This window comes from Eumetopias jubatus, unplaced genomic scaffold (assembly GCF_037043125.1).
Source record: "Eumetopias jubatus isolate StellerSeaLion01/CBP00866 unplaced genomic scaffold, mEumJub1_p1.0 scaffold_6, whole genome shotgun sequence".
NCBI lineage: Eukaryota > Metazoa > Chordata > Mammalia > Carnivora > Otariidae > Eumetopias > Eumetopias jubatus.
Genome location: NW_028274812.1, coordinates 148,567,224 through 148,681,440, shown reverse-complemented (window position 1 = coordinate 148,681,440; position 114,217 = coordinate 148,567,224). Strand labels below are relative to the sequence as shown.

General features: G+C 53.7%; 7 protein-coding genes and 1 pseudogene across 12 annotated transcripts; 3 read left to right on the top strand and 5 right to left on the bottom strand.

Annotated features, from left to right (window-relative positions):
* Nucleotides 1-6,021: 6,021 nt before the first annotated feature.
* GABBR1 (gamma-aminobutyric acid type B receptor subunit 1) lies at nucleotides 6,022-27,571 on the bottom strand. The gene is made up of 18 exons (XM_028091762.2): nucleotides 27,266-27,571; nucleotides 24,039-24,173; nucleotides 23,579-23,749; nucleotides 22,332-22,433; nucleotides 21,683-21,748; nucleotides 21,067-21,258; nucleotides 17,051-17,293; nucleotides 16,427-16,490; nucleotides 15,115-15,192; nucleotides 11,319-11,469; nucleotides 10,759-10,891; nucleotides 9,594-9,710; nucleotides 9,397-9,504; nucleotides 8,949-9,042; nucleotides 8,243-8,370; nucleotides 7,647-7,775; nucleotides 7,317-7,460; nucleotides 6,022-7,075 (listed from the first exon to the last, which is right to left on the bottom strand). Exons 1-18 carry the CDS (start codon nucleotides 27,569-27,571, stop codon nucleotides 6,902-6,904), a joined length of 2,535 nt encoding a protein of 844 aa, XP_027947563.1. The 3' UTR covers nucleotides 6,022-6,901.
* A 2,369-nt stretch (nucleotides 27,572-29,940) lies between these two features.
* LOC114199770 (gamma-aminobutyric acid type B receptor subunit 1-like) lies at nucleotides 29,941-32,669 on the bottom strand (annotated as a pseudogene). Its single transcript, XR_003607347.2, has 4 exons — nucleotides 32,391-32,669; nucleotides 31,931-32,021; nucleotides 31,080-31,283; nucleotides 29,941-30,320 (listed from the first exon to the last, which is right to left on the bottom strand). The product of XR_003607347.2 is annotated as a gamma-aminobutyric acid type B receptor subunit 1-like (transcript).
* Nucleotides 32,670-51,255: 18,586 nt separating this feature from the next.
* MOG (myelin oligodendrocyte glycoprotein) lies at nucleotides 51,256-60,202 on the top strand. The gene is made up of 7 exons (XM_028091758.2): nucleotides 51,256-51,355; nucleotides 51,898-52,245; nucleotides 56,932-57,045; nucleotides 58,231-58,251; nucleotides 58,565-58,585; nucleotides 59,840-59,956; nucleotides 60,162-60,202. The coding sequence occupies exons 1-7, from the start codon at nucleotides 51,274-51,276 to the stop codon at nucleotides 60,200-60,202; spliced, it is 744 nt and encodes a 247-aa protein (XP_027947559.1). The 5' UTR covers nucleotides 51,256-51,273.
* ZFP57 (ZFP57 zinc finger protein) lies at nucleotides 59,448-66,559 on the bottom strand. Of its 2 annotated transcripts, none has more exons than XM_028091752.2 (5): nucleotides 66,435-66,559; nucleotides 64,269-65,399; nucleotides 63,777-63,903; nucleotides 63,229-63,345; nucleotides 59,448-62,575 (listed from the first exon to the last, which is right to left on the bottom strand). In XM_028091752.2, exons 2-5 carry the CDS (start codon nucleotides 64,485-64,487, stop codon nucleotides 61,350-61,352), a joined length of 1,689 nt encoding a protein of 562 aa, XP_027947553.1. In that variant the 5' UTR covers nucleotides 64,488-65,399; nucleotides 66,435-66,559; the 3' UTR covers nucleotides 59,448-61,349. The 2 variants fall into 2 exon arrangements, with proteins under 2 accessions (XP_027947553.1, XP_027947556.1); XM_028091755.2 differs by having other exon boundaries at nucleotides 63,229-63,315.
* An 11,088-nt stretch (nucleotides 66,560-77,647) lies between these two features.
* Nucleotides 77,648-81,602, bottom strand: LOC114199766 (putative uncharacterized protein ZNRD1-AS1). The gene is made up of 3 exons (XM_028091759.2): nucleotides 80,950-81,602; nucleotides 78,834-78,909; nucleotides 77,648-78,445 (listed from the first exon to the last, which is right to left on the bottom strand). The coding sequence occupies exons 1-3, from the start codon at nucleotides 81,054-81,056 to the stop codon at nucleotides 77,690-77,692; spliced, it is 939 nt and encodes a 312-aa protein (XP_027947560.1). The 5' UTR covers nucleotides 81,057-81,602; the 3' UTR covers nucleotides 77,648-77,689.
* Nucleotides 81,555-86,660, top strand: POLR1H (RNA polymerase I subunit H). Its single transcript, XM_028091761.2, has 4 exons — nucleotides 81,555-81,950; nucleotides 82,049-82,149; nucleotides 82,312-82,421; nucleotides 85,821-86,660. Exons 1-4 carry the CDS (start codon nucleotides 81,815-81,817, stop codon nucleotides 85,843-85,845), a joined length of 372 nt encoding a protein of 123 aa, XP_027947562.1. The 5' UTR covers nucleotides 81,555-81,814; the 3' UTR covers nucleotides 85,846-86,660.
* An 893-nt stretch (nucleotides 86,661-87,553) lies between these two features.
* On the top strand, nucleotides 87,554-90,940 carry PPP1R11 (protein phosphatase 1 regulatory inhibitor subunit 11). Of its 4 annotated transcripts, none has more exons than XM_088024212.1 (3): nucleotides 87,554-87,642; nucleotides 89,234-89,342; nucleotides 89,674-90,940. In XM_088024212.1, the coding sequence occupies exons 2-3, from the start codon at nucleotides 89,321-89,323 to the stop codon at nucleotides 89,874-89,876; spliced, it is 225 nt and encodes a 74-aa protein (XP_087880338.1). In that variant the 5' UTR covers nucleotides 87,554-87,642; nucleotides 89,234-89,320; the 3' UTR covers nucleotides 89,877-90,940. The 4 variants fall into 4 exon arrangements, with proteins under 4 accessions (XP_087880338.1, XP_087880340.1, XP_027947538.1 ...); XM_088024214.1 differs by having other exon boundaries at nucleotides 87,605-87,695; XM_028091737.2 differs by lacking the exon at nucleotides 87,554-87,642 and adding an exon at nucleotides 87,649-87,884.
* On the bottom strand, nucleotides 90,875-95,856 carry RNF39 (ring finger protein 39). Its single transcript, XM_028091736.2, has 4 exons — nucleotides 95,294-95,856; nucleotides 93,787-93,809; nucleotides 93,502-93,593; nucleotides 90,875-92,059 (listed from the first exon to the last, which is right to left on the bottom strand). The coding sequence occupies exons 1-4, from the start codon at nucleotides 95,654-95,656 to the stop codon at nucleotides 91,479-91,481; spliced, it is 1,059 nt and encodes a 352-aa protein (XP_027947537.2). The 5' UTR covers nucleotides 95,657-95,856; the 3' UTR covers nucleotides 90,875-91,478.
* Nucleotides 95,857-114,217: the final 18,361 nt, after the last annotated feature.

Sequence of the window (114,217 nt, the reverse complement as noted above, 5' to 3'; positions counted from 1 at the left end):
CCATTTAAAGTGCTTTATGCATATTGACTCATTTAATCCCTGTCACAACACCATGAAGCAGATCCTACCTTTTTCAGATGCACAAATAAGACACAGATTTAAGCAGCAGCTTAAGGTCAGTGATTTGTCCCCAGGAGGCCGACTCAAGTCTCTGTGTACTTAACCCTGTCTTTTGGTAGAAACAGTATTTCCATCACCCAGGTGAGAAGTCTCAGCTTCTCAGTAAACTTTGAGGAAATCATCCCCATCTAGAAATATATCTAAACCGATTTTGCATCCGAAGGAGGTTTCCTTCCTGGGAATAAGAGTTTATTGAATGCCTCAAAGCATCCCACATGATCAAGAAACAGTATCTGCTTGGAAGAAGTTTTGTTACGGCTCATGGTGTGTGTTCCTGGCTTAGATCCCCGACTAGATTTCAGACTCCTGGAAGGCAAGGGCCAAAATGTTGCAGAAAATTGGCACCCAATTAATTCTATGAATGAATGAATGAATCTCTCCAAAGAATGCGTGTAGCTTTCTGGGGGTCCTCATTGCACACATGCTGTCTCAGCTTTTTCATGGCAATGACAACACCAAATCCTCTTTGGTGCATGCTGATGAAATAAGAAAATGGAAAAACCCTACTTTTATTCTAATCCCAACACAAAATGGCTTTGGTGGAACTTTCTCCCGGCACCAGCACACAACAGCACCCTTAACTCTGTGTTCACCCTACTCTTCCCAGCCATCCAGTTGCGGTAATCTTATTGTCTCCTCAGCCTCCTATTAGACTATACCCTGATCTTAATGTAGATCCCCATCTGACATTAATATCCCAATCTCATTCCTACAAGTATTGCTAACCCTAATCCCACTTTTCAAATCACTTATGTAATTTCTTTTTCTCATGACCCCTTCTACCTTTTCGCTCACCTGCACCTGCTCTTCAGCTCTGTACACAGAGAATTATATGAAGCAGTCTGAAAGAAACTGTTTAAATGAAACCTGACCTGTTGAATAAATGGTTTAACACTCGCATCTCATTCTGAATTAATTCTACCTGTGAAGTTATCTACTCAAAACTTAAGGGGAAAGTCTATGCTAACTCAGTCATAATCCTCAAAGTGTGCAGGGAAGATAGAGATGGTCAGAGACATATTTCCAGCTTAAATAACTGAGTTTGAGGCTGTTAGCCTTACAAGTAAAAACTGCCAGTTATCACACCAGCACAAGATGGGTTTACTCAGGAATTAAAAAAAAAAAAAAAAAGAATTGTAATCTGGGACAAATAAGGTGCAGCAAAACAGTAGACAAGTCCAGGAAACACAGGAGAGGCACACTTTTTTTTTTTTTTTAAGGCTAAAGGGGTGAGTGGAGAAGGCTGTTAGGAACTAGCAGTCCACTGCAGTAGGCCGGGGATGGGGGTTCGAATTGTGCTGGCTCCTCACTGCCTTAGTGGCTGGAGGGGAGGGGGATGAGAAAGCTCCCTCATCCCGCTGGAAGAGTAGAGTGGTATCCACCTGCGAGGTCCCCTCCCTGTCTTCCTGTCGGGCCTGCTGGTCACCAGGAGTGGTAGGGCTGACAGCTCCCTCTGCTGGCCTCCCAGCACCGTTGGTGTGAGATCTCCCATCACTCCTCACAAGGAACCCAGACAAAGGAACAAAGTGCGTGAGTGCCTGGGGGTGTGGGAAACAGAAGGTTCTTCCTAGAGGTTTGAACCACCGCAGAGGAAGCAAAATTAACATGGAATATTTGCCGATGTACCGCGTGTAAAGAGCTAAACGGTCTTGAGTGATGAGGGAACAGAAAGCTACCTGAGGACAAAGCGGAAGCTGACACCCCACAATCCCCACTCCGTGGGATGTATGTGACATTCCTCAGGCATTCCTGGCTGACCTCAAGGAAAAACAAATGGCTAACTAATGAAGATTACAATCCTGCAAGACCTTAGTCTCCCTCAGTTTACAAATGTCTTAGCAATCTACAAGAACAAAGCATTTCTATCAACGGCCTAGCTTCCAGAAGAGACTGTAAATAGAATTAAACGTCCTTATAACCTGCAGCCCATTGACAGAGACTTTAAGCGGGCAGAGTGTAATGTTCCTCCAGGAATCTCCCAACTATTATTAATGCCTTGCTAGAGGGAAAAACAACCTTAACTTGACAATGGCAAGGCCTCCGGTTTCCTGTGAATCCTCTTTAACATATGAAAGCTTTCTCGAAACCTCCCTTTTTCTTACCTCCCCCAGCCTCACAGTATATAATCAGCCTCTCCTCACAACCCCGGAGCAGCTCCTCTTTCTGCCCACGGGTCTTGTCCCCGAGCTTTACTAAAACCACAATTTTGCACCAAAGACGTCTCAAGAATTCTTTCTTGGTCATCGGCCCCGGACCTCACCTATATTCCAAAACCCCATCATGAGGATGGGATGCTGTGGGAGAAGAAGTTACACCAGGGAGCGGAGTCATTAAGGAGGAAGGTAGGGATTATTTTAGGAGTGCATGCGGGCTATACTGAACTGGATGAAACGAGAGAAAGGGATCCCTCAGAAATGCTTGAAGCCTGTAAGAATTAGGTCCCATGAGGACAGGCACTTACCTGCCCACCTAGCACAGCACTTGCGTTGGAAATATTTAAAGGCCAGCATTCAAGAACTCTGGGTTTTAGCTGCCTACTCAATATGGACACCAGCTCCCTTCTGACAGGCCCCCTGAATCCTGAGCAGACGCAAATGCACAGGGCCCAGCTCCCGCTGCTTGCCTTTAGCCCCTGGTGGAGCCAGGTTCCTGTTTCTCCTATGCAGAATTAATCACGCACCCTGGGAGGAGGGTACCAGCGGACACCTCCAAAACAGGCCTCTTTGGCATATGGATTATTTTCAGCTAAGGCCATTGAGGACCAGCCAGCCAGGAAAAGCTCTAAAAGCAAAGTAATTCACATTTGTAAAGCTGCCTTCCTCCCTGAGACAGGGATCTTCACACCGTCTATCAATGGTGAAGTCATTGACTTAAATCTGCCTATAACCCAACTATGCAACCCCCCTTACCTCTCCTTCTCTGACTTCCTTCCTTAACTCCCCTCAACCGGCCTTTCCCTGTTTGGCCTAAAGTGGTTAAGCCCCACCTGTAACCGGCCCCTTGGGTCACTCATTATGGGGTGTCCCACGTGTATGTGCGATGCAGTGTTCAAAGACGTGTTTGTCGGGGCGCCTGGGGGGCTCGGTCTTTGAGCCTCTGCCTTCGGCTCAGGGCATGGTCCCAGGGTCCTGGGATCGAGCCCCGCGTCGGGCTCCCTGCTCCGCGGGAAGCCTGCTTCTCCCTCTCCCGCTGCTCTGATGCTTGTGCGCTCTGTCACTCTGACAAATAAATAAAATCTTATAAAAAGCAAAACAAAAAAATGTGTTTGTCTTTCTGTTGTGAACGCCTCTAGCCTTCCCTTCCCTGCTCTAGGGGCCATATAAGGGACAGCGTATTGGAGAAGTATTTTTGAAAGTCACTGCCGTTTGGAGGAGTGGGGAGCCTGCCCTCTGATTTCCCTTGTTAACAGACTGAAGCGCAAAGGAACAAAATCCCTGCTCCCATAGCCTGAGTCCCCAGTGGCCTGAAATGACGAAGGATGGTGGGAGGGTCCACCATTGGCAGAAAAGGCTAGTGTAGGACGGCTGCTGGCCCTGAATCGCCCAGAAGTAAAGGCCCCTGCAAGAGTCTGACCGCCAGCAGGCAAGACTGGGCGATCAGAGTGGGGTGCAGGCGCGCGGTGTGAGGGGGTGGGTGACCCGGCTTCTGAGTAGGCAGACCAGCACAGCAGGGGATGGATCGTTCTTTCCAAAGGCAGCTGCAACAGCATATTTATCCCATCCCACACGGTTTCTTACAACGTGATGCTCGTCCCAAGAGATGGGGTCTGTGTTTCTTCCCCTTGAACCAGGGACGGCCTGGACCAATGGGATTCAGCAGAAGTGATGCCACGGGACTTCCAAGGCTGTGCTGGGAAAAGGACGCTCATCGGCCTAGCTGGCTCCCCTCCCCTCTCTCCCAGGACACGCCCCGTTGGAGCCCAGTCCCACCGTCGTGAGGAATCCCAGGAGGCCGCACAGCAAGGCCACGTGTAGGGCTCCACCGGCAGCCACTGAAGTCTCCGCTGACAGCCATCACCCATCTTCAGTCCTTTCCCATGACTCCGACCCCCAGCCTTCAAGCCTCCGGGCATCTCCCCACCAACCCGTGCGAGTTCCTGACCCACAGAAACCAGGAGAAAAAATCCTTAGTGTCTTAGGCTACTGTTTAGGGTGACAGGTTCTGCGGCAGTAAATCCCAACAGGCGCGGCTTGCCAGCAGGCTCCACTCCTCGTTAGCGGTGCGACCCTGGGCAAGGGGCTCCCTGTCCCCGAGCTGCAGTCTCTGTGCCAGAGCACACAGCACCTTCCTAAAGGGCTGCCCTGAGCCTCGGAGCTGAGGACTGCCATGCCCAGCACTCCAGGCTGCTCTCCCACCTACCTGTTTCTGTCCTTGACCCGATCCGCAGTTACTCTGCCTTCCCACGGCGAGAATGTGCGTCCGGTGAAGCCCAGTGCCCAGAGGGACGCCTGCCCCAGCAGCGCTCCCCGTCAGAACTCTCTCACAAAACCAACACAGCACAGAGTGCTCCGAAATGCGCTGCTAGTGACCGAGTGGGCAGAGAGGCCAACCCCACACGCAGCCCAGACCCCGGCGTGCTCCAAAGTCAGGAGACGGCGCTGACGCCCGCCTGTGGGTGAGTCCTGTCTGGACAGAGGCGGGGCTGGAGGACGGCTGGGTGCTGCTCTCACCACCTCCCTCCCCCAGGGGCCTCTGCCAGCCCTCCTTCAGCCCTCCGACCTAGCACACCCGTCTCTGTCCATCCCAGCTCTTCAGCTGTCTCCTGAGTCCTGCTTGCAGAGAAAATCTGGCTCACCCTGGGTCCCAGCAGGACTTCTGATCCTTTGTCTGTAATTTACACCCCACCTCAGTGCAAAGAAAGTTGGAGGTGGGAATTCTGGTCTTTTCGGTTCTACCCAGGGCGGTTCTGAAGCCAACTGTCCATTTTCCACGCTGCAGGCTTATCCACAGGCATCTCCCCCTTTCTTGGGAATGTGCCACTGTGGGAAGAGGGGAACTCGTATTTCTTCCAACTGGCCTGAGCCAAATAATCACAGTGGACTGGTGTTCAAGCACTGGTCTGGCAGTTAACCTGCATGCGTTCCCATGGAACTTCAGAAACTGGCTCCTGAACAGGATGATGGACCCACTCAACCCTTCAGGTCTTTTGCAAAAATGTGAGAATGGCTTAAGAAAAAAAAAACCAGTGCCAAAGGGAAAGAGAAAAGTCCAGCTGCAAAGAAACAGTTCTCTAAGAGGACACAAAGATTTGTAAGGGTCTCAGCAAGTTTCCTTTCCCTCGTTGAGCACTCAATACTTTCTTTTCTTGGACAGTAATTTCCTTCCCAGCTGCTCAGAGCTCTCAGAGACTTTGCAGGCTGGAAGCCCTCACAGGCTGTGTCATGGGCTGTCTCACCCGCTGTTCTTGGTTCCTGGGAGGGAGGGTGCTCACATCTGAGCAGCCATGTCCTCTGGGCTCCCAGGAAGTGCCCACCACTGTCAAGAGGGCTCGTTCAGCAGGAGTGACCGTGGCTAGCAAGGACGAGCATACTCCATGGGCCAAGGACAGTCTGAGCACCAGTCCTTCCACCCAGCGTGACGGCAATGAGCAGGATGTCTGCTGTGATCTTCACAAACGAGGAGAGGACAGAGATCACGGAATTTGTTTCCACGTGGTGGTGACTGACGCTCGGGTCGGCGGACCCCAGAGCAGACCCCTCCACACTTGGAGCCCATCACTTGTCTCAGCCTAACCCCGTCCCGATTTGTCCTGCTAGGCCCTCAGGGGACCAACCCAATACCTCTTTCCACCCCTGCACCCCAGTGCCTTTTCTCTAACATGGAGACCCCTGAGCCTCCCTCCTTGGACTGAAGCCCAATCTGTTCACAGTAAGGGACGAGCCGCTGAGTCACACTGTTCACTGGTTTATTGAGACTGGGGGAGATCCCTCCCCAAGAGACACCACGGCGTGAAGGGGATGCCTCCGTCTGTCTGTGCCAGTTGTCACAGGGCCTTCTTGTGGTTGGGATTCTCACCAACTGTCTACTGGAAGCAGCTCCCCAAGCCTGCCCCCATTTCTTCTCCCTTAACTCCCCCCAGAAAAACACAAAACCAAAGGGAGCGGTCCCGGGAAGGAGGACTAGGAGTGTGGACCTAGTGCAGTACATGAGCACAAAGGGGGGTTCAAGCAGAAAGCGCGTGAGGGTGGGAACTGGGGAAGGTGCATCATGATGTGTAGGGTGGGTGCCTCTGGCTCTGTTGGGAGAATACAATGATTTTAAGGTGCAAAGGTGAGGGTACCCAGGTACCATGAGCGCACACAGGGAGAACGCACGGGTAAACACAGATGTGCGCCGGTGGGGAAGGCCTCCGCGCGGCAGACAAAGGGCGCAGTGGCCACGAGAGCGCCAGAGGGAGGCGAGGACAAGGCGCACACGGGAGCACAGGAGGGAGAAGAAAGCACGTGTGAGCACGCATGCACACGAGTACGTGTGTTGGGAAGCATGAGCACACACAGGGCAGAGGCAGGAAACTCCAGAGGGTCGAAGCTGGTGGAGGGGTGAGGCGTGGGCCAGTGGAAGGAGACCAGGTAGGGAGAGAGGGCGCTAGCAGGAGGGGAAGGGGCGCGGCGCACTGCCGAGGGGCCAGGGAAGCTGCAGCCAGGCACCAACTGGACCGCGCAGTGGCTATAAAACAGCAAGCACACGAGAGAAAACACACCGGTTCCACAGTCCTGGGGACCCAGACAACCCGGCTCACAGAGGAGGCCTTCCCCCAGCCCCTCCTTCTCCCCTCGGGCCCTCACTTGTACAGCAAATGAACCCGGCTCCCGTCACAGCTGAGCCGGTCAGGGGGCTCATGGGGGCCCCTGGGCAGGCCCCCCGAGGGGTCTGGGGGCGTAGGGGGGTGGCGCCGGGGGCGGAGCTGCTGCCGAGACCGAAGCTGATGGCGCAGCTCGGAGACACGCTCCTCTTTCTGCAGGAAGAGAGATTGGGAGAGGTTGGAAGCATGTGGGGAAGGTGGGGTGTGGGCCTGAGACGGGACGGAGGCCAGGGTGGGCAGCAGACGTGAAAATGAGGAGAGAGCGAGGAGAGCTAAAGAGCAGTGGGGGCAGCGGGCGGAAAAGAGGGGCCAGGGAAGTGAGGCGTGGGGGGCCGGGCGGGGGAGGGAGGTCCCTGCGCACGGATCTGCGCCAGTGCCCCTGCCGCCCTCACACCTCAGCGATGATCTTCTCCAGCTCCCGGTTCTCCTTCTCCAACAGCCGGGACTTCTCTTCCTCGTTGTTGTTGGTGGACGAGCCCGTCTTCATGGTGTCCTGCGCCTCCGACTGCCACTCCCCCCGGGTGATCAGCCTGCGCATCTGGGGGCGAAGGTTTGCGGCATGAGGTGGTGGAGCCCCAACTGTCGGCGACTAGCAGGTGGTGGGTTGGAGTCGAAAAGAATGAAAATAGAGGGACAAGCTGGGCCCCAACCAAGGGCAGGAGCGGGAGAGGGTCCCAGGAAGTAGGGGTGGACCGTGAGGGCAGAGGAGCGGGGAGCGCCTCACCTTCGGCACGAAGAGCACGACCAGAGTAATATAGGAGGAGAACACTATGGCAAGAGATGCGAAGGCGAAGGCTGCGTCCTGCTGGCTGGACAGGATCATGGTGACCGGGGCGGTGATGAGGCACAGGACCTGTGGGTGGACCCTGTTTGGGACCTCCAGGCTTTCCTCCCCCAGGAGAGAGCCCCTGAGGACAGGTCCTGGGGGAAATCCCCATCGGAAAAGGGTCCGGACTCCAGGCCACCCTCAGCTCCAGATTGTCCCACTCCAGGTCAACCCCTCCCTCAAGGCAGAGGTCCTAGGATCCGCACACACGCACATTCAGAGTCCCCAAGCGTCAAGAGTCAGGGAAATCTGGCAGGAAGCTGACTCGGATTCCAGCCCGGGAACCACAGACAAGCCATCTAACCTCCCTGCTTCTGCTTCCTCACCTGTGTAGGGGGACACTAACGTCTGCTTCACGGGTGGTCAGGGGAAGATAGTGTGCTTTACCCACTGGAAAGTGTTTTACACACCGGAGGCACTAACTTCCGCCCACTGACCCAGCCCTGATTCCGCCCCGGCAGCCCTGGGGTCAGCGCCAGCTGTCCGGGGCTCACCGCCACATTGTAGATGGCCATGCCCACAGCCCGGTGGTCGTTGATCTTCTCCGTTGACACGCTCTTGGTCTCGTAAGCAAGAAAGATGCCCAGCAGCAGCAACAACCCCTTGTAACCATAGAAAATGCCTGGAACGGAGCAAATGGTCACCTGGGCAACAAGACCCCACGCACCCACTCCCTCCCCACGCCCTCCACATCCTTCACCTACTGCTGTTCTGCTCAGAGCTCCAGTCGGCCCCTCCGACCTAGCACACCCGTCTCTGTCCATCTCCCCAACGTGTCCAAACCTCACCACCTCCTTCTGGGACATGGGAAGAAGACTGCTGAGAGCCGGTGTCAGCCACACAATGTCTCACCTCCTCACCCTCCAGGCTGAGGGGAGGCTTTGCCTTCCCTTCTGGTCACAGACCAATGTTCAGGATGCCAAAAGGGGCCTAACCCAGGCCCTCACAGCCCTGGCCTCACCCTAGGAAGCTGACCAGACGGATGGTGTCAGGCTGTCCCCACGGGCCACTCTGCCACCAGCTCTGCCTCATCCCTGCTTTAGACCCCCAGCTCCTCACGGAAAAAGACCAACTCCCCCATTCCCAGAAAGGACCAGTGCAGCGACACAGAGGAGGACATTTACACTGCCCCGTCGCCCAAGACCCTTCCGTCCCCCAGCCTGCTGTCCTCGCCCCACCACTCCCCCACACCCCACGCACCAAGCCACGTATTCATCTTCTTGGAGCTGCAGTGCTCCAGCTGGGGCAGGATGGACACGTCAATATCTTCCTTCGGCTCCTCCTTGGCAAAAGTCTAAGGGAGATTTAAATAGGGCCCCAGGGAAGACGGCGGTCACCCTCCCTGCCCCACCTCTGCTCAGTCCCCGACCCCCAACTCTGCCCCCTCTTTCCCATGCCAGGCCCCACTCTAGGCTCAGGAGTGCTTTCATGAACACCACGGAAGTGCACGTCCCCCAGCTTTCCACGATGCCTGGGACGTCTACACGTCCTTCCTGGATCCCCACCACCTGGATCCCCACCTGCACTGGGGCTCCTTACAGCTGCTGTTGTGCAGAAGGACGGAGAGCCCTCTCCACGAGTGGCTTTCCTCCTCAGACCCCAGGCAGCGCAGAGACCCTGACCTCCAGTGCCTCCCCTCAACGGGTACCTCAATGGTCCGGTGCAAAGGGTCCACGATCTGCCAGATGGCAAGAGTGAGGACATCCATGCCCACCAACAAGCCCACCGTGGCATACAGCTTCCAGGGCTCCAGAGTCTGGATGGACACAGAGCATAGGCAGGTCAGGGAACCCTCTAAACCCCAAGAGCCAAGGACCTAAGGGCTGAGGTTAAGCAGCAGCTCACCTTCCTCCACTCCTTCTTCTCCTCCTTCTTTGTGAAGACCGTGTGGACCCACCAGATCTTAGTGAACATGGAGCCGTAGCCCAGGCTAAAGCCCAGACCCAAGAGCCAGAGACGCGCCTAGGACAGGAGAGGGGGCAGGGCAGAACCGTGTGCAACAGAGGTGCAGCCAGGAGCGAAGGGGGTGTGCAGAGGGCCAGCAAGCTTCGTCCTACCCACCTTCTCCTCTGCCAGCAGGGCGACCTTGCTGTGATCTCCTGGGGCGAATCCCTTTGGACCCCCAGCGTGTGGTGCAGCACCAGATCCTTCACAACACGGCCCCAGCCATCGCCCCAGACTCCTCTGCCCTTTTCTCCCCCCAGGCTCCAGCCAAACCGACAGGCTCACCTGATCTAGTGGCATCTCCATCCCTGCAGGCCACATGAGTGACCACCCTAATTCCTCCAGCTGAGGAAAGCCCACGCATCTTTTGATATTCCAGTGCCGGTCCAGCTACCTCCTGAGCAGCTCCCTCTTTGCTCCCACAGCACTTTGTGCAGAGATCTCTCATGCTGCCCTGCAGCTTAGCGCCCACCCCCCCCCCCACTGCCCTCTGGTTTCACTGGGGACCTACAGCCTCTGGGGAAGTGTGCTTGTGTGTGCAAATGCCATGTGCAAGCTGCATGGTCAGGACAGGGCACAGGAAGGAGGAGTACGGACGGGCAGGGACAGGGGCCTGTTTCCTACCAGCAGAACAGAACTGCACAAATAAGACTACTGAAGCCTTTCCCACACCCCAAACACCAAGCACGCACCTCCTTCCTGCCCCCAGCCCCCTGCTGTCAGGTCAGGTCTCTACCTCGGTCCTTCCCCCCTCCCCCTGGGAGCGCAGTTCCTGGGCTCAGCCCCCACAGCACAGACAAGCTGCCAGGGTTGGAGGGTTCTTTGTGCAGACCCCTTCCTGCACTCTCAGAGCCTCCCCCTTCTCTGTGAGGCATGCCATGGCAACCTTGGAACTGGCTAGAGCCACACAGTGAAAAGGTCTGGAGGTCAGGAAGAAGGGATGCAGCCAGGCAGAGACCAGGGGGGGCAGGGACAGCGGAGGAAAGGCCAGGCACTGTGCCTCCAGGAGCAGCTGCAGGGCAGGGCGAGCCACGTTCCAGGGGGAGTCTGCCCACCTCCTGCTCACCTGGCAGACGAAGGGGAACTGGCTTCTCCCGATGTGGTAACCATCCAGCCCGAGGGGGAAGACGGCAGCCAGCGCCAGGGAGCAGCCCACAGCCGTCAGATTGTTCAAGTTGGGCTGGGAGTTCTGGATATAACTAGGGCAGAGGCGGGAGAGGAGAAGAGTTAACCTCTTCTTCAGGGAGGCTCGGATCTTCAGAGCCACCAGGGCCTGGCCCAGCCTGCAGCCATGGGCCACGGCAGAGTGCCTGGTGCAGCCTGGGCCAGGGGCGGGCGGTGCGTGCAGAGGGCTCCCAGCACCCCCACTGCACACACGGCGTACAGCCCTCACTGCTACCCCAAGAACTTTTAGTTTTCGGTGAGCTGCTCTGGAGCTGGAATGGGACGTGGGTCTGGTTGCCCCTTTGGTCGTCACGGTCGCTGGGAAGGCATGGGTCAGAGTGGACACCTCGACCCCCCACGACCTCAGCAGTTACACAGGTCTCATCTCAGTCCCTGCCAGGGGCATGCTCACTGTCTTCAAGGGGCAGACAGAAGGAGGGCAGTGACAGAGAGGAAACTTACCGGACATGAGAGTTGTAGATATTAAACGACAGACAGACCACAGCCAGGACAATGCCCAGGCTGGAGAGCACAGAGACCGAGATGAAGAGTTTCTGGGACATGAAGCGGAATGTCTTGATGACCAGGGTCTGGTCAGCCGGGGGGGCCCCTCCTGCAGGGCATTAGGGGTAAGGGGAGTCCTGGTCAGCCAGGGAGCTCCTCCTGCGTGGCACTGGGGGAGTCTGGTCAGCTGGGGGCCCCTCCTGCATGGCACTGGAGGGGGAGTCTGGTCAGCCAGGGGTTCCTCCTGCATGGCATTAGGGGTAAGGGGAGCTCTGGTCAGCTGGAAGATCCTCCTGCAGGGCACTGGGGGGGGTCTGGTCAGCTGGGGGGGCCCTCCTGCATGGCACTGGAGGGGGAGTCTGGTCAGCCGGGGGTTCCTCCTGCATGGCATTAGGGGTAAGGAGAGCTCTGGTCAGCTGGAAGATCCTCCTGCAGGGCACTGGGGGGGGGGTCTGGTCAGCTGCGGGGCCCTCCTGCAGGGCACTGGGGGGGATCTGGTCAGCTGGGGAGCCCTCCTGCATGGCCCGGAGGGGGGCTCTGGCCAGCTGGAAGATCCTCCTGCAGGGCACTGGGGGGGGTCTGGTCAGCTGGGGGCCCTTCTGTAGGGCACTGGGGGAGTCTGGTCAACTGGGGGGCCCCTCCTACAGGGCATTCGGGGAGTTGGTCTGGTCAGCTGGGGGACCACTCCTGCAGGGCACTGAGGGGTTTGGTCTGGTCAGCTGGGGGCCCCTCCTGCATGGCCCTGGGGGGGGTGGGTCTGGTCAGCTGGGGGGCCCCTCCTGCATGGCACTGGGGGGCGGGTCTGGTCAGCCAGGGGGTTCCTCCTGCATGGCACTGGGGGGGTGGGTCTGGTCAGCCAGGGAGCTCCCCCTACATCGCACTGGGGGGGTCTGGTCAGCTGGGGGCCCCTCCTGCATTGGCCCTGGGGGGGTGGGTCTGGTCAGCCAGGGAGCTCCCCCTGCATGGCACTGGGGGGGTCTGGTCAACTGGGGGGCCCCTCCTACATGCACTGGAGGGGGATCTGGTCAGATGGGGGCTCCTCCTACATGGCACTGGAGGGGGAGTCTGGTCAGCCGGGGGTTCCTCCTGCATGGCACTGGGGGGATTCTGGTCAGCTGGGGGCCCTTCTGGCATGGCACTGGGGAGTTGGTCTGGTCAGCCAGGGGGCTCCTCCTGCAGGGCACTGGGGGGGTCTGGTCAACTGGGGGGCCCCTCCTACATGCACTGGAGGGGGATCTGGTCAGATGGGGGCTCCTCCTACATGGCACTGGAGGGGGAGTCTGGTCAGCCGGGGGTTCCTCCTGCATGGCACTGGGGGGGTTCTGGTCAGCTGGGGGCCCTTCTGGCATGGCACTGGGGAGTTGGTCTGGTCAGCCAGGGGGCTCCTCCTGCAGGGCACTGGGGGGGGTCTGGTTAGCTGGGGGCCCCTCCTGCACGGCACTAGGGGGGTGGGTCTGGTCAGCCAGGGGGTTCCTCCTGCATGGCACTGGGGGGGTCTGGTCAACTGGGGGGCCCTTCCTGCATGGCACTGGGGGAGTTGGCCTGGTCAACTGGGGGGCCCCTCTTGCAAGGCCTTGGAGGGGGCATCTGATCAGCTGGGGACCCCTCCTGCATGGCACTGGGGGGGCGGGTCTGGTCAGCCAGAGGGTTCCTCCTGCATGGCACTGGGGGAGTTGGTCTGGTCAGCCAGGGAGCTCCTCCTGCATGGCACTGGGGGGGGGGGGTCTGGTCAACTGGGAGGGCCCCCCCTGCATGGCACTGGAGGGGGTTCTGGTCAGCTGGGGGTTCCTCCTGCATGGCACTGGGGGTCTGGTCAGCTGGGGGGGCCCTTCTGCAGAGCACTGGAAGGGGGTCTGGTCAGCCCAGGGGCCCCTCCTACAGGGCACTGGAGGGGGGGTCTGGTCAGCTGGGGGGCTCCTCCTGCATGGCACTGGGGGGCGGGTCTGGTCAGCCAGGGGGTTCCTCCTACATGGCACTGGGGGGGTGGGTCTGGTCAGCCCAGGGGCCCCTCCTACAGGGCACTGAAGGGGGGGGTCTGGTCAGCTGGGGGGCCCCTTTTAAATGGCAGTGGGGGGGCGGGTGTGGTCAGCCACGGGGTTCCTCCTGCATGGCACTGGGGGGGTCGGGTCAGCTGGGGGCCTCTCTTGCATGGCACTGGGGGACGGGTCTGGTTCAGCCAGGGGGTTCCTCCTGCAGGGCACTGGAGGGGGGTCTGGTCAACTGGGGGCCCCTCCTGCAGGGCACTGGAGGGGGGGTCTAGTCAACTGGGGGCCCCTCCTGCAGAGCACTGGAGGGGAGGTCTGGTCAGCTGAGGGGCCCTCCTGCATGGCACTGGAGGAGGGGGTCTGGTCAGCTGGGGGGGCTCCTCCTGCATGGCACTGGAGGGGGGGTCTGGTCAGCTGGGGGGCTCCTCCTGCATGGCACTGGAGGAGGGGGTCTGGTCAGCTGGGGGGCTCCTCCTGCATGGCACTGGAGGGGGGGTCTGGTCAGCTGGGGGGCTCCTCCTTCAGGGCACTGGGAGATGGGGGGGAAGGGACAAGGAAATGAAGATGAGGCAGAGAAAGGGGCTAGGGACAGCTGTCTCTAGCCCTGAGGAATGGGGCCCTCGCTGCCCTGAACCCTGAGTCGGGGTTGCTACAGTGGAGTGCTCCCTACGGCTCGGGGTCTCGGGAAGCGATCAGAAGTGAGAGGAGGGAATGCAGCTAGAGGCTAAGATGTATCTCCAAAGCTGCAGTCTGTTCTGTTAATGTTTGTTCTATGTTTTCTGTCTTTTTGGCAGCAAAGGAAATGGGAGGGAAAGAAGGGAAAGACTGAGAGGTAAAGTTCACGAGGTCTCTCAGAATTCAAATCAAAAGCTGCAAAAGGCAGTTGTAGAATCATAAAGCTAAAGAGTTCAAAGTATCCAGTCTGGTCTCCTAACCTCAGGAAAAACACCTGATCTGTGATTTTTAACCCCGGCAGGATGATATTCCCAGAGGTGTTTTCTAGTTATTATTAAGAGGAAGCTCAAATTTGTCAACGAGTTCACAGCGGGGGAAAAAAAAAACTAATTTCAATTTGCTTAGCTTTAAAAAGAAAAGTGTAATTTAGGCCAGGCAGCATTTATAGCAGTAGAGAATACTGTCCTAAATTCAAATTATAAAAAAAACATGTCAGAACTCCAGCAGTGCTGGGAGCTAGGAGCTTCCAGTTGGGTAGGGTAGCAGGCAGCTGCCTCCATCCCTAACATGCCAAGCCTTTATTTATCCGCAGGTCCTTCCTTTTGTCCACCTTGAGTATCTTTCCCATTTTCGGTTGTTTAGCCCACCAAGCGCACAAGGAATAATTGCTCACTTTGTCTCTTTAAAAAGCACGTTTGAGTGGAAGACAATCATATGAGGTTTTGCAACCTCTCCTATAATTTAAGCAACCAGTTTCCTGAGAGAGATGACGAGGCAACTCCATCTCAAAGTAGCTGGTTCAGATACATCAAGGTACCAGAACATCTGGGAAACCCAAACGGGGTTTCCATGGCTACCCCCTGTGCACCCGCCCTTCTGATCCTATTACTTGAGCAATGCATTATTTTTGCTAGTGCACTGCTCCCTCTCCAAATACACAGCTCCCCTACCCAGGTCTTAACCCGGACCCTGGCCCATCTCCCTGGCACACTTCAAGCTAATGGCACCTGCCGCCCCACCCTCGTTCACATGCACAATGCTTCCCCTTGGTTGCTCAGAGGCACTGAAAGAAAACACAGACAGGACCTGCTTACCGATCCACTTGTCCGTCTTGGACCAGGAAAGATCATCCTTGGTGCTGTCATAGTAGCCGATCTTCTTGTAGCTGCCCCCTGGGCGGGAGACAAGAGGGGGGTGAAGAGCCCGGCCTAAGCACTAGCTTCCCATTCCCCTGAAGTCACTCTCCCTGCTTGTGCCTGAGCCCCTGCGGGGTCCCTGGGAGCACCTGACGGCTCTCTCGAGTCCGCAACCTGACTGTCTCCCTGCTTGTGCCTGAGCCCCTGCGGGGTCCCTGGGAGCACCTGACGGCTCTCTCGAGTCCGCAACCTGACTGTCTCCCTGCTTGTGCCTGAGCCCCTGCGGGGTCCCTGGGAGCACCTGACGGCTCTCTCGAGTCTGCAACCTGACTGAAAGGCAATGGACGGTGGATGCCAAGGCAGCGCGAAGACAAGTACGGGGAGCATCTTGTATGTTTGAGGCCTCCTTGGAGAGGGCTCCACAGACACATCCCTCAGCCTCACGCCTCTCCCGGCCGTCGTCTGGCACTTTGATTCTGGCTTCTAAAGCTTCAGCGTTTCTGCTGATTCTCCCTCTCATGACAGACAGAATCACAGGATCTAGTTTCCCAGTGGCTTTCATTTTAATTTTAGAAATTTCTCCTCTGTTGGCTTGGGTTCTAATTCCTTGGAAAGTTGCATCTGCCTCTTAGAGCCATGAGGGGGGAATTCAGCCATTCCTAAGAATTCCCGCTCCAGAACTTTTCCCTCAGAAGCCAACCCACAGCCCTCTGCTCTGGGCTACAAGGAAGATCTGCGGACGGGGTGGGGCGGGGGCGGGCAGAAGGAGCCTTTGCACGTTCAAGGAGGCTGAGAGCGGCGTGTGGACAGTCCAACTCACAGAAGCTCGGCAAGTACGTGTGTGTGCTGACGTATAAGGAAATACAATCTAGAAAAGCCAGACTACATGTGAGACACGAAAATCGGGAATGCTAGCTTATATAGCAAGGAAATGCAACAGGTTCCTCGAAAAATAGCAGGTTTGCTAGGTTCGGCTTGCCCGGAGTCCACAGGGGTGCACCCGACAAGGCGTTAGCCCCTCAAAGCCAGGCCACCAAAAGCAAATTTCTGAAATCACAAGGGAAGCCACTGGAGAAAGACTGTGTCTGCCCCTTCCCAGCTCCGGGCATCCCACCCCTCTGAGCTTTTTACTCTTCTTACTATGTAAACACACGTGATGAACCAGTTCAGAGAAGGGCAGGAGGCAGGGAGGCACCTTCCCCAAGTCCCTCCCCGGGCGGTGACCCAGCCCAGTCCCCACCTGGCTGCCCGGCCCCGCGCCCACGCTCACCCTGCAGCTGCTCGATGAGCGTCCAGGCCATCCGGGCGCCACTGGCATCAAACACCACGTGACCCTGAGTGCGGGAACAGGCGGGGGCCGGACAAGGTGATAAAAGCAGGAGCCAGAAGAGAGCATCAGGCACTCTCTGGATCCTTATGTGTTTGATGTAATTGAGCCTCTGAATGAATTCTATTTATGGCATTTGCCTGCATATAGGACATACCCCAGATGCCCATACCCTAGATTTTAGAAAAATTCTTCTTTGGAAAAGAAGCTTCACCCATGGGGGATTTGAATGGGAAACATCCCCAGCTAGAGCCCCAGGAGACCTGGCCCCTGGCTGTGACCTGGGCACATCACCAAATCCCTCTGGACTCTAATTTCCCCACTTTGAGAGCAATAGGAGATGATCTTTCAGACTACCTCCTCTTTTAAAATCCTATGATTCGCATCTGACTCATCAATATCTGGAGATACACGAGGGAGAGGTTGAAAGGAAAGGAATACAGCATTTTCCCTTCTGGTCTCTTACGGGTTTTCTGGTTTGGGGGTCTGAGACCGATTACTGCAGGAAGGAGGGCGCGCTCTCTCTCAGGGGAGGACAGGGGAGCGTGAGGGGGTGCTGTCACTCACAGAGACACCCTCGAAGGACGAGGAGTTCATTGCCCGGTAGATTTGGTCAGTGATGGTCTGGTTGTTATAGTTGAAGTCTTCCAGGCGCACCCCCGAACGGCCACCCCCTCCGGACGTCTTGTTCAGGGCCAGCGCCAAGGCCCAGATGGCATCGTAGGCCAGCGGTGCCTCCTGGAAACCACCTGTCTCCTCGGGGTGTCTCTTGAGTCTCTTGGTCAGTTTCTCCACAAACTCCTGGGATGTCTGTGGAGGGAAGGATGGGAAAAGGGCTGGCGTGGGTGGGTGTGTGGGGCACGGCTTCTGATTCCAGCTGCAACACTTGTAATCAAACGATGGCTTGTGTTCCTGTTGTCAGAGGGAGCAGACAGACATGCGGAATCTGGAACAACACCCATGTGCCTGTCTTGGAAGCTGCCGGACTGGAGCTGGGGTGAGCGGGGTCCAGTGGCCTCGGGTGCACAGATACTAGCTCAGAACTGGAGCCAAAGATCTAAGGGAATGGACACTCTGCATGATGAATGGCCGAAGAGAGTAGACATGGAGCGGCAAGGCGATGTTCTCCCAGGCTCAGACTCTCTCAGGGGGCTGGACCCGGGACCTCACAGCTCCTCCGATTCTCAAACAGCCTAGAGGGGCCCCCGCGGAGCCTTCCTCACTGGGCTCCTCAACCAGTGTGCTACCTCCCTGAGCATCCTCATGTGCTTTCAGCTACAGCCCCCCAGACGGTTTTCGGGAGACTGAGGCCCCAGAGACACCCTCCCTGTGTTTGAAAGCCAGTATTCAGTCCCTACCCATACCCCTCCCCACCCTCAAACTTTGTCCTCCAACATATATAAAATGCTGGGTATAAAGTTAGTTTCTCTTTGTAAATTTCCCTGTCTCTCAACCTCATCTTTGTCACTGATACTCAGATCTACAGTCCAGCTCAGCATTTCATGTCCTGTATCTCCAACTGCTCTGAGGCATTTGTAGCTATATGATCGATAATCCAAAATTAAAAATATCTAAGATGAAGCTCCACTTTTCCTCACTCCCTGGCACTTCCCAGTACGTGAGACTGAAGCCTTGGAATCACCACGTCCTCTTAATTGTTGAAATGTTTCATTAAGACCATCAGTGCCTATACAGAACAGTGTTAATAATAATAGCTAACATTTATATTTCCTGACAATGTTCCAGGCATTTTTCCATTTTTCTGAGGTATGTGTATGTGTACATATGTTATATATATATATATATGTATGTATGTATATAGAAAGAGGCACAGAAAAGTTTAACTTGCCGGAAGTGATACTGCATGGCAGGGCTGGGATTCAAGCCCAGGCAGCCTGGCATCAAAGCCCATACTCTTCCTAACCACCTCGCATTGCTTCTGCACGCTGACATGCCTCTCTCCAAGAGCACCTGCTCAGCAGCCAGCCGCGAGGCTGAGACTTCCTGAGTAATCCTTCACAAGTCTATCCAATCTTCAGTTCACAGTACACACTAGATCAGAAAAACATCCAGATGGAAAGGGATTCATCTGCCCTGCATGGTGCTCTCCCCACCCAGATCTTCAACTCTCCGTGGGCTCCAGGTCACTCGACCAACATGCTTACCCAAAAAATCATTCCGCCTTGGGCCAACAAAGATACCTTTGCAAATTTTCAGGTGGAAACATTACTAAGCAGCTCAAGGAAAACTGAACAACAGCAAAAATTCCACAACCCATAGAAATTAGTAAAGCAATCAAGGGCAACTTTATGACCCTAATTTTCTATCAGCCCTGCTGGCTGTCTCTATGTGAGGGACATGACACCGATGCCCGACTGTGACCTAAACCATGTATCCTGAGGCAGCTTCCGATTTTGTATTGTACTGAGATCTGATGGGACCTCTATCCCAATTTGTGAGAACTGGAATAGAATCTTACCCCCAGGTAAGGCCACCTCCCAGCTGCCCCTCTAGCCCAGAGCTGTCAAGTGTCCCCAAAACCACTCCAACCCACTGGCCCATTGCTGGCTCCTTTCTAAACCAGGGTTTCTCGATCTCTGCTCTACTGACATTTGGATCAGGAGAATGCTTTGCTGTGGGGGACTGACCTGTGCATTACAGGATGTTTAGAAGCATGCCTGGCTTACCCCATAGATGAGAGCTGTGACAACCAAAATTGTCTCCAGATATTGCTCCAGCCAATAGTCCTCAAAACCAGTAGCATCAACATCCCTAGGGAAACTCATTGGAAAGGCCCACCCCAGACCTACCAAATCAGGACTTCCGAGGGAAGAGCCCCGTAATCTGTGTCCTAACTAACCCTCCAGGATGGTGTAGACAGCTCTGCTTCTCTTCTAGATCTCCATGGCTCTGGGTCCCCAGGTCCAACCCTTGCTTCTGATCTACCTCTCCTGGTCTTGCTTGATTCATCTACGATCCATTCCCTGGTCAGCTGTTAAGGCTGCTTCTACCCTCTGGAATATCCTGGCTTTTCCACCTGGCAATTTCAGCTACCAAGCAGGCCTGCAGTCTCTAGAAGCCCTACGGCCTCAAAGGCAGGCACCACCTTTCTCTAGAGACCAAGAGCCAGAAAGACGACCCTCCAGCGCATTCTGCTCCAAAGCCCAGATGTCACTTCATACCCCTAACCAAGCCCCTGCTCCCCACCAGGGGCTCCTCTAGTCCCCTGCTATGGGGTAGAAGCCATGATGGGCAGGTCCCAGGCTCAGGGTGCCAATAAACCTCTTGGCTTTGGGTCCAGCTCCTCTACTTCCCCAGGTCTAAGGATGACTCACTTCTCAGGTGCTCTACAGGGAAGTGATCCTCCAGAATCTTCCCACTGTATGTTTCAACCAAGATATCTTAAACATGAAGTTTAAGGAATTTCCTAGGACAGTGTCCAGAGTCCGTGTGACACAATCCACGGCTAGGACAGACTGCCTGAATTTTCTTCCTCTCTTGCTTAAAAACTGCCATCAGCAAGACAGTATCAGCCAATAAAGGCACAGACCCTTTAGTCAGATTTCATGGTTTTCCACGCAGGGTGACAGGGCAGAGTGGTTTGGAGTTAGACTCAAACAAGGGTCAATTCTGGCTTCACCACTCAGCAGTTACCGGGCCTGGGCCAAGTCCCTCAACCTCTCTGAGTCAGTCTCCTGGTCTGTAGAATGGAAATGAAAAACCTTCATCAGAGCTTGGCTGGGAGGATCACAGAAACCACGTCCCTAAATTCCTGGTTTACTGCACAAAAGCAATGATGACTACACTTTTGTTTTAATGAGATATTTGGGGTTTTACAACCATTAACTTGCCCCTAGCATGCTTCCCAAAACAGGTCTTCCAGACCTGGGGCTACCCCTGGTGATCATAAGCAGACATGGAGGTTGCCTCATAAGCTCACTCAAGATTCCTGTATTCCTCCAGATAGAGCCCTGAGCAAGACAGAGTCTCAGCCTCACACCCCACTTCCTCATGCCCCTCGCCTGCAGGGCTGCCCCAGCCTTCCCAGATCAGAGGACATGTCTTCCAGCCCCAGGCCTGTCACCAATCAGCTCTCTGGAACCGACGGATTTCAGAAGTCCCTTTTACATCTAAAATTCTGAAAGAGGATCATTAAAAAAACATCAGGAGTCAAGCTAATGGAGTGAATATTAAGCAACTCCGAAGGGCTCTGAAGTCACTGAGAAAACAGACCGTAGTTCTGCTCAGTAACAGTGCTGGTGTCAAGGTGTGCTTCCGTATACACAGCATCTATATTATCATTAACGCCTCTCCCTCATTTGACTTCTGGCCAACCAGCCCTCGTTGCCATGGTAACAGCCCTCCGTCTCGTCAGGGGCCTCGTGAACATACCACTCCCATCTCTCTCTCTGGTTCCTGCTCAAAGAAGTCAGCGCAGAGATGGATGCCACAGGAAACACGGTGCAAACAAGCCCTGCGTGCCCTCCTGTGCCTGCAGATGCCACTCCTGTTCCCCTCCCCCGCAAGGCACCCTCAGCTCTCTCCACCTGCCCAGGGGCTGGCTTCTCGGTCCCCACGCTCACCATGTTGGAGATGCTGCGGGTGTTGGCAGGGTTCAGCATGACAATCTCGGTGGTGATGTGGCCTTCCACGGCCTCGGTCATCTCATCCACTGTGCAGTTGATGGATGGGTCATAGGTCTTGAACCAGTTGTCAGCGTACCACCCAATGAGGAACCAGACATACTTCTTCCCGAAGAGCCGCTCCTTGTACACCTGAAGGCAGAGAAGGAGCAGGGCGGGGGCTTTGTTTCTTTTTCTGTCTCATTTCCCTTGACACTATCCAGCCTCTTGGGAATCAGAGAAGAGCAGAAAATTGAAAAGAGGAATCTACAAGTCTTGGAGGGAGTAGGAGAGACTCAACTCCTCCTCCTCCTCCTAAGTTCCTCCCCAGCAAGTCAGGAAAGATGGGGTTCAAGGGTTCCTGTACATACACACGGGGGTAGGAAAATGAGACCTGGAGAGAGAGCTGAGTGCGAGAAGCCAAGAGATGGAGTCAGAGCCAAGAGACAGGGACGTCCTACTAATCATCGCCTCAGATCATCTGCTATCAACCTGAGCAGACGTGCAGAGAGACCCCATCAGACACCCAAGGTACAGAGCCCACCCAGGCCCCTCCCGCTTCGGATTCCAACTCTACCTCACAAAACACTTTCCGGGCTTCAGTCTCATAGAAAAGTCCCACGATGATTCGGGCATCCTGGCGCTACAGACGGAGAGAAACAGAGCTCCTGAGGGAGGCCTGGAAACACCCAAGCACTTCCACACCTTGGATTCCCTGCCCTGGAGAGCTCAGTGTAGGTTTTGCTCACAGGGTGGTGGATAAATGCCAACTGGACGATGAGAATAAACGTCCCCAGGAGATGCTACTCTCTCCCAGCATCAAATTCTGTGATGTAATAGAGCTGTTAGCGAATGTTAATCACATTGCAGTGTATCAATGTATCAAATCAACACTAAGCTTACACAATATCATTCATCAATTGTATGCAATATATAACTACATATAATATATAAGGTGTATGATACATTATATAATATAAAATTACATATTGTAGATATGTATATATAAAAATTTATCAAATCAACTCTTTGCACACCTTAAGCTTATACAATGTTATATGCTAATTATATCTGGATACAAAAAAACAAGACAAAAAAACAAAAGAAAACAAACAAACCAAAAAAAACCCCACCTGCCCCTGCCTGGTTCTCCTCTCCAACCTCCCACTTTGTTCCCCCAACCTGGTCCCTCCGCAGGCTGAGTCCCCCACTCCCGAGCAGCACACCTTAAGGTTTTTGACTGGCACGGCTGGATCTGAGAAGAAACTCTGGCGGAAAGTAATCTCAATTCCAGCCTCCTTCACTCGCTCCTCGAGGTCGTCCAGAGTCTTGGGTGGGCATGAGAAACAAATGGAGAAAACTTGGGGTGTACAATGGGGTCAAAACCAGAGATGTTACCTGGGGACTGCACACTCAGAGCAGGAGGAACAGCAGTTCTGAACCCTCCTTCAACCAAGTCTGTGCCCGGGGTGGGGGAGCTCGAAGGAAAGCATCTGCCGTCTCAGAATGTAGACTCTACATACGAAGGTGCTCGAGAGCCCCTCCTGAGGATCTGTGTCCCGGGAAGCCACCCCACTCACCCCACTGCCACCAGACAGCAAGAGTGGGGGAAAGGAGCGCAGAGGACGTGGGGAAAATGAGTCAGGGTCTGGTGTGCACAGGGTGGTCTCAAGCTCAAGAGGCAAGTGCAGACAGACAGAGGGATCAGAGAAGAGTGCCCTGAACCCCTGAGAGAGTGGGGGAGGGTTAAAGGGCCACAGAACCTAAGGGTGGGGTGGTCCAAAGACTAGAATAGAAGAGAGGGGGCTGACTATCTTTTCCAGGTCGGAGCCCTGCCCTTCCTCTTCCCACTTCACCTGTCCCGTCTCTCTCTCCCTCTCATTCCCTCCTTCTCTGCTCCTTCTCCGTTCCCCCTGTTCCTACTCACACACACACACCACCCCTGCGTGTCTCCAGAACTTGCTGCCTTTCTGCGTTCCTATCTCATATTCCCTCTCTTATCTCAACTTTGGAGTGAACCTACTTTAATAGAAGTGGGTCATTTGGGGTCTGTCCGGGAAAGAGAGCATCAAAGGGAAAAACCGTCCTAAAACCAAAACCCAACTCTGTTTATTCCTCTGGCTACAGAAAGAACATGCACTTAACCCACTCAGAACATATTTGCTTTTGATAAAGAAACAGGCTCTTTGGGGCGCCTGGGTGGCTCAGTCACTAAGCGTCTGCCTTTGGCTCAGGTCATGATCCCAGGGTCCTGGGATCGAGCCCCACGTCGGGCTCCCTGCTCAGCTGGGAGCCTGCCTCTCCCTCTCCCTCTCCCTCTGCCACTCCTCCTGGTTGTGTGCTCTCTCTCTCTCTCTCTCTGTCAAATAAATAAATAAAAATCTTAAAAAAGAGAAAAGAAACAGGCCCTTCTCCCCAAAAGGAATCCCGGCCACATCTCTCCGCACTGAAGTTCGAGTGCATGCACGCTCACCGAGGTGAAGACCTCAGTGGTCTGCTGGATGGTGGCGATCTTCCTCCAGCCCCACTTTTCAAAGAGCTTCACACGGGTAGGATTGTGGAGCGTGGCCGACGGATGAGTTCGAAAGAATGTGGGAAAGCGCTGCCTGTTGGACAGGGCCGGTGAGCTGGAGCCGTAGGAGAGCTAAGGGACAGAGACACAGAGCAGGACATGCTCGCCCGGAGCTCCGCTGCAGCCCTCCTCGCTGCCCCCAAGCCTCCTGCCCAGCTCTGCCCCGCGTGCACCGGTTCTCAAAGGCCCACAGCCCCTGGCACAGGCGCTCACTTCCTGCTGAGGAGGAGCAGCAGCTGGGCTCTCAGGCCACTGCTGGAGGGCCGTAAAGGACCGTGAGTCCTGAAAACGGGTCCCCTCCGCAGTCCCCTTAAATACAGAGCTGCAGGACTCCCCTGCTCAGCCCCACGGCCCGGCTTACCACGATGAGGTTCCACATCCTGGCAGCCTCAGCCACAAGCGTGGAGACGGAACTGCAACCAGGCATGAGGATGATCTTGATGGGGTCGTTGTAGAGCAGCTCATACAGGTACTTGGTGGCTTGGCCTGGGTCACACTGAATGGGGAGGGGGTAAGTGTCGGTCACCCGTGCTCCTCCTCATTGCATCTCCAGCAACCTAGTTACTTCCCAAGTACCCATCCCTCCGCTGGATCCCTTCTGTCATGAGCACCATTTTCTCCTCCTTCCTGACATCTCTTCCCGTCCAGTCTCTCGGTTCCCCTCATGCATCAAACACCGTCCCCCGTGCTCCCCCTGCCTCCTTACCCACGTCCTCTCCTGCACGCACCTCCATCAGAATTACTGCACAGACCACCTTTCCTCCCTCAGCCCCTCCTCAGACCTCCCCCAGCCGACCTTCCTCTATCACCCCATCCCCTTCCCCATGTTTCTAAGCTCCAAACATCGGTGAGTCTGCAGGAATGTGAATGAGTCCCCAGACAGCCTCCTCAGAACCATGCTATGAAACTTCCTCCTTCATCTCTGCAAACTCCGGCTCCCCACCTTCCACTTGCCCCTGGCTCCTCTCTCTTCAGGGCTAGCGATAAATAAACACAAGGAGAACAGGGAACAAGACCACTAGGGAGTCCTGCTGGGCCCTGACATTTGACGGGTCCATTAGAAAAAGAGGCACTTGGGGAGGGCTGGAAGTGGGGGTGGAATAGGTGAGGAAGAACTGGGGAGAGTAAATAGGGCGAGACTCTCAACAAACCAGAGGGTTTAGGGGTGCCTGAAGGAGGGGCAGGGAGATGGGGAAAGTAAACAATGCAGAGCTGGGGAGGGGAGGGACGGTGGGAGGAAGAGCCGCATGGTGAGCCCCTGCCTGTTCCCCTCCTGCTGAAGTATGACATTTCAGAAGCTGCTGGAACCCCAAAGGAAGTCGAGAAGAAATGGAAGGCAGTGGGCAGCCAGGGTAGAGAAGGAGGAAGAGACAGGAGGCACAGGGGCTGGGGAGGGTGACAGGGGGCAGGCAGAGAGGGAATGAGGAAGGCCCCCTAGAGCCTGCTCACTTCCCACTGGGGCCTGACATTTGAGACGCCGTGGGAAGTTGGAGAAGGGGAGCCAGAACCCTCTGCTGCCCCCCCACCCCCACCCCCTGCTAAGAGGTGTTTTTGAAGGCTCCTCACCCTGGCAGCTCTGCCATTCTCAGGCCCCACCTTCCTGCACTCTCCTAGCAGGTTACCCCAGATGCGGCTCCAGCTCCCCCTTGCAGCCTGGGGAAGGTTGGCAGGAACAAGGAGGGGCACCGACAACACACACACAGGCTGACCCAGGGCTCTTCTCTGGCTTGCTCATCCCTCCCCTACCTTCTCTCCTTCCACACTTAGTTCCTCCCGGCAAATTCGCTGCTTCTCACCCCCTCCCCAGCAGACTTCCTCTCAGCCTCTCTTCCGCTCTCTCTTCTGCATAGGATCTGGGCTTGCCCGCAGGAAAAACACACATTCCAGTTTGCGGCTTTCCACCCCCCACCCCCTTCGCTGCCTCTTCTGGTTTCTCTTCCGTCTCCCTTCTCTCAGGCCCCCCATCTGCTCCCCAGCACCCCTAGGGAGTCACCTGTCATGGTGGATGAGTCTGGGCTAAGACACGGGGCTACGGGGCTCCCTGGCTCCCTGTGACCCCCTCTCCTGACCCCTGCACCCATCCCTCCCAGTCTCTGGCCCCAAACTCCCACCTCCAGCAGACCTGACCCTCTGCTCCTCCCCCTGCCTCTCCCCTAACACCTAGTTTTTTTCGTGTGCGTGGCTGGTCTTCCATGGGGATCCTGAGGGTGGCTACTGAGACATCCACCAGGGCAGAACGTGTAATGGCAAAAATGCAGATGCCTGGGACTCGTTCCTGACCAGGAAGTTAGAATCCGTTTTAAACCCACTCCTCTGGTGATTCTCATGTACCCCGAAGTTTGGGAATCCCCGCCAAAGTGTCAGGAAGGGTTTGAAGTCCTCTCTCCAAGCCCCTTACCATCCTTGCTCTCTTCTCTCCAAGCACCCCTTCAGCCCCACTCTGCCCACTCCTCCCTCACAAACCTGCTTCTCAGAATGACTACATCCGGGGTCCACCCAGGTGAAGACGACCAAGTCCTCACCTCCGTACTCCACTCTACTCTCTCCCAGCCCCTTACGATGCTGGGGCCACATGTCAGAGAAGATAAATTTGAGGTCCCAAGTCTCTTTCCTTCCCTGTGGCACATACTTCCCCATACTCCCAATTACTCATAGGGAATAGGGTGGGAAAGGAATCTTACGGAGCCACCCTCTACACCCGACCCAAATGTTCTTTCCTTCCCCCTTTCTCTGTTCCGCGCCTCCCTCACCCTACATCCTATTTCCCTTCTCACATCTCAGAGGCCACACGCTGTAAGGAAGATAAACTCAAGACCCAAGTTCCACAGGATGCCCAAGAATTGATCTCTAACCCACTCCTCCTCATCGCCCCCCTCCCCTACCACCATTCTTTCCTGCTCTCTCTCCTGCCTATACCCAGACTCCCCTCTATCGCCATGCAATTGTAAGGGCTCCTGTGTGGACCTCAAATCCAATTCATTTTCCCAGGGCCTCTGCCCATCTCCTGACCATTAGCTTTCCCAAACTATAATATGCCACATACCCCACAGTCCAGGAATCTTCAACAGAATAGGGCTCACAGCTACCCTGCTGTTTGTTGTGATAAATAAACCAGAGCCCTCAAGTCCCTCATATTTTTCCTTATTCAGAGTTCCAACCTGCTGCCAAGATTTACCTTGTTACCATGGTAAATCTAAAGCCCTGCTCCAGCTCCTCACCTCTGACACCTCCTCCATCCCCTGAACCCATCCCAGGGTGAGTTTACTCCCAGAGGACCAGGATCAGCTTGTACCCTAAATCCACCACCAGTTTCCCCAACCCTCCCCCCCCACTTCCACGCATCCTGGGGAGCAGAAAGGTCTGCCTCACGGCCTGATTAACCCTCTTAAACCCCCAGACCCTCATCATGAACCTCCAGCCCCTGTGACTCTCCCCAAGCTCCTGCACCCCCAGCCCATCTCCCCCGCTCGTCACACGTGGGAGGGGTCTGCTTCGCAGTACCAGAAGTCACTCAGACGGAGGCCCGTGCAGCTGGCCCCCTGCCCCCCCAAGCCCCCACCGCCCGCCCACTCCCAGGTCGGGGGCTACCTTGCTGTCGTGGTGGATGAGCTTGAGCTCATAGTCCGGCAGGATGTCCCTGCGGCTATTCACGTCCTCCAGCGCCATCTCCACCGCGGGCTGGCAGGCCTGGCCCCCGGGCCAGCCCCCGCTCATGGGAAACAGCGCCCCGATGTACACTGCGCGCCGCTCTGAGGAGGGGTGCGGGGGGACCCGCGGGTGAGGCCGCGGGAGATGAGGGGAGTGGGAGGCCCACAGCGGAGCCACCCCCGCCGCCATCACCACTAGGAGCGGCAGCGGCCACCCCGCCCGGGGAGCCGGGGCCCCCGGACCCATGACCGGGAGGAGAGGGGCTGTTTGGGGAGGGGGAGGAGCTCAGGGGGGACACTTTTCCCGGGGAGGGCTGCTGAGGGGGTGTCGAGGAGGCGCCTCCATCCTGGTCTGTGTAGGGAGGAGAGGGCGAGGGCCCCAGGGGAGCGGGGAAGGTTGGCTTCCTAGGGCCCCCACGGCTCCAGCTCCCGCCCCTGCCACCGCCACCTCCACCGCGGACTCTCCTCGCGGACTGACTGACCGACCGAGGGGAGGAGGAGGAGGAGGAGATGTCGGGCTGGGAGGGGGCCCTGACGTCACGGGCGGCGCGCGGCAGCTGCGGGGGGAGGGGCGGGGAGGGAGGCGCGCGCGGCCGTGGGAACGACAGGCCGAGGGGAGGGGCGGGGAGGGGCGGGGCGGAGGACGCGACCCCCCCACCCCCCGCGGGAAAGGCCTGGACCGGGAAGCGGGGGGAGGTCCCAGCTAGGGGGCGGTCAGGGAGGAGCCGAGAGGGGAAGGGGCGTGCCGGGAGGGCGGGGGGAGCCGCAGCTCGGGGGAGCCGGGGGTGGAGACGCGAAGGACGGCGGTGGGACGCGCGTGTCTGAATCGGGGGTGTGGATGGATGGGGCGAAGGGCTGAGGGTGTGGGGGACAGGGCGATGGCCGCGGCTTAGGAGAGAGGTGGTTGGGTGGGAAGGGGGTGGCGTGAAGGGGAGTGATGGGGCGGAGGCTGGCTCCCCGGGGCTGGGGGGACACAGCTCGGGAAGGACTGGGAGCTGCGAGAAGGCAAAGGGTGGAGGTGGAGGTGGAGGGACCGCGGTGCGGAGGGGCCGAAGGGGGGAGAGCCAGGCCCGGCCAGGGGGAGACGGCTGCGCGGGGCTGCCGGGGTGGTCCCGCGGAACCCCCGGGGAGCCGGCGGCGGGCGCGCGGGGTCTGCCCGCGCCCCCCGCCCCCGGCCGGGCTCTGCCCTTTGGCAGGAGCGGAGCCCAGGGCAGGGCAGCCAAGCGGGGAGTTGGGAGGGACCGCGGCCTCGCAGGAAACCGGGACTGGAGGCAGAAAACAGGTAGGGAAAGAAGGGGCCGGCCGCGAACTGGGAGGGGGTGGTTGGGGGAAGATGGACAAGACCCCACAGCCTGCGGGCAGAACCCCTGGGGGTGGAGGGTGAAGAGTGAGGGGTAAGGGGATTGCAGTGCGCGAGATGAGGGTTTCTGATCTCACCTGAGTGCGGCGCTCGATTCACTGGCAGCAGGAAAGACGGGGATCAGAGAAGAGTTACCACTGGCGCCCAGCTTCCCCGGCCTGATCCCCAGCCCCCTCCCACACCTGTCCAGGCCGGAGAGGACCGGGTAGAGCAGAAGCCTGCGTTTCTGAGGGGAGGGTGCCTGGGGATAAGAGCAAGGTGGGGCTGTGGGTCAGGACCTGTCGGTTTTCTTCTTTTATTTTTCATAGGACAACAGAATTTGAGACAAGAGTGCCAACAGCTAAGACATGGGCAGATCCTGGTTTTGTGGAGCCTAAATATTATAAAATGCAGGGGGTCTCTCTTTAAGAGAAAAAAATACAAATTACAAATACAATTGATTTTAAACTATTGCTTTTAAAATCTTACTTTGGCATTTTTTACAAAAAGCTATGACCATGTGAACACATTATTAGAGCACAAGAAGAGACCTGGGTGAATGAGGAGCCCTGACGCTTAAATTGCATTAGCTTCATGGTAAATCCACCCCCGGATGGGACTCTCAATTTCCACAATGGGATGGTAAACTACAAGCAGAATAATTACGTTGAGGGAGGAAAGCCAGGTCCAGGACCTTGAAAGATTCTCCAAGAATAGGGGAAGCATGGGGTATGCCTGCATCTCGCAGAGAAGACCGCAAAGGGGGAATCTGGGTGCCCAGGAAAGGGGGAATTCGCAGACCTGACTGACAGAAAAGGTGCTGCACACAAGACTGAGTCCCTTGGGAAGGACGGAGCTTGTCTGAGAGTTCCGGAAAAGGACTGTCCCCTTTCCCTCCCCAGCCCTGGGTGGTCCTTAGCACCCTGAGAGTTCTGCCCCCAATTTTAAGTCTTTTAAATTTTTACCCTGATAATTTTCCACCCCAGATATTCTTTCCAATCTTAACATTTTTTTTTCTAAGTATGACATATGATTTATTTCTGAGTCTTTACAATAATTCAGTTATATAACAAATGGAGAGGAACCAGTTGTAGAAGAGGGTTATGCATAGAAAGTTCTAAGTTTAGAGAAAGGGACTGAAGCTATGGGAAACTGGGGTATTTAAACCTTAAGAAAGGTGATGGAGGGCGAGACTCATAGAGGAAGAGAGAACATGTGGAGAATTGGGAGCAGGGAGGAGATATAAAAAGAGGGAGGGAGAGGAAGGAAGCCCCCAGTGGTAAAAGGCGCACTGGGGCCAGCAGGAGGGGGCTGGAGACAGGTGGGAGGGGGGAAAGAGTTGGGTTTTCACCTTCACTCCCCCAAAGCCCCCCATGTTGCACAGCACCCCGTCTTTCCCGCCAGCCCTTCCCACCCCACTCCCATCCTCTGCAAGCGCCCTCAGCTGCAAGCACGCAGCCATTCCCCTCACCCTGGCAGTGGGGCTTGGGGGTGCTCCACTGGCCCTGACTACAGATGCTCCGGGAGCTGCCCACAAGATGGAAGTCAGGGTCACATCGGAAATCCACCCGGGCTCCGTCCAGAGTGGGGAGGTCCCCACCCGTCAGGAAAACCTTCCCATTTTCCAGGGCCAAATAGGACTTGGAGCAGATGCGGACTGTGGAGAGAGATGAAAAATGAGAAAGAGAGGCACGTTGGGAAAGGCTCCTTCCCCTTAAAGAGCAGGGGTCTCAGATTGGGGTTTGGGGCCTCAAGCATCCTACTCTGCAGGAAATCAGGGGTGCAAAGGATTTGCGTTTCTAGTTTCCATTCCTCCCTTAACCCTATAAGCATCCACACATTACCAACAGAAAAAAGGAAAAAGCGTTTCCATGGTAGGAACCCGAGATGGAGCTAGAAGCACACAGAAATGGATCTTTTCAAAGTCAGTGGCAGTGGGCTGTTCCCTGGCTTTGAGACATAGAGATGGATGTAACTTTAGATGCCCAATCAGATTTACCTTTCTTATTATAGTTGACTTACACTAATGTTAAACTGGGTTTTGCTTTGTGGGTATATGATCTCTGCGTTGGAGACAGGTATTCAAAAATGCCATGAAATCATTTTGAGTGTTTTTGCACAATCTGTCACTAATAATCCTCAAAGAGAAGAACTCACAAGATGAATAATCAAGTTATTTTATCAGTCAGTGGCCTAATGCAGGGAGGATGAAATGAAATGAAAGGTGTGGTCGGCTAGCTTGACTGCCTCCAAGTGCACATAGTAAAATCCTTCTTACATAGTGTTCGCTCAATAAACGTATTTGTGAATTTTGTTACAGTGGATTTAAAGTGCTGACTTGTAAGCAATGATGGTAAGTTTGAGGCAGGAAGAGGAATGGTCTTGAAGAGAAGAGGGGCTTTGCAAGGCTACTCACCGCATCGGCTGGGTGTGTCCATATCTGTCCAGGAGCCGTTGGCCAGGCACTTTCGGACCTTGGGCCCCACCACCTCGCGCTCTCCCCGGCACACATACTCAATCTCATAGTCCACCGGCAGGAAGTTGATAGCCTTCACCTGGTCGCGAGTCAGGCCCCTGTACCTGATGCCCCCTTCCCAAGGCGGGTGTATGATCTGGCAACCTGAGGGGTGAGTCCCAGGAGTCAGAGAGGGAAGGGGGGGGCAGGCAGAGTCAGCTGCGGGAGGCGCAGGAGCATAGGGCGTGGTCAGTGGGCAGGTGGCGACCAGAGGCCCAGATGGGATGTTAGGGGGTGCGAGTAGGAATGGGTACAGAACCCTGGGCTAAAGGACAGAGAGCCCTGAGCCAGGTTTAAGGCCAATGAGAGAGCTCACAAGTGAGGAGGGAAGCGTGCTGGTTGGGGGTAATAGGGAAAATTAAGAATTCATGAAAGGGTAAATATGCCAGTGAGCTTGGTAAAACAAGCTAAAGGAGGATTTTTGAGTAAATTAGGGTGAGAGTACAGGGGAGGCTTCTTAGGCTACCCAGGCAGCAGTGTGGGCAGGAAGGAGGGGTGCGGTCGAGAAAACAATGCAGGGTCACCGAAAGGTGGCCGATGCAGTGACGTGAGGCAGAGAAGAAGGGGTGCTGGGTCATAAGTGGCGTGAGGGAAAGGAGGTCAGGGGTGTTAACGTGGGGCCGGGCAGACAGGGTCGCCAGGCCGGGGTGCTAGCTATGTAGGGCTGACGGGATAGTAATGAGGACCAGAAAAGGGGGGTGCAAGGAGGGGCAGAGTGGGTGGGGTGCCCGAGGTGGCCGGTGAAGGTGCACCTTCTGAGGTGGCGTTGGGGGTCTGCGCCCCGCCCGCGCCCGGGGGGCGGAGGAAGAGCGGCGCCAGCGGCAGCAGCAGCGGCAGCAGCATCTGAGGGACAGGCGGCCGTGAGGACTGGACCGAGCCCCGCCGGCGCGGCCCAACCGGGGTGGGGGGGCAGCCTCGCTCGCCGGGCCCCGCAGGCTCCGACCCGGCTCCGACCGGGCTCCGCCTGCGGACGAGACGCGCGCCCCGCGGAGGAGGCGGGGGCGGAGCCCAGCGCGGGGCGGGGGGGGGGAGGAGAGAGCGCCTGTCCCCACCCTCCTCCTGCCTCCCTCGGCCCCCCCACCCTCCCGGGACTCCACCTCTAACCACCTCCTCTCCCCCGGCCCCCGCGCTCCCGGCCGCGGCCCCGCGCGCCCCGGCGCGGCCCTCCCCCGCGCGCCCCTCTCGGAGCCCGGCTCCCGGCCCGGCTCTTACCTCGGCGCGCCGGCCCAGCTTCCCGGCTCTCCCGGCCTCAAGGCCCCAGGCCCGGCCGCTCCTCCCGCTCCCCCTCCTTTCTCCTCAGCCTTCCCCTCCTCCCAGCCCTCCTCCCCGCGAATCCGGGCTCCTGCCCGGCCAGGGTCGCGCTCCCCCAAGCCCCACCCGGTCTCTCCTTCCCGGGGCGGCGGCGGCCGCGGGAGCGGGAGCGGGAGCCGGGAGCGAAGGAGGCGGCGCCGGGGACCGGGGGAGGCTCCGGGCGGAGGGAAGAAGGAGGTGCGGAGAAGACGGGCGGGGGGAGGGAGGGGGAGACCGAGCCGAGGGCGCCTCCCACAAGCCGAGCCCCGGGAGCCGCCCCGGATCCCGGCCCCGCCCTGGACCGCCCACGGCGCCGGGGGGCGGGCGGCGGCGCGTGGGAGGCTGCGGCGCGCCCCGCAGCCGGGTGGGGGCGACGGCGGAGGAGCGGGCGCCGAGGCTGGGAATCTGGGATGCAGGTGGAGCGGCTCGGGGTCGGGGTGAGAGAGAGAGAGAGAGGCGGGGGCCGGAGCCACGAGGGGAGCGAGGCAGGTGGGGGGGAAAGGGGAAGCCGAGGTCAGGCCGGGAAGGGCGGAGGAGGGGGGCGAAGGCCGGGCGCCCCGAGCGGCTCCCGCCGCCCAGCCGCTTCGCCTCGCTGCCCCCGGCAGGCAGCTCGGGGGAGGGGCTGCAGGCGAAAGCCGGGGAGGGGAGCCTCACAGGAGAGAAATGGAAGTAGGAGAAGGGAAGAAAAAGGGCACGAAGGGGCCTCCAACGGGCTGGAGCCAACCTTATCTTTCTTCAGTCCAGCTGGGCCTGTCAGCATTTCTGGATAATGGGGAGCTGGGAGCCTGGAGACTGCGGGAAAGTGCAGGCCTCTGGACAGTTCCCTTGGCTCCTCGCCTTTGTGCGGTGATGAGGGTGTGTGTGAGTGTGTGTGTGTTCGTGGGAGTGAAGGGCGTGAGTGTGTGTTCGTGGGAGTGAAGGGCATATGTGTGTGTGTTCATAGGAGTGAAGGGCATATGTGTGTGTGTTCATGGGAGTGAAGGGCGTGTGTGTGTGTTCATAGGAGTGAAGGGCATATGTGTGTGTTCATGGGGGTGATGGGTGTGTGTGTGTTCATGGGAGTGAAGGGCGTGTGTGTGTGTTCATAGGAGTGAAGGGTGTGAATGTGTGTTCATGGGAGTGAAGGGCGTGTGTGTGTTCATAGGAGTGAAGGGCATATGTGTGTGTGTTGATGGGAGTGAAGGGCGTGTGTGTGTGTTCATAGGAGTGAAGGGCATGTGTGTGTGTTCATGGGAGTGAAGGGCGTGTGTGTGTTCATAGGAGTGAAGGGCATATGTGTGTGTGTTCATGGGAGTGAAGGGCGTGTGTGTGTGTTCGTGGGCGTGATGGGCGTGTGTGTGTGTTCATAGGAGTGAAGGGCATGTGTGTGTGTTCATGGGGGTGATGGGTGTGTGTGTGTTCATGGGGGTGATGGGTGTGTGTGTGTTCATGGGAGTGAAGGGCATATGTGTGTGTGTTCATGGGAGTGAAGGGCATGTGTGTGTGTGTTCATGGGAGTGATGGGTGTGTGTGTGTTCATGGGAGTGAAGGGCATATGTGTATGTGTTCATGGGAGTGAAGGGCGTGTGTGTGTTCATGGGAGTGAGTTTGGGCTGCTAGAGGAGATAGGGCACTCCTTATGGGGGGAAAAAGCTCGTTTCTGTCTGGTCCTGCAGAAGAGGTGGGAAAAGGCAAATAGTGTGAGACTGATGATAACAGGTTCTCAGCCTTCAGCCTTTCCTATAACAAATATCTTGCAGTGAATCCTTTACTTCACTGAACTGAAATTCATCAATGATACAACCTACCTACGCACATGACTTTTAAAAAGTCAACATGCTTCCCTATCTGTGCCATAAAGTGGCAATGAAAAAGAATAATTTGTAATAAAAGAACATGATCTGTACTTTACCGTGTGCATGTTGAGCCCTGACTAAGCCAGAGGTTGTAATGAAGGAGGCGGATGCTTGCAGCTGTGCATAGACTCACAAGTGTGGGACTCTGCAAGTGCACATACACACAGGTGCTGACTCAGCACCTCCAGCATGTTGCCATCAATGAAGTGATTTAAAAAATGTTGAACATTTGATAGCAAAGTCATTCTTCCCTAAATTTACACAGGACTGTAATTGCATTCCTAGAAAGCTCATTGTATATTAATACCATTTTTTAAACAGTATTAATTTCTAGGCTCAGATAATTAAACACAGGTTTTCACCTACATGAACGTCCTAGGGGACATTTGAGATTCTGGATGAGGGACAATTCATTGTGCAGGCTGTGCTTGGAAGACTATCTTATTCCTCTGCCTTACTCATCAGTGCCAACGAGGGTCCCCCCATCGCTGTAATTACAAAAGAAAAGCCCACAGCTTTTTTTAAACATTCCCTAGGGAATGGTTGAGACCCACTGAGCTAGAAAATGGGCAAAAGAGAAGAGACGGGGGCAGGACTTCTAACCACTCAAAGCGAGAGCCACCCCTCCTCTGAGTGGCCTGCTGTCCTCCCAGCAGGGCAGGACCAAGAAATGTGAGTGTCAAGGAAAATAATGTTCTTGACCCCAGGGTGAGAAATTTCCCAGACTACTTTGAAAAGAAGAGTTTCCTGCCTGTGCCCAGTCTGCAGCTAGTTCAGCGGTCTGGCCAGAACACCATCTCCCCGTGCCACTGTGTGGTCCTGGCTGCTGGCCCGGAGGACACCCTTCCCAGACCCAGCATGGCCTTTCCGTAGGGGAGGATGTGCACAGACGCCCTCTCGGGAGCCTACAAGGGGGTCCTCGAGGTCCTCCTCTCATCCTCATTCTGGCAACTTGTCCCTGGCTTCCCCAAAGTCCTGACTGCTTTGAGGGCAGTGAAAGAGTAGAATGCCCCCTGGAAGAGGAGTCTGTGATAAAACGAAATTGGAAATTATTCTGGTGATCTTTATTGCCACACCGCTGGTGCTAAACCGGGAAAGGTAACCACCGTCCCGTCCAAATCACAGGGTATTGGTTTCGCACATTGGAATGTATCCATTCAATGGAATAGCTATGAAAACATTTTAAAAAAGAAACTAATGACATTAACATGGGAAAATATGAGAATTTGAGGGGAAAAAAGCAGAATACAAAATTTGTACAACTGTGGTATATATATGTTTAAAGCTGGAAGAAAATGCATCAGAATGTTAACAGTAATTGCCTCTGGGACCATGAATCAATGGCCTCCTTTGTGGTGGTGTTATTCAATTTTTGCTCAAATGTTTTACAAGTGTTACCTTTATAACCATTTCTTTTCAACTGCCCTAAGCACTTGGAAACTGTTCACCTTTTTCCACCAACAGCTGCAATTTCCTCCTTTCACACTGTTTCATCCTCAGACGTCCCTTCCCAGATCCCGGCCCACTTTCCTCAGGACCCTTGCTGAGGTCTTCCCCAGCAGTATCCCAACCCCACCCTCCCACGGCCAATCCACTCCTTGCCTTCCACACCGAGCACCAAACTCCTCTCCTCTGGGAAGGACCCACTCAATCCCGTCCCCTAGTCCTTGTGCCTTTGGTGACACCGAAAAGGATACTTTTCAGAGATGGTAGCATTCCTGCTCAGATTATCTGAGAACAGGACCCGTCTTCCTGTTCATTTTATTTCCCATCCTTCCTCTTCCTTCCCTGTCTTGCCTCATCTTCTGCCCGTAGAGTACAGAGCCCAGAACTTAACACCCCACAAGCCCTGGTGATATATTAACCAAAGTAGCCAAATTAACGATGGTCTGCTGGGTGCTAGGTGACTTCAGAGGGCATCTAACATAATTCTTGCCCAGCCATGCAAAATACATATAATGGCCTGAGTTTGGAGACCAGTCAACTGCGATTTGGGGAAAATAAGTACAAATCAGAGGTCACCCAGCTATGAAGTTGACGGAGCCAATATTTGAACTCAAGCCTCTTGGTCCGTTTCCAAATTCTTAACCCTAACCCTCCTCTGGCCCAACTTCCACGCCGAGGCATCCTTGTCGGAGGTCAAGGAGCATCTCAGTGTTTCCCATCCAAATTAGTGGGGAATGGTCTGTGTGAGAAGGGGGGTATTCAGTTGAAAGTCGCGCCTTCAAGGACGGTCGTCTGTCCTACGCAGCTCCTGCGATTTAGATTACGGTGTGGGACGAAGGCTTAAAATTCAAACATGAAGTTATTTACAAGCCAAGCCTCGCCTTGGCTTTTTCGTGAGGGCTGGAACCCTTTCTGCCATACTGCAGCACCACCAAGACATTCCCGTTGGTCTGCGAGGGCTCCCCCTTCCCCGTGTAATGGGATGGGCTCACTGCACTGCCCCTGTCCAGGAGAGGGTCAGCAGTAAGGGAAACCTTTCTTTAACAAATGCCCTCAACTGCTCCCAATGCCCAGTTCTAGTCCAGTTGTGCATTCTTGACTGGGCAGGCCATGGGGCTTTGTGCCAGGAAAAGGAAACAGCAAAGTTACAAAGTTATTTCCAGTATGCCTTCCCAGGCATGTACAGGGAAACCCAGAGTGCAGTTCAGAAACTTCAGCGAGATACAAAAGCCCCTTTGCAGTTCCTGCAAAGGAACTGCCCCCTCCCCTCCCACAAGATGCTCAGGGTCTGGGGACTCACGGGTGCTCAGGGCCAATCGCCAGATTACAAGGTTCACACTGTTGCTTCTGTAAATAACTTCTCCGTAAGGGAGGCCTTCTGTAATAAATAAATGAACACAATGTCATGAAATGCTAGGCTAACCTAAACAACAGAAAGGAAAATAGTTAGCTTGTTTGTCCCTCCTTCTGGAGGGTATGTGGGGCCAGGTTAACAGATTTAGAAAAGATCCAGTTCTCACAGACAAATGCAGTGAGTCTTTCTATTCCTGGAACTACAAGAGGATCGGATTTTTAAGATTTCAAAACAAAACTAGTATTATGTTTAGTTAAATATATGTAATTAAGTATATACCAGGTATGAATGTTCATACCAACCCAAAAAGCGTATGTATCGTAATGCATGTATGCATTTGGGCATCGGGTTGGTAGAGTTTTTGTTTGTTCATTTTGCTGTAACAGATTTCTCTCATTATGTCCAGTTCAGGAACCGATAATGATTGTTCATTTATTCAGAGCACACCAGGACACCATCCAAATACTCAGAGAAAAAAGACACATCACCGCATTTTTTGTAAAAGATTTTTTAAAATTTATTTGACAGACACAGCAAGAGAGGGAACACGAGCAGGGGGAGTGGGAGAGGGAGAAGCAGGCTTCCCGCGGAGCAGGGAGCCCGATGTGGGGCTCGATCCCAGGACCCCGGGACCACGACCTGAGCCGAAGGCAGACGCCCAACGACTGAGCCACCCAGACCCCCCTCATCACCACATTTTTCTAGTAGAAACTACGGAATGCTGGGAAGTCCGCTATTTGACATGTGTGTACAGGTCTAACATCTGTAATAAGCACAAATATATCTCTGCAGTAAAATACATGAGTTTTTTTTAAAGATTTATTGATTCATTTGAGAGAGAGAGAGCATGAGCGGAAGGGCAGAGGGAGAGGGAGAGAGACTCCCAAGCAGATACTTCGTTGAGCGTGGACGTGGAGCCTCACGCAGGGCTCAGTCTCTCGACCCTGAGATCGAGACCTGAGCCAAAACCAAGACTCAGTCGCTCAACTGACTGGGCCACCCAGGTGCCCCCAAATACATGATTATTAACATTAGGTGCAGTAAATAAAGACCATGAATACCTTCACATCTGGTGTTGCCACCAGATGAGTTAAAAACAAAATTTTTGCTTTTCAGAGCACTGTGGGTTTTGGAATTACAGAATAGGGTGTGTGGAACAGTGTACAAACATGAAAAAATATTCACAAATGGACATTTTAGGAGTCAAGTGAACAAATCTGAGGCAACAGACTAGAGATTCGATTTATGGAAATACTATAAAAACACCAGCAAGGACTCCCATAATGACCCTGTATGGAAATTGTGACCCTACTGCAGTGGGTGGGATGGGTCCTGCCCTGTCCAGGGACCCAAATGGACAATTCTAATCCGAGCAGAAAGGAAAGCCTGGGACAGATGTGAGGCAAGCTCTGCCTTTAGCGATGAAAGCAAACAAACACCTGCTGAGTTTTAACTTTCCTTCCTTGTCTTTCCAAGCCGTCACTCTGAAATTCTGAAAGCCAGCATGACTCATACACACCTTTGGATGCTTTCAGTATTTATTAAACTTAGATCAGTGCAGAGACATACTACCTTATTGGTGCATCACCTACAAGCAACTCACATTATCTGTCTTAATTCCCCCAACTGTCTCTGTGCGCTGTGTTATTATTATGATCCACTTTCGGAAGAGAAAGCTGCAGCTCAGAAAGGTGAGGGGACCCGCCCAAGGTCACACAGCCAATGCCGGCAGAGCTGAGCCTCCAGCCCAGACCTCTGCTCCTCCCTCTTGCTCATGGTGCTCCAGCCATAAAGGCCTGGATGCATTCTTTGACTTTGTCCAAATACTTTCAGCTCAGGGAGCAAGCAGCCTGGACACAGCCGCTGCAGCCTGCACACCCCGTGCCATCTTCTTCTCATTAACCACTTTAGTCACCTCCTGGAGACCCCACCCCACCAGCCAGGTGCTTTCCCAGCACAGCTTTCATCTCAGCGGTAATTTTTTTTTTTAATTATAGAACCATTTACTTAATACCTGACTTCCTGAGTGGACCTTAAGCTCTATGGGAGCAGGGACCCTGAGCATGGTGCTCATTTTCTCCCCACCACAAGAACTGCACAGTGCCTGCTACCTGGTTAGAAGCATAATGAAAGATCAATCAACAAAAACATCTTCTGACTCAAAGATCAGTTTTCACTCCACGGTGTGGGATTATCTCACCAGTTTCCAAGCCTGTGAACCTGTTGCTGGTCTCTGTTGTTTGTCACAGATCTCCTAGGCACTGGTGACATGAGATGTTTTCTTCCACGGGCCGTGATCGTGGTACCTCCTCCGCACATTTAAATCCTGGCACCACATGTCCTCCAACATGTGGTAGGACTTCTGGTGCATGCGGGTTCTCGTCCACATGGCAGCACACAGGGTGGCACACGGCAGCCTATCAGCAAGCAACGTGGTGCCGGGAAGATGGTCTTGCTGCTCTTCCTGCTGCTCTTAGGAACGTGCCTTTCCAAAGATCAGCCTCTCTGGTCATACCCCCAAAATCCTGCTATGAAATAGGGGCAAAAGTGGAGAATTTCCAGCTGTGTCGAGAGCAAACTTTCATCCTGTTTGGGTAATTACAAGTAGGAAAGGGGGAGGAGACAAGAAAGGAAGGGAGGGAGGGAGGGGGGGAGGAGGAAAGGAAGGAAACAAGAGCTGATAGACCCTAGGAATAGGATTGGTGGCCCCATTGTCCCTGTTTTTTGTCAAGCAGCCAGCCCCTGAGACAGGGCTCTCCCCTCTTCCTCCTGCGCTGGACACCCTCACTCCTAGATCTGATGCCGTGCTTGCATTCTCTCTCCTACATCCAACCCAAGTGAAGCCATGGTGGGAAAATGTCCAATTGTACGAGGAAATGTATCAAGCAAGTATCCTTCACTTTTCTAGTTTCTTTTTTTTTAAGATTTTATTTACTGATTTTAGAGAGAGAGAGACAGAGATTGTGAAAGAGCACAAGCGGGGAGGAGAACGAGAAATGGCTCAAAACAGAGGCACAACCATTCCCCTTGAGTTTAACTCCTGAGTGATTTCCTCCTCTGGGCTTTGAGAGAGCACGCGAGAAGACATGAACAGTGGGGTACAGTCACATCTGCTTTTCTCAGCTGTAAGACAGTTTCACAGGCAATATAATTCATGAAATTCTTTGAGATAAAGGGAGGCAAAGCATAGCTCAAAGAGGTAAAGTCCAAAACCCAAAAACCCGGAGTCCAGTCTGCCGTGTGGGCCAGGAAACAGCAGCTGCTGTGAGTGAGCAACTTCTGTCTCCTGACCCCTGGCTTCTTTCCCTGCCAATGGGGGACTGTCCCCTGTCTGCTCACTTGCTTCAGGACGTCGTTATGAGGCTCAAACAAGCTAGAGTGCTCTGTAAGCCTGAAACACTGACAAATGTTAGTACTTAAAATTTTATTATGGGAGACAAGTATATGAAAGAGGAACAATGATCCAGTCCTCCAAGAAAGTAAGGGTCTATGTGTCAGGTTACAAAGTGCCACAGAGCCACACTCTGTGGTGTGTGGTCGATTTACAAACAGAAGCATGGAGCTTTCCCGATTTCCCAGCCCAGAGTGCGCACTTTCCCACATCCTCTACCAGTAACAATTCGGAATGCCCTGGCTGGGGAAGCAGCAAGCTCAGGAAGGCTGTGAGCCTCCTCTCCAAGTGCTACGCCCAGACTCTCAGATCTCTCCTGTCTGGGCACAGCTCCTGCACCCAGGCCGAAACTGACCAGGAAGTACCCCAGAATCCACCTCCCCAAGACTTGCAAAACACTGCCTGGCCTCTCTGTGCCCCTCACCTCCCTCATTCTTAAAATGGGGATAACAGTGTATCCCTCTGGTGGTGGGGTAGGGATTGACTGACGAATCACCCATGTGAAAGTCTCTAGCCCACACAGGCCCTCAAAAACAGGTAGCTCTCTTTATGCCCCTAAATTCACTGTGGGCACATCTCAGCTCAGACACTTCACAGTGGATCCAGAACAGATGTCCTGGGGGCCCCCGGACTGGCTCAGTCGGAGAAGCCAGGGACTCTTGATCTCAGGGTCATGAATTCGAACCTCACAGAGGGGGTACAGATGACTTAAATAAATAAACTTTAAAAAAACGAAGAGATGTCCTGGCCAGGCCTCCTGATGGACAGGATTGTGTCCTATGCATTCTTCAAGAGAGAGATTCCAGCTGTTTAAACAAATGTATTTCCCCTTCGAGACTGTAAGTACAGTACAGTACTGTAGTTGAGGCAAGAATTCCACAATGATAAACAGAGAGCTCCCTCTTGCCTTATGACAGCTAAATATTCCTCCACTGCATGGCTGTCTCATAGTTCATTTAATCAGTCCACTTTTAAAGAAAGATTTTATTTACTTATTTGAGAGAGCGCACAGTGGGAGGAGAGAGAGAAGCAGGCTCCCCGCTGAGCAGGGAGCCCAACGCAGGGCTCGATCCCAGGACCTCGGGATCATGACCTGAGCCAAAGGCAGACACTCAACTGACTGAGCCACCCAGGCGCCCCAATCAGTCCACTTTTAATAGACCCTAAGATGTTTATAATCTTCTGCAATTACAAATAATACTGCATTGAGTAACTTTATACATACATCATTTCCCAGATGTGGAGTCTGCTTCACCCTCTCCCTCTGCCCCTCCCCCCGGCTTGTACTCGTGTGCTGTCTCTCAAATAAATAAATAAAACCTTTAAAATATGTTTGATTAATAACAGAAATGAGTTGTGCATAAAGTTAGCTTTGTTGCTAAAAATCACCTCTCCAAACAGAGTTCAAGTTGGGGCAAATAATAAAAAAGGTATAGAAACCATAACAAAAGCTATAGAAATGGTAGAGAAAGGTTAGGGAACCACTAGATCATGGGCCCCGATGAAGCACCTGATATAAACCAAGCCTCTGTTCGTGGGCAGCAGACGTGCCTGGCAAAGAACCCCAGTCTGCACCTGGGGCCCAGGCTTCTGGGTCTGGCCCACATTGGGCTCCTCACAACTCCTCTGGCCTCAGTTTCCTCATCTCAATACAGCTATCTGATCCACTTAGTGATCACATATTATTGTAAGGGACACATACAATCATGGAAAACGTTTTGAGGACGTTAAAAATTCCGCATGAAAGCAAAAGAGTATTTCCTCCACTGACTGGTATTCGATTCAGTATGTTACACACCAGCAGGTCCTTGAACAGGAGTTCATCGATGGATTAATTGGCCAGTTGAGTATAAACTGTGGACAACCTTGAGGAACGACCCCTGCGCGCTCTCCCCTCCGGCTCCTCCCAGCTGAACTTCGGGCAAGTGGATGGACCCTGCACCTGCTACGGGTCCGCCATCGGAGCAATAAGTCAGTGTGACCATTAGATGGCGCCAGTGACCAGGAGAGCCTTCGGTCTTCCGAAATCGAGCATTTTCCCTACTACGGAGCTTCTTCAGGTTTGTTTGTTTTGTAACTTAAAAAAAAAATTATAAAGACCATATGCTCACTATGAAAATATATCAAACAGTATAAGAAATAAAAATGAGATCTCCCGTTTCTGGTAAGCTTTGGAGCAGTGTCTTCTTCTCCCTGGTTTGAATGCAATAATAGTGTGTAACCCTGATTAACCCTAACTGGGCAGAAAGTCCTGATGGGCTCGTTGGAATCACCTCAGAAGTATAACCATAGCAACACAAAGCCACTGCGTCCACATCTCCTCCACCCACCCCCAGACACACACATGTCCACATTTAACTCCACACTTGCCAGTCCCCTTCATCACTTACTGGCTTCTTACAAAGCCCTCATCCTTTTTTTTTTTTTTTTAAGATTTTATTTATTTATTTGAGAGAGAATGAGAGAGAGCACGAGAGGGAAGAGGGTCAGAGGGAGAAGCAGACTCCCTGCCGAGCAGGAAGCCCGATGTGGGACTCGATCCCGGGACTCCAGGATCATGACCTGAGCTGAAGGCAGTCGCTTAACCGACTGAGCCACCCAGGCGCCCACAAAGCCCTCATCCTGATCGAGGCAATGGCATTAACAGGCTAACTGAGCTGGTTAGACTTCTGGGGTGTCAGCAAGTCAGTAACTGAATCAAGAGTTTCAAGAAGCATATTAAAAATCTTACAAACATATTAACATAGTTACCCCCCACACACACACATACATATAATATTTTTTTCTGGGGTAAAACCATAACTACGTTTGCCTCCTTTATGGAGTGACTTAGTAATACCAACCATTCCCCGTGCCTCTGAGAACCAAGGGCAAATGGGGACCAAATCCCCAGTTGTTCAAAATGGTCCTCAAAAGGTTCATTCAAACTAATAATATATTATGTTAATTAAGTTTAAATGAGTTTAAATTTTAAAATGGGGAAAAACTAAAAAGAATAAATACAAAAGCAAAAAAAAAACATTTTTCAGGTTTATAAAAGAAACATTCTAAGTTTCTTTGAAAATAAAGTTATTACTATGTCCAAAAAACAAGGTTCAGACGAGATCGGGTGCGTCCAGGGCAGTATGGCCGTAGACGCCCAAAAAAGACTCAGTTTAGTTCAATTTGATTTGGCTCAAGTTTTTATTTTTATTTTTTTAAAGATGTATTAATTTATTTATTTGAAAGAAAGGGGGGTGGCAAGGGGCAGAGGGAAAGAGAGAGAGAGAATCCCGAGACGACTCCCCACTCAGGGCAGAGCTCAACATGGGACTTGATTTCAGGACCCTGAGACCAGGACCTGAGCAGAAATCAAGAGTCGAGGCTTAACCGACCAAGCCACCGAGGCGTCCCTGATTTGGCTCAGGTTTCAAAATGTGGACCTCAGCTTCCTAATCTGCACTCGGAGGATCCCTGGGCGGTCCCCAGACTTGTTCGCTGTGAGTGCACCAGTGCATATACATAGAGACCCACCATTGTTGCTGGGGAAAAGCAGCGTGCCCCCTTCTGGGAGCAGGGGGAAGATGGCGCACAAGGACACCTTTCCTGGACCTGTGAGTCCAGTGAGGAACCCGGAGAAAAGAGAGCAGGGAGGGGAGGGAGGAAACCCTGGCCCCTGTGATCTACCTTTGTGCCTGGCCCTGAAAACAGCTGAACCGTTCCCTCCAGGCCATCCGACCCCTGAAGCTCCTCTTCAGCACACAAAGCCCTTAGTCCAGAATTCAAAGCCACTAATGTCCGGGCGCCTGCGAGGCTCAGTCATTAAGCGTCTGCCTTCGGCTCAGGTCATGATCCCAGGGTCCTGGGATCGCGCCCCGCATCGGGCTCCCTGCTCCGCGGGAGGCCTGCTTCTCCCTCTCCCTCTCCCCCTACTTGTGTTGTCTCTGTCAAATAAAATCTTTAAAACAAAACAAAACAAAAAAACAAACCCACTAATGTCTGAGTCAACAAGTTGGTGAGATCTAGACCAAGTAAAAGTGCAGATATTGACCCCCTGGGGCTAGAGTGCAGGAAGTGTCCCCACAGCCTGATAGGGAGGAGAGCACAGAGGCTGGGGTCCACTTTGTCATTCATTCCTCCAGCACACTATTATGTATCCCCCGAGGGGGAGCTGGGAAAACAGGAGAAAGCCCTGCCCTCCCGGCCTCACTTTCTGTGCACAGCGGCTGCTAGTATGGCCCTAAAGCGGCCAGACACAGGCCTAGCACCTCGTGTCCCTGTCTCAGTTACTCCTCCCGTCAAGCCCACGGCGTGGGCGTGGGCGTGGGCGTGGGCGTGGGGGGGGGTAGTGCCCCTGTCACAGCAGAGAAACCGAGGCTGGAACGTGCATCGGACGCTCAGGTGCAAGCTTCTGTACGTCCTCCAGGTGGAGAAGCAGCGTCCTCCAGGTGCTGGAACGAGACACCCTTGTGCCAGAGCTCCAAGAATGCGACTGTCCCCCCCACGGTTTCCTCTGCCGGAAAAGACTAACTGCCAGGCAGCGACAGGCCGAACGGCAGCTGCCCAGTTCCAAAACGTCCAGCAGCGCCTTTTCCCAGCGTCAGGCAGTCCCGTGGAGCCCAGCGGGCCCTGGGTAGGTGAGCGCTGTCCGGTGCGTGCGCGGCGTCCAGGTCGGACCGCCGCCGGGAGACGCGTGGCGACCTGCAACCGGACCCAGCGCGGCTCTCACCTGCGGATCCCTCCGCCTCCTCTCCGCCCCCAGAGACTCGGCAACCAATTCTCGGCGGCGGGGTCGTGACGTCACCGTTGCCGGGCCGAGCGGGGCGCGCTCGGGCCTCTGCCTGCGGATCCTGCCACCGTGTGGGCGAACAGCAAAGGCGCCAGGCGGACAGCAGGGAGGCGAACTAGCCGGGGGGAGAAAGATGGGGGAAGGAATTGTATTCTTGCAGGATCGTAGAGCTAGGAAAAGGCCTTAGGGTTACCTGGCCTAACCTGTTCGGCGTCGGCGTGACGCTCCAGCAGTGGGAAGAACGGGGAGCCCGCCCGGTCCGGGGGCGTCCGCTTGGGCAGCTCCGATGGAGACAAGCGTCCTCTGCACTGAACTGAAATCGGCCTCCCAGGGCCTGCACCTGACCGTTCTACCCCGCCAGGACCATACAAAACCGCTCCATGCCTCTTCCGCGGAACAACCCACCTCGCCCAAGTGCCTGACTCACCTGATTTATAACAAGCTGGATGCTTTTCTTTATAAAAGAGGAAAATATAGTTGAATTTCAGAATAATAACAGGGAAGACACAAAAATGGGGAAAATGTTGATAGATAAAATGTAAACCTTTGGCAGAACATTGTTGTTCGTATTCTTCTGCCCCGTGTGTGTCGCTTGTGTAAACACACCAGGATGTACAAAGGCCCGTGGCAACACGCACGCTCACAGCTACCAGCGCTCGCTCGTCACCTGCGCCAGGTTGTTCCCAGTCCTCCCGCCCACCTGGAAACACCTGGTTAAATGGATATAAATCAGACCCTTTACAGTCCATCAGTCGCTGAGCCCCCAGGACTATCCAGACCAACTTAAACACAAATGCATGGAAATAGAGCCACAAAAGTGGAAAAGGAAATGTCACATTCCTCTTGATATTTACAGCACTAGAGGCAGTCCCAGAAGAAAAAATCAGTGCGGGTGAGCATTAACACAGCACAGAGTGCTCACTGTGTGGGATCACAGCTCACAGGGAGTCACACCCGTAATTCTCGGCAACGCCCTCCTACACTGGGACAAAGGGTACACCTTGGTGCAGGGCAATTCATCAGTGCTTATTAAAATGACAAATGCACATGCTTCTTGAACTAGCAACTCCACTCATGTGGAAGGCAGTGAACCTCATGGGCAAGCGGCCAGAACACTCACACTGCCCCATGGTTTGGAGGAGGAGGGGCCATGCACTGGCATCTCATGCTCTGTGTCATCACCTTGAAATTCTTAGCCATCTCTTCTTTCAATGTGTGTTTTGTAAGTGAAGTCCAAAGAGATTGCACCAGGAGCTTGGAGCCCATGCTCAAGCTTGGTCTTGCTGTTCATGCCTCCCAGCATCTGCAGGACTGGTTTTCAGCTGCTTCCCACACCACCACCACCTCCCCCCCCCCCCAAGAAGACACCTCCACCCTCTCTCTGTACAGTGTTTTCCCAGGAGGCAGGGCAAAGGGGAAAGGAAGGGTCAGGCATAAACACCTGTCTAGACAAGCCTGGCTCAGGGCCTCAGGTATCTGTGTCCCTGAAGGAATGTGACATTAAATAGCAAAACCAACAACATGACACCAAAACAGATCAAGAGTGAGCACACAAGAAAGGAAAGGCTTGTTTCTTGCTATTTGGACAAGGGGACTCATAGTTTCACTTGGTACAGGGTCCCTCACTCTATGTAGCTGGCCCTAGCAGACCAATATTCATTAGCAAATTATATGTAAGAGCATTTCATTATATGAAAACGGTGGCCTGATACTCCATGACTTGTGCCCTTAGGTGACATAGAACTAGAATATAGCTCTTTGGCTCAGGTCATGATTTCAGGGTCCTGGTATCGAGCCCTGCAGGGGCAAGTGGGGCAGACTCCCTGCTCAGTGAGGGTTCTGCTTCTCTCTCTCTCTCCCTCCACTCCTGCCCCCCACCCCGCTTCTGCTTTCTCTCTCTCTCTCAAATAAATAAAATCTTTTTTAAAAAATGTATCTAGCTGTAATGTAATAGGAATATAATTTACAGGAAGGCAAAATCCTATCTGTGTTCCTGAAACTTTTATTATCAGCACCTAATACAAAGCTTAACACATAAGATTTCCTATGAAATATTTATTAATTTAAATTAATTAAATACATTTTTATTTAAGCCAGTAAAATAGACACTTAAAAAATTGAAACAACCTAAATGTTCTTGGAAACTAGTTAAGTAAATTTGATACATTCATGCAATAAAATACTGTGTAGCTGTATAAAATAATGGGTATGTTCTTTAGGAACTAATATGAAAAGGACACTAAGATAAATTATTACTATGGGGCACCTGGTGGCTCAGTGGGTAGAGCATGCGACTCTTGATCTTGGAATTGTGAATTTGAGCCCCATGTTGAGAGTAGGGTTTACTTTTAAAAAAATTACCATTTATGTTTTTAAAAATGCAAGGTGAGGGGAGTGATTTCTCCTGGAGTCTCCTTCAGTGACACATATGTGAAAGGATTCAGAGAAATATGTCAGCTCCGGGTGGCTGGGAGGGAGGTTTTCAAGGAACATTATTTTATACCTTTTAGATTTTGAAACAAAAGCATATGAATGATGAAATAAACAAGAATTAAGTTGGGGCGACTGGGTGGCTCAGTTGTTAAGCGTCTGCCTTCGGCTCAGGTCATGGTCCCAGGGTCCTGGGATGGAGCCCCGCATCGGGCTCCCTGCTCGGCGAGGAGCCTGCTTCTCCCTCTCCCAGCTTATGTTCCCTCTCTGGCTATCTTTCTCTCCGTCAAATAAATAAATAAAATCTTTTTTTAAAAAAAGAATTAATTTTTGGAAGCGGAAGAGAGCTAAATTATGTGTTCCTGTGGAATGACGCCTTGTTAAGTGAACACAAGAAGCAGAACATTGGGTCTGTCGTCCTTTGTGTAAGACACGTATTGAACACCGTGTCTGGGAGAGCTTACACAGCACTCTCCCTGCATTACCACCTGAGTAAGCTACCTCTTCCGGAGTGGTTCCACAGTTGTTGCGTACGGTATGCCATTCTGCCGGCATGACCGTGTCCCCAGGCTGCGATCAAACATGGTGAGAAGAGCAGATAAAATGGAACTCACTGAGGAGAGAAATACACACAAGAACAACCCAGGGATGCCAATGAAATCACGGAACATATGCTGCACAAAGTCAGTTAAAGTAACACTTAAGCACTGAGGGAAATGCCCAGCTCTGATCAAGGCAGGACAGCTCACCACATCTACTCCTGTACCTCATCTCCACACCCAGCAAAACCCTGACACTCCTATACCCGGATTTCGGTAAGTGGTGACGCTACTGGATTCTTTTTCTTGGCGGCCCCCTCCTCTTGTTCACATCACCTTTGCACAGAGATCCCGTCATCCTTGGGACAGCTCCCCCAGCTCCAGGGTCCACCCGCTTTCCAGAGACCTGAGGCGGAAGAGGACCTGAAGGTGAGTCCGAGGAGGGGACTACACTGGTCAAGTGCCAGTGTCTGGGGAGAGAAAACCTGGCTCAGATTCCACCCTGCCACTCCGCGGTGGTGTGACCTGGAGTACGTTACTTAATTCTTGTGCTTCAGTTTCCTCATCTGTAAAATAAGAATGGTAATACTTTAACATTTGTTTTATTGTTGTAAGGATTAAATGAATTAATACAAGCAAATCGCTTAGGACAGTGCCATAGGGAAGCATTTAGTAAGGTGTTTCTTTGGTGTTTGTTCGTTAGTTTTCAGAGACGCTGTGATTTCTCCAGAATGGCTTTGATTGGCTAACATTTTTGAAGATTTTATTTATTTATTCAGCAGAGAGAGAGAGAGCGTGCGCAAGCAGGGGGAGCAGCAGAGGGAGAGGAAGAAGCAGACTCTCTGCTGAGCAGGGAGCCCGATGCTGGACTCGATTCCAGGACCCGGGGATCATGGCCTGAGCCGAAGGCAACCCCTTAACCGACTGAGCCTCCCAGGTGCCCCTGATTGGCCAGCTCTTGACTGTCTGCTCTCCCAGCCCTGCACCCCACCTGATCTCCCATCCAGCTTTGGCAACCACACGGTGCCGGATGATTTCAAGCCCCGCCCAGGCAAGTATCTTGTGCATAACTCTCCCCGCTGCATGTGCATCATGGAGGAAGAACATTGCAGGATATTTCAGGTTCTGGAAGGAAAGACTCCCCCCTGGGGAGACAGTCAGGCAAGCACAGAGCCTGCCCTCCCACCTGATTGACCCTTCCCGACCCGGACGACCCTCACAGCTCCAGGCCAGCCTGCATGTGCCCAACTCCAGCTGCCTTTGCAGGAAGGAAGAACGAGACACTCCAGGCTCAGCTGACCAGTCTGTTCTCCCAGCTCCTTGGGCTCATCTCGGACAAAAGCAGAAATTGTACACCCCAGTCGAGGTCCTAGCCCTTAAACAGTGCTGCCCAATATAACTTTTTGTGATGATGAAAATGGTCTACATCGGTGTCATCCTGTGTGTTAACCACTAGCTGCATGTGCTGCTGAGCACTTGAAACACGGCTGGTGAATCAAGGAACTGAACTTTAAATTTTACTTAATTTTAATTTGAATAACCACTGTGGCTAGTGATTACTGTGTTGGACAACCTGGCTTTAAACTCTCCTTCCTGACCCCCCTTTTTTTTATTTGTGAGACAGCCTTGCTTTAAGATTGGCAGATATATTTTTCAAATTTGGTGATCGATGTGAAAATGTTGGGGTTCAAGAGCAAACAGCCAGAAAGAATTCTTGAGATGTCCTTGGTGCAAAAGGGTGATTTTATTAAAGCACGGGACAGGACCCGTGGGCAGAAGGAGCTGAGCTGGGGTCATGAGAAGGGGCCCATTACATACTCTCAAGTTGGGAGGGCGTTAGGGGGGAGTGTAAGTCTCTAAGGAATTTGGGAGAAAGGTTTCCAGGACCTTGAGGGGGGTAGCTGTTGTTGGGAAAAGGTCATTTATTACCATCTAATAAAACCTGAGTCGTGAGACCCTTCAGATGTATATCAGGGGGTCATCTGCTTGGGGGATGATGGCCAACATGTATCTTGGGGGGGTTAGAGATAAAGGAAATTTCCAACGCAATTTTTATGTGTTAGGGTAGACCTACAGGATCCCGGGGTGGGATGGTGTTAAGCTATGGCTTTGCCTTTTGCCCTCAGCAGGGTATTAACATCCAGGCAGCTGAGCTCCCAGAGGAAGGTCTCTCTGCCTGGTTCAAGGACTTGTCAGTGGGCTGTAGGTAGGAAGAAAGTTTAACTTTTTTTCCCTTTGCCTTTGTTCTCCCCATCGGTGATGCTACTGGTCTTACTCTTCAGGGATCTGCTGAGTCTGAGGGCAGGGAAAAGGTCCTATTTCCATTCCAGGTCTCACTTGTCCCTGTGACAGTGAGGAAGTCAGAGCCTGACGCCAAGGCTGGGAGAAGCACCCTGACGGCCGTGCTGCCCACCGGCCACTGACCTCCATGAACCTCCCTCCTCCATGTTGGCCTCTCTGAGCACAAGCGGTGCTTAGCTCCTGCCTTTTTCCCAAACGTATTCTCTGGCAAGGGGAAGCTGACGACGCCCAAGCGATCCAGCACGTGTCTGAACATAAGGAAGGGAGTCTGGCCGTGCATCAGAGAGGGAAGGGAGAGGTCTGGGAGAATGCCTGCCTTCCCTTTTCTAAAACCCACAGTAACTGCCCCCCTTGGCGGACAGCGGGAAGAGAGGGGTCGAAGGAACCTCACAGACCACATGACAGCCTTTCCCGAGGCCCGGGGAGTGCTCACCCCCAGAAGCCCCAGGAATGCTGGGCTGCCCGGAGCGGCTGGCGGGGGGCAGGCAGTACCAGGCAGCCTCCGCTCCGCAGCTCTGAGGGGGTGGGGATGGCAAACCCTGGTCGTCCCCTGGGTCAGTAGCCCTTTTGTGTAAGTGCCTGGCAGGGATGACCCGGCCGTTCTCGGGAGCACAGCCTGCAGGAGGCTGCCCTCCCAGATCCTCCCCTCGGGCTTTGTCAGAGGTAGGGCACATGCAGCCCTCGGGCCCCCGCTTGGCCTGACGCTGCTGCAGGGCTGCTCTGTCCCCAGTCGCAGTGGAGATGGCTAGTTTATTGAGGCCCTCTTGGCCCAGCTGCCTTCCCTCCCTCCTCCTCCTCCTCCAGCTGCCTTGCAGCTCTGCAGGTAAGAGTTATCTTTATTTCCGCCCTGGGGAGACCCTGACGACAGAAAGGCCAGTTTCCCTGGGTTCACCTGCTTCAGTTCATCCTCAGCTTGTCTTGCATGTTATCTGTCCAAAACATGGGTGTGCTCAAAGGGCTCCCCTCCTCAGAACAGGGTGTGAACAAGGGCCAATGCAAACCCACCAGGGGAAAGTAGGGAGCAGCTTGGTTGGGTTCAGACAGGGGGCCCCCATCCCAAGAATTAAACTGCAAGATGCCAGACCACATCCCATGATGGGACCTAAAGGCTGGGCTGCGGAGTCAGAGATGGATACAGAAGGCAGAAGGGCAAGCAGCCCTGCTGAGTGACCACATGCTAGAACATTCCTCCCATCCAGGACACTCACGGCGCCTCTACAACTGGGGATCTCTCTTCTCTGGTTCCAGAACTCCATGTAAAAATCAGTGTCTTCTTCCTTCACTGTCAGGAAGCAGCCCTTCCCGGGACATGCTTGTGTGTCGAGGTCCTGTGACTCGGTTTCTTTTCTTTGGTGTCTTGGACAGGACAGTTCAGAGTCATAGGACCAGCCCACCCCATCCGGGCGCTGGTGGGGGATGAAGCAGAACTGCCGTGTCGCATCTATCCTGGGAAGAATGCCACAGGCATGGAGGTGGGCTGGTACCGGCCCCCCTTCTCCAGGGTGGTCCATCTCTACCGAAATGGCAAGGACCAAGACGCAGAGCAGGCGCCTGAATATCGGGGGCGGACCGAGCTGCTGAAAGAAACCATGGGCGAGGGGAAGGTGACCCTCAGGATCCGGAATGTGAGGTTCTCAGATGAAGGAGGTTTCACCTGCTTCTTCCGGGATCATTCCTACCAGGAGGAGGCGGCAATGGAACTGAGAGTGGAAGGTGAGTATCTGCAGGGGCAAGACCTCCCTGTAGGACTTTCATCACTCCCTCCTCAGAGATGCGACCCTGCAGCCCAAACATCCCACTCCTGTGTCCGGCTGTCCGGGTGGGGAAGAAGCTGGATCAAAGCCAGAGCCAGGAGCAGGGAAATGATGGAATCCGCACTGTTGCCCAGACCCTGACAGGTTGTCTTAGGGCTGTGCCCCACAGCTGGGGGGCACTGCTTGAGGGGCTGTTGGACGCAGGGAGCAAGCACGGGACTTCACGTTCCTGGATGAAGGTGTACATGCAGAGCTACCGCAGTAAAATATGAAAGGGTCCCATAAGACAGTTCAGTGACTGTGGTCCACTTTGGGGGAGGACGGGGAGTGATCCAGGCAGAGGAGACACCGGAATTATCCATAGGGCCCTGTGTATGTGTTAATAGAAAAGAGCTGATAATAAGTACATTTGTGAGTACATACAGAGAAATCATAAACGAAAAAAAATTTTAATAAAATAAAGAAAAACCAAAGCAAAAAAGCTGAGAAATAGAAGCAGCACAACCCCAAATAATCCATTTCTGATTGCTCTTTGCCACTAGAAGGGGATGTGAATAACCTGAAGGCTAATTCCAGTGTCAACGTGGACTTTCTTCCTTCCACGTTTGGCTTTGGAATGTCCCCTCATTTGTCACAAACAAAGGCACGATTCCTAAGGAGTCAAAATGACCAAATCCCACTACAGTGGATTCCTCAGTGGATGTGTTTGTGGTGTTTTATTAGTCAAGGAACATCACTGAAAAATGCATTCCTGGCAAACGTGGTCCAAGTAAATACACAAAAGGAGCAAATGTGTGAAAGAAAGATGCCACCTTCCGAATTCCCCCTTTTGGTGCCTTTTGTATGATGGGGATTTTGGCATTTGGTTTTTGGTCCTCTCACAGGCTGGTTAAGATGTGTGAAGGGTGGGAGAGGGAGCCTTACCGTTGCCTGCTGTCGGCTGAAGGACAGTGTCTCAGGGCCCTTTCCCTCCTCCGCACCTGCTCGTCAGACAATCCATCGCTTCTGTGTGTCGCGGCCAGAAGATGGCATTGTGTGCGTGATAACAAAGCCCTGTTTCTGGTGGAGGGTGTCCGGGATATGAAAATGGCTTTGTGTGCCACAGACTGTTGTGCACACAGCTGGTCCTACTGGGGGGTTGTACCTGCAGGGACGTGTGATCCTGAGGACCACCGGTGTGCAGCTTTTCCGCCTTCCTGTGCCATGTCAGCCTCCCCCCAGCACAGCCCCCACCCCCAAAGACAAGAACGAAGGGAGGGAGGAAGGAAGGAAGAGAAAGAAAGAAAGAGAGAGGGAGAGGGAGAGGGGGGGAGAGAGAGAGAGAGAGAGAGAGAGAGAGAGAGAAAGAAAGAAAGAAAGAAAGAAAGAAAGAAAGAAAGAAAGAGAAAGAAAGAAAGAGAGAGAAAGAAAGAAAGAAAGAAAGAAAGAGGGGGGGAGAGAGAGAGAGAGAAAGAAAGAAAGAAAGAAAGAAAGAAAGAAAGAAAGAAAGAAAGAAAGAAAGAAAGAGAGAAAGAAAGAAAGAGAAAGAAAGAAAGAGAGAGAGAGAAAGAAAGAAAGAAGAAAGAAAGAAAGAAAGAAAGAAAGAAAGAAAAAGAAAGAAAGAAAGAAAGAAAGAAAGAAAGAAAGAAAGAAAGAAAGAAAGAGGGGGGGAGAGAGAGAGAGAGAAAGAAAGAAAGAAAGAAAGAAAGAAAGAAAGAAAGAAAGAGAAAGAAAGAAAGAGAAAGAAAGAAAGAAAGAAAGAAAGAAAGAAAGAAAGAAAGAGAAAGAAAGAAAGAGAAAGAAAGAAAGAGAAAGAAAGAAAGAAAGAAAGAAAGAAAGAAGAAAGAAAGAAAGAAAGAAAGAAAGAAAGAAAGAAAGAAAGAAAGAAAGAAAGAAAGAAAGAAAGAAAGAAAAGAAAGAAAAGAAACTGCCTCAGGGGACGATGTTTTTCTTTGGGTAGATTTTCAACATTCCTACCCCTTTCCTCCCATCTCAGAGTCTGCATGCCTGAGTCTAAAAAAAGAGTGTTTTACAAGTAAACAGGGACCGCCCACCTCGCCTGGGGAGCAGGAATCTCAGCCGAATCGAGGACTGAAATGCAGTGACTGTGTTATAGCAGATAAATACCTCCCCTTCTTCTCTGAAGAGTCTTTTATCTTTCTTTCCAACTTTATTTTTTTCTTGCATTTTTGTGATTTTACTACCTGTTGTCTCTAATCCTTTCTTTAAACACTTCATTATGAAACTTAAAACCATCACAGAAGCAGAGAGACTATGACAATGAGCCTCCAGGGACCCACCACCTCCAGGGACCCACCACCTTTCTGCAGCAATCACCCAGGCGGACGGACAAACGACTGATGGACAGCCTGCTTCACCTGACCCGTCATCTGACCCGCTCATCTCCACCCACCCCCACTGAATTACTGGGGCAAATCCTAGGTCCTATTATCATTCCCTCGCTAAATGCGCAAGAATGTGTCACTCAGGGGCACCTGGCTGGCTCAGTCCGTGGAGCACGTGACTGTTGATCTCAAGGTCATGACTTCCAGCCCCCCCACTGGGGGTCGAGTTTGCTTGGAAAACAAAGAAGAATGTATCGCTCACAATGTAAGAACTCTTAAAAAAAAAACCCAAACATAACCACAATACTGTTATCCTATCTTTTAAAATTAACAAAAATGCCTTAATGTCCTCAATATCCTCTCTGTGTTCAAATTCCCCTGATTGTTTCACGAATATATTTTTACAGTTGTTTAGTCTGAGTCAAATCTACGCAAGATCCACACCTTGGTGTTTGCCCTGTGGAGTTTCCCGTGGCCTAGACTTTGCTGATTTCATTCCCATTCTGTTCAGCACGGTGCCCCATACTTGTATTTCTTGTAAACGGAGAGAGAAGTATACAATCAGATTCAGGTTTAATTTATTTTTCCAAGCATTCATAGGTGATGCTGTATACTCCTGTTCCATGAGAAGGCCCCTAATGGCTCCTTCTTTTCTGTTTTTTGTGATTCTAGTACTTTGTGAAGGTATAAAAGTGTGCAAAAAATGGAAGTCTATACCTGCTAAATCACATTGCTGCAGGGAACTTTTTTTTTTAAGATTTTATTTATTTATTTGTCAGAGAGAGAGAGCACACGCAGAGGGAGAAGCAAGCTCCCTACTAAGCGGGGAGCCTGTTGCGGGACTCAATCCCTGGACCCCGGGATCATGACCTGAGCGGAAGGCAGACGCTTCACCAACTGAGCCCCCCCAGGCCTCCCAACTGCAGGGAATTTCTGATAAGAACTTGGAAAGTAGAATTGGCTACATTTTCTTCTGGGGAATATAATAGACAGGATCCTTAATCTGCAGCTTGAAGGATTTTGTTTGTACCTAAGAAACCCTCCCGGACCAGTTGCTTGCTGTCAGTTAGTCCCTGCCCTTGATGGCCGTTGTCATCTCTAGCCCCACGAGAGGAGAGAACAAGGGCCGAGTCCAGCCGGACACACTGAGGTTAGACAGGCAGAGCTCTGGGGCGCTGACAAACAAGGTTCTAGAATGGCAAGTTCTAGGTGGGAGCCAGAGCCGAAGGCCACCCCCATCGGTGGTGCACTCCACATCCCCTCAGTCATCAAAACCTATGTTCCCCACTGTCTCAGAACCTCCACAAGAGGGGTTCTTAACTGGACTGGTGAAGTCGAAGGATCCCTCTGCTCTCTTTTTTTTAAAGTAAATTCTGTGCCCAGTGTGGGGCTCGAACTCACAACCCCAAGATCGAGAGTCGCGTGCTCTACTGATGGAGCCAGCCGCGCCTCCCCCGCCCTTTTTTTTTTTTTACCCTTCCCAGATGGATGTTTTATTTTTTATTTTATTTTTTTTAAAGATTTTATTTATTTATTTATTTGAGAGAGAGAATGAGATAGAGAAAGAGAGAGAGCATGAGAGGGGGGAGGGTCCGAGGGAGAAGCAGGCTTCCCACTGAGCAGGGAGCCCATATGGAGGCTCCATCCCAGGACCCTGGGATCATGACCTGAGCCGAAGGCAGTCGCTTAACCGACTGAGCCCCCCAGGCTCCGCAGATGGTTGTTTTAAATGCATTAAATAAAACACATTTTACTGAAACACAGCTATCAAGATGTTACAAGATATGGAGTGGCCCTGATATTTAGTGATGAACGTAAGTGATATTTTGAGGGTTTTGTGACAACTCTAACGCGATATGAAAATTTCTGTGGTTTTACTGATGACGAAGTCACGGTTCTGCTCATGGTACTGTTGCCCACAGACGTGCTAATGGAAAGAAATGCTAAATTTCAGTTCAAAGATTACTAAAAATAACTGCATGGTTTCCCCTCTAACTCCACAGACCTGCCGCCCTAACCCCATCCCGTCCTTGTTCAGGCTCAGGCCGTGCTGTGCTCTCCTCGCGACCGTGGGCTGTGCACTGGCCTCCCTCGTCCAGTCTCGTCACCCTCCCCGTGCAGCCCTTCCCCGTGCCCCGGGAGCAGCAGATCTAAGTCTCTTGGCTGGTTCCCAAAGCTCTGGAAGACGGGCCTCACACGGAGCCTGGAAACCCGCGAGCCCTTCCCAGAAACAGACCCACTTTTCCTTCAAGCTGTGCCCTCTTCCAGTCGGTGCAGCCCCAGGCCCCGCGCGGAGAGATCCGACCCGCTCTGCCTTTCAGACCCCTTCTACTGGATCAGCCCCGGAGTGCTGGTTCTCATCGCGGCCCTCCCTGTGCTGCTTCTGCAGATCACCGTGGGCCTCGTCTACCTCTGCCTGCAGCACAGACTGAGAGGTACAGGCTGCTGGGCCCCTTCCCTGAAATACCCTGGCCTCTGGGAGCTTGTTGCCTAATGTTTAATTTTGAGTGACTTCTGGGTTCAAAACTGCAGAATGACAATCTGACGTCTTACCAAATGCTTCCATTTCTGTAACGGCTGCTTGCATTTCCCTGTGAGGTAGGGCCGACCTCCAACAGCCCCATTTTACAGAGGAGGCACCCGAGGCCTGGGGTGGTTCAGCAGTTATGGGAGCGACACACTGTCAGTGGCAGGGCATGGGCCTGACCCCCGTGGTCTCTGGACCACACCTGGCAGCTTCGTGCCGAGGGAGAGTGAGCCTCCGAGTCCGACAGGTCGACGCCTACTGGAGGTTTAAAATAACGACCCTGAGCAAAAGTCCCCACCGCATCGTCAGCGTTGGAAACCTGTTTCCTTCTTGTTTTCCGCTCAACACGGAGGACCCGGCCTTAGCTATCAGTGAAACTCCTCTTCTGTGCCCAGAGCATCCACCCTGCGCCTTCTCCCTGAGCCAGATCTCACGGGCCCTGGGATTCTTCTCCCCCCGCCGGGTCCTGAGAGCATAAAGCTGCAGGGAGGGCTGGGGTGTGCGAGGCCGTAAGGGTGGGTCCTCTCTCTTCCCTTGAACTCATCCCGGGTACTCGGTGCCCTTCTCCCCCCACGTGAAAAAGGCTGTCAGTTCCCACGGCTGAGCAGAAGGGACGTGTGATGGTGTCTGGCCGCCCAGGTTTGAATCCAGCGTAGGGCTGATGGACCTTGTCTTGCGGGCGGACTGCCTCCCTCCCGTCTGGGAAGGGATATTGTGATGCAGCGTCTACTTGGGAGCCTGTCTCCTTCCGCATTCGGACGTTAGTGGCTTTAGATTTTCAAAGTGACAGCCCAGCGGGGGGCGGGGGGGGGGTCGACGACAAAGACCTGCGAGCCCAAGGCGAAGAGCCGCTACGGGAGGTGAGGACACCCGAGGCTGTTTGGGGCCGTTGCTGTCCCCGCACTGGACTCCAGTATTTCATGCCGCCCCCGGCTGGGGAGAGAGCTGCGAACCCGGGCTCTCCCATCCACCCCCTGCGGGCAGTCCTGGGCGGCAGAGAAGCCGCCTGCGCCGAGGCCCCGGCGCGGGGTGTGGGAGGGGCCCCACCTCAGGCCAGGGCTGGAACTCACAGTGTTGCCTTTTTCTGTTTTAGGAAAACTTCGAGCAGAGATAGGTGAGTTTTCGTCACCCTCCCTGTCCCTCGGCATCCCTGCCGTGGTCATTTTCTTGGACCATCTCCGCCTCTGTCCCGCACCCTGTGCTTGCTTCAGACAGGACCTCACTAGTATTTCAGACCCCGGCAGCCACGCATGGATTGTAGCGAGACTCCTTTCTCTGCCACCAGCCGGGGCAGAGTGAGCAGTTCCCTTTCCTCCGCAGTGTCACTCCCTAGAGTTTTAAGTGATTCAATCACAGAGGCTCCGGGGGGGGGGAAGGGAAACCCTCCGAGTGCCCCACTGAGTCCCTTCCTGTGTGTTCCCTTTCAGAGAACCTGCACCGGACGTTTGGTAAGTGCCAGGACCTGGTCCTCCCTGGTCAGCGTGGTGTCTGCGGGACCCGGTCACCAGGGGAGTAAGAACCCTTGCTTGGGGCTGGTCTCCTGCTTCTTCCTTTCCCTTGAAGAAGTCACGGGTGAGATGACGGTAGCAAGTACCCTGTGCCACTGCTCCGTGCCGGGCGCTGTACCAGCAGCCCCACGGGCTAACTCCTGCTGTAGCAAGCACAAGGTTTCCCTGTACAGACGTTAACAGAGGGGAGGTACACAGAGCATCCCATGCACGCCTGGTGTCTAGTTGGGGACGTGAAATGAATTGACTGGAGAACTAAGTCCTGACGCGTCAAGAGCACAGAACAAGTGACTCTACAGGACTGATCAGGGAAGGCTTCCTGGAGGAGACACCAGGCCCCTTTACAACGTTGGCCCTTCAACACTACACTCCCTGTCGTTTTTGTTCGCTGCAGATTCCCCCGTGCCTAAGGACCATGCCTGCAACAGAGGGCCACCCACATCCTTGTGGGATGGATGTTGCACAAAGTATAAAATGCCTTAAGGCAGAGCACAGAGGGTCCCTTCCCGAACGAGGAGCACTCCCTCCGAGTGTCTAGGACACCACATCAGAATGCAGACCATGCACACACAGTCTCTGCAACCCAAGAAGGGAGGAACACGGTCTTGGTTTTGTAGGATTCAAGTAGCAAAGGTGTTACCTCTTTCTGTACCATGAGTCTCCTCGACATTCTGGTGAAGCCTAATGGACCCTTTCCCAGAATAAGGTTTTTAAAACAGTCACAGAAAACGTTAACAGGTACGATTGCAGAGAAAACCATTGAGTTGAAATACAGGTATCAAAATATAAACCCATTTGTAATATAGTAACAAATGTTTCTTTAAATAACAAAAACACACTAACAATGTAGCAGCAGGTCCAATAACTTTGTCAAACTATTGACAAGCATTTTGAGATTTCAGCAATAACTCCAGTGGGAATGAAAGTTATCTGTGGTTTCTTTGGTGATAAAGTCACAGGACTGCTGATGACTGGTTTGTGGCCTCCATTTTTAATGGAAGAAATGCTAAATTCAGTTAAAGGTTGGTGAAAATAAGGATGCAGGGCCTTTCTCATCTGAGTTCAACAGCTCCCTGAACTCTGCACAAGAGCCTGGTGTTCTTGGACCACAGGTTAGGCTCAACAATACATGGAGAAGGGCGGGAGGGGTGGGGGACACCGGCTAATCCTGTTTGCTCTGTGGCCACGGCTCAGACCCCCACTTCCTGAGGGTGCCCTGCTGGAAGATAACCCTGTTTGTGCTGGTGCCGGTGCTCGGACCCCTGCTCGCCTTGGTCATCTGCTATGAATGGCTGCATGGAAGGCTTGCAGGTGCAGTGGGGGCGGCAGGCAGGGCCTCTCGGTGGGGGGCCGAGATCCAGAGCACCAAGGCGGCCTTCCTCCTCCATCCCCAAGGCCAACTCCGGGGAGGGGAACCGCTCGCTGAGCTTCCTGGGGCTGGGGGAGGGAAGGGGGGCATGCCTGGGGAGGGGACCAGTCATCTTCCACCAGTCACGGCTTGCTTTCTTCTTTCCAGGGCAATTTCTTGAAGAGCTAAGTAAGTTTTCTTCTCCCTAAGAAGGCAGGAAGAGGGGGGGCAGGGGAGAGACCAGAAGCCCTGGGGGGTGGGGGCGGGGACGGGGCTGCAGCTGTCCAGCTGGAGAGAGCCTGGCCCCGGAGGCAGAGGGCACTCCAACGTGCTCTGCTGGGGTCCCTTCCCAACCCTCCGGCAGCTGCCCTGGGCCTCACCTCCAACACCAGCTGCTGAGGCAGGTGCAGCAGAGGCAAGGGGACCCCCGGTGGGCCTTTCCTCTCCCTGGATTAATGGCTTGGTACTGACAGATTTTTCAGGTTATTTTCTCCTCCCTCTAGGAAACCCCTTCTGAGTGATGCTGCATCTTGGCAAAGGTGGAGGACAGCCTGGTTGGTCCAAGCACTGACCCTCAGGGTGTGGCATCCCCCGCGGTGTGCCCTCACTGGCCTCCTCACCACCAGGACATCCAATCTGCATTTCCAGGAATGCTCTGGATTCCAAATGGGACCGAGTCCTCTTCGTCATCTACCTTTCCTTTTCCCCGTTTGGCTACCCACATCTGTCCTCTCTCCTCGCTCCATCTGGAAGCCGCCTCTGGCCGTGGCCAGGCAGGTGTCCCTCTCTCTGACGAGACACCTGTGCTGGACAGTGACAGAGGCAGGACTGAGACCAGCAGCCTCCCTGTTGTGAACTCGTTTCTTCGATGCGGTCCATCCTGGGGGGCAGAGCGGAGAGGGAGCGTTGAAGGGAAGGAGCAGGGGGAGTGCGAACCCTTGGCCCTGAGTGAGCTGCAGGTGAGGCCACGGGCTGGAGCGCCATCTGGCCCTGCGGAGCGGCGAGGGCAGCGGAGCGTGCGTCACACTGGCCTCCCCCTCCTGCTCGGATGGGTCCCCCAGAGCCCTTCCCTCCTCTCGTGTTGTCCCCTACCAGAGCAGCCACTGATTTCTTCAACAATTACTACTTGATGGTCTACCAGACACAAAGAAACAAGGCAGGTGCTAATTAATAACAATACGAGTTTCCGTGTGCCACTTCTCATGCCTGTCCTTTCGGCGTTTCCCTCACCACCCCTCCCCTCTCTTCCCCGAGCCTGCAGGTCCATCCGGTCCCCCGAGCCTGCAGGCCAGGCTGTAGGAAAAGCAAGCCGAAGAAGACCTCAGTCAGAAAGGCCGCTTTTTGTGTATTGTGGCCTCATTTGCTCTCCCCCTTCCGGTGCCTTCTCCCCACCCTCCCTGCCCTCTCCTGGGAGCCTGGATCCTGGGGCAGATCCATGTCCTTCCCTGACAAAGGGGGGGCATGGTGAAAGAAGCCGAGCCATTGGCCCAGGATGGCCCAGCACGCCTGCAGGTTGCCCAGACACAGGTCCTTGCTTTTGGAGCCCCCCCAGTGACCCATGAGGCCATCCTTGTCCCCAAAGCAGACATCACACACGGGGCAACGGTAGATCTTCTGCCTCCAGTGCATCTGCTGGTGTTTGGCCAGCCCCGACAATGAACTAAAGGACTTGCCACAGCGGAAGCAGCCGCTGGGCTGCTCCAAGAGGTGGGCCTTCTGATGGCTAGAGAGACAGGCTTTCTTGCTGAAGGTCAAAGGGCAATGGGGGCAAGAGAAGACCTTGAGTCTTGAGGGCTTTGCTGGGGGACAGTGGGGCCTGGTGTCCAGGGAGGGGGCTCTCGTGTTGGGTGTCTGTGTCCTGGTCCCAGGCCCCGGGGCTGCACTGGCTGATGCCCACCGTCTCACAGTGACCACCTGCTTCCTGTCGATAGGTGGCTGGCCCTCAGCCACAGGACCCTTGGCTCCAGCGGTGGGTTCCCGGGTCCTGGCCACCAGGGCGTGGGTCACAGCCACCAGCTCCTGGCTGGACCGCTGGCTCCTGTCAGTGCGCTCCCGAGATCCAGTACCTGGAATCCTCCCGATGTGCTTCTGGCCTCTGGCCACCAGCTCCTGGTTTTGGTGTGTCTTCTGGTGGCGTCTGAGCTCGGACCGGTCCCGGAAGCCCTTCCCACAGCAGGGGCAGGAATGGGGCCGGTAACCCAGATGGACACGGCGGTGACGGCTCAGCCCCGACGCGTCACAGTAGGTCTTGTCACAGAGCGGGCAGCAGAAAGGCCTCTCCCCGAGATGTGTGCGCCTGTGGTAGCTGAGGTCCCTGGGGTTTCGGAAGCACTTCCCACACTGGCCGCAGCTGTTCACCGTGTGGGGACTGTGTACAAACTGGTGACTGTGCAGGTTGGAGCGCTTGCTGAAACTCCGTCCACACAGGTAGCACAGGAAGGGTGGCCCGGCCTGGGATGCGGGCAGCGCGGGGGCCCTGTGCGTGGCCCCCGCGGCAGCAGAGGCTGGGCCTGCCCCTCCACAGGCAAGGGACCCCTTGTGGTCTCGCAGCCTCCCAGCCTGAAGTGCCTTCGTCCTGCCGCCTGCCGGGGAGGAAGAGGGACACAGGACTGCCCACGAGAACCCAGCGCCAGCTCCCCCTCAGGCCCCGGCCCCCCGGCTCCCTAAGGCGCCCACTGGACACGCTCTCTCTCACTCTTGGACCTCACAGGCTACAGGCAGAATGCACCTCTGGGTTTCCAAATTAAAAGTGAATCAACACTTAAAGTGGAATCTTTCAACAAGAGCGGAGGTCAGAACTTTAGCCTATACCCACATTTCTCGAACTCCATTTCCTCTCATTTTCAGTATCTCACGCTCCCACGACCCCTGCGGGTGACCTCTTAGGTCGTACAAACGCGGACACCCAAGTGAAAGGCGGCGCCGTTAATCATCCAGCTAGAATGGGAAGTGCACGCCAGCACCCGTGGTCAGCCCGGCCTGAAATATCTCTCCTTCCTCTCTACCTCAGACATGAGTCTCTACCTGGGCTCAGCACAAGCTCCTGCCCCTTCCTGTTCTCCTGGAAGGGATGTAAGCACATGGTCTCGAGCCCTCTTGCAGCTCCAAGTGGGGCCAGGTGAGAAGGATGCAGGCTGGAATCGGACGTGCCCGGCCCTGGTGCTCGGAGGCAGGCTTCCACCCTCCCAGGGCATGGCCTGGGCCCCTGCCTGCTGCCCTCCTCTGCCATGCTTACCTGAAGGGAGGCCTTCTCCATTTGGGGGATGGAGCTGGAGCTCTGCTCTCCACTGTTTTTCCTCCTGTTCAAGCTCGATGATCAGATCTGGGTTAGACAGAAAGATTCTGACTGGGGCTGGGGAGGAGAGAGAGAGTTGAGGTCCAAGGCTTGGCCCCTTCATACCCAGGGAGGACAAGGCTACCTTCTTCTGTACCCTTGGTTTAAGAACTTAATCTGGGACACTTGGGTGCAGGGAGGAGACCCTCCTAACGAAGTTCCTGGCACATAATAGGAGCAATTCCGTAAATACTGGTACATTTGAATAGGTACATTTTCAAATTATCATCATGTTCCAAGGATTATCTTTGCCTTCGTGCAGGCTTTCATTTCTTGTCCTTTTACCCTGAGCTTAGTGACCTAGATCTTTCACACCTGGAAGGTATAGAAGGTATAGGGTCAGTAAAGCAAGCTGTGAGCTAATCTACCTACTCAGGGAAGCCAGGTGTCCCAGGGTCCTGGGCGGGGTCCCGGGCAGGGGGCGTGCTGAGGGAACCCTTGCCTCTTACCCACAGACATCAGGTTTCTGAATGTCTCAGACATGACATTTTGGTACAGGACCCTCTGACTGGCGTCTAGACACACCCACTCTTCCTGCGTGAAATTCACGGCCACATCGTCAAAGGTGACTGGCTTCTGGAAAAGCAGGAGACACTCAGGGAGTCATCCAAGCACAAGGTTTAGAAACCTGAGAGAAAAATAAAACCATGGAAGGAGGGGAGAAATAGGAACCGACAGGCACAGAGCCAGCAATGTTAATCGACAGAAAGGGAAGGAAGACAAGGCGGGGCTTGGTGTGCACTGAATAACATAAGAAGGGCCGCCACTCCATGGAGGGCTGCAGGGCGGGGTGGAGGCGGGGGCTGAGAAAGGCCTGGCAGCCCCTGGTCCGGGGGGTTGTTCAGCTTGGAACGGTCTGAAACCCCATCTGACCACGGAAGGGGGACAGACGAAACAGCTCCGGTCTGGGAGCGTCCCGCCCTCCCTCTGGCTCTGCTCACCTCCAGCCATGCCTCCCACCAGCACTCTCTCTCCACGGCTTCCCACCGCACTGCCTCATCCACCTGCAGGAGCAGCTTCTCTTCCGCGGTGTCTGCTTCCGGCTTTGTCCACTCCTGGCCTGGGCCCCAGGACTGACTGGACCCCTTCCTGGGGCTCTGTGTGTCCTGGTCACTGTGCAGACGGAGAGGCTGTGCAGAGGCCTCCCTGAGGTTTGGCATGGCTTCCCGGGACGAATGTACCTGCTCCTCCTGGTTTTGTTCTGCAGTCACACCTCTGGTCCCTCAAAGCCCAGCTACAGGGCTCAGGGACTGGTTACCGGGGCTCTGCTGCCGGTGTGGGGGCTACGAAGACATCTGCCTTCTGTCTGCCCTGCCTCAGCCCCTGGCCAGTGCCCACCTCTCTGAACCTGAGGTCAGAGAGAAACAAAACCCATCACCAGACGGGGAGTGAGCAGCAACAGGTCCCGTATCTGGTCAGGGAACACCGAGAATTATCAAAGCCCAGCTCTGTGTCAGCGCAGCCCCGGAAGGTCATAATTACCAACCGTATTTCAAGGAATCTAAAGTGCAGAGATGCTAAGAAGCTCCGTCCACAGCAGAGTTAGTGTTCAAAGCCTAGACCGTACCACTGAGGACAGGGTGCCCGTGTCTCAAGCACCCTCTCGGGCAACCGTGCAGAATTCTGCACACAGGGTGTGCCCCGGATCTGTCTCAACCCCCCCCCAGTGCAAGTCTCACCCTTCTGACAGCATCTCACCAGAAAATGGGAAAGCAGACACTCTCTAAGACCCCATCTAGTACCGAAAACTGGGATTCTGTGGGTTTTTCACATGCACTCCTTGTAAGGGAATCATAAAGATCCTCGTAAAGACTAAACAGGTAACAAGCCAGCAGCAAACACTTGGCTCTGGTGAGCCCCGCACTGGGGACGCCGGCCGCTCAGGGAGCTCCCGCCCAGCCCCCACCTCCTCCGCGGGCAGCCTCTCACTTCACTTCTCCTTCTTGAGGTGCGATCCCTTAAACAAAGACATAAAAACCCACTGACCTTTTTTTCTTTCACTTTTTCTGCACTGGTGGTGAAACTGAAAATAGCCAGAAGAAGGACATTTGACGATGGAGTGAATTGGATTGCTGAAAGGGAGGCAGATGTGCATGGTGAGGTTCAGCCTCTCTATCCCTCCTTCCTTCCCGTCAGGACTGTGCACAGTCGTCGTACGAGATGTCAGGTGGGGACGGTCCCCTTCCCGGCAGCCCGAGGACCCAGGAGGCTGTACTGTTCCCCGCTGGTCCTCCAAACAGCACTGCTGGGGGTGCTGGGAAGAGGCCCTGTCCATATCCTCAACCGACGTCTGGTTTGGGGATTGAGCAAGGCCGTGGGGTCGGAACTGCTGGCAGCTGTGGCTGGCCCCTGACCGTCCCCGAGCACTTTCTACACCCACACCCCTCAGAGGGGAAGGAGGCTGCGGTCCTGGCGACCCGCCCTTCCCGAATGTAAATGCCCTGAGGGAACCTGTCGCCATCTTCCCGTCCTCACACAGCACCCAATCTCTCTGACCCCAAACCACCGTCAGCGCCTTCCCACAGCCATTCTGAGAAGGACCAAAAGCCCCAACACCCCTGCCAGACTTTGTGGGATACGCCAGCACCTCAGGCTGCAGCTGCTGGAGCCTCGGGCTCTCCAACTGGGGAAGGCCCTCAGGCTCTCGCCCTCCGCCCCTCGGCTCCCACTCAGTTCTCCAGGACCCTTTCCAGCCAGGCCCAGCCCTGCGATCGGATCCTTTTGTCGCTTCGGGGTGAAGCCTCCCACAGGCAGGAAGGAGACAGAAAACTATTAACTCCCACTGGATGCGGCTGCAGTGCTCCCATCGACCGGCTGAAACTTCCCTTCTGGGATCCCCTCTTTATCAACTCCAGCCAGGGGCCCCCATTATGGCCGGAGAAGTGGGTGCCCCGGGCCACACACCCTTGACACCCAGCTTTTCCCCAGGGCCCAGCGGTTGGGAGCCTCTCCGAGATGACGAGTGCAATGCCCCGCCTGCCGCTTCAGGCTCGAGGAGTGCGGGACAAACACCCTGCACTTGCCTCCTTCCCCGCAAGCTCAACACCCAGCCGCCCCACTCACCCACAGTGCACTGAGGACAGGGACTCAGGGCGCCCAGTGCCCACCTGCTCAGCGCCGGTGGCTCCGGGCAGCCGCACTCTCCCGGCCGGGTTCCTCGAGCCCACCGCGTTCCCTGCCCGGGGGCCCAGCTAAGGCTGCGGACCCACCAAGGTCAAGAGTTCACAGCCGAGGAGCCAGGAAGGAAGAGAGCCCCGCCCCCCGCCAGCCCGCCCTCCTACCGTAGCAACCGCGAGTCCTACCTAGCGCCGGGACCTTGCCTTATTTCCAATCTTAATTTGCTCTTGAAAAAAAGAGGATTAACTCTGATTAAAGCTCACAGCCTCCAACTGCCACCACCTAGAGCCAAGACGAGACCCACGGGCCCCCAGAGGAGAGGCGCAGGCACACGGCATCTTAGGAAAACGAAGGCAAAGGGGAGATTGCACACCTTGACCAAAATGCTGGAGGTAGGGGAGCGCGGGGAGGACCATGGCAGGTAGAGGTCACTTCCTTGGCCACTTACCCTCACCCAGTTCAACCTGGCTCAGTGCTATTATTTTTTAAAAGATTTTATTTATTTATTTGACACAGGGGGCAGGGAGAGACAAGCAGGGGGAGCATCAGTCAGAGGGAGAAGCAGGCTCTCCGCTGAGCAGGGAGCCCAATGCAGGGCTCCACCCCAGGGCCCTGCGATCCTGACCTGAGCGGAAGGCAGACGCTTAACCGACTGAGCCACCCAGGCGCCCAGGCTCAGTGGTATATATATAGGTCTTTAATCAGTCCGATGGGTATCACATTTATTGTTTTCCACTTAATTAGCACTTGATGTGGGAAACAAAGACAAAAGAAAAAAAATAAATTTCCTTGACAAGTCCTTGAAACAGGCAGAGTGACCTTCCTCTGGGAGCTCAGCTGCCTGGATGTGGACACTTTGCTGAGGGCAAAAGGCAACCTTAACCCCAGGGTCCTGTGAGTCTACTTTAATATATAGAAACTCCTTTGGAAACTTCCTTTATCTCTACCGCCCAAAATGTATGGTAGCAACCATCCCCCAAGCAGATGACCCACTGATACACATCTGAAGGGTCGCATGACTGGTTTTTACTAAACAGTAATAAATGAACTTTCCTAACAATAGCTAGCCCCCTCAGGATCCTGGAAACCTTGTTTCCAAAATACCTTGGAGGCCCCTGCTGTCCCTACCCCCTCCCAACTAGAAAGTACATAAGGGGCCACTCCTCACGACCCCGGTGCAGCTCTTTCTGCCCAGGGGTCCTGTCCCGTGCTTTGATAAAACCACCTTCTTGCACCCAAGTCGCTCCTGGCCGTCGGCTCCAAACCCCACCCTTCCCACATCAGCACTTACGATATTCCACGTAGTGTTACGATCATCTTTTATGTTTCACGTTGGCATGGGGTTTTACAATCTACAAAATATGTTTGCAAACATGGCCTCCATCGAATCCCTGCAAATATCCCCTGAGGCAAGACTTGTTATTCTGTCTGTGCAGGTAGGAAACAGTCCCTCAGATGCTGAGCCTTTCCGACCCAGGTCTGCAATTTAGCAACAACCAGGGCACCATTTTAGCAGTTGTCTTTCAGGATTTAATGGAAGCCCTGTTTACAAGTTTCTTTTCTTTCTTTCTTTCTTTCTTTCTTTCTTTCTTTCTTTCTTTCTTTCTTTCTTTCTTTCTTTCTTTCTTTCTTTCTTCTTTTTCTTTCTTTCTTTCTTTCTCTTTTTCTTTCTTTCTTTTTCTTTCTTTTTCTTTCTTTCTTTCTTTCTTTTTCTTTCTTTCTTTTTCTTTCTTTCTTTCTTTCTTTCTTTCTTTCTTTCTTTCTCTTTCTTTCTTTCTTTCTCTTTTTCTTTCTTTCTTCCTCTCTTTTTCTTTCTTTTTCTTTTTCTTTCTTTCTCTCTTTTTCTTTCTTTCTTTTTCTTTTTCTTTCTTTCTTTCTTTCTCTTTCTTTCTTTCTTTTTCTTTTTCTTTTTCTTCTTCTTCTTTTTTTTTTTTTTAAGATTTTATTTATCCATTTGACTGAGAGAGACCGTGAGCAGAGGGAGAGGGAGAAGCAGGTTCCCTGAGTGGGGAGCCTGATGCTGGGCTCAATCCCAGGTCCCTGGGATCATGACCTGAGCCGAAGGCAGATGCCCAACCGAGCCACCCAGGTGCCCCAATGGAAGTATTTTGTAAATTGTAAAACCCCATATGCCAATTTCCTGGTCCTTGGTCTAGAACCACTGCCCCAAATCTTTCTCATTCAGAGACAACAAAAGGGAAGTCCTCTGCTCCATTGTAACAATCTACCAAGCTGTGGCAAGCTCTCGGTCATTGGAGCCACTGTTGGAGGGGCTCAGCGAGAGGACATGACCCCCCCGTTGACCCGAGAGCAGGACCCCGGCGATCCCCCTCCCTCCCTCCCTGTCCTTGGAATGTCTATTCCACCCACCATCTTCACAGTGGGAGGTGTTTCAAGGACACAGTCTTGAGGCAGAGCTGTGGTGGAGACCCTCTGGATCGAATACATAACTAAACCCAGTCAAGGCCTCTCTATAAACTGTTAAGATTCTGGTGGGCAGGTGTGGACACCTACTTGTCTTGTGACCACCGAACACAAAGGTAATATGTGAGTTCCCTTGCTTATTGAAACGGCCACGTACCAATCGGGAGTGGCCTGCCGTTTCTTCAGTCTCTCCTTGCCCTCCACGTATGGGGGCCAGTTTGAGCTTTCACCTGGAGAAATTCCTGAGGTTTCCAACCAACAGCTACAAGTGTCTGTGATTGATGGTTTTGCTGATGAGAGCCTCTGGCGAAGGCAGTAGCCTGTGCTCAGTGGCACCCTCAGTCTTGGACCCACCGCCCTCTGGACACAGGTACTGGGTACACTCTTTTAGAAAGGCGGCTTTAGCTTGTTTCCGGGCTCCTGTCAAAACTAAACACCTGACCCAAGGAAGCTTTCTGACATTTTGGCTGACTAGTCACACTGGAGGGTAGGTCAACTGGGACTCAACTTCTCACAAAGTGGGGAGGATCCAACAGGCCTTGCTTCTGAAGTGGAAGTGGTACATTTAAGGGTGCAGCTGGCCTGGCCCCCATAGCTCAGTGCATGTGGACAAGTGGCAGATGTCCCTTTGGGGAACGTGGTATCCCTCACTCTGCCATCTGGACCAAAGCTGCTGGCTCAATAGGGCTCTCCGGGGCCCTGGTCCTGGGTCACGGTGGGGCGGCTGAGCTGAGTGCTGTCTCAGGCTGAAGCCAACATTCGGTCCCAGTGCTAGTTACTCAGAACCAAAAATGGAGGCCACCATTCTCCCTGCTGGGCAGAACCCAAGGCCGTTGTCATGGCTCTCCCCAGTACTCCCCTTGATCAAGCTTCCTGTCATTTTACTGACTCCCGGGCTGTCCCAGTGGTCTGGCACTTGGAAAACTAGACTGGTTAGACACCTCTCTCTGGAGCTGCCAACTGTGGAAATAAACCCAACTGCTGACCCAGCCATCTGTCACTCAGGTGGATGCCCCTAGGAGGAGCCTGTTCTCTGATGAGCCGGACTGCAGCCCATCTGCTGAGGGAGACGGCTTTGTGCAGATCACCCCCACTGCCGCCTGGATCCATCATCCCGGGCCTGACAGGACACCAACCCTCACACAAGAAAGGATTCAGTCTCTGACTTGGACTTGTGATCTGCTTGTCTTACATGCAGAGAGGCCCCATGACAAGGGGCCTTGTCCACACCTGCTCTGGGCACGTGGACTCCATCAGACCTCTGGCCCTCTCTTGCACCTATTAGTGCTGGCAGTTTTCTAGGGTACAGTGTTGCTATTCTAGTCCAGTCAGCCTAACTCAGCCTTGAAACTAATCTGTGCCATGCTTTTGGCTTTCCAGACCATTCTAGTTTGACAATGATGTGCCTTTTATTGCAAAGTCTCATACAATGGGCTGATAGTCAAGGTAATTAGTGGATCTTTCATGCTTCCTACCACCATTCAGAGGCTGAACAGCCTTCTCAAAAGTTCACTAAAAAGGATTTTTTTAGTCTTTTTTTCCTCACTTCCTCCTGGCCCATACACCTTTGTAAGGCAGCTTGGCCACCCTAGGCTGCTAACCCCCCAAAAGTATCATCTCCTCTTGGCTACTTCCTAATGACCAGGATAGGAGGTTATATAGACCTATTTTGGAAATTCCTGGACATGGGGTTTCTTTCTTTTCCCTAATAGCCTAATAATACCCCCAGGCTGGCCTGGCCGGTACCTCCTGTTGGGAGCAATCCAGCCAAAATGGGAGGTGGGTGGTGCTAAGAGATTCAAACTTAATTCTGATCCAGCTACTTGGATTCTCAGATTTACTTGGTCCTAGATTATAAGGAGAATGACCACTTGATTGAGTGCACTGCTCACTACGTCCCAAGTCCCACACAGACCAAAGGGGAGTACATAATGGGTTTCAGTACATTTTATAAAAATGTTCTTATCCCTCCTGTTGAAACAGGGAAGGATTCTGATTGGTGTCATTTGGCACACATCCCAACCACTGGGTACACTGATGTCAGTCACTGTGCCAAGATCAGGTGCTGTGGTTGGCTGGGACTTTGGGGGGAAGCAATTCTCTAAGAGGAGGAGGGTGGGAATTTGCTTACCAGAAAGAAACCTTGGGCAGGCAAAAAGAGACAGACCCTCACATTACAGAACACAACTTTACATCTATAAAAGATGTATATGAACATAAAAGAATATCTGGGTATGTTACATGCACATCCCAGAAAGTTTGAGAAATCTATTGGCTAAGTTTTTTATTCCTCTCAACAAAATTTTACGTCAATATGGGAAACTTTGGTTTATTCTCTAGTAAGTCAGGGTATATTGATTATCCTGGAATCAAGATGTATTGATGATTCAGTGAAAAAATTAATTGTATTTGATGCATGGCAGACACTTAATGTTTTATTTTCTCCTTCTATACAACTATCCTTCTACTCTCTGCTATGAGGTTACCAGCAAAAATACGATTTATGACAGATGAGGTACAGTTTACTCACTATTTGAATTGACAGTAGGTAACAGGTGAATGTTAGAAAGCCTATACTGTCACGGCATTGCTGACCTTGTTCACTTTATTCTAATTTGTGATGCTAATCCAGTGAAAGGCTATATAATTAGATCTATATAAAACAACACACCAGTCCTGTAAACCATACGTCCCGAGGCTCAGTTTCCAAGCACTTCAACTTTCATGGTTAAAGATACCATCAGACATGCTTTAATGAGTTCAAAGTCTTATTTCATGTACCTGACTCAGCATGAGGGTTATAGTAATTGTCTGCTCTGTCTCCTGGCCCTGTAACCTTATAGTCTGTTTCTATTTTGGGCTTTCTTAACTCTCACCTGGTGGTTGCCTATCCCCAGTGAAACCCAAGTCCGCAGTTCAGTTTTGTCAACCTTTCTACTCCTGCTCTGGTCTTTCATCTTGAGTATTTTGTTTGCTTATCTTGTACCTTAGGTGCCCTGCTCCAGTTCCTTGGATGGTCTCCACTAGTCCCCTATCTCCTACTCCTCAGGTCTACTGATGTCCTTGCCCTCCTGTTTTCTGAGGACTGGATACCTACGCTCCAGCTGTTGATGTCTCTTCCGTGCTGCCTTTGCTGCCACATGCCTGTCAGGTTCTGCCTGTTGTTGGCACCCTCTCCTTTCTTCATTCTACCCCCAAATGTCCATCGGACTTAGCTGAATGGAGCTCAGTGACAGGGGATTTGTGGATCGATGGGCACTGGGGCCGGAAGGCAGGCAGCTTCTATAGACTTCCTAGGAGACCTGGCTTGGAAGGAGTGCAAAGGAATAGCGTGGTAGCTTGCTTAACTGGGAGAGATTTGAGAATATTTATAGTTCAATAGGAATGACCCAGTTGAAAAAGAGCCATTGAGTATATAGAGGAGAGACAACAGCAGTTGGCATACGTTTCTGAGAAAGCAGAGAGGTGCCGTTTCCACTATGAGAACAAAGAGGGACTAGGAATGAATGAGCAGACACAAGGAAAGACGCAGAAACAAGACGGGCAAGGCATACTCACTGCCTTGGTTCCAATCTCTTGTGAGGCCCAGTGACATGAAATATTTTAAGATACTTTCTACTGATTTTCCTTTTTTCTTTACACTCACCCAAGCAAGTTTCTAAGGCTTGCAAACAGGACAATTTGACCCTGACGTTGCTGCATTCCAACTCATCACACTTCCTAGCATTATCTTTTTAAATGTGAGTGTAGTTGACACGTGATGCCCCATTAGTCTCAGCTGCACAGCAGTGATTTGACAACCCTGTAGGTTACACTGTGCTCACCACAGGTGTAGCTACCCTATGTCCCCATACAATGCTATTACGATCCCCTTGACTATATTCCCCGTGCTTTCATTCCCCTGACCAACATTATTCCTAAAGGGCAGACTCTTGACTTGAGTCTATAATAAGAAATTCCAGAATCCCTAGTCCATTTGGAACCCACTACTCAAGACTTGTTTTTCCTCTATCTCTAAACAGATGACCTGGCCTCCTGCTACCCACAGAAAGTAAGCCATACTCCTTCATATTTTCCCCTTGTACCTTACCCCCTGGGAATTTCTGCTACATTCACAGGGAAAAACTTCAAGGAAACCTATCAGCTAGGGGTGCTCCTCCAATAACAAGTTTCCCGTTTTTCTTATCTTCTTGAGATACACCTTATCAATCCATGTGATGGTTTGTGAGGCATCTTTCATTTCGGACAGAACTTATCACTGTAAAAACATGATCAAATGGAGAACCAGCCACCCTTGCGCACAACCACCAAGTTTGCTGCTTGCACTAAACTTACCCAAATATTTAGGGATGCCAACATTCACAATTGCTCTCTCTCGGCAACTGCTTATAAACTCAGAAACCAGTAAGTAAGTGCAGCTATCCAAGGCTGCCTCAAGACTTAAATCCACCAGCCTGCCTCACGCCCCAAACAAAACGCAGGTGTCCCCACTTTCTGAGTTTGCAGTAGCCCGCTTCAGGCTTACGGAAGTCCCGTTAGTACGGCAGTGGCTTCTCTCGTAGGAGTGAAAACCCTCTTGGGATGTTTTTCTGTTAGAGAAAACAGGTAGTCATGTAAGTTGATGTAGAAACAAACTGGGGTACCAGGTGCATTTGGAAACCAGGGCTTACTCTTCGCTTTACGTCATTTCTGCGGAGGTTCGGGTCCACAGGAATGCTCTCCTGTTAGCGAGCAGGGAGGGAGGCCTGTATTCTATTGCATAAGCTCAAGGTCAAAGGAACATCCGTCTGTAAGGGATCACCCCCAAGACCAGCAGCGCGGGGCGCGTGTGGAAGGGGCTGCGCGGGCTCTCAGCGGCACGCTCCATCGGGTAGGGCTGGTCGCCATCGGAGACCTTTCCAGATACAGCCCTACGGATTCCTTTGGGCGCCAGCCTGTTTTCTGGTGACTTCTTTGACCGGTTTTGGCAGGATGAGAGCTATAGTCTCCTGCCTTTGCTACCACGGGTGGCATTTCCTGATCCATTTCACCTTCCAATCCTGTTTTTTTTTTTTTAAGATTTTATTTATTTGAGAGAGAGAGATTGAAAGAGAGAGAGCATGAGATGGGGGAGGGTCAGAGGGAGAAGCAGACTCCCCGCCGAGCAGGGAGCCCGATGCGGGACTCGATCCCGGGACTCCAGGATCATGACCCGAGCTGAAGGCAGCCGCTCAACCGACTGAGCCACCCAGGCGCCCTCCAATCCTGTTTTAATGAAGGGTTGATGGCAGGGATACCACCCCAAACACTGAACGGGAACTTCTCAGTGCTGTTTTCCTAATTCGATAATTCCCATCCCTTTTGCCCCTTCTTGTTTCTCTGCGCCTCCCAGCTGCCGGAGTCAAGCTGCCACCACCTGTGGTGATGGGGGCCACTCTTCGCGGCTTCCAGCGCGGGCCTAGCCCTTCTCCCTCAACCAGTCCTCGCAGGCCCTGCGCACCTGCCACTCCCGGCCCGATTTTCCCTTCTTTCTCATCTGTTATCAAATCTCTGTCCTTCCGCACAAGTGTCCACCTCTTCTCTGAAGCTTTTCCAAGAGGCTCTCTAGCTCTGTTGCAAAGGGCCGGCGTGCTTCTCCACTGCTTCTGAAGCACTTAGGATGTTTCCATTAGCTTTATTACTTTTTTTTTTAATTTAAATTCAGTTAGCCAACATACAATACACCATCAGTTGCATGTGACACCCAGTGCTCATCACATCACGTGCCCTCCTTAATGGCGGTCACCCAGTTACCCCATCCGCCCATCCAGCAGCCCTCAGTTTGTTTCCCAGAGTTCAGAGTCTTGCGTGGTTTGTCTAGCTTTATTACTTCCGTCCTAGGATCATCTACCTCAATCTGTACCGCTAGACTGTAAGGTCATACAGTGCAGAGGACCCGGCCTTGTCCGTCCTTCTAACCCTGTGCAGCAGAGGCTGTGACTAACAAGATTCGGTACGTACGGAATGAATCCATAATGGGCCTTGAATGTCTAGGCCTCCCGAGTAATCACTTGCCATGGTCTCTACCATGTTAGCTCACCCCAGATTCCACCCACCATGATACCCTGTGCCCACGTATTTCAAACAAGCTTATAAACACTTGGAAAAACTTGCTTTGTTAGCCATCTAAATTTTCTACTCTCTGCCGTTTTTCCTTGTCTACGAATTGACCTCTTTTCATTCATATCTTTCTTCTCAATTTTAAACCTGAACTGTGGGGTCTCCATACTTCTGTTTGGGTAGGAGCTTACACTATGGAAGTAGGGGAAGAAAACCAGTAGAAGGACATTTCATGATATTATGGCCTTTTATGTGACAAAGCACCTCATTTATCCCACTGGAGTAACTGGGTGGGGAAAGTTTTATCATCTCATTCCAGACCCTAACTTACCTTCCTCACGTCAGCCAGCCGTATGTGGCAGAGTTCAAGCCCAGAACAAACCCCACAATTCTAAACTCTACTGGGCTAAGCCACAGAGTGCTCAGGGCTGACAAACTGGACTCTCGTTCTGCAGAGAAGTGTCACAGACGCCTTTTGCCCAGCGTCTCTGCGGACTTTCACTCCCTGTCGTCTTCCTGTGGGAACTCTTTTATTCAGACTTGAATGAAACTTCAGTTTATGATGCTGCCAGGGACCTTGAGAAGGCATGGGGGTGACCCTGTCTGGAAGGGACCAGAGAAGGTTCTAGAAAGGGGATACATAAAATCATAAATTTTATTGAAGGGTATTAAAAAACAAATTAAGTAAACAAAGATCTGTCAGGACCTCGACTGAAGTACAAGAACAAAGAAAGGCTGACTGTGTTTGTGCGCGACAGGATGTAAGAGGGTACAGTGGCACGTGATCAGCTGTTTTTGTACTTTGGGGCCAGGCCAGCAGTTAACAAATGTCCCTCCTTCTTTCAACAGATCCCTGAACAGACCCTAAGAACAGGCTTGTGGGCGCACAACCATAGTGCCATGAAAAGCGTACAGGCTCCAGGCTCACAAGCTGCCTTCGGCTCAGGTCGTGGTCCGGGGTCTGGGGGTCCTGGGAGTGTGGAGTCTGCCTCTCCCTCTGCCTGCTGGGTGGGTGAAGATGTTGCTTACATCTCTCTCCCCCGGCTTGTGTGCGCTCTCTCTCTCTTTCAAACACATAAATAAAATCTTAAAGAAAAAAAAAAGAATACAAGACAAAAGAAAAGCATCAAGTGTGACTCAGGATTTAAGGGTGCTTGGGGTAATTACGGTGTTGCTCACACAGTCCAGGACATGAAGGTGAACTGTTTGTGAGGTGGAGGTGACAGAATCGGGTTTGGCCAAGCTGAGCCTTCTTTCCAGACTTTTGTTCTTGGCCATATGAGGTGGGAAACTGCCTTGCAATCACCAGTTGTTTTTCTGCTAGCTTTGGAGGAGAAAGGGGGCAGCTGACCTCACCAATGTGTGCAGCACTGAAAATCCTCATGGTAAACAATCACTTAGAAGAGCAACCCTCTCGGGACCCTCCTGAGCACTTTTTCTGTATCTCACTTAATAAACTTCTATCGCTTTACTCACACAAAAAAACAAACAACAACAAAAAAAACCAATCACTTACAGTTAAGTCATCTCGACACCCAATGTGGGGCTCGAACTCAGGACCCTGAGATGAAGAGTCGCAGGCTCCAGTGACAGAGCCAGCCAGGGGCCCCTACACTTACGTATGTCCCACTCAACTCAAAGAGCTTATCCTTGCCCTACTGATTTGGGTTTCTACGTCTCCTGCCCCTTGCCCTTGGGTGATACAACCGTGCAGGGTTGAGGCTCTACCACTGGGACACGGAGATGGAAGGCCAGAGACCACAGTCTGCGGGAGGCAAATCAGGGAGCTGGGGAGGCAGAGCGGGCAGGTGGCAAACACAGAAGAGCCCCATCACTAAGGAACGTCCCGCTGCACACTGCTGATGTTGTGGTATTGGGGTCATGAGTGAACTGCTGGTCCAGGGGGTGGGCGTCAGGACCACGCGACTTACAGAGGGTGCCCCTTAGGGTGTCCAGCCTCTACTTCTCTGATTCTCTACTCACCCACTACCTTCCCAACGTTTCACTATCTGGAAAGAAAATGAACTGAAAATGCAATCTGTAAATTTCATTCTGCTTGATTGAAATTCTCACTCAATTTGTCTTCTGAGTTATCAGTGAGGGCTGGGGGACATCTGCTTGAGAGAGGGTGAGTCAGGAAGATGTTGCTTACGTGGGCTGTGAATCCTGTGGCTGCCCTCCTTGCTCAGCTGGGCTGGGCTTGGTGTCCCTCCTGGGCACCGCACTGGTGCAGGCCTCCATCCTAGCCCTGACCACGCTCTGCGTGTGGAGTGGTCTGCACCATTACTTGTGGCCTAGTCAAGGGCAGGACCTGTCACTCACGATACCTGGCACACAGGAGGCTCTTAAAGTTCCTCACACAAACAAAAGTGCAGGGTGCAAGCCAGACGTGTAGGGCCTGGTCGGTAGTGAACTCAAAGACCACATACTGAGCCTCAGCAACCTCCTCAAGATGGCTGGGAGGCTGGGAGCAGGGACAGAGGAGCAGTGGATCACAATTCCTTACTCACCATCGTTGTCCAACCACCGCCCAGCTGACAACACCGACACGAGAGAGGATTCGCCACGTGCGCAAACACCAGGTATCTAAGACCACTGCGCCAGGTTCACGCCCAGAACCATCTGATACCCCTGTACCTGATACAGACACAATATTCACGGAACTCTGGGCACAGATGAGGAAGAGCACGAAAAACAAGAGTTCGCTTACAACAAGTGATTTTATTATAAAAGCATTGAAACTTTACTCGTCTTTTATTTTTCCTATTTGGCTTCTCAGAAAGGGTGGCATGGTTAAGAATTTTCTTTGATGTGGTTTTATAATAGCATTCACTTCTTCTCTATTCTTTTCCACAAGGATACTCACTTTAATCCGGCTTCTACCGCGTGGCTGGTAAAGGGGATACGCAGTAACGCTTTCAAGCTCTTTTATCTCGCTCTTTGCTCTCCCGCGCCTGTCCCGTGTTGGCGGCTGGCTCTGGCTTTTTCTCAAGACTCTCTCCCGGAGCCTTTGCTCCAGGAGTTCTCTCCCCCGAAGCATGCGATCCTGGTGACCTTTAATTTGCATCTGTTCCCTCTCGCTTACCTGCCTTCTTGTTTGTACGCTCAGGACGCTGTGCTCTCCTGGCGCAATTTTTGGGAATGTTGTTTCACTAGGGGGCTGTGGTAACTGCCTACACGTTTTGGTCTTCAACTCTCTGAGCTGACCTGCCCTCTGAATGTGCCTTTCTATGTGTTTCACCTCTCTCCCGGGAACCAAGTAATACTGCTTTTGTCTCTCTAGCTTGTGGGTCGTTTTCCCCCCCGGTCTCTTCTTGATTTCATAGCCTGTCTCTTGTTCTTTCATCATGTCCATTATTCTTCTATTATAATAAGACTCTGCTCTGGCAAGCCAAGAGTCAAGAGAAAGAGCTTGCTCCCTACACAGTGTTTCATGCTCCTCCTGATATTTTTGAGTTATCAGCTGTCTCGCCGCTGTTGTATGCACGCCACCGAGATTCTGGCAAAGTGAGGTAGAGAATTTTATAATGTGACCGTCAAGAAAACACACTTAAACAGGAGCTTCCCCTCATTACTGACACTAAGAGGATATTCGGTCTCTTGTTTTACTTTGGTGTTTAACAGTCAAGATTTTTACTCCCATCACTCCTAGGTGAAACTGTGAGCTCTCAGAATTGAATTACCCACCACCAAAATCAATAACTAGTTTTTAAAAAATATAGTATTGGGCATTTTGAACATAAAGCTCTGTTTTGCAAGTATGGATATGGCTAGACACATTTGCCAGTGTAGACACACTCCGGGGAGGGGCCACCTGTGCAGGATTTTAACCCTAAGGCTCCTTCTCCTATAGTAGTTCCAAACCATACCACGTGAAGATTATTTACCAAGATTTTTTTCTCCAGGGGGGACTGCTGACCTACAGCAATCCTAGGGTCTGTAGACGTCTTAGCCCAGGCCAAACTGGAAGATAAAAAAAAAAGCAGAGGTAGATTAGAATGTGGGAGGTGTCAGAACCTATCTGCTTATATACGGAACCAGAGAAACCAACTGTTTTGGTCAAGGCCAAGGGCATGTTCCCTCAGAAAGGGAGATCCTGCTGTGAGGCAGGACTACTTCCTCCAGGGAATTTAACAACAGCATCTAATCATTTCATAGAAACTAAGCGCGCACATCTCCCGTGGACTCAATGGGAACCATTCTGAATCTGGAATCTGGGCCTGGGAGAGGGAAGACGCAGGCTCCTTGGGGGAGTGCTGGGCACGCACGGCTCTGTCAGACTGCTCAGTCTCCCAGCCTCCTCTGTCCTCCGAGAGACTTCCAGACTCCAGTGGTCTCAGTCCCTCTCTCTGCAGCTTCTTGGTCCGGGCCCTCTCCGCCTCTATCAGCACATACAGCATCTCTGCCTTCCAACCTTCGGTTCTGAAATTCTGTTATGTGATCGCCCGCCCCTCTGCTTTCCTGCCTTATACCTGCTGCTCATCCTTCAACCTAAATCCATTATGAGACCATTCCCTGTTCAACCCTTGGGGTGGGAATTTGTGGTTACCCTTTTTTTATGGGTCAGGCTGATGGCAACACAAGTGAAGACTGCCAACTTTTTATGTGTCATCCCTGGTCTAATCTGAGTTTACTGTGAGGTCATGTTGAAGCCACTGGGGATGCCTGGCATTTCATCTCTGGCCTTTTGTACTGTTTATGGCAAAGAGCATGGGCTTTGAAGCCTGACAAGGCTATGTCTGAATCCTAATTGCACGGCTTCTGAGGTGTGCGACTCTGGGCAAGTAACAAACTCGGTCAGCTTTGTCATCTATAAAATGGACATAGAAGACACAGTCTGCTTCTCAGGGTTATAAAGAACAAACGTGCATTAGATTAAAGAGCCTGACACAATGCTTGACATGCGGTAAGTTCTCAGGAAATGGCACCTGGTCTCTCCTCCACAGGTCAAGCCCTGGACTCTATGTAACAGTGATTTTTGCCTTCTTCTGAACACTTCACTTTTTTTTTTTAACTCATTGGAAAATCATTCAGGGTTTACACTGTGATACCTATATTCCTCTATCATTTTTAACATCTTCTTGCTGAAATTTAGACTCTAAAAGGGTGGTAACTTATAATTTACAACTACAAATATATTATTAGAATGAATCTGATACCGAATATTGGATCTCACGGACTTCTTAGGCACATTCCTATTTGCCTACGTATATACCTATTTTGATATTTAAAAAATACAACCATCTTACTTTTATTTCTCAGTACACAGAACCTAGCAGAGTACTTAACATTAGAGTACGTGATCCCAAGTTCTCAAAGTTAACGACTTGTTGACTACCCTTCCCACATGATATTTGAGCATCTTTCTCTGGTATACTCGTAACTCTGTATCTTTTTGCTGAAACGTCTGCCAGTCTTCCTTGAGGTACAGACACGTTTGTTTTACACGGCTGTCCTGGGCCCTCACACTGGGTCCTACCCATGTACCTTCATTGCCCTCTCATCATTTGGACTCCCTAAGGTCATATAGCAGTTTGCAACTTTGCATAAGTACTAGTTGAACACACTGTGAGGCTGTGTGGAGGAAGGGCCATGCCTCATAGCCCGGCACGTTAGGGCAGGGTTCAATGCACGGGGGATCCTCACTGAATGCTTGTCCGCCTGAAAAGGGAAAGCGAGGCGGAAAAAGCTACTTTCAATTTCCGTTTTCAAAGGAGACAGCCAGAATAAAAACTGCCTACGTTGTGGGCTCAGCCACAGACCTCCCGTCTTAAGACAGATGCAACGACACCCGGTAAAGGGACATGACGGGGTCTGTCTTTCTCGGCAGTTTGCTCGGAGTTTCACCCCGTCACTGCCGTCTTTGCATCACTGCAGGGAAAGGCAGAGCGGAGGCGCTCCCCGGGAGACCACGGCCGCTCTCTCAGGGCAGGGGGCAGTGACCGCTCCGGGACCTCCCCTGGCACAGCTCCCTGCCCGGCTCGGGGGGCGGGCGGGACGGACCTGGCGAACTCCTGCGGCCGCTGTCCCTCCAGGACAAGTTCCTCCTCCGGGTTGCAGGTTCCGGGCGAACGGAAAGGGCACGGCTCCCCAGAGGTCCTCGCCCTCATGTTTCACGTCTTGTTTTAGGGAAGCGTCACGTGTCCGCGTCAGGAACGACGGCGAGAATTCACGGCTGGCTGCGCCGGAGCCGCGGGACCAGCGGCGGGGGGTCAGCAAGCGCCGGCCGGAGCCAACCTGGGGCAGCCGCCCGCGGCTCTGGGGGCCCTCCGCGGCGGCTGGCCCCCCTCGTCTGCGGGGCGTCGGGCGTGCCGGCCTCTCCCTGCGCGCCTGCCAACCCCTGAGCCCCCTCCGCCGCAGCGCCGCCCGCCCGGCTCGTCCTCCGCCTTCGCCCGCGCCGCGCGCCGCCGCAGACGGAACCCGCCCCGGGACGGCGAGGGCTGGAGCTCGCGGGCGCCAAGGGCCCGGGACTCGGGAAGGCCCGCCGATTCCCAGGGCCAGCGCCCCCCGTGGGCGGTGCGGGAACATGGACGCCCCAGGGCGGGACTCCTACCGCAGGGGCCCCGCGCTCACCCGCCGTCCTCCCGGCGCGGCTCGCGGGAGCGGCCCGACCCCCCGCCCGCCTCCAGAGGCGCGGCTCTCCCCTTCGGACGCTCCGCAGCGCGGGGCGACGGATTATGACGTCACGGCCAATGACGAGCCGGCGCGGCGGGCGCTCTAGCCCGGCCCGCGTAGGGCCGGCGCTCTTGCCTGCTCTGGAGGACCGCACGCGGTGTGCGGGTCGGGACGCGGGCACTGCGCGGGCTGGGCGGCCGCTCGGTCGGGTCCGCGGAGGCGCTGCTCCCCGTCGCTCCGCACCCCGTGCGTCATGGACCGCGCGCGCTCCGGCTCCAGGTTCCAGTCGGACCTGGACTTCTGTCCGGATTGCGGCTCCATCCTGCCGCTGCCCGGGGCGCAGGACACGGTCACCTGTGTTCGCTGCGGCTTCCGCGTCCCCGTGCAAGGTGAGCGGCCTGGGGGTCGGCGGGGGGCCCTGACGCCGGAGGCGGCGCCGCGGGGAGAGCGGTGCGGGAGCTCACCACCGTACTTCCCGCCCGCGCAGACTTCGAGGGGAAGGCCGTGAACACCTGCATCGTGTTCCGCAAACCGGGGACAGCCGTGCCCGTGTCGGTGGAGGAAGGGCCCGAGTTCCAGGGACCCGTGGTGAGTTGATGACCTCCGGGCCTGGCCCCCTCGGCAGGGCGGTGAGGACACGCAGGGGTGGTTGCTGAGGTCCGGAGGGCAGCGGAGGGGGGTGGCATGTGGTTCCCGTGGGCAGCCAGGGGCAGGACGGGGCCTCCCTGATCCGCCCCCGCTGCCGGCCAGGTTGACAGGCGCTGCTCTCGATGCGGTCACGAGGGAATGGCCTACCACACCAGACAGATGCGCTCAGCCGACGAGGGGCAGACGGTCTTCTACACCTGTACCAGCTGCAGGTGCGCGCCCTGCCCTGCCCCCATGCCCTTCCCCGGCCTGCTGGCTCACGGAACATCTCCACTGATTTCCTCCTTGTACTGAAGAAACAGTTCATTCCTTTTTTTTTTTTTTTTTTTTTTGAAGATTTTATTTATTTATTTGACAGAGAGAGACACAGCGAGAGAGGGAACACAAGCGGGGGAGTGGGAGAGGGAGAAGCAAGAAACAGTTACTTCCTTTGCTCCCATCTCTCTCTACAATTAACAGGGAGGTTTGTGGTCTTTTTATTTTTGAAAGTTAACACTTTTCTTAATCTTTTTATAGCTAGTGAACTAAGCTTTTTAAGAGATTTAAAAGGCAATGAAAACATACGGAAGGCAAGTACTGCTTAGTAGTCAGCATGTTGTGTTGGAATCTCCCACTGGTTCAAGGTAGTCTTCCTTTTGTGAGAATCAGTCTCGCATCACTTCAAGAACCCGGGAGCTCCAAATGGCTTGGGGGCGCCTGGGGGGGCTCAGTCGGTGCAGCGTCTGCCTTCGGCTCAGGTCATGATCAGGGGTCCTGGGATCGAGCCCTGCATCGGGCTCCCTGCGCAGCGGGGAGTCTGCTTCTCCCTCTGCCTCTGTCCCTCTCCCCACTCGTTCTCTTGTCAAATAAATAAAATCTCAAATAAATTCTCGTCTTTTTATTCTTTTTTTTTAAGTAAGCTCCACATGGAGCCCGATGTGGGGCTCAAACTCAGGACCCTGAGAACAAGACCTGAGCTGAGATCAAGAGTCAGATGCTTAACGGACTGAGCCACCCAGGCGCCCTCCTCCTTTTATTCTTAAAATATGTATTACATTTAAGTATATTAAACATGAGTATTTATATTCTGTGTCTGGTAATTCCGATACCCATAGTTGTGGGTCTGATGCTGCTGTTTGTTGTTTCTGCTGACTGACTCATGGTACTTTTTTTTCTGTTTACTTATTTCGTAGTTATTTGTTTAGTTTATGTATGTATGTATGTATGTAATCTCTACATTGAATGTGGGGCTTGAACTCATGACCCCGAGATCAAGGGTTGCATGCTCTTCCCACTGAGCCAGGCAGGTGCTTCTCATGGTGCTTTTTCTATTTGTTTTTTGGTTTTTCACTATAAACGCACATTTTTTTTAGAATTTGAACTATGGGAATTCTTTTGAGTCCTGGGGTGAATTCTGTATTCTCAGTGTTTCTGTTTCCTGTTCAGGTGCCTTAAGACACTCACCAACCTGGAATCGCTTTATGTTTTCTTTTAATTTATTTTATTTTATGATTTTATTTATTTGAGAGAGAGAGCGAGAGAGCACAAGTAGGGGAGAGGGAGAAGCGGGGATGGGACTCGACCCCAGGACCCTGAGATCATGACCTGAGCGGAAGGCAGACGCTTCACCGAGTCACCCAGGTACCCCTGGAATCACTTTAAATAAATTCTTGGCTTCAGGTTTTTTGGAGCACATAGGTAGTATGAATTTGGGCTGCAAATCCATGTAAGGGCCAGCTTAGCCTTAGAAATTCTCAGGGGAGATCTTTTTTTCTCCCTCTACCTAGTGAGACCATCAAATTCCACTTCTGCAGAGTTGGATTATTTTTTTCTTGTTCACTTTTATGCAGATGGGTAGCCCTTTGGGAACCTCAGATTTATGCAGAGTGTCTCCCATCAGACGTTCTGGGTTTGTCTCTGGTTCCTGTATGCGGCTGTCCAAACAACAAGGGACCGGTGGTAGCAAGGGCTTCAGTTCTGACTTAGCTGTCTAGATTACTGGCTGTACCTTGTTTTACTCAATGTGAAGACTGCCTTTACTTTCTTGCCATCCTACTGGCAGATTAAAAATATTTGTAGTTAGGTATACCTTTGAGAGTCTAACGTTTTTTCCCCCCAGTCTGACATACTAATTTTAACTTTTTTTTTTTTTTTAAGATTTTATTTACTGAGAGAGAGCAAGCACAAGTGGGGGGGCAGAGGGAGAAGCAGGCTCCACGCGGAGCAGGGAGCCCGATGCGGGGCTTGATCCCACGACCCCAGGATCCCGACCTGAGCCGAAGGCAGACCCTCAACAGAGTGAGCCACCCAGGCGCCCCTAACTTTTCTTCTTAATGAACAGAAGTTTTTAATTTTTACAAGGTCCAGTTTATCCCTTTTCTTTTTTCCTTTCTTTAACGCCAAGTGGCTCTTTGTATCCCTAGATAGCTTTTGCATGTACTTTATAATTCATTAGATGTATTTTTGGAATGCTTATATATATTTTTACTATTTAAATTCAATTAGTTAACATATATTGTTAGTTTCAGAGGTAGAGCTCAGGGACTCATCAGTTGCATGTAGCACCCAGTGCTCATCAATCCCGTGCCCTCCTTACTGCCCATCACCCGGGTACCCCATCCCCCCACACCCTCCCCTCCAGCAACCCTCAGTTTGTCTCCTACAGTTAAGAGTCTCTTATGGTGGGGCGCCTGGGTGGCTCAGTCAGTTAAGCGCCTGGGTTCAGCTCAAGTCATGATCTCAGGGTCCTGGGATAGAGTCCTGCATCGGGCTTTCTGCTTGGCGGGGAGTCTGCTTCTCCCTCTGTCCCTCCGCGACCGCTTGTGCTCACTCTCCCTCTCTCTCTTGAATAAATAAAAAGGAGAGTCTCTTATGGTTTGTCTCCCTCTCTGTTTTCATCTTATTTTATTTTTCCTTCCCTTCCTCTATGTTCATCTGTTTTTTTTCTTATATTCCACATATGAGTGAAATCATATGGTATTTGTCTTTCTCTGATTGACTTATTTCACTTAGCATAATACCCTCTAGCTCCATCCACCTCATTGCAAATGGCAAGATTTCATTCTTTCTGATGGCTGAGTACTATGCCATTGTATATATGGACCACATCTTTATCCATTCGTCTGTTGATGGACATCTCGGCTCCTTCCACAGTTTGGCTATTGTGGACACTGCTGCTATGAACATGGGGGTGCAGGTGCCCCTTCTTTTCACTACATTTTTATCTTTGGGGTAAATACCCAGTAGTGCAATTGGTAGGTCATAGGGTAGCTCTATTTCCCAGTTTTTGAAGAACCTCCATACTGTTTTCCAGAGCAGCTGCACCAGCTTGCATTCCCACCAACAGTGTAGGAGGGTTCCCTTTTCTCCACATCCCCGCCAACATCTGTCGTTTCCTGACTTGTTCATTCTAGCCATTCTGACGGGTGTGAGGTGGTATCTCATTGTGGTTCATTAGATATATTTTTAATCCAGCATTTTTAGTTCTCTTGAATTTGAAGGATTGTTTAGGGGAGCTAGTCTTCCACAATGTCATAAATAAAACTTCCTCCTTGATTTTTCAAATGAATGTCTTATCTAATATTGCTAGAACCTCTGTGCTTAAATATAACGAGTCCTTTCTTTCTCCGTAGGTTCCAGGAGAAGGAAGACTCTTGATTTTTTTTCTGGGCAACTCAACAATTCTCCCTCTTCTCTTCTTTGGACGGTGCGGGATATTGGGTTCTTAGATCCTTTGTCCATCCTAGTTGAAATATTTTGCTCCCATAGAAGGAAATTATCATGTGGGGATTAACACTGTCCCTAGAGTACACCTACTCTAGTTGAGTTTCCTTATCAAAGTTATATTTTTCTATGTGAGCCAGACATATGTATGTTATTTATAACCTGTGTTCCAAAACGAATTTAAATGAATTTGGAGATTTATTTGTTCTTTCAATAAGTATATCAGCTACAAAAATATATATAAATTATATATGAGAAGGAAAAAGGGAAAAAAAAAGGACAAAAAATGGAGCCGGGAATGAGACTAATAGAAAAAGTAATTAAAAGTATTCCATCACTAAACCTGTTTGGTTCCTGAGTTTAGGGAAACAACATGTAGGAATCTGGATAGTGGAGATTGAACAAATAATTTAACCAGATCTCTTTAACATGGGAGCTTGCACAACAAAAAATCTGATACTAAGGGACACCAGTATGTGCTTAGTACAGTTGGACTTTTTGAAAATTGTTTTTTTTATTGCTGTTGAGATAAATGTAATATATACTCATTGTAATGGATTCATACGTAGAAAGGTGGAAAAAAGTAAAAATTACAAGGAATCCCACTTCAGAGAGATACCTTTTTTTTTTTAAATGGGTTTTACTATATACATGCTGAGTTTTATCTTGCTTTTAATCAGTTTGACCAAAAACGTAAAAGGTAAAACACTGTAGTCCGGGCACAATAAACATTCAGATTTACTCTGGGAGCCTGTGTTTTTGCGTTCCTAGCCCTTTGCAGGTTCAGAGCTCTCAAACTCACCGTCTGGTCCCCCCACCCCGCCACCTCGGCCACGTGGAGGGGAGGGCAGGCGGGCGTCGCTGCGCCCGTCGCCCCCGGTCTGAAATCCGAAACAGACCCGTCGGTCTGTCCAGCCCACTTCCAGCCGTCCCTGACCCCTGACCCCCAGCACCGGCTTCCGCGAGCGGCGCGCGGGCCTCCGCCCGGGGGAACCGCGGCTCCCGGGGGGCCTCCGCCGAGCCTGCCCCTCCGACCCCCCCGGCCGCCCCGCCCTTGCTTCTGAGACACTGGCAGTGCCCCTATCAGAGCGCCCCTGGGGTCACTGACCGCCGTCCCCGTCGCCACCCCCGACAGCGGGCAGTATAGGGCTTCGGTTTCACGGACGAGACGCACAGCTGCGCCCGTTGGTATCTCAGAGTCTTGCCCGCCAGCAGACTGGGTGGGGGCTCCGAGGCGGGGTCTGGGGACAGTCCGAGCAGACGGCGCATGAGGCACCCGCCCCAGCGCCCGCAGAGCCCGGTCCTGATCAGGTGCGTGCACCTGCCTCTGGGGCCGGAGCTCCGTTTCCACGGGAAGCCGGGAAACCCACGCAGGCACTGCGGGCTGCTTACGGCTGCAGCCGCGGGGTGGTCTGCCCGGGCCCGGGGCCCCGCCCACGGCCCCGCCCCCAGCCCCGCGCGGCCCCTCCGGACCGCTCCCCTGCCTCGTCTCCGCTGCGCGTGCGCGTGCGCCTGCTGCGCGTGCGCCTGCTGCCCGCGCTCCACACCCGCAGTGACGCCTCTTCCGCCAAGTCTGTGGCTGCCTCTTGCGGCGCCTGCGCACTGTCACGTGATGGCGGAACTAATCCGGCGACGCGTGCGCTTAGACGCCTTTAGTGCCCGGGAAAGGAAAAGGGGAACTACAGAGTGCGTCACACCCGGAAGCAGAGAGCCGGAAGTGGGGTTGGACAGGTTATTCCCCGGGGTGGGGAAGCGGAGGCCCAGGAAGAGGGGGAAAAAAGAAGGTGGAGGATCCTGGCTGCTATTCTGAGCCCGATACCGATTGTCTTGACCCCAGAGACACAGAGAAAGGGAAGGGTGTCTCCTCCCCCTTCTTCCCCTCCTCCCTCTCCTCAGCCTTAGCCATGGCCGAGGCAGGGGCCGGGCTGAGTGAGACCGTCACTGAGACAACGGTTACCGTGACAACCGAGCCCGTGAGAAAGGCGGGGGGGGCGGTGCTCCTCGGGGTCTTCGGGAGAGGCTGGGAGGGAGGGGCTGGGGCTCTGGGAGGAGCGGGGTGGACAGCCTGGGGTCGGGAGAAGCGCCAAGGGTGCGGGATTTCCGCAGTGGCAGAGATGGTGCAGGAGGCCGACCAGGCGGCATGGAATGGGGAGGCAGAGTTGGGGTGCAGGTGCTGCTGCCCGGGGCGGGCACACGGGGTAGGGAGGCAGAGTTGGGGTGCAGGTGCTGCTGCCCGGGGCGGGCACACGGGGTAGGGAGGCAGAGTTGGGGTGCAGGTGCTGCTGCCCGGGGCGGGCACACGGGGTAGGGAGGCAGAGTTGGGGTGCAGGTGCTGGTGCCCGGGGCGGGCACACGGGGTAGGGAGGCAGAGTTGGGGTGCAGGTGCTGCTGCCCGGGGCGGGCACATGGGTTAGGGAGGCAGAGTTAGGGTACAGGTGCTGCGTGCTGCTGCCCGGGGTGGGCACATGGGGTAGGGAGTCAGAGTTGGGGTGCAGGTGATGGGGTGGCGGTGACCCAAGGATGGTACCTGGGGGATTGAGGAGCAAGGCAGGTGCTGGGGGAAGATGAAGGGTTCTGTGAATAAGCATGGCTGGAGGCCTGCTGTAGGGCAGTTTGCCCAGAAGCATACTTGTCAATAAGTATTTGTTGAACAGGTGACTCTAAAAGGAAGTGGAGGAAATGAGTGAACAAGACAAAGGAGGTGGAGATAGTATTTTGAGAAATCAGAAGAGATGAAAAGAGAGAAATGAGTAGCATTTTTGCAAAAACAGGTTAAGTTGCTTTCAAAGGGAGCAGGTGTATTGGGCTTAATAGCTCCTGGGTTAAGGGCCTTTCAAATAATAGCAGAGATGACCTATTGCCTAGCATCCTGGCATCTCTGCTATTATTTGAAGATGCTGGGGAATGGGTGGACAGGAAGTGGGGCGCAGGGCTTGAGGATGAGAGAGGGGTCTGGAAGAAGAAAGGGAGGTCAAGGGTTAGGTACTGGGAACTGAGAAAATAATGTTCAAGTATTAAGACCTCCAAGAATGATTTGGGGAGGAAGACGGAGAAACAGCAAGGATTATCTTTTCCTTTGAAGATTTGCTGGGACCTTCCCTAGGTTAGGAACTGTGTCTTCTCTGTATCCTAGCAGTTACGGAGAACATTCGATTCCCCAGGGACTCCTTGAGGTCAAAGCCCTGTTGTGTTCTGTCCTCTCCCAGCACTCAGCTCCTCTGCTGCCCTGTCTGTGACTGATTCAACTGGGGCCCCGGGAGGGAGTGGGAAAGGTCAGCCGCAGGGGACTAGATAGGTATGCCCGTGCCTCTCCACCTTCCAGGAGAACCGGAGCCTTACCATCAAGCTTCGGAAACGGAAGCCAGAGAAAAAGGTAGAATGGACGAGTGACACTGTGGACAACGAACACATGGGCCGCCGCTCATCAAAATGTGAGTGATTGTTGGCCGCCAGCAGCTGCCTGCAGTCCTGTCACTGGCTTCAGGGAGACCAGGTTCAAGTAGAGGGAGCAAGGTGGGGATATGCCGAGGCCTGAAGGCGACAGGTATCAGAACGGGGAGAAGTGGAGCTTTGGATTCCTGGCGGAAAGGACGGGTTTGGGTGCCTGAGCCCCAGGGGGTGGGCGTGGGGAAGCTGGATCCTGGAAGGGAGAAGGAGCCCATGGTGGAGGCAGGAGTTGTTACTGAGATCCGGTGGGAGTAGAACTGTCTGTACACCCTAACTTTTGCTCCTTTTTTACCGGGCTCCTCCCTCCAAATCCAGGCTGCTGTATTTACGAGAAACCTCGGGCCTTTGGCGAGAGCTCCACGGAGAGTGATGAGGAGGAAGAGGAGGGCTGTGGTCATACACACTGTGTACGGGGCCACCGCAAAGGACGGCGTCGTGCAACCCCAGGACCGAGCCCCACCACCCCTCCCCAGCCTCCTGACCCCTCCCAGCCCCCTCCAGGGCCAATGCAGCACTAAATTCCTCTCTCCCCCACCATTCCTGTGTCTGTCTGGCCCTGAATGTATTCATGTGGCTCCCTGGGGACTACACCCCTGGTTTGGTCCCCCCTCCGGTCCCCTCCCCCCCTCCCCTCCGCCTGATGGAAGGGAGAGGGAGACGAGGGTAGACAGAGGTCCTGGAATCCTGCCTTGCTGCTATTCCAGAACCCAGACTTCTGGGTTCCCCCAGCCCTCATTTCTCCTTCCAGCACTCGTCCTCTGTTCTGCAGGGACCCAGGCGTCTTGGTCCTGGTCTTTCCCCCTTGCTCTCACCGCCAAACCGCCTGTCCTGGGGCCCAGGCATCCTGGCCCCTTGCATTCTCTCCTTGAGTCCCAAACACTTAACTTGGGTTCTCAGCAGCCCCAGCTTTCACTGCCAGGGTCCCAGTCGGATCTGGGGCCGTCTTGCCCCAGCTATGCTTGTTAATCCTGGCTTCGAGCTCTTCCAGTAATGTACTTATATAATCTGAACTCCTAGTCCTTGCCTGTGGGATCTGAGGCCTTGTGGGGGACCTCAGGGCTCCCAGGGGGCTCCCAGCCCTTCCCCCCTCCTGCCCTCCAGAGGAGTTGGGAGAGAGGTCTTTGCTTTCTCACCGTTAATGGGAAATAGAAAAGGAAATAGTCATGGCCTCTCCTCACCCTCTCATAAAAAAAAAAAAAAAAAAAAAGAGACAGGATTTCCAACAAAGCCAGCTTGAAGGCCGGCCACTTAGAGCCAACTGTCTCCTCCGTCTTCTGGCTTCAGAGACAGATCCAGCATAGTCCTGAGGCCCTGGGTCCCTGGGGGAGGAAGGAAAAGAGGGAGCAAAGAGATGGGGGTGTGTCCCCTGTACTGCGCTCTCACCCATTCCTTCCTAGGCTTTGATGTGTCTGCCAGCCCAGATGTCCCCTCGCAGCCCTCCCCACTCCTTACTGGGATCGTGACATCATTTTCTAGGCCTCTTGCCATATGCACAGTTGCAGAGAGGAGTCAAATCCATACCACCACTGAGATCTCATTTATTGCCACAGATGCACAAAATAAATAACCCAGCATCACAAAACGTGTTAAATATGGGCCCATTTATACATACGGAGAAAGATGTGAAGCTACATACAAGGATGAGCTTGGGGTGTCTGTGCCATTCCCAGGTCGAGGAGAGAGCACCACTGGTTCCTTACAAGGGGGAGTCTTCAGGAGGTTCCAAAGGGGGAAAGGCCATGAGCACGGAGTAGAGCTGCCTGCCCCTTTCCCCAAAAGGACAGTAAGCCGCCTAGAGGGCCCTGGGACCCAGGCAGTCTTGAAGAGGAAGCTCCGATTGGACAGGGCAGGGAAGCCCGAGCCTCAGAGCTGTGGAGATGGACTGGGCCCTTCCTGGAGACCAGGAGAGGAGGCAGGAGCGGGGAGGGAGGCCGTGGGTTAGGATCCTGGTGGAGCGTTCCGGTCTGGACTAGCGGAAGGTGGGAGGGGAGAGATGAGGCGGGAAGTAACCGAACGTGGAGCCGCGTCCGGGAGGGAGGGGCAGGCGTGGACACTGAGGCCAAGTGGAAGGGTGCGCACCCCTGCGTGAGTGCCTCGCTCCCGGCGGGTGTGGGTGGGACTCAGCCTTCGGCCGGCACGATACGAAGCGGGGCGCGGGCGTCGCGCGTGCAGAGCAGCGGGAAGACGCGCTCCCCCAGGGGCCCCGGCGCCTGGAAGGCGAAGAGCAGGTCCAGCGAGCGGCCGTCGTAGAAGGCCACGCGGCCCCGTTCCCAGTCCAAGTCCACGCGGATGCGGCGCGGCGGGGGCCCGGCGCCGCCCAGCGGGGTGGGCTCAGGAGCCGTGAGGGCCCACAGGCGGCCACCGCGGCCCTCCACGGCCCACACGGCCCCCGCGGGGCACAGCCCCACGCGGCCCTTGCGGCGCACCGACTCCCCGGCCGCACCCACGGCGTAGCGGCTCTCGCCGTAGTCCTCGTCCTCCCCGCAGGAGTCTGGGCTGGAGGCGGCCTCGGCGGTCTCCACCTCCCAGCAGTGCCGGCCGGCCCCAAAGCCCTGTGCGCCCAGCACCGCCGGGAGATGATCGAAGCGCGCGGGGCCGTCGGGGGGCGCGGGAGTCCCCGGGGGGGCCAGGCGGACGCCGCGGCGGTCCGCCGAGATGAGCAGGCGGCAGTGCGCGGTGCCAGGGTCCAGGGTCAGGTCGGCTGCACGGGGGAAGGCAGGAGAGGAGCGCTTGAGGGGCTTTCCGAGTCAGAGGCGGTGGGGCCTGACAGCGTGCAGCAGAGAGCACCAAAGGAGCCTCGCCGCAGCTCCAAAAGCGGCCTAGGCCTGAGTGGGGTAAGGGGTAGAAAAGGGCGGGCTTGGGCAACACTAGGCCTGCACTGATGCGCCGCTTGTGTGCCGCTGGATTTGGACAAGGACCGTGCTGACCCTGGGCAGGGGACACAGTGCAGAGGGCAAAAGAGAGCCGGCCTGGAGTGTGGGGTCGGGAGAAGAGTTTAGCCGGTCCCACTTGCAGGGAGGAGTAAGGACTGGTCCTGCCCTCTGCTGCATCGGGTGGGGCAATCGAGCTGGGTCAGCCGGACAGGGAAGGCTGCTCAGAAGAGAAGCACTGATATAGGAGAGACGCTGGGACCCCAAGGGGAGGTGGGAGTGGGCTGGCTGGTTGCTTTGGGGCAGAGGAGGAGAGGGACGGTGGTGAGAGCCAAAGGGACCAGAAGGATTCGCGTGTGGTTTGCTTTTGAGGAAAAGACTCTGGATTGGGGTTGCTAGAAGCAATCTGGGTCTGGTGGGATGGTGGGTGACCAAGACTGTGGAGCACCTTTGGCACTTTGTTGGTTTGTTTGTTTGTTTAAGATTTTATGTTTAAGTCATCTCTACACCCAGCGTGGGGCTTGAACTCATAACCCTGAGATCAAGAGTCGCAGGCTCCGCGGACAGAGCCAGCCAGGCACCCCTCTGGCAGTTTAAAGAAGGTAGGGGGCAGCTTTGGTAATGGGCGGGGAGGGAACTCCCCAGGAGCTGCAGAGAGATGTGGGTCTTCTGGAGAGGGGTAATGCCATGGGGCAGAAGCAGCTGACCCCCAAGGGTCTGTTTGTGAGAGTATGACGCTGGCATATGGGGAACTGAGGACAGACATTGTTACGGGTCGAACTGTGTTCCCCTCAAAAAGATATGTTGCAGTCTCCCAGTACCTGAGAATGTGAACTTTGTTGGAAGTAGAGTCCTTACAGAGGTAATTAAGTTAAAATGAGGTCATTAGGACAGGCCCTAGTCCAATATGACTGAAGTCTTTATAAAAAGAGGAAATTTGGACCCAGAGACAAATGAGTACCAGGGGAAACCATGTGAAGACACAGGGAGGAGGCCATCTTTGGGCCACGGAACCCCCGAGGTTCCCAGATGCTAGGAGAGAGGCAGGGAGCAGATTCACCCAAACAGCCTTAGAAGGAAGCAATCCCACCAACTTCTTGCAGAACTATGAGACAGTTTGTGTTGTTTAAGCCACTCACTATGTGGTGCTCTGTTCCAGGGGCCCCAGGACACTGATGTAGACGTCAGAAAAGACTTGAGCATGTTTGAGAGAGAAAAGGGAGCAAGCCTGAGACAGACTCCCACTCGGTGGGGTCCCTTCTGCCCTCCTTACCCGTCAGTCTGTGGAGCATGTTTTTGACCACTGGATAATCTTCGGGGAGAGCATCGTCTGAGTTAGATGACTTGGGTGGTGGGGCATCAAGTCTGGGCAGATGGGGGAGAAGGGTCAGGAAATCGGGAGACACCCTCTGCCCTCTGATGCCCCCACCCCTACCCCACTCACATCTCTGGAGCAGGAAACCTGTCCGTGAGTGGGGACAAAGCTGTGAGCCCGTGGAGAAGGTGATGGATGTGGTGGCCGGTAGTGGAAAGGAAGGGACGGTAAAATGGAACTCACCTTCTCCAAGTCTTCCTTATATCCTGGGATGGGCAGAAGAAAACATGGATGTGAGCCCCGGGCTTTGTACTCAGGAGCCCTCCCCCTCTTCTCCTTGCCCAGTAGCTGGGTCTCCGTTGGTGAGCTCCCCATCACCTCTCAGAGTGATCTCGCTCACCCCTTTGTCCCCTTTCAGGGCCCGACCTTCCTGTCCATCGTCATCCGCTGCCCTCCTTCCCTTCCCCTTCACCAGCCTTGCCCAGGCCTTGTTTCTGCCCCCCTTAGCTTCCAGAGCCCTTACGTTTCCCTGCTGCCTCTCCCAGCCTCAGTCTGTCTCTTTCAGTGGTCCCCTGTCCTTCTGTACCTGCCTGAGGGTGTCCTCCCCTCCATCACAGGACCGAACACCCAGAGCCCCGGGGCTAAGAGTTGGTATATAAAAGCCTTCTAACAAAGCTGCTTCCCCCTGTTGCCATAAAAGACCTGTGGCGTTTCTCGGGCCCTTTGCTTTGTGTCTGTCACGCTGGACTTGGATGTGTCCCCGGAGGTCCTGGCGGATCTGCAGGGTACCATGGGAACCAGGAGGAGCCCTGGATGCCCCCCTCCAAATACCAGGGTCCCCCTGCCCCTATCACTATCCCTTGGGGATGACTGAGCAGGCCAGCGTGGTGGTGAAGGGAAGAGAGGAAAGGCAATTTGCCTAATTATGCCAATCACACCTGGACTAATTAGGTCTGTGTAGACTTCAAAGTGTGGAAGCAAGACCCGAGACCGGCTAGGCTGCTGGGAAGAAGCCCGTCAGGAATCCGGGACGCCTGGGGGGGCTGGGCAAGGGAATGGAGCTGGCTGATGGCCAAGGAGTCGGGGCCAAGACTGGCGCTGGGGGGCGGGGTGCGGGATGGGATGCGGGGCGCGAGCCAGAGGTCCCAGCGGCGGGTGGACCTGGCCTGCACCCGTCGCCGCCCCCGCCGGGGGCCCTGGGAGGAGCCGAGGACAGCAATAACAAACAGCGCCCGGCGCGGCTCGGGCTGGAGCCCGGGGCTCACCGGTGCCTCGACGCTCCCGGGGCCTTTGGCTCTGCTTTCCCTCCCTCGCGCCCTCCTCTGACAGCCCCTCCTTCCCCGCCCCTGCACTCCAGCTGGTTCTCGCCCTGCCCTAGGCTGGTTCTGACCCCCGCAGTCCTCGCAGGCCTCGGCCGGCCCGCGCCCTCCCGTACTCCCTCCGGGTCCCCAACTCCCCGGCGCGCAGCCGCGTCCCTCCGCAGCTCCAGCGCTCTGCCAAGGGGCTCCGGACGCCCCGCGTTCCGTCCAGCCCCCTGACCCCTGGGTAAAGTGTGAACTCCTTTCCCTTGTCCTTCCTGGCACCTCTCGCGTCACTCCAGGGACTTGGGGTCAGCCCCCCGCCCCCTCGTCCTTTGCTTTTCTCAAAGCCATTCTTTGCCTAAACTTCCAGAAGGGCCCCGCCCCCCGGGAACCCCTAGTCTCGCCCTTCCACCAGCGGCAGCGGATCCGCGAAGCACGACCCGCCTTACCTCTCCGTGTGGGTCCAGGCAGCCCATGGTGGGGATGCGGCCCCCTCTGCGCCTCCCCGCCCGGGCCCCCGGCTCAGCCAGCTTCTCCCGCAGCTCCCGGCTGATGCGCACCTCCACCGCCAGCCGCACGTTGGACCTCAGGCTGCGGCGGGGGCACGGCTGGCCGCAGCAGGGGCAGGCGGTGGGGGCTGCCTGGGCGCCGGCGGCCGGCGGGGCGCCCCAGCAGCGGGCCAGGCACGCGCGGCAGAAGCTGTGCTCGCATGCCAGCAGCACCGGGTCCTCGAAGGGGCCCCCGCACAGCGGGCACGTCGCCAGCTGTTCCAGACGCTCCACCAGCCCCGGGCCCAGCTCGGGCCCCTCCATGGGGAGCGCGCGTTCGGGCGCCGACCCTTCCGCGACCCCTGCGGCCGCCTGCCAGCACAGGCTCCGCGAACCACGCCTGCTGCTAGCCGAGTGGAGGGTCCTCTCTCCGCCCGGCGCATGAACTTTCGGACGCTCTTCGGACGCCCTCCGGGGACGGCCTCCCTCCCTTCCACCAGTCTCGGTCTCGGCCGCGCTCCCCGCCGCGTTCCGGCTTTATAGGGCGGAGGAGGCCCCCGCGGCTTGTAAACATCAGGCCTTGCGTAACTCCTCATCTGGTTCTCCGGCTTCCCGGGGAAGGTTTGGAGGAGGAGGGCGGGAGGAAAGGACTTCTGGGTCCTCGAGGCGAGGGCGTGGTCAGGAGGGGGCGCTCCTGGGACAAGGCAGCACCCCGTGGGGAGGAAAGCGCCCCCCCTCTGCCGTCATCCCTCTAGGGCCCGAATCTCCCCTCCCCCTGGGCCTGTGCTGTGCCGGTGGGCCCGGTGCCCAGGCTCGCTTTTGGCATGGGTGCCCGCATCGCCAAGGTGTGAGTCATTCCAGGTGGCCGGCACACCTACATCTGGGGGCTGGGGGCGGAAGCAGGGATCCTGGTTCCTGTGGCTTTGCAGGCCTCTGAGTGTTGGTGTGTGCTGTCATTCCAGGCGACTCTCTCCTTTCCATCTTCCTGCCTTACCTATTAAGGGCTTAAGAACACTCTGAAGCTTCGGGGTAAGGGGCGGGGAGCAGGCGCCCACACCCCTGCCTCTGGCTGGCTCGCAGAGCCGGCCTCTCTTCCTGTGTCTCTCTAGTTCTTTCCATTTTTCCCGGTGTGTTTTCATTTCCACGTTTCTCTTTCTCCCCTTCTTTGGGAGGTACCCAAGGGTTATCTATTTCAAATCGCTTGGTAAACAGCCTCGCAGAGAGCTGGTACTGCCAAGCTCCCACAGCAAGCGAATAACCAGAAGCGGAGCCAGACCCAGATCTGATCTGTGCCCTTGCTGGGACTCCGCCCTCTGCCTCTTTTATTTCAGGTGCTTTCTCAATGTTTTCCTCTCCCCTCACCTTCATCTCCCCACTCTCCTTAGTTCCTCTGCCCCTCTCATGCTAGGCCTTTCTGTCTGGATGCCCCGGAGGGTTTGTGAATAAGTAAACATCCAGAGGTCCACAACTGGGATCGCAAACGCTGTGGAGCACACACGCATGTTCGTTCACCCGTGTGCCCCTTCCCCACGGTGCACAAGCTTATGGACAGGGGCACTCACACTATGCTGATGTCTCAGATACGCCCAAATACTGTTGTGCCCACTGAGCATCACCGGGACGGACAGCCAGTATTGCTCAGAGACAGATGGACAGACCCAAAGAAAACATGCAAAGAGACAGTCTGTCCTTAGTTTTATCGTCAGTAAGAACAACAGCTGTAAGTCTTTATGGAGCGTGGAGATAAATAAAATAAAGATCAGGCACCCCTCAGGCACCCTTGTCCTTCCCTCCACTCCATACTTACTGGGGAGACACTCAAACTTGACTCCCTGATAAACCTACACAGATAAACCCATGTATACTTAGCCTGGAACTAATCTCCCAGCCCAGTGCTCATAAAACGCACAACTACCCAAGCAAAAGATGACAAACATGACCAAAACCATGTTTTGTAAACGGCTTTCATGTTGTGGTAGTTCGAGTACTGGTCCCCCAAAGATGTCCACGTCTTAATTCCTGGAACCTTTTCATGGCAGAGAGTCATGAAGCGTGCAGATGGGATTCAGGTTGCTAATCAGTTGAGTGTAAAATAGGGAGATTATTCCAGATTATGCATGTGGGTCCAGTGTAATCACAAGCACCCTTAAAGGAGAGGACGGCAGCGGGGAGAAGCATGGAAAGTAGTTAGCCTAACTGTTGGCTTGGAGGACGGAGGGAGGGGCTGCGAGCACAGGGAGTGGGTGGTCTCCAGAAGCTGCAGGAGGAAGGCAGTGCATTCCAGGAGGGGCCCAGGCCTGCTGACGTCTCGACTTCAGCGCCAGTGGGACCCATCTTAGACCTCTAAGTTCAAACATAAGTCTGTGATCATGCTGTAGCAGCAAACAGCAAAGGAATGTGCGTGCTTTCCCTTTCTCTCCATCTCTGATCCTTCGGGACTGTCTGCGCAGGTTTGTTTTTGCTCCAGCCACTTGTGTTTTCTGGATTTCCCTGGTCCATTCTCTTTAGTCTCTTCCTTTGGATTGCTTCATGTTCTTGGGTCTGTCCCCACCTCAAGGCCTGCTAGACATTGGGTCCTTTCTGGATCTGGGCCTGGAAAACTGGGGAAGGCCTCCGAGTGTCTGCAGATACCCTCTTTGTCAGCCATCCACGGGCCTTGTCCATGGTTCCTGTTCTGGGTTGTGCAGTAGAATCATCAGGGGAAGTTTTCAAGGACATACCTCAGATCAATTAAACAGAATCTCTGGGGATGGGTGAGGCATCAGGAGCTTTAAAAGCTTTCCAGGTGATTCCAGTGTTCACCCTGGGGCAGGTAGACCTGCCCTCCCCATTTCACTGGGCTTGCTGCAAGGCCTTCCGTTTTTTGTTCCTTGAGCATACGAAGGCTGATCTCACTGCCAGGTCTTTGCACTTGCTGCTGATTCTCCTGGGGCCCCTCTTGCTCCAGAGCTGGACTTGATTGTGTCTATCTCGTCATTCAGGGCTCAACCCAGATGGAACATATTCAACAGAGAAGGTCTTTCAGCACTGTATCTCCAGGAGTTTTCCCCAAAGGCACTCACTGTCTCTCTACCCGGATGTATTGTCTTTGTGGATTTTCTCACCATCTGAAATGATCTATTTCTATGTTTTGAGCTGTTTCTATCCACCAGAAGGTAGTTTTATGGGACCAGGAACCTGGCCTTCATGTTGTTTTCCCTGAGCCTGGAACAGTGCCTGGCACATGGCAGGTCTCAATAAACATATACCCGGTCATTGAATTGCCCATCACCACTTGGGCAAAGAGAGACTCTTCTGACAGACTCTGCTTAGACCTAAATGCGCACAGCGTTCTTACGCTTCTCAGTCAGCAGTCCTTCCTCACTGGCAGAGGCCAGCATGGCGCTGGGGATGCTCGTGTGCGATGAGACACGGCCTGCTACAGACGTGTCGAGGCTTCCGCTCAGCCTTTATGCTGTGCTTACGTGGGCTCACACCTAGTGGTTCTGGGACATCAAGCACAGGGGGGGAGCATTGGGGGATGGACACTGCTGGAAATGTCTCGCTTCCCAAGGCCTTCTCCCTCCCTCGCCAGAATCCCTAACAACTCTGCCCCAGATCCTCTAATCCCCATCTGGGGCTCATTCGGTCCCCAGACGGCTGGGTGGGCGGAGGTGCCTGTTTGTGCGTACTGGCTTGGCTTGCGCTGACCATGACTGGGTCCTGCCTCTCTGTTCACGCCACATGGATATAGGTGCCTCCCACCACCCGTCCCCACCCCTTCCCGGTGCCTCCAGGGTGGCTCCTTGGGGTGCTGTGCCAGGTGCCTACCCATGCACAGACTGGGGCGTGCTGGAGGTGGGGCCTCGGCCCATCGCTGGCCTCTTTCCTTCTCTTCCTGCTTTTTTCTACTTTTATTTATTCTTCAGTCTGTCTCTCCTCCATTTCAGTGACATCCCCATCCTTTCAAAGAGTCCACAAGTCTTCAGGAGCCTTCGAGGGGGAGAGGTAGGTACAAAGAGGTGTTTGGGAGACTGGAGGACAAGGCAGTCATGGTCTTTGCCCTTAGGGAGTGTGACAAGGCAGGTACAGAATGCACCATGGCGGAATTAGGGAGTGTGATAATGCGCACAGGTGTACCCATCATCCCCCGAGGTCTGTCATTACTGCGTTGTAAAGGCGCACCGAGTGCAGAAGAGTGGGTTGGGGATTATGGTGACAGACTGGAGAATGAGTGCGAATGATTTCAGGAAGGCTTCCTGGAGGAAGTGACTTGTAAATGAAGTGGGAAAGAAATGGAAAAGCCGGAACAAAAAATATGAAGCATCTTTGGGGAGAAAACTGGACGTGGGAAAAGAACGCTCAGGGGTAAGAAGCGTAAGTGAAGGAGACCCGATTCTTTCCCGGTTCCCACTCCCTATGCCCCATTCCCAAAGACTGTCTTCTGTGGGTACACCTATGTTTGGGAGATTGGCGGGCAGCCTTCCTAGGAACTGCTCCAGGTGCTCCGGGGGGGGGCGGGCAGCTTCCCCAGAGGACAGAGATTTGACCAGATGCACCAACCTGTCCTGACGCTCAGGCATGTCGCCCAGGTTATAGGGACCGACCTTCTCGGTTGGCCCTCCAACAACCGTTTCACCAGACGGCCCTGGGAGTCGCGGGGTGAGGGGTGTGCTTGGCTCTCACCGCTGGTCCGAGGTAGAGCTGGGGCTGAAGGTCAGATCTACTGCCTCCAGACTCTGTGCTCTTTCCCCGAAACATTGCTCCCTCTCTTCTGAGACTTACTTTACCTTCTCTGTTCTGTCCTCCTGGGGACGGCCTTCCTCCCTCTCCCTTCAAGTGTTGCTCCTCCTTCAGCTAACCCTGGATGCTCATTTGCTCTCTGTCCTTCTGACCACCGCCCCCAGCAGGCCCTCTAGGAGCCGTGTTTGCTCAGCCCTTCGGCTCCTGCTCGACACCCACTTCCCTGAGGGCCTCCTCTGTGTCTACCACTGCCGTAGGAGTTAGGGGTGACCAAGCCAGCCACAGTCCCTCATCCTCTAGCAAATTAGAATCTGTTGGGAAAGACTAACAATCAGCAAGTAAACAGATAAATTAACGAGATAATTACAGATGTGATAAGGGCTTTGAGGACCATGAAGTGGGTAATAAGGGGAATTAACTGGAGGAGGCGAGCACTGCTTTTAATAGGGTGTTAGAAAACGTTTCTCAGAGGAGGTGATGTTTGAGCAGAGCCCTGCGTGGTGAGCAGAGCACTGCTGGGGAACAGATCTTGATGAAGAGTGATGTGAACGGTGGTTCGATATGAGGTGCCCAGGTACCAACGGGACAGGCGCTGGGTTCTGTGGTTGAGCCGGGCATTCCGTGGCTGGTCTGTGCGGTCAGACTCCCGTTCGGCCCCAGCAGCCCTCGCCCCCTTCGCTGGTGTAAGTCTCATCCTCCTTTACATGCTCACATTCCAGATGAGCATCCGTTTCCGTGTCCACTTTCCCATCAGGGAGAATGAGCCTTCCAGACAGATAATCTGTTAACCTGGACAGTGCACCAAATGTAGCTAGCTTGGTTCAGGTCCCACTTTCACCACCGAGTTCAAAGAACCGCAGGTTGGTAGAATGTCAGAGTTGAAAGGGACATTCACACCATGGAGTGTCACTCTCACATGGCAGATGAGAAAACTGAGGTCCGAGGGGTGACCGAGCTGGTCCAGGGTAACTGGTGTGTGTGTGGGGCCGCCTTCCTGGTCCTCACCCCCGAGCGTGTAGGAGCAGGCTGCTTCCTGTCTCTTCCACACGTATTTCAATTAAGAAGGTGCTCACTGAGCACTCAGTGCACGTGCAGAGTGAGGCCCCGTCCGACAAGGAATAGAAGCAAACGATCAAGTCCAGCACGCCAACACTGCGGCAGGACACTGAGCGTATCGGCCACAGCCCGCGGGCAGCGAGACACACTAACCGGTCCCCCGGCACCTCCACGCGGTGCCTCGGAGGCCAGGGCCGGTGCTGGGACCCGCGGCAGGGCGCGCAGGGAACTGGATGATTGGAACATCGTTGGAAGGCCTGGAGGGTGAGAAGGCACAAGGTTCTAACTGGACCTTTGGCTTCAAGGTCTGTCAGTCTGAGTCAGTGCGCCTGCCCACTCCCGCGGACCCCCAGCCCCTTCCTGCGGGAAAATGACCTCACCTCACTTCTGCCTCTCGGATCCCGTGCAGATCTCGCCGGCAGAACCCTAGCTGAGAAGGAGAGGTTCCTTTACTCTTCAGCCTCTCCAACTGGAAGAGGAATGAAGTCAATTCACACATCTAGGCTTGCCAAATAAAATCCAGGACACTCAGTTAAACATGAATTTCAGATAAACAATGAATAGAAGTATCTCCCAAATATCGTGTGGGAATAGTTGTACTAAAAAAGGAGTCATTCTTTGTCTGGGATTCAGATTTAAGTAGATGTCTCGTGCTTTTGTTTGCTGAATCTGGCCACCCCACAAAGATCTGGCTCGGGGCTCTAGTGTAGATGGGGGCGTTGAGGAAGGCCTCTCTGGGGAGGCCACACTTAGGAGACGTGAGAGGCGAATACACGCTCATCAGGCACAGCGAGGGGGGAAGGGCATTCCAGGCCGAGGGGACAGCTTTGCAAAGACTCTGAGGAAAGGAAGAGTTTGGGCCAATTTAAAGACAGCTGGTGTGTGGTGAGCTGGAGGTCGAGGGTGCCAGCCGATGAAGACTCAGCAGAGACCAGAGCATGCAGGGTCTCCAGTTAGAAGCAGCGTGGCCCAGTGGCACCTGCAGAGTTGTGCGGGTCGGTCGTCCTGAAGGGAGAGACTGCTGCGGTCAGTTAGCTGAGAGGCGATGACACTTGGTAGGGCTGGAAAGGAGCAACCGGCTCCAAGCGTGTTTTGTAGATGGAAGCCACTGACATGGTCCCTGGAGGGGAGGGGGTCGTCCAGGGCAAGTTCTAGCTCCTGGGATGCACTGGGTTCCTGCAAAGCTCTTGAGGAGCGCTGGGTGTTGGGATGGGACCACAGGAGAGGAGGTAAAGACAAAGTGACGCCCCTCTCAGTGGGACAGCCGTCTCTGCCTCTCCCTGCAAGGCAACCCCTGCCCTGCACTCCCTGTGGGCTCCTTCATTCCCTGCCTCCTGGTCTGCATCGCCACCGGCCTTGCGTGGTTGTTTTCACCCTCCCTTGGCTCTGTCCTCAACCCATTTCCTGCAGTTGGAAGCTCAGCCAGGGTGGCGGATGGAGTGTGTGCACCGGGTTAATCTCCGTTGGATCCCAGGGAGGGCTGAGGCTGGAGGAAGGGGCAGCAGGTTGGAAACCTCATTGTAATCCTTGCCCCGTGTGACTAGACTAGGTAAGAACCTGCCCAGAGGAAGGAATGCACACCCTACTCAGAAACAGTGGGGTTTCCAAGATTTGTGACTATAGAGTGGGAACACGTATACTATGTCAAAGACTTGTTTTAACGATCAAAGGAGATGGTTTATATGCATTTATTCAGCAGATATTCATGAGGCCCCTACTGTGTGCTGGATACTACGTTGGGAGCCGGGGACTCCGGAGGGGAGCCAGGACAGGAATCTGCCCTCGTGGGAATCACGTACTGGGGAGACGGAGACATAAAATGGGAAATGTATGGCGGGTACCGTGGGCATCCTGAAGCTGGAGTGCTGCGTAGGTTGGTCAGGATGACAATGGCAGCAGGTCACACCTGAGCAAGGAGTGAAGAAGGCGAAGTGGTCCAGACTGAAGGAAAGGCAGGGTGAGATTTGGCATGAAGGCCTGGCGTCTGGAGCCGAGTGAGGGGGCACTGGGAGCCATGGGAAGCGGAGTGGGCAGGGTCGGCAGGTTCCCGAGGACTCCGGTTCCGGGGTGGTGGGCCCTGCTGTGGGATGCAGGCGGCCGGAAGAGGCGGGCTGCTGGCTGCCGGCTGCAGGATCATGCAGAGCTGAAGGTGTGCGGCCTGCAGGGCTGGCTGTGGGACATGAGCAGAGCAGGGGCTCCAGGGGCAGAGGGCGAGGCGAGGGGCGGGTTTGGGGGGGAAGGAGGGGCCTGTCCGACATCCCTTAGCTCAGGGAACTGTGCAGCCCCAGCTGAGCCTGGGACATTGTGAGTAAGGGGGCACCAGCAAGAACTGTTCATGCTTACGTGGCGACTGCTCATCTTCAGAGCCTCGTAGTTTATCTTCTGCGTTTCACTAACCGCTCCTAACACACTAACAGTGTGTAACCCGTGACGGGGAAGAAACTGGGCCCTGGCTTGCTTGCCCAGGTCAGACGCTGCAGGGGCAGAGTCGGGGCGGGGACGCCAGCCCCTTGTCCCCCCCCCTCCCCCCCCCCCCCCCCCCGCCAGTGGAGCCCTAACTCCCCTCAGGGCCACCGAGACACAAAGAGAGTCGGGGGCAGGGACTGTGAGTCAGAGAAACCGAGGCAGGAACATGAAAGGAAGCTGGGCAGAGCAGGGAACCTGTGAGGGAGGCACAGCAGAGAGTGACCTAGAAAAGCCTCCTGAGCTGGAAGTGAGCTGAGAGGGGCCCCACGTGCTTCTCAGACGGTCCTTCCTCCCTCCCTTCCTCTCCCCCGGTGACCTGTCGCCCAGACATCACTGGCATGCTGTTGGCACCCGGCCTGACAATTAGTTGGGGAGCCTCTCCCTCTGACTTCCTCCCGAGCCTCGGCGGCACCCGCATGGCCCTCCCACAGTCCTCGCCCGTCCCGCCCGCCCGCCCGCGTGTCTGGGAGGGCAGCTGGCCCCTCCCTGTGCGGAGCGTGGCCTCGCTCGCGCTCCTTCTGTCTGCCATCTCTGAGCACCTGCGCGAGCATCCTCGAAACCAGGGCTGGGGGAGGCGCCCGGACCACTCCTGCGCCCGCAGGCTGCTGAGCCGCGTGAGAGATGGGGGGGCTGCAGAGAAGTGGACACTGATGAGGACACAGGGGAGAATAGGGTGCACCGCGTTAGATGGAGGGACGCTGGCACACCTGCCCCGGGGACCGCTGGGCATTCCCGGGTGGGAGGGTTGGGAAAAGAGGGTTGGGAAAAGCGTGAGTTTGCGGGGGCGTGAGAATGCTTGCCACGTTTTTAAAAAGATTTTATTTATTTATTTGAGAGAGAGAGAGCAGGAGCAGGCGGAGGGGCAAGAGGGGGAAGGAGAAACCCACTCCCCGCGGAGCAGGGAGCCCGATACCGTGTCTCCCAGGACCTGAGTTGAAGGCAGACGCTTAATGACTGAGCCACCCCGGCGCCCCAATACTTGTTACGTTTTTTGAGCGCCTGCATACATTTTAGTTTCTTTCATCCCTGTGAAGTAGATATCTTTACCCCCATTTTACAGAGTAAGAAACTGAGGCCCAGAGAGGTGACAGGACGAGCCCCAGATCGTGAATGTTCTGCTTTCTCTCTTAGGCCACAGCTGCAGCTGCTTCTGCAGGGAACACATGAAGTGGAAGAGAGATTCAATTTTTAGGAAGTTAAGGTTTTATCCAACAGACGTGCATGGGGCGGGTTTTATGTGCCAGGCAGTGTGCTGAGCTCTTGACAGGGGGGTGACGGGAGCACAGGGGGTCGGCACAGGGACGGGGCCCAGAGGGCGGAGGGCTCTGTTCTGGGGGAGGGCAGCTTTCATGGGAAGTGACACGTCAGGTCTTGGAGGAAAGAAATATCTCCCCCCTGCATGGCAGGGCTTTGAGGTGAGAGCCAGCAAGCTGGTGCGTGGGAGAGCGCTGCTGCCCGACGGGGACACGGAGCGCGTCCTCTGCTGCCCGACGGGGACGGGGACACCAAACACGTCATGTACTGAGAACCTGCACAGCTGGAGTAAGGCTGAGCAGGGGTCTGTCCGCCACAGTGTCCTGGAGGTTTCTCCATTATGTTGGAGTGACAGGAACTGAAGCGAAGCAAACAAACGTCCCCCCGAGTGTTTCCATGGGCTGGGTGGCAAGCAAAGTGCTTTAACAGACATTACCGAATTTAGTTCACGTAGCAGTTAAAAAGAACAAAGGAGAGCTATTTGGATTGACATGAGAACATCTCTAAGTGTTTAAAAGAAAAAGCAATTGTAGAATTATTTTGTGCTGTGAGTTGTGATCCATATTAAAGAAACACACACAGGGAGGGTTTCATCAGAGGGAACAGAGAGCTCGGAGCCGAGAAGGCCCAGGAGCAAGGTGCATCTGCAGAGAGGCAGGCCGCTGGGCAGGCTGGGGAGCTCAGCAGGCGGGGGATCCCGGGTGTGGTGGGGCGGCGGGGTCCAGCCGGGGGCTGGAGCTGAGGGGGGCGTGGTGCTGTGGTGCAGACGCAGGAACTTCACGCCAACCCTGCTCTGGGAGGCAGTGAGGCTCAGACAGTGTGTGAGTGGGAAGAAACACAGTCTGACTGAACCTGTTGCAGAGGTGGTCCGGGCTGCTGGGGTGGACGGGACTGGAGGCAGAGGGAGCCCGTGGTGGCCATGGGCAAGGAGAGGAGGGAGGAAGTGCGGGAAACTGGTCTGCAGAGGGGTGGGCAGCAGATCTCCCCACGCTGATGGGAAAGAAAGGAACTCAGAATACAGTTTATTTTTCAGGATTTGAACCAGTTATACACACTCGTAGAACGTCAGTTAGGTTACTGAGAAAAACTAGCAGCTCCATCCCCGTCTCCATGTCTTTGGGCTTGGCTGATTTGCTTGGTGGTATTTGCCTCCGCAGCTGGAAACAGCAGGGTTTTATTATTACTGCACGCTCTTTCAATTGTAGGCATCACCTGTTGATTGGCTTTTATCAAAAATACAGCTTTTTTTTTGGTAACCACCAACCTCTCTTGGTCCACAAGCAGACTTCTTCACCACCCCCACCGTCCTCATTTCAGAGCTATTTCGTGGATACATATACACACATTCACACGCGTGTATTTGCACGTGTACATAAATAGCTGTGTAAATGTCCTGAGGGCCCACATCAAATTAGGATTCCAGGGGACAGTGGCTGAAAGAGACCTTCGTTCTACCCTGTCTGGTTTAAATTCTTTACCAATGAATGTATATATTAATTACTTATGCAGTAAAAAAACAAAAACAGAGAACTAATCCACAGGACAACAGTAAAAGGTAATTACCACTACCCACAGTTTACGGATGCACAAACTGAAGCCCAGAGACTTAAGTAATTTGTTCAAGGTCTGCAAGCAAGCCCAACTGGCAAAACCCAGATTTAAACCGACAGGAAGAGGAGGGATGAGTTCTGGGGCCAGAAGGCTGGCGCTGGGGGTGGGGTCAGGAGCGAGGAACCAGACGGGAGGGAAGCCTCTCTGGCAGAGAGGGATGATGCCGCCGCCGAGGGCAGGAGGATGGATTTGAAGGCAGAGGTAGGTGCTCTGTGGGTGGAGAAAGGCAATCACGGACAGACAGAAGCCCTGGGCTGAGGAGGAAAGGTCACGGCCCCATGTCCTTAGAGAGCATCCCCAGGGAACTCAGGTGCCAGGCATCTGCAATGAGTCACTGGATCCCAGAAGCTGATGGCAGGGGTGAGGTCATCACCCCACAAGGCAGGGAGCAGAGACAACAAGGCCCTTGGGGTCCAAGGAGCTGAACCTGTCTGGTCAGAGGCCATTGTCCCAAAAGCAACAAAGAATTCATACCTAATAGGTTTTCCTCAGGGCTCAAATGAGTAGCTCTGGGAGTCACTGGGAGGCTGTGATACTGGGGAGGGTGCCAAAAACAGCCTGACAAGACTACAGGCTGCGAGTTCCTGGGAGCACAGGGGCTGTCTGGGGAGCAGAAGCCGGGAAGCAGGAGGTTGCAGCCAAGGCAGCGGGCCCCCTAACCTGACTCAGCTTCCCCAGTGCCCAGGGCCACCGCGCCTCCATGACCGTGGCGGTGGTGACCATGAGGGCCGAAAGCACGAGGCCCGGGACTGTATGGCTGGGGTGGGGGTTGGACAGGGGAGAGTAACTTGGAACTTGCTCTCCTGGAAAAGGTTTTTACCTTGAACTGGATTCTACACACACACGCACACAGATGCACACATGCATGCGCACGCACGCGCACGCACACGCACACGCGCACGCGCGCCCCAGCCCCCTATTCATCCTTTCCCTAGTTCCCCACTGAGAAGAACAGAAGGGCAGCCTCTGACGTTCAGAAACTGGCCTGACAAATCCCTGCGGAGCCCAATCCTGTCATCGTGCTGGGGACCTTCCTCTGCCCTCCACGGTCCCACCAGCTGGACTAAGAGTCAAATTGACGTGAAACAGATTAACAGGAGAAAACCGACTTTAATAGCCTCGGGATCGGGACTCCATGCAGACCTGGAAATTCCACGGCAATGAGGCGACAGGAGGCTTAAGGGAGCCAAGGAGAGGGTAGGGTCTGGGACTACAAAGGCGAAGAGGGCCCTTGGCAGGAAGGTGATAGGAGGTGTTTGAAAACAAAGTTGCCTTTTACGCAGGTAAGTTTCTTAGGTCAGGGGGAGTCTCTGGTAACAGCTATCCTCCTGGCACAGACTCTCCTTTCCAATGTAAATTTAGGCAGGTGAGGACCAGGAAGACAGTTTTTCTTGCATCTGCTGCATTTTGATTACTTTTTTTTGGAGAAGATTTTATTTATTTATTTGAGAGTGAGAGAGAACAAGAGCAGGGGGAGCAGGAGACGGAGAAGCAGGCTCCCCCCGGAGCAGCAAGCCCGACCCCTGGGGTCCTGACCTGAGCTGAAGACAGACGCCCAACCGGCTGCGCCACCCAGGCACCCCCATTTTGATTACGTTTAACTCGAAATAATGTTCCTGGCAAAGTGGCCCATCTTGGGGCGGCCTCGGCCCTGAACTGTTTTTTCCAGCTCCCTCCTGCGCCGTTCCCCGTGCTGTCCACTCTCTCTTGCTGCAAACAGTGACACACCCAGTTCGCTTCTGGGCGTCCGTGGCCGAGGACATTGGTAATGCCCAGTGCTCTCTTCCTCCTTCTGACCCTCTGGGACCCACGGTGAGGTCTGGACCCAGGCTGCGTGGCCGAAGATGGTGGCAAGGCCAGGGGAGCCGTCAGAAGGGACAGAACCAGTTATGCATTCACTCAACAAATATTTATTGGCCACCCACACTCGCCGGACTGTTGTAGGTGCCAAGGACAACAGGCAAATGAAGTGGGATCCCTGGTTTGGGGGGAAGCTCTCCGTTGGGGGCGGTGTGGGAAAGACACATAAACAGTTGGTTTTGATTCATGGAGGTACGTGTGGGCTTGAGGCCTGGCCTGGGGGCCGCTATGGGCTCGCGAAGGAGCTGCCTCTGCACCAGGGTGCTCAGCCACACTAGTGGGGTGTCAGGAACGGCTTCTCACTAGTGGGGTGTCAGGAACGGCTTCTGGGGGCAGTGCCACGAGAGGGGACAACCAGAGCTGGCCGGGGAGAGTACACAGCATGGGTAGAGGCGCTGCTCACAGACCACGGATCTTCCTTGACTGAGGACTGGGAGCCGGCCGGGGAGGGGTCCGGCTGGGGCACCTGCACAGCCAGACGGAGTGTGGCTTTACACTTCAGCAAAAGGGAGCCGCAGAACGTCCGTTCAAAGACACGAGCAGATTATCCTTTTTTGTTGTTCTTGTTGACAAGATTTGCTGTTTGTTGGAAAAAGCTCAAACATTTTATTTTTTAAATATTTTTATTATGTTCAATTAGCCAACATGTAGTACATCATTAGTTTTTGATGTAGTTCAGATTAAAAGATCATTTGAAGGGTGCCTGGGTGACTTTGTCGGTTAAGCATCTGACTCTTGATTTTGGCTCAGGGTCATGACATCGAGCCAGCCTCAGACTGTGCTCAACATGGAGCCTGCTTAAGACTCTCTCCCTCTCCCTCTCCCCCTGCCCCTCCCCACCTGCTCTCTCTCTCTCTCAAAAAAAAAAAAATTAAAAAAGTTTAGGGGCGCCTGGGTGGCTCCGTCAATTGGAAAACTGCCTTGGGCTCAGGTCATGGTCCCCGGGTCCTGGGATCGAGCCCCACATTGGGCTCCCTGCTCAGTGGGGAGCCTGCCTCTCCCTCTGCCTCTGCCGCTCCCCCTGCTTGTGCTCTCTCTCTTTCTGTCAAATAAAAAACTCTTTAAAAAAATAAAAAAATTAAAAGGTTTAAAAAATCGTTTGTCTGCAGCTTACTCTAGAATGCGTAAAATTACAAGATGCACTGATGGATGGAGCCATGCAAGGACAGGTGGGAACATCTGGTAAGCAGTTCTAGCCCAGTGGTGATAGAGTCTGGGTGAAGGGTCTGTGTGTGGCCACGGTCAAACCCTTTCAACTCTCTGTCTGGGATTGTCAGAAGAAGACGTGGGGGCCAGTGACCTTGGTTTCAGTCACAGAGGCTGGGTTAGGCGTGGGGATGAGGCTGTGGTCCTGATGCAGATGAGGGTGGAGGGCCTGCCGTGGGCAGTGGTGGATGGTGGCCCGGGCCAGGCGTCTGGGAGCGCGGGGTGTGGAGCCCTGGGGCAGGAGCCCACCACCCAGCGTGGGGCCCCAGGACAACACCCAGACAGGGCAGTGGCCAAGGCGTGGATCTGGGGGGTGCAGGGCACAAGACGTCCAGATGGACTTGGGCTGTGGTCAGGAACATGCTTCGTCCCTCACCCACCCCGGCTCCTCACCCCTGTATGGCGGGGAAGGGGGCTCGGCACTCGAGTCCCTCCCTCACATTCACCCCGGCTGGACTCTTTCCTCCGCCTCGGGCAGTGTGGACTCCCTGCTTCCTCTCCCACTGTTTGAAGACCACACCTGGCCCCCCTCCAGTCCCCCGACCCAGGCGTCCAGCCCTGAGTCTTCGCAGAGAAGGCGTCCTCTGTCCCCCACTGCCTTGTCCCCTTGTCACCCCTCATCTCAGCCTCCTGCAGGTATTGGCCTTGGCTCTCTTTCCGAGGCCATTATCTCCCTCTTGCCCCCAGCAGCACTTCCCAGTGGGTGGAAGATGTGCTGAAGTCCTAACGGCTGCACCTCTGACTGTCCTTGTGTGGAAGTAGGGTCTTCTGGGCGGACGGGACACCTAGTGCAGTGCGGCTGGTGTCAGGATAAGAAGAGACAACTCTGGACACAGACGCAGGAGAAGGCCCTGTGAAGATGCAGGCGTAGACTGCACCGATGCACCCCTCAGCAAGGAGCACGCAGAACTACCAGCAAGCACCAGGAACCTGAGGACACAGGTAAGGGTCCGTTGCCAGGCCCTTAGGAGGAGCTTGGAGCTCCAGAGCTTGAAAGCATGCGTTTCTCCCGGCTTCCACCCATGCTGGCGTCCAGGGGTTCAAGACAGGTCGCAGGGCCCTGGGAAAAGTGACTGTTTCTTATCACTGTTCTCTCGTGCATTTCAGGGGGCTCTCCGGTCTTCAAGACAGCATCACTGTCATACCTGGAATGACGGGATTGAAATTGTTTAGGAGAGGGTTGAAGTCTGTAAACGGGTTTTTAGCAGAAACTACCCTGGACCTGGGAATGGACTTCTAGTCCTTGGTCTCACTAACCAGCTGACTTCCCAGCCATACTCTGCAGAGCAGACGGGACCCTCCTCAGCTCCCTCAGCTTCCACAAAGCCACCTAGTGCCCCGCCCCGCGCTCAGGGATGGAGGAGGGAGTGGGCGCAGCTCGCAGCTCGAGGTTGTGGACCAGGTGAAAGACCTCCCCCTCAGACTGAAACCCTCCCACTCGGCCAAGAGCTCTGGAGGAGGGTGGGAAGTGAAACCACATGAGTAAAATCCTGCTTCTGCTTCTGGCTGCTCACAGCCTACCGCAGACCCTGCTGACACCCCGCAGTGTCTTCGGGAGTGTGCACCCTCCCGACAGGAACAGCCAGGAAGCCTGCCTGGGGGAGGCGTCCTGGAGGAGGTGGGCAGAAGGGGTCCACGAAATTTGAGTGAGATTTCCAAGACATCAGAGATGTTGGGGGATACCTTCAATTTAGTAAATACTTATTAGTTAACCACCCCATTCTAGGGTCTGTGCCAAGTGTCAGGGGTTAGGAGAGGGGGAGACGGTCCAGGAAGGTCTCCCTTTCTACTAAGGAAGCTAAGTCTGGGTCAGTTAAACAGCGAGGTTAACAACTGCATTTAGACTGGGGGGCAATTCTGAATGAGCGTGCACAGAAGTGTTTCCTGCGCGTCCCCAGTCCTTACCTACGTCGCCTACGGTCAGGTGAGGGCGCTTACATCAAGGGCGGTGCCTGGCGCGCGGCGAGGAGAACACACCCGGCTGACCGCGCTCTGGGGTCCGCGCGCGCTCCGGGCCGCTCTGCACGCGGGACCCACCAATGCCGGGCCCCCCACCTCCGCGGGCCCCCCACCTCCGCGGGACCTCGTCACACCCGCGGGACCCCCCCCGCCGCGGGACCCCCCCAACCCCGCGGGGCCCCCCACCGCCGCCAAGTCTCCTCGCCCCCCCGACACCCCCCTACGCCTCCTCCCCCCCGCCCCCGCCGGGCCCTCCCCTGCTGCGCGCACCTGCTGCTTATCTCTGGGAGGGCCCCACCTACGCCCCCAGCAGGCCGGCGCCTTTCCCGGGCAGCACAGGGCGGCACAATAAATGATCGAGATTTTTGTTGTGGGTGGTGGTGAGGGTTCGAGGGGAAGATGCGTCTGGACCTGAGATTCATTTCGGTTTCTGAGTATGAGGAAGTGGAAAGAGCAGATGGATTTGTTTTCGAAAGGCGAACGACATGCACCCCCACTCCAGGTTAAACCAGTCTTAGGTGAGACTCCAAATCTTTTGAGCACCTGCGGAAGAATGTCCGGGTTCTGAGTCAGGTCCACTCCCAAATATTGACCACACTGGGGAGACCACAGTTGGAGAATGTTTTCATTTTTTTTAAGTGTCAACTTTTTTTGTTACACAAAATGACAAACAGAGAGAGTATAATATGGTGAACTCTCGTACACCCACCACCCCCTTCAGTAGTGATCATCGACTCATGACCAATTTTGTTTTTTTAATAACCTCCTACTCATCGGTCCCTTTTCCCCCACTGTGTTAGTTTTAAGCAAATCCCAGACATAATTTTCCATTGACAAAAACTTCAGTATGCACACAAAAACCTCCTTTTTAAAAAGTACAGTCACCACACCTTAAAAATGCACAGTTTTTTAGTATAAATGTGTACTCAATGTTCAAATTTTGGACTTAGGCTTTTAAAAATGAGATTACAGTGAGTTTGTTCAAACCAGATGTGAACCAGTCACCAGTCTGCCTCTGTGTTTGGCTAATATGTCCTTTAAATCTCTTTTAATCTATTAGGGTTCCTTTCTCCCTTTTTTTCTGATGGTTTATTTGATGAACAAAATTGATCCTTTGACCCACGAATTCTCCCAAACTGGGATTTGCTGTGTGTCTCTGGCAGTGTTAAAATGATTTTGGTAGATCCAGAACCCTGTTAGGTTTCAGGTTCATTATTCTGGGCAAGGATATACCTTGTTACTACTGTTGTATTAAGTTGGAAGGCACTTCAGGTCAGATTGTCTCCGTGACATCACTACTGATGGTGAGTTCAGGTGTCCTCAGCCTGACCTATCCCCATAAGACTCCCCTGTGGCTTTCCACTGTTTCCAGCAGCTCTTGATGATTATTGCCTACATGTGCATTATTCCACTCGCTGTTACAAAAGAGTGATACTCTTTCCTCCTTTCTGCGTGTGTAATAAAGAACTGTTCCTCCACCAATTTGTTATCCTGACGATACTTGCACCAGAATGGTAGCATGAAGACTGAGTCTCTTCATTTACCACTTTTCTGATGGTTAAGTGGGTTCCTTACCGCCTCCAAAAATGACCAGTGGTTTATGTTTTAGTTACTATAAAGAACTGACAGTTTTTTTTTTTACATATTTGATGTGTTTCCATCAATTGGAGTTACTATCCATGTTGATTCTAAAAGTATCCCATCTTTGACCCTTCACATCGACTCCTGAGTCGTTTTTGACCTGACCGCAGTGGCTTTCTCATAACCTGGGGTGACAAGATGTTCCCGAGCCATCCTGTGTATCTCTTCTCCCAGACCTAAAATTATCCAATTCTCCAAAGACCTGTTTTCCTTTCAGTGGGAATATTTAAAGGCCCCTATCTGAGTGCGAGCATGTGTGCTCAGCATATCCAGTTACGGCATTATTATTAGGCCTTCTTATAAACAGAGCTAAAAAATACATTTTATTATTTTTTAAGAGAAAATACATTATGAGTTTATATTGATTTTTTAATTAAAATTTTGGATTACTATGTTTTATTTCTTCCTTTTATGTCATAATCATAAGAGAAAACCTAATCTTTTAGGTTGAAAATTCTGGTTCTAGTAACATTGACATAATCACTACTATATATGTGTATGCACACACATAAACAATAGATTCAGAATAACAACAATAATACTATTATTACCAAGATGATAAATGAAAAAAAATAAGTTTTATTTGCAATTCTTTTTGAATATATCCCACTAAGGACATACAGTCAAATGACTGCATTTTATTTATTTATTTTTAAAGATTTTATTTATTTGAGAGAAGAAGAGAAAGAGCATGAGCAGGGGGAGGGGCTAAGAGGTAGGGGAAGGGCAGAGGAGAGGGACAAGCAGACTCTCTGCTGAGCAGGGCTGGATCCCAGCACCCCCCTCCCCCATATCAAGACTTGCGCTGAAGTCAGACCCTTAACCCACACAGCCACACCCAGGCGCCCCTACTGCATTTTAAAGTCACTAAAATAATGCCTCTCTGTGCGTTTAAGTTACCAATTATATACACAGGTTCAATTTGTCTTGTTTTATTTTATTTTTTAATGATGTAAAACATTTACATGTTTCCAAACTCAAATGTACAAGACAGGGTACATACAGAAAATACCAGTTTCCATCTCTTCCACCTGGTTTTCCTCTCGCCATAGGTAACTGTTTTTGTTAGCCTTTTGTTTATACTTCCACTTATAAAACTGTAAGTAAGAC

Bases quoted from the DNA above. Each gene is read 5' to 3' on its own strand.
- GABBR1 (XM_028091762.2), bottom strand. From the start codon at position 27,571: ATGGGTCCGGGGGCCCCGGCTCCCCGGGCGGGGTGGCCGCTGCCGCTC. The intron at 8,371-8,948 runs GTGCGTGGGGTG...GCTCCGTTCCAG, and splicing joins GAAGATGAATACGTGGCTTG to GCATTTTCTATGGTTACAAG. The intron at 7,461-7,646 runs GTGAGGCGCTCC...CTTCGCCCCCAG, and splicing joins TCGTGCTCTTCGTGCCGAAG to ATGCGCAGGCTGATCACCCG.
- MOG (XM_028091758.2), top strand. From the start codon at position 51,274: ATGGCTAGTTTATTGAGGCCCTCTTGGCCCAGCTGCCTTCCCTCCCTC. The intron at 52,246-56,931 runs GTGAGTATCTGC...TCTGCCTTTCAG, and splicing joins AATGGAACTGAGAGTGGAAG to ACCCCTTCTACTGGATCAGC. The intron at 57,046-58,230 runs GTACAGGCTGCT...TTTCTGTTTTAG, and splicing joins CCTGCAGCACAGACTGAGAG to GAAAACTTCGAGCAGAGATA.
- ZFP57 (XM_028091752.2), bottom strand. From the start codon at position 64,487: ATGCCAAACCTCAGGGAGGCCTCTGCACAGCCTCTCCGTCTGCACAGT. The intron at 63,346-63,776 runs GTAAGAGGCAAG...TCTCCTCCCCAG, and splicing joins CAGAAACCTGATGTCTGTGG to CCCCAGTCAGAATCTTTCTG. The intron at 62,576-63,228 runs GTAAGCATGGCA...CCTCCCCGGCAG, and splicing joins TGGAGAAGGCCTCCCTTCAG to GCGGCAGGACGAAGGCACTT.
- LOC114199766 (XM_028091759.2), bottom strand. From the start codon at position 81,056: ATGAGGGCGAGGACCTCTGGGGAGCCGTGCCCTTTCCGTTCGCCCGGA. The intron at 78,910-80,949 runs GTCCGTCCCGCC...TTTATCTTCCAG, and splicing joins CGGCCGCAGGAGTTCGCCAG to TTTGGCCTGGGCTAAGACGT. The intron at 78,446-78,833 runs GTAAATAATCTT...TCACTTTGCCAG, and splicing joins CCCTGGAGAAAAAAATCTTG to AATCTCGGTGGCGTGCATAC.
- POLR1H (XM_028091761.2), top strand. From the start codon at position 81,815: ATGGACCGCGCGCGCTCCGGCTCCAGGTTCCAGTCGGACCTGGACTTC. The intron at 81,951-82,048 runs GTGAGCGGCCTG...CCGCCCGCGCAG, and splicing joins CTTCCGCGTCCCCGTGCAAG to ACTTCGAGGGGAAGGCCGTG. The intron at 82,150-82,311 runs GTGAGTTGATGA...GCTGCCGGCCAG, and splicing joins CCGAGTTCCAGGGACCCGTG to GTTGACAGGCGCTGCTCTCG.
- PPP1R11 (XM_028091737.2), top strand. From the start codon at position 87,816: ATGGCCGAGGCAGGGGCCGGGCTGAGTGAGACCGTCACTGAGACAACG. The intron at 87,885-89,233 runs GTGAGAAAGGCG...TCCACCTTCCAG, and splicing joins TTACCGTGACAACCGAGCCC to GAGAACCGGAGCCTTACCAT. The intron at 89,343-89,673 runs GTGAGTGATTGT...CTCCAAATCCAG, and splicing joins GGGCCGCCGCTCATCAAAAT to GCTGCTGTATTTACGAGAAA.
- RNF39 (XM_028091736.2), bottom strand. From the start codon at position 95,656: ATGGAGGGGCCCGAGCTGGGCCCGGGGCTGGTGGAGCGTCTGGAACAG. The intron at 93,810-95,293 runs GTAAGGCGGGTC...TGCCCATCCCAG, and splicing joins GCCTGGACCCACACGGAGAG to GATATAAGGAAGACTTGGAG. The intron at 93,594-93,786 runs GTGAGTTCCATT...CCATCTGCCCAG, and splicing joins ATAAGGAAGACTTGGAGAAG to ACTTGATGCCCCACCACCCA.